Source organism: Artibeus jamaicensis, unplaced genomic scaffold, assembly GCF_021234435.1.
Source record: "Artibeus jamaicensis isolate MK-2021 breed Jamaican fruit bat unplaced genomic scaffold, CSHL_Jam_final contig_685, whole genome shotgun sequence".
Lineage (NCBI taxonomy): Eukaryota > Metazoa > Chordata > Mammalia > Chiroptera > Phyllostomidae > Artibeus > Artibeus jamaicensis.
In genome coordinates this window covers 15,202,855-15,342,669 of record NW_026521924.1, presented here as the reverse complement: position 1 = coordinate 15,342,669, position 139,815 = coordinate 15,202,855, and the positions used below count along the sequence as shown (strand labels likewise).

The 139,815-nt window shown below is 52.4% G+C and overlaps 5 protein-coding genes and 1 long non-coding RNA gene across 11 annotated transcripts; 2 read left to right on the top strand and 4 right to left on the bottom strand.

Annotated features, from left to right (window-relative positions):
- Positions 1-9,840: 9,840 nt before the first annotated feature.
- LOC119047719 (cytochrome c oxidase subunit 4 isoform 2, mitochondrial) lies at positions 9,841-16,384 on the bottom strand. The gene is made up of 5 exons (XM_037143175.2): positions 16,304-16,384; positions 14,788-14,875; positions 13,066-13,230; positions 12,400-12,531; positions 9,841-10,085 (listed from the first exon to the last, which is right to left on the bottom strand). Exons 2-5 carry the CDS (start codon positions 14,873-14,875, stop codon positions 9,949-9,951), a joined length of 522 nt encoding a protein of 173 aa, XP_036999070.1. The 5' UTR covers positions 16,304-16,384; the 3' UTR covers positions 9,841-9,948.
- On the top strand, positions 15,885-18,458 carry LOC128628280 (uncharacterized). Its single transcript, XR_008392606.1, has 3 exons — positions 15,885-15,947; positions 17,080-17,340; positions 18,383-18,458. It is a non-coding gene; the product is annotated as an uncharacterized LOC128628280 (long non-coding RNA).
- Positions 18,459-33,777: 15,319 nt separating this feature from the next.
- Positions 33,778-34,885, bottom strand: ID1 (inhibitor of DNA binding 1). The gene is made up of 2 exons (XM_037143288.2): positions 34,387-34,885; positions 33,778-34,162 (listed from the first exon to the last, which is right to left on the bottom strand). The coding sequence occupies exons 1-2, from the start codon at positions 34,807-34,809 to the stop codon at positions 34,121-34,123; spliced, it is 465 nt and encodes a 154-aa protein (XP_036999183.2). The 5' UTR covers positions 34,810-34,885; the 3' UTR covers positions 33,778-34,120.
- Positions 34,886-59,496: 24,611 nt separating this feature from the next.
- Positions 59,497-97,159, bottom strand: HM13 (histocompatibility minor 13). Of its 3 annotated transcripts, none has more exons than XM_037143173.2 (13): positions 96,860-97,159; positions 88,777-88,875; positions 83,790-83,872; positions 78,213-78,301; positions 76,452-76,537; positions 76,222-76,347; positions 75,458-75,515; positions 72,440-72,523; positions 68,713-68,749; positions 66,762-66,864; positions 62,502-62,587; positions 60,728-60,874; positions 59,497-59,900 (listed from the first exon to the last, which is right to left on the bottom strand). In XM_037143173.2, exons 1-13 carry the CDS (start codon positions 97,040-97,042, stop codon positions 59,801-59,803), a joined length of 1,281 nt encoding a protein of 426 aa, XP_036999068.2. In that variant the 5' UTR covers positions 97,043-97,159; the 3' UTR covers positions 59,497-59,800. The 3 variants fall into 3 exon arrangements, 2 of the variants coding, with proteins under 2 accessions (XP_036999068.2, XP_036999069.2); XR_005082196.2 differs by having other exon boundaries at positions 59,812-59,900; positions 60,672-60,874; XM_037143174.2 differs by lacking the exon at positions 60,728-60,874 and having other exon boundaries at positions 96,860-97,158.
- A 23,646-nt stretch (positions 97,160-120,805) lies between these two features.
- REM1 (RRAD and GEM like GTPase 1) lies at positions 120,806-129,541 on the bottom strand. Of its 4 annotated transcripts, none has more exons than XM_037143171.2 (5): positions 129,405-129,541; positions 127,636-128,021; positions 126,527-126,609; positions 122,943-123,144; positions 120,806-121,417 (listed from the first exon to the last, which is right to left on the bottom strand). In XM_037143171.2, exons 1-5 carry the CDS (start codon positions 129,422-129,424, stop codon positions 121,146-121,148), a joined length of 963 nt encoding a protein of 320 aa, XP_036999066.2. In that variant the 5' UTR covers positions 129,425-129,541; the 3' UTR covers positions 120,806-121,145. The 4 variants fall into 4 exon arrangements, with proteins under 4 accessions (XP_036999066.2, XP_036999065.2, XP_036999067.2 ...); XM_037143170.2 differs by lacking the exon at positions 129,405-129,541 and adding an exon at positions 129,053-129,130; XM_037143172.2 differs by lacking the exon at positions 129,405-129,541 and adding an exon at positions 128,889-128,993.
- A 2,375-nt stretch (positions 129,542-131,916) lies between these two features.
- On the top strand, positions 131,917-132,921 carry DEFB124 (defensin beta 124). The gene is made up of 2 exons (XM_037143160.2): positions 131,917-131,974; positions 132,732-132,921. Exons 1-2 carry the CDS (start codon positions 131,917-131,919, stop codon positions 132,887-132,889), a joined length of 216 nt encoding a protein of 71 aa, XP_036999055.1. The 3' UTR covers positions 132,890-132,921.
- The last annotated feature ends 6,894 nt before the right edge of the window (positions 132,922-139,815 follow it).

The window sequence follows — 139,815 nt, the reverse complement described above, 5'->3', positions numbered from 1 at the left end:
CCGCTAACAACAAATTCTTCGGCCCGACCGGTAAGGGGCGAAACCGGCCTCGGGTGAGGAGTTACAAAGGAGGGCTCGATCGACCTGGGCGCGGAATCCAGGCGCGCGAATCCAGTCGCACGGGTTCCAAACCCAGGATTGGACCTAGTGAGCAACCCACCGGGTGAGCGACTGCGGAGGAGTCAGTGGGGAGGCGGTGGCAGCGAGTTGACTGAGGTTGCGTGGTTGCACGCGGGTGAGGGAGTGAGCGCTTGGACCGGCGGCGGCGCCATTGCCATTTCCCCGCTCTGACCACGCCCCCACATACAGCGTCACAACCCAGCGACCTGGGACTCCAAGGCGCCGCTCCTCCCACTTAAAGGGCCAGAACAGACCAAAAATGTCCCAGGAAGACCTCAAAGCCCCACAGATAAATCTAAGTGACGAAGAAATAGCAAATCTCTCAGACGCACAGTTTAAAACACTGGTCATCAGCTTCCTCACAGATCTGGTGGACTATAGCCACAAATTAGAGAAACATATGAAGGCTAAATTAAGGGAAATGAATGGAATTCCACAGGAAAACCATAGAGATGAAAAAAAAACTGGGACTCAAATCAATGGAGTAGACCAGAAGGAAGAAGAAAAAAATCATCAAACAAAAAGGAATGAAGAAATAAGAATTCAGAAAAATGAGGAGAAGCTTAGGAACCTCCAGGACATCTATAAACGCTCCAATATCCGAATTATAGGGGTACCAGAAGGGGGAAAGACACAACCACCAGTGGAAAAACTATTTGAACAAATAATAAAAGAAAATTTCCCCAATCTGGCAAAGGAAATAGACTTCCAAGAAATCCAAGAAGCTCAGAGAGTACCAAAAAAGTTGGACTCAAGAAGAAACACACCAAGGCACATCATAATTACATTAGCCAAAATTAAAATGAAGGAAAGAATCCTGGAAGCAGCAAGAGGTAAGGGGACAATCACCTACAAAGGAGTCCCCATCAGGCTGTCAGCAGATTTCTCAAAAGAGACCTTACAGGCAAGAAGGGGCTGGAAAGAAATATTCCAAGTCATGAAATCTAAAGACCTACAACCAAGATTGCTCTACCCAGCAAAACTTTCATTTAGAACGGAAGGACAGATAAGGTGCTTCTCAGATAAGACCAAATTCAAGGAGTTCATCATCACCAAGCCCTTATTATATGAAATGTTAAAGGGACTTATCTAAGAAAAAGAAGTTAAAGAAACATGAACAGTGAAAGGACAACAAACTCACAGTTATTAACAACCACACCTAAAACGAAAGCAAACTAAAAGGACAGCTAGATCAGGAGTGGAAACATAGAAATGAAGATCTCAAGGAGGGTTAGCAACAGGGGAGTGGGAAGAGGAGAAGGGGGGAGAATGAACAGAAAATAAGTAGCATAGACAGTAGATAGAAAATAGATGGGGGAGGGGCAAGAATAGTATGGGAAATATAGAACCTAAAGGACTTGAGACACATGGACATAAACTAAAGGGGGGTAATGGTGGGGTTGGGGGGGCAGGGTGGAGGGGAATGAAGGGGGGAATAGAACAACTGTAACAGCATAATTAATTCAAAAAAAAATAAATAAATTTATTTAAAAAAAAAACTAGACAAAGATTCAGATGACCAACTGCAATCTTTAGATTTAAGGGGGATCCTTATTTCAAGCAAATTCAAATAAATAAAACTTTTATGAGGCAATTAGGGAAATTTGTACACTGGATATTCGATATTAAAAAATGTTAAGGCTTTTATGTATGTTAATAGCATTTTGGTTGTGTACATATAAATGGTCCTTACTTTTAATTTATTTATTTATCTCTAGAGGGGAAGGGAAGACGAGAGGGCAAGAAATAGCAACGTATGGTTGCCTCTCCTGCACCCCCTGCTGGGAACTGGCCTGCAGCCCAGGCACGTGCCCTGACTGGGAATCAAACCGTGATCCCTTGGTTCACAGGCCTGCACTCCATCCACTGAGATACACCAGCAGGGCACGCCTTACTTTTTAGAGACACCTACTTAAATATTATTAGATGACGTGGCTGACACCTGGGATTTATTTAAATAACTCAGGGGTGGGGATAGGGAAAGGAGCAGACCACAAGCAGACAATTGTCGACACTGGTGAGAAACATAAAGGTTTGTTCAACTATTCTGTATGTTTGAACTTTTCTAAAAACTTAAAGCCATTTTTTTCTGTCATCTCCCTGGTTATGACTTTTACTCATTTTCCACTGCATTCCTGTTTTTTCTTACTGATTTGTCAGATGACTTATTTGATTTTTAACATATTAAGGAAATCAGTGCTTTTTCTGTCACACGTATAAATACTTTTTTTCATTAATTTTTATTAGCATTTATTTTATGCTGAATTTACTCCCAGGCCATAGCTTTTGTTTCTTCACTTTCTTCTGGGACATCTTTTTCTTCTGTGCAGACCCCTCTTCCGGTTTAGGAACAGTCTGCTCCTTCTCCGTGAGGACCGTCTCCTTGTGGCAGGGAGAGCCCATGGGCCGGCGAGTCTGCCCATGAACTCTAAGTTCTGTGCTGCATCTTGGAGGCTTTGTTTGCCTGGTTGTGCTCCGTGACCAGAGAGTCCAGCATCACTCTCTGCGTTGTTAAGCTTGTGTATAAAAAATTCTGCACTCCTGTTGGGCCACCAACCCTGTATTCAGCCCCACTGTTTGGCCTGGGCACACCTACCAACTTCAGAATGGCACACAGTGCTTCTATAAAGTGACATCTTTCAGATACTTGGTGGCTTTTCGAAAATGCATACCCTTGACGGCCTGGGAGAGATATGAACCTCTCGATTTGCATGATTTTGTGGGGTTTTCTGGGTCAAGTGAATAGTGAACTGTTTTCAGAGGTCACCTGTGGCCACTTCTGGGAAGAGGAAGGCTTTTTAGTTCCTCATTTGTCTTTTGAATTTCTTTCTCTCTTTTTACAGAAATTACAATACTACAATATCTTTTGACCCAAATATTTTAACTTCACAGATGTGTTTACCACAAGACTATTTTGACTGAGTTTTGAACCCAGTAATTTTAACCAGAATTACACTAATTCTGATACATCAAGAGTTTTCTTGAACAAGCTACACTGAGGACAACTCAATGCCTTCATCAGTTATTTTATGACCAAAGTGGAATTCTTTCCAATGTTTCCTATTTAAAATTTAACCTTACAAAATGATTTTTTTTTCATGACAATCACATGGTTTCGAGGAGTTAGTGCTACCAGGAAGATTTCATTCTTTTCTCAGTCATTTTTAGTCCACGTCTGATTTCCCCAGTTTCCTGCCATTGTGCGTTGTCTACTCTGTTCATTATCTCCAATTGGTCCGATTTGTGCAGATCAAATTTGATTATCTAAACGTCAAATTCTTGCCCTGACTGGTGTGGCTCATTAGCTTGGGTGTAGTCCTGCAAGTCCAAGGGTCACCAGTTCGATTCCCAGTCAGGGCACATGCCTGGGTTGTAGACCAGTCCCTGGCTGGGGACTTGCAAGAGGCAACAGATCAATGTTTCTCTCTCACATCAATGTTCCTCTCCCTCTCTTTTTCCCTCCCTCCCTTTCTCTCTAAAATAAATAAATAAATAATTTTTAAATGTCAAATTTTTATTGTTTGAATTTTAGTCAGTTTTCAATTTGGTGTGACCAGTTTTAGTTTCTGTCAGCCTCACTTTGGGTTGGTTATTTCCACTCCTCTGTGGTAGGTTGTATTCTTTACTCACTCTTCTGCCTTCCTGCCCACGCTGTCCTCATGCACTTGGCCGGAGGACATTTTTTTGCCGATTGACGTGGGCTTGCCCGTGGGTGGCAGCCTCCACTTTCCACCAGTGACCACAATACAGCCCATCTCATGAGCATCTCGCATTTTACATTGTGACCTGGATGTATTCCTATCAAGTGGGGAGAGCTCAGCCTTTCCCAGGCTTTGCAAGTGCCGTGACCGAGAGAGTCCCATAGAGGTGACGTTCTGTGTCTTTGGAGGCCGGATCACAAAAAAGCAATACACTTCCCTCCTTATCTCTTGGAGCCAACCCGCCACGCTCTGAGGGAGCCCAACTGGCCCACGCAGAGACACCGTCTACAAAGAGGTGTTCTGGTCGGCAACTGCAGACGGGATCCCAGCTGACAGCCAGCATCCACCACCAGGTGTGGGAATGAAAACACCTCCAGAAAGAAGATTGTGGTCTCGACCTTTGAGTGTTTCCAGCTGAGGCCCCAGACACCGTAGAGCGGAAGCAGGCAGCTCCCAGCGAGCCCTGCCCGAATTCCTGACCCACGGCGTTGGTAGGCATGATGTGATGCTCGTTTCATGCCTGTAAGTTTCGGGGCGGTTTGAACCAATAGTGACCAGAACACTATGGAATTGTCTCACCAATAGGATGTGGTGCTGGTTCTGAGGCTGGGCCTGAAGAGTACCGTGCGTCCCCTTGTCCCTCTGCCCCCTCGGGAGTCTCCGACTTCTACCACGAGAAGAACGTGTCCAAGATGCCTGCTGGTCCCAGAACAAGGAGACACGTGGAATAACCCTCAACCCAACTGTTATGAGCCGAAATGTGTGGCCTGCAAATTTGTAAACTGAAGTTTTAATCCCTGATCCCTCAGAGTGTGACAGTATTTGAAAACGGTGTTTCAAGAGGTGATGAAGTTAAAATGAGGGCCCTGGGGAAGGTCCTGACGCAGTCTGCCTGGTGTCCTGATAAAGAGAGGAAACCTGGACACGAAACGAGACACCGGGATGGGCGCCGCACACAGGAGAGATGCTACGAGGACCAAGCCAAGGAGAGAGGTATCGGGAGAAACCAGCCTTGCCAACACCTGCTCTTGGACTTGGAGCCTCCGGAGCTGTCCAGGAAATACAGTTCTGTTGTTTAAGAGGCCAAACCTGTGGTATTTGTGACGGCAGCCCTAACACGCCAAAATACCAGCCCGCAGACCGGAAGGAAGCCTGCAGATCCCAGCAGAGCCTCGGCCAACCCCCAGCACAGGTCCACGAGAGAGGAAAAGAAATACCCAAAGTTGTAAACCGCCCGGCTTTGGGGTCCTTTGTTACACAACATTATTGTAGGGGAGAGATTGACTTAGTACCACATCTAATTTTTCCCTGGGCCAATTTTGAAATTTTCCTTTGTTTCTCACCACGTGATTCCTTAGCAATTTGTTAATCTAAACGAATTCTGCTGTCTGAGCATTTCAGCAATTCCAGTTACATCGAAACTGCTCCTGCCTCTGGAAAAGCATCAGGGTCGAAACCTACTACGGAACATTTTCATAGTTCCCACTTCATTGGCTTCCAGCTGGCTGTCCTGCCAACAGGCTGGGGGACCTGGGGGTTGAGGCTCCTGCATGTTTCGTGCTCAGGTCCCCAGCATCTCTGGTGCTAAGATGGTGACTAGCAAATGAATCCTTCATGCCAGAGAGAGCCTGGGACCAAGGCAGCTGCCCCTCCCAGATAAAACTTAAATAGATCTTCAAGGTCCCCAAACTCTGGCCCCAACTACTGCCCCAGCTCCATTTCCCCCTGCTTTCTCCAGACTTGTCCCTTCAGCAGAGGCAACAGAGGCTCCAAGGACCCGAATGAGTCTCCTCATTTCCCTCTCCCCCTTTCCATCTATACATTCTCCTCTGGCAGCCCTTTGGCTCCCTTTATTCCACCTATCATACCATGGTCCTTACTACCACAGGGCCTTTGCACATGTTTTTTTCTGGCTCAAATGCTGTTTCACGGCCCTTTTTACCTAGTTTACACCCGGTCATTCTTCATACCTCAAGTCAGAGGACACTTCCTCAGGGAAGCCCTTTCTGGCTGCTGTAGGTTAAGTTAGTCCCTCACCCTCTTTGTTCAGTCCAAGTACCATGTACCTCCCTTTCTTAGCACTCACTTGTGCTATAATTTATTAGGGCAGCCTTCAAATTAATGTCTGACTCCCCATTCCAGACTTTCAGGTTCACGAGGACTAGAATGAGGTCTCATTCACTCTGTCCCCAAAGCCTGGTACATAGTGGACGCACTGTAAATATTTGTTGATAGAACGAGTACAGGATGGGGCAAAAGTGCAATAGGGTCAGCTATGGCCGGGGTGGCGCAGTTGGTTGGTGCATCATCCCATAACCAAAAGTTTGCTGGTTTGATTCTGGTCAGGGCACATGCTTAGATTGCAGGTTCAGTCCCCAGTCTGGGCGCATAGGACACCTGGTCCAGGTGCGGACAATCCCCACTCCGGGCACATACAGGAGACAACCAATCAGTGCTTCTCTCTTGCGTCGATGTTTCTCTCTCTCCCTTTCTCTCTAAAGAAGCAATGGGGAAAATGTCCTCGGGTAAGAATGAAAAAATAAAAATAAGTTTATAGTTGTGAGTACATGAAGCAGAGTTTTCCCCATACATTATTTATTAACTATCGTGTTATTTTTCCATACAAACAATTGTAAACCTCCTTTTGGCCCACCCTGTATTGTATTGTTGTCCCACCTGCTCTGCTAAACCCCCCTCCACTGACATGTAAGGTGTCTGAGGGCGTGTGCAGCTCAGATTTCTTTCCAAGAGACCCTGCCGTGGTCCCGCTGTAGCCTTCAGGCCAAGGCCATGGTCTCCTGGGCTGCTCCCAGCCAAGGGCAGACTGAGCACAGTGGAGTCCTAAGGATGGGTCAGTTTTGTCCAACACAAGACTCCTAGTACTGGGCCTTTTTTTTTTTTTTTTGCTCTGGGGCTTCCCATTGGCCTGGCCAAGCCTTCCTCAAAGTTGACTGTTCCAGCTATCTAGTTATTGTCTTTCATCTCCAAGTTCACACTTCAGTGCCTGCTCTGAAGTAATGAACTGGAATGGACTCCTGGGATGGAATGGAGTCCATTCCAGTTCATTACAGCATTGCCTCCTGTACAGTGAGATGCTAAACTTCACCAGCAGAGGGCGCTGGAGGGGCCATTCCAGAAGGAAAGGAGACTTCGCTTTCTGATTCTGGTGGGGTGTGTGTGTTTTCTGGCTGCTGCTGCTGCGTGGTTGGTCGGCAATGTGTAAGGACATCTGGTGGTCATCTGCTGCAGCCATGAACACAGTTTATCAACAACGTTGCAGCCCCGAGACCAGGGGATCGTCTTCTTGCCACTCTCTTAATGCAGGTAAATATCACACTCTCTGGGCCTCACGTCTGCAGAGGTGCCCTGATGCCCCCACCCACCATCCTCATCTCCCTCGGGCCTCTGAGGACTTCTGACCTTGCTTTCCCAGCGACCGTGGAGGAGCTGTGGTCTCGCCAAGCCAGCAGAATTCTCTGCCACCCGGTGGGCTTCAATCACACCTTCACCAGTGAGGTCTGAACCCCAGCTTGGGGAAGGCATCCCCCTTCCAAATGTGTTCTTCCTTGGGCGAGCTCCCTACGATACTCTTTAAAGTTATCTTTATACCTTTATAGTTACTCTCTTGCGTGAGCTTAGTAATTCTTTCTATTAAATAGCCCCTGTTACATTGCTGTCTTCTAGTCGGACACAGACAGATTCGGTGCACAGCAGCCCGAGGCTTTTCGCACCCAGCCCTCCTCCCTCCCCTGTGCCCTTCCGCAGCTGCCAGGTGCGCGTCCCAGTCTGACAGGGTCTCCCCACCTCCTCCTGCTCCCCATCTCCTTTACTCTCCGTAGGTGTGACCCACAACACATCTCCGACACCGTTCATTCTTTCTTGGCATTTGCTTCGCAGAGGACGAGACTGGCTCACTTCCTGTCACACTTAGAATACGATCCCAGGAGGCTTTATATAATCTGCTTTCTGTCTCAAGTCCAACACCCCCACCCCCCCCCCTCCCGCCCCAGCCCAGCACAGGCCTTCCTGCTGCCCCGTAAATCCTACTCCAGCGCCTGTGGGTGGCCTCCTTGAAGTTCTAATCCACATACAAACCAGAATCCCACCTCAGGGGCTTTGCACTCGTTGCTCGTTTTGCTACCAGGCTGGTTTCTTCATTTCATTCAGACATCTTCTCAAATGCCACCGCGTAATGAGGCAGGGTGGTAAAAGCTAGGAAAGTTCCTGAGCAAGTGGAATGGGGCAACGTAGGCAGGAACATTAGACAAGGCCGAACAGTGTGAGCAACTTACAGCCAGCTGGTGAATCTCGAGAGCTTGTATCTCCCCTGACCAAGGACATTTGAGAGAGAATGGCATGTACCTCTCCTCCCTAACTAGACAATACAGAGCTTGAATCTCCCTAGTGTGGGAGACAGAGGACAGAGAGCCAATTAATGCTACTTGTGCCAGCTAAGCCCAAGGACAGATGAAGTCAGGGGACAAATAACAAAAACTCCATTAAAAGCCAGACAAACCCAAGATAAGAGTAAAACAGTACAGCAGACCAGAGAATATTTCCACACACCCCTCACCCACCCAATGCACTGGAACGCTGATGACTATTCTGCTGAAACCTCCCTTAAGATGGTTGCCCACAGGGAAAAAAGGGCGAGAAGCCCCCAGGACACAGACTGCTGTGGGCTGCTCCTTCTCCAGCAGGAACTTTATTTTTCTTTAAGGTAGATTTAAAAAATATTTTATTTATTTACTTATTTATTTTTACAGAGAAGGGAAGGGAAGGAGAGAGAGAGGGAGAGAAATAGCAGTGTATGGTCGCCTCTCACATGGCCCCCACTGGGGACCCGGCCCGCAACCCAGGCATGTGCCTGGACTGAGAATCCAACCACGACCCTTTGGTTCACAGCCCGTGCTCCATCCACTGAGCCACACCAGCCAGGGCGGGTAGGAACTTTATTTCGTCCCAAACTCTAAGGGTCCCCAGGAGACTTGCAGCCAGGGGAGCAGTGGACAGTGACGCTTGACCTGGGTTTACCCCCGATCCTGTCTCCAGGGCCCCCTTATTCTCTGACTCTCCAGCGAGCTCACAGCAGCCCTGCCGCCCCTCACTCCTTTCCTACCACGTTTCTAGGGAGCCAAAGGAGAGCACGGCCTGGGCCCAGGGGCGTCAAACTCATTGTCACCAGGGGCCACATCAGCCTCGTGGGTGCCTTCCAAGGGCCGTAATAATTGTAGGACTGTATACATGTGACTACTCCTCAACGGTTAAGGAGTTGAAATTACAGCCAGCCCTTGGAAGGCACCGCAAAGCTGATGTGGCCCCTGGCCTAGGCTGTCTCCTGTTATTTCTTCTACCCTAAATCCTCCCTTGTTTCACTGTCCCCAGCCTTAGTGAACACACGCTCAAAATCTCCTGGACTCGTGTTGTGAAATCTCTCCTACACGAAGTCCAGAACCCGTGTGCTGCAGCCTGGCTGAGGCGCCGCTCCAGGCGGCGCCTGTGCGGCAGCACTGAGGGGCCGTCCCCCACCTCCCCGCCAATTACCCTGTAACTCTGTCCCTTTATCCTGCTTTGTTTGTGTCTTCATAGCACTTATTACCGTGTCACATACTATGTATTATACTTACCCACCTTTTGTGCCCCCTGTAAAGACGAGTCTCCTCCATGAGGCCGGAGACCGTCTGCCTTGTTCACCACTGCATCCCCACGGTCTGGATTAGCACCCGGCACACAGTAGATGCTCAGTAAGTATTTGTTAATTGACCGAGTGAAAGAGTGTCCTTGCCTTTACTCGAGCCATTTCTTCCCTTCACCTGGAACGCTTGCCCTTCTTCCCCGCCTCTCCTGATCCCAGTTATCCTGTAAGACTTGGTGCTCGCTGCCACTCCTCCAGGAAGCCCTCCCGGATAAGCTGGGCGTTGAGCCCCTGGAAAGTGGCTTGTTCTTCCCCTTCACCTACTATACTGCCTAATTTTAGGTGTAATGTAGGCTTTATAGCAGACAAAGACTGAGGTGGAGATTAAAGGCAGAAGAGAACAGGCCAGCTTTATTGGAGTGAAGGACACGGGTCGGGGTGCTCCGTGGGTTGTGGGCCCGCGTGCGGCGGCCAGGGGAGCGGCCTAGGGCGTTACTTCTTCCACTCCTTCTTCTCGTAGTCCCACCGGGAGGCCAGGCCTTGCACAGGGTTGCCCTTCATATCCAGGATGCGCTGGAGCTGCTGGGCCTTCCACTCATCCGTCAGGGTGACGGGCTTCTCGGGGAACACTGCGGGGAAGGCAGGGGCACGGACGGTGGCAGCTCAGGACCCTACCAGGCCCGCCCGAGCCAAGGCCCCCAGTGACAGAGTTAGGGTACGCCGTGCAGAGGAGCCCCCGCCACCCTGCCCGTCCCGCCCCCCAAACTCCCTAAAGCTTCACTCCCTGGACTTCCGTGTTCTGATTCCCGCTCTGCCTCACATTCACTGTGGGAGCTGGGCCGTAGCCCTTCCTCTTCTGAGCCTCAGCTTCCTCGTCTACTGTGCGTCCCAGTGGTAATAGGAGCATGGGTTTGAAGTCTGTCTGGGTCCAAACTCCAGATCCACCACTCCCCTGCTGTGTGACCTTGAAAAAGTCACTGTATCTCTCGAAGCCTCAGTTTCCCCACCTGTCAAAACCAGGCCCTATCCAACTAGGGCTGTGGGGCTTGGATGAGTTAGTATTGATAAGACAGTTTGCACAGTGTAGGTTGGATATTAAGCCCCTAATACATGGTAGCTACGATAATTATAACCCCTGAGTGTCCTCCCAGGTATTGGGAGCAGTCCAGAAGGAGATGGTTTCTTTTACTTCCTGAAGGGGGTTGGGAGTAGAGGGTAGGGTAGGGGTGTTCAGTTTAAAAATCTGGGGAGGACAATACTTAACCCGAAGGCTGAAGCACTCATGGGGGCATCTCGGGTGCGTTCACGCATGGAGCGGGAAGGCCAGAGGGCCACAGCACTCACGTCTTGCTCCCTGGTCCATCTGCCCCTGAGGCTGACTCATCCCGCCTGAACCCCGTGGCTGGTACCTGCTATCCCAGTGGGTGGGCAGGAAAGGAAAGCTCTTCAGGGGCACCTACGAGCACCAAACCACCAAACGTGGGGCCAGACAGGAATTTGTCCCAAAGCCTTTCTCCTTTTATCCTTATGCAAGGCAGGAACCCGTCACACTTTCACAGAAGAAGAAACAAAGGCAGGCCAGGGGACAGGCCACCAGAGGTGCTGCGGTTGAGTCCGGGGCCCAGCCCTCCCTCCACGTCCTCTCCCTTCCTCCAGAGCAGCGCTTCCCAGGCCTGAGTGGGCACCAGAGCACCCCGGAGGCTGTTAAAACGCTGCCGGCCCGCAGCGCCTGACCCGGTAGCTCCAGAGTGGGCCGAGACCTTGCACAAGTTCCCAAGTGACGCTTCTGGGCCAGGAATCACACTTGGAGAACCACCCTTCTTAGTAAGAAATAATCGGCTCACCCTTCTTTAGCAGCGATTTTCAGCCTTTTTCGTCTCATGGCACACATACGCTAATCACTAAAACTGCAGCACACCAAAAAATATATTTATGGCTGACCTGACCAAAACAAAAATAGGTTCAATTCTGATTCATTCGCACCAGACGGCTATTGGCATGTTGGTTATTGCTACTGTTTTCATTTGACAATTTAAGGGAATTGGGTTTTGCATGTTCCTGTGGCACATCGGTGTACCTCTTGTGGGACACCTGTCGAAAATCAATGTTCTGTAGTAATAAATGGTCAGCTGGGTATGTGACAGCCCAGTTAAAGACTACACTTCCCAGCTTTCCTTGTGGATACACACGACCATATGATCACGTCTGACCAATAGAATGTGAGCAGAAGTGGTGCAACTTCAGAACCTCAAAGAGCAGAACCTGCCTTCCGCTCTTCTTTGCGTGGATGTCGGCTCTACGGCTGGAGCCGGAGCCGCCACCTTGCTGGTCAGGAGGAAAGCTGCGTGTTACGGGTCAAGAAGACACAAGAAGCCTGACATTGTGGAGTCCCTGTACCCCCCTGGCCTATTTTTGTGGGAGAGCTTTATCTCGTTTAGGCCCTTGTATATTGTATATTGTGGACTCTTTGTTACAGCAGCTGAAACAATGTATTGAAACATTCATGCTTAGTAGCAGGGGCTGGGATGGGCCTACGTCTGGACGGCCCCCTGGGATTGATTCCTTCTCTCTCTCCTTTGGGTCCTTGGAGAGCCTTGAACACCTGTTGCCCTCGCCACATATCCTTAGTTACAGTAACCACGCCACTCATAACCATGTGCCAGGCACTGGCCTACAGCTCTTTTCGTTAAACCTTCATACGAGCCCTGAGACATGGGCGCTACCATCCCTGTTTCACAGATGAGGAAACTGAGTCCCAGAGAGGTAGCGTGCCTCTGCACCCACTCAGGCAGCTGTGCTCTGCCCGTCACCCTGCGTCTCTATGGGGAACTTTTCAAAACTCTTCGGCTGAGTGCCAGCACAGTTCCCTTAGAAGAGCTTGGCTGGAGGCTGCAGCCACAGGACGTGGCCAGGGCGGCAGCCATGTGAGATGTTGCCACTTACCATAGACCCGCTGCCACCAGATCAGCAGAGCTGTGAACCCGCAGAAGAAGAAGACACAGCCCAGCACAGTCTTCCACTCGTTGGAGCGGCGGTTCATCTCCGCGAAGGTCTCGTGGAACTGGAGCCTGTACACTGGAGGCGGGGTGGGGGGCGGGGACGGGGGCCACAGGTGCAGCTGTTTCAAGGACCCCAGGCCAACTCTTGGTCTGGGGGGTCCCCAGCCTCCCTCTCCCTGCAGCAGATGCCATCCATTCAGCTAAATCTTCTTGAGCATCGACTGTATGCAAAGCGTGGCAACAGAAGCTGGTAACAAAGCTCCAAATATTAAAATCAGCTCAGGGCACTTCTGGTGGGCAAAACTTGGGGTCACAGAGCCCCCCTGCTCCCCCACCCACAGCCCTGGCCTCACACCGCTCAGTGATGCCAGAACCCTCCATGCCCTGCTGCTCCCACCACCTAGCAGCACCCCCCTCCTCAAAGCTGGCTGGAAAGTGAATAAAAGAATGAACAAATGAATGAATTTCCCCTTGGGTATGCATTCACATGTTTGGGGGCTTCTGGCTGCTTTGGGTGGGGGCTCACGCTCCCCACTCCCCGCTGACGGGCCCTTCTTTGCAGAGCTACTCCCAGCCCAGCCTCCCCAGCCAGCCCCACTCTGAGACCTACAGGCCACCTTCTCGGCGTGGCTCAGCTGGGTCCAGCTGCCCTTCTCCTTCTCCTTCAGGGCCCGCTGCTCGGCGCTGAGCTCTGTGCAGAAGGGCTCATCAGGCATCGGGTAGGAGCGCTGGGCATGGTAGTTGGTGTAGGGGGGCATCTTCCCCTTGCTGTGGGCTGCGGGCACAAGGAAGGAGCTGAGGTCAGGCTGCCCCGGGGATGTTCCAGCACTAACCAGGATACTGATAGAGAGGGCTGCGTTTATTGAGCCCGCACTGTGTGCCAGGAGCCATTCCAAGGCCATCGGGTCAGTTGACTCATTTCCTCCACGTCACTCTGAGCCAGGTGCTGTTATCTCCATTTTACAGATGAAGAAACTGAGCAGCAAGTGACTTGCTGAAATTCACAGAACCAGAAGGACCAGGGCCAGGGCTGCAATTCGGCGGCCCTGGCTTCAACCCCCCCGTGTTCTCTGGGAAGGCCGCGGTGAAGAGAGCATGTGGGGCAGAGGCAAGGGGCAGGCAAAGGCTCAGTGAGAGGAACCCGAACTGACTGATGTGAAACTGCTCTGCAAACTATAAAACAACATCTGTACGCCTTTAATGAAGGATCACGGGCATGGCTTTGGAGTCAGCTGGGTGTGAAACTCAGTTCCTCTCCACCCCAGCTCCAGCCAGCCCTCCACCTCACTGGGCTCCAATCTGCGGGCGCACGGCAGATGCTCCGTAAAGTATACTGACAGAGAGGTTGGTGTGCTGCGGCTTCCATTCTCTCTGATGCCTAAGCCCTCGAGGGCTCCGTGTAAGGGTCCAGAACAAAGTCCAGGCACTAGGGCAGTCTCAGCAAAGCTTTTGTCCAGCGTCACCAGAGATGCCCACGAGGATGGCACTGGGACTGCTTTGGGCTGACTCTTTGAACATCTAGGTCCCTGGGCCACAGTTTGTTCATCTGAGGAGTGGAGCTAACACAGCCTCCGCCTCACGTGGTTGTTGTGAAGTCTCGATGTGTTAATCTGTATTAAATATTGATCACAGCTTGGGGTGCCCAGTAAGAGCTCAATAAATGTTATTTCTTTATATATAAATAAATAAATAAATAAATAAATAAGTCAGAAAGGCCCTTCTGTTATCTGGCTGAAGTCTCTCCTGCTTTAGGCCTCTTTCTTCTTCTTCTTCATCTTCTTTTTTTTTTTAATTTAAGGTTTTATTTATTTACTTCTTAGAGACAGTGAAAGGGGAGGAGAAGGTGGGGGAGAGAAAGATCAAGGAGCAAGAGATACATCAATCCGTTGCCTCTTGCACGCCCCCTACTGGGGAACCTGGCCCACAGCCCAGGCATGTGCCCTGACTGGGAATCAAACAGCAACTTTTTGGTTCACAGGCGGGCACTCAGTCCGCTGAGCCACACTAGCGAGGGTGACCTCTTTCTTCTGACTAGCATTGACCCCAGGGTCTGGAAAGGAGGTCCCAGGTTCTGCCAGCATCGGTACCACAGGACACAAAGGCCTCAGGGGACTAAAGTTTAGGGGTCAGGCTCTGAGGAAGCTTGGAATGCAGGGGCTGCTGTCTGCCTGCCATTCGATCTCCATTTGCTGGACCCAGAGCTGGGACTGTGGGAAATGGTTTTGGGGGTAGGCCCAGGGCAGCGCGGAAGAGACAGGACACAGCCTGCAGACAGACAGAACTCCTGCCTCGGCCTTGGAGTCAGGCGAGGGAGGGGGTGTGCAGGCCTTACCAGGATCTCCTGGGCTGTGCATCCCTCGCCTTCCAAGTCCAAGTCCTCGTTTCCCCTGCACCAAGCTCCAGGCAGCTCTGAAGAACATCTGGGTGGGGGGTGCGGGTTGTATGCAAATAAGCTCCCACGTTGCCCTTTGCCCCCACCCCTCAGGGCCCATACAGAGAAACATCTTCATAGTTGTGGTGGTGGCAGGTTCCAGGATTTCAAGGTCTCCTCAGGCCCCTGGCCCTTCTGATTGTGTCTGAGTCCCTGGGGCGGGGCTGGGGTGGGGGGTGTGGGGGGTCCTAGAGATTGGGAGCTCCCTCTGGGACCTCAATTAGCCATCTGAGAAGAGGGAGGAAGCCTAATTCTTTTTTAGTTTAAAAATTTAAAAAATGTTACATTTCTTTTAAAAATATTTTATTTATTTATTTTTAGACAGAGGGGAAGAGAGGGAGAAAAATATCAGTGTGTGGTTGCCTGTCCAGTGCCCTGTACTGGGGACCTGACCTGCAACCCAGGCATGTGCCCTGCCTGGGAATCGAACTGGCAACCCTTTGGTTGGCACCTGGCGCTCAATCCACTGAGCTACACCAGTCAGGGCTAATTTAAGTTTTTAAAGATTTATTTATTGATTTTTTTTAGAGAAAGAGAAATTGTCGTTCCACTTATTTATGCATTCATTGGTTGATTCTTGTACGCGCCCTGCGTTGTGGGCAGATGCTCCAACCACCTGACCTCCCAGCCAGGGTCTGAAAAGGCCCAATTTTAAGGCGCAGGGCTGAGTAGTTCGGGGCTGGGAGCCTGGGTACTGCTTTTTGCCCAAGCTCAGCCCCGGTTGTTTCTCCCCATCCCCACCCCCCGCCCCAGGAAATGGGGTGGGAGTCCAGGTAGGGAGGAAGCAGACCCTGCAGCTTCCTCTCCTCCCTGCAGGGCCATCTGCCACTGGTCTCTGCCAGACGGTCTGGCCCCCACCCCTGCTCCCCTAATTGGCTGCCTACGTGCGCGGAGAGCCTGCTCCGCGGGATCTTGCGCGAGGGGAGGGCAGGATGAGCCCAACCCCCTAGGGGATGGGGAGTCTCAGGGACTGACATCCCGCGGGGGCGGGGAGGGACTTCAGAGCAGGCAGAGGACCAAACCGGGTCAGAAGCAGGAAGAGGAGCACACATCTGGAGAAAGTAAAGGGGCATCCCACCTCTGGAAGGAGACAGTGCCTTTCGCATCTGGGGAGGGGACACCCAAAGGGAGGGGTACACCATGCCCGGGAAGGCATCTGGGAAGGCAGGCTCCCCATTAGTGATGAATGGGTGGGAGAGCCCCACACATGGGGGGAGGGAAGGAGTAATCTGCATTTGAGGAAAGAGATGCCCCCCACCCCACTTGAGGACAGGGGATAATTCCCCAGGCGTCCTCTACTCTGAGCTGCCAGAAGCCCCCTCCTCTCCTCCATGGCAGGGACCACCTGGGGCCGGAGTCCAAGCCGCATTCCCCACTCTCCTGGGCTTGGGAATCGGGGGTTCTTCCAACCACTTACCTCGCGGTTCTGCTGCAGGAAGAGTGAGACCCAGGTCCGCAGAGCCAGTAACTGCGAATAGGCTGCGGAGGGACTGGAGCAGTGGCGCCCGCCCCCGGACCCGCCCCCAGCCTTTCCCGAGGCCGCCCCTTCGTGGGAACGTCCTGCCTCAGAGGGACGTGGGAGCGCCCAGCTCCCCTCCCTGAGGGCTCCTGGCCACAGTCTGGAGAGAGGTGCTGCCGAGTGCTTGGCCGCCTACGGGGGTCCTGCCTCTGGAGACCCCCAGCTGACTACGCCCTAGTATACAACTGGCCGTGCGTCCTGGTTGGTCCAGCGTCCAGTTGGGTAGTTCCAAGAGGTGTATCTTCCTGCCTCCACAACTTTGCTCACTGCTGTTCCTTCCACCAGGAAAGCTCTGTAGGGACTTTGCAGATCCAAGTCTAATGCCCCCTTTCCAGCCCAGACCCCTTTGCCCCCTGACCCCTGGAGCCCACGGAATCTGGAATCTGGAAGCTGGCCGGTGGTGTGCTACCTCACGCCCACAGTCCCATACCCAGTGAAAGGGGGGAAAGCCTCCCTCTGGGGTTCATAGCTCCGTGGCCTTCAGCAAATGGCCTGCCTTCTCTGAGTTCCTGGTTTCTTTTCTACAATATATCTAAAAAAATGATTTAAAGATAGTTCCTCCCTCATATAGCTGTTGTAAAGATAAAGTCAGTAGAAAAGCAGCAAGCACACTTATTCAAGAATGATTTATTAAGACCTATTACAGCTGGCATTTATTATCTGTTGTTTACCAGGTCAAGATACGGAACCAAAGAAAACCAAATACAATCTGTGCCCTTATAGGGGTTACAATCCACTTCCACGAGGAGAAAAAGGCTTGTGCAGAGGCTCAGGGGCAGAAAAACACAGACGTGTTCGAAGAGTAGAGAAAGGGGATCTTGGCCAGCACGCAACGGGCACAGGGGAGCGCTGGAGTGGGGCTGGGCCAGCAAGCAGGTAATCGCAGGCCATGGCGCGGATCTTGGATTTTATGCTAAGGAAGGAAGGTCACTAAGGTAAGTGGCGGAGGGATGTGGTTAAATGGAACAGCTCGGGAGTTCGGTAAATGTGGGCGGGGGCTGGCAGAATGGCGGCGGTGCCGGGCTGGGTGAAAGCTGTGTGTCGCCTCTGCGACCTGGGGCCAGAGATTTCTAGGTCTCCCAGCTCTGGGCTCCTGAGGTGTGCCCAGTGCCTACCCATCCAGCAGGGTTTCCGTAGCCCAGTGAGGCCACAGGGGGGCCACTCCAGCCAGTGTCTGGAGCTAGGGGCTTAGTCCCCAGGGGGCAGATGAACCGAGAAGAGCAGGGATTCAGGAGAAAGTGACAGAGAAATGCTAGAGTGGGCAGAATGGACCACCTCCGATTGGACTTTAGCAACAACAGACATGAAGCCGCAGGAAGGCAGTGAAGGAGTCTCCTGAACCCCCAAAGACCCCCAACTCCCAGCATTGGTCATGGTTACTCTTGGGGGCAGCACCTCCCCCTTGACCAAGTGAGTTCCAATTTGAGAAACCCCCAAGAGACCACCTTACCTCTTGGATGCTGAGCAGAGAGCATCCTGAAGAGCAGCCCTGTGGGCGGAGGACAAAGGCAACCGGAGCCCAGAGTCTTGTCAGAATTTTCACAGGGCAGGCGGGTGCCTCCCAAGGGAAGGCATTTAGGGATGGAGATCCTCTGTTCTGTCCTGCCCTTCCCACCCTCGCCTCTGGGAACTCCAGGCCCGCCAGGTCGCAGACGTGGGGCGATGCTGTGATAAGGACCATCTGTTGGGGAAGCTGGCCCCGAGGGCTGAGGGAGATGGAGGCAGGCCTGGGTGGCTCAGCGCTGATGTAGGCAGAACGACAGCCTGCTGGGTGATGTGGGGCAGCGTCTGGAGGTTCTGAGCCTGGGAACATAAGGCAGGTCTCTCAGGGGTCCTGGGGCCGGGAGTGGGGAGTCTTCCTGGGCGCAGAGGGGCGGGGGCTCTGCTGTGGCTGAGATTGCGGTGAATGTGAACGCACGCTGACATTTCAGGGACAGCAGGTGAGAGGAGTCTGTCCCTTTCTTGCTGGCCCTGGAGGCTCCGACCCTCCAGCTCTCTCACTAGATCAGATCCAGGGAGTCCCCGAGATTCGTCCCGGACACATAAACTTCGGCTACGGCCTCAGCGTCCCGCGGGGCCCCGCGCAGCCGAGAGAGGACACTGAGAAAGGCTGGACCTCGGGCAAGCCCGGAGGCGAAGGTAGGAAGAGGTGAAGGACGAAGCGTCGCGGACCTGTACCCCAAGCCTCGAGAGCTGGGCGGACTCGGAGCCGGGGTCTGGGACCCGAGGGGCGGGGCCCGTAAACGCGGGGGCGGGGTCAGGGACGAGGGGTTGTCAATCAGGGGTGGAGGGGCGGGGAAAGGTAGGAGTGGGCGAGACTCAACCTCCGGCCGAAGGGTGGGGCCGGGGTGCGGCGGAGACTGAGGGCAACAAATGGGGCGGGGCCCGCAGGAGGGCGGGGGCCTGGTGCAAAGGGGCGGGGCCTGTTGTAAAGGGGCGGGGCCATGATCGAGGGCGTGGCTTCGGCCGCTCACCCCCGAGAGTCCGAGTGACCCGCGGGCCCCGCGGGGCGCACCGAGACTCCGGGTCAGCCGGGCCAGCGCGGCGACAGGCAGGGCCAGCACGAGGGCGGCCAGGCGGCGGCGCAGGCTCCGAGGGCGACGCGCCGAGATCCGCGGCTCCGTGGGCGAGTTGAGAAAGCGCTCCTGCAACTGTGGACAGGCGGGCCGGGTCGGAACCGACGCGGAACCAGGGCTGCCACGCGGACAACCGCAAACAGCGGGTTTCCCGGGCCTGGGAACAAGCCAGTGGCGTGGTCAGGAGCAGGTGGACGCCCTGGGCCGGACGTCGCTGTGCCTGGACTAGACCCGGGGGCCTGGGAGGCGGAAACCTCCTGCGGGCAGGTCAGATCTCTGGGCAACGCCTCGGCCCAGGACGGACGCCCTCGGAGGCGGGCACTGGGCTAAAGGAGGCGTCCAGCGGGTGGCATCCTGGGCGGCAATGAATGGCCACCGTTCCCTCACCCGGGGCACGAAATTCCTGAAGCTCCGGGTGTCCAGCGGGAAGGGGAGTTCCCTACAGAGCTGCGAGGGCTTTGTTTGGGGCCGAGCCCCCCCACTGTCACTCAGGGCCCCGTAGCCCCGCCCACGGGAGTCCCCTGTTCCAGGTCCTGCCACCTGCCTGGTCACTCGCACTGCGTCATCTACGCCCCAGGTCTCTTCTTTCCCCAGCCTCGAGCTTCTAGTCACCCCCTTCGACCCCTCGGACATCATCGCACCCGCTTCCCGCCCGCCCGTCCGTCCGGCGTCCAGCGGCGGCCACCTCCAGCCGTACGCCGTCCTGCCGCGAGCCCCGGCCCGGCCCGACCTCCGGCCTCGCCCCTACCCCGAAAAGTTCCCCCACGCCCCGCCGAGATCGCCCCTGCGGTGTCCGTCCCGCCTCCACAAGCCGCGCTAAAGCCGAGCCCGGCCCCCGCCCCTTCGGGCATCCGCACTGCGACCTCGCACAGCGAAGGTCTCTGCCCCGCGGCCCTGCCCGCGCCGCCTCCCAGGCGGGGCTCCAGGGCCCCAGACAGTGCCCCGGCCGCGCCCGCCTGGCCTGGCGCCTGAGCCCGGCGACCGCAGATCCGCCCCAGAGATCCGGCCCTGCCAGGTCCTCGCGGGCTCCAGCTTCGCGGGGACCGTCACGCAGGCCCCCCTCCGGCCATCATCCCGCCCCCCACGGCCGGCTCAGGCTCCGCCCTCACCACGGGTCCGCGAGTTGCAGGCTGGGGTCCCCGCGTAGAAGGCGACCGCCGAGGCCTAGGAGGCGAACGCGTCCCCCAGGCGGGGCAGGACCGAGCGGCCTGCGCGCTCTGGCCGCAGGAAGGGCACGGAGCGGCCCGGTGGGTATCCGAACTCGCCACGAGTGGAGAGAAGATCTGTGGGATGACGGTTTCCTGGGAACTCGCTGCAATCCCGGTGCCTGGGTCCTCATCGCCACCCTTTCACCTGGGCAGATGTATGCAAAAGACATGCAGACGACCCTTAGCAAATACCAGGGACGCAGAAGTTGGGTGCCTGGGAGGCCAGCGTATAGGATTCTATTCCCAGACCTATTTATCCTCTTCTGGTTTCAATCCGTTCCCTCTACCCCTGGTTCCCCCATGGCCTCAGTTTCTCTGTCTCTATAAAGCTAATCCCATGCGTCGCTGCGACCGTAAGCATCAGCACCAGCACCAGGGAATAGTCCAACCCGACAAAAGGCTGAAGTGCTCGCATCCTGGGGAGTGCAGAGGGTCAGATCTAGAGTAGGTACTGGTCCTTTTGGGTAACACTCTGGGGCTCCTCACTAGCCCAGAATGGTCTGCAGCGTCTGCTCCAGGCCTTCCAGGACTCCGTGCCACAAGGTCACACCCCGCGGATGCACGGGGAAGGTGTGAGGGGCCCTGACCGAGCCCCTGGGCAGGGGGCCCTTCTCCAGGACACAAGTGGCTCACAGCCCCCTTGCTGTGGGCTCTATCCCCTTGATGTGGCCCAGGAACTTTATCAATAACTGTGACTTCACCAGTATCTCCAATTCCACAGGCTCTTCTTCCAATGGGATCTTGGCACTCGGTCATCAAGGGGTGCAATCTATCACCCCACTGCTGGAAACCTGATGTAGCTTTGCTGGGAGGAAAATAAATCTGGACTGATTAGAGCATGTTGGAAGTGGTGCTATGTGACCTACAAAGCTAGATCATAAAAATGCCATATACTCATTCTTGGAGCCCAGTCGCCACGCTGTGACCAGCCCACGTGGAGAGGTCATATGCAGGCGTGTCTGGCGGCCAGCCTGTACCCAGCCTGGACTTCCAGGAAACGTGCATCTCTAGACGATCCCAGCCACTAGTCATCAAGTCCTCCTCAGCCATCCAGTGTTCCCAGCTGAGGACCCAGACATCACCGAGCAGAGACAGGTCACCCCCGCCATGACCCTTCTGAATCCTCAGCATCAGACTGTCGTTCTATACATTAAGATTCCAGGTGGTTTGTTATGCAGCTATATAACTGGAACAGCAATCAGATGTCATTTTAAAATATATTTTATTGATTATGCCATTACATTTGTTCTATTTCCCCCCTTCATTCCCCTCCACCCTGCACACCCCCTCCCCCACTATTCCCCCCTTTAGTTCATGACCACGTGTCTCAAGTTCTTTAGATTCTATATTTCCCATACTATTCTTGCCCCCCCATCTATTTTCTACCTACCATCTATGCTTCTTATTTTCTGTACCTTCTCCCCTCTTCTCCTCCTCCCACTCCCCTGTTGCTAACCCTTCATGTGATCTTCAATTCTATAGTTTGCTCCTGATCTAGCTGTCCTCTTACTTTGCTTTTGTTTTAGGTGTGGTTCTTAATAACTGTGAGTTTGCTGTCCTTTCACTGTTCATCTTTTTTATCTTCTTTTTCTTAGATAAGTCCCTTTAACATTTCATATAATAATGGCTTGGTGATGATGAACTCCTTGAACTTGATCTTATCTGAGAAGCACTTTATTTGTCCTTCCATTCTAAATGAAAGCTTTGCTGGATTGAGCAATCTTGGTTGTAGGTCTTTGGATTTCATGACTTGGAATACTTCTTTTCAGCCCCTTCTTGCCTGTAAGGTCTCTTTTGAGAAATCCACTGACAGTCTGATGGGAACTCCTTTGTAGGTGACTGTCCCTTATCTCTTGCTGCTTCTAGGATTCTCTCCATTTTAATCTTGGCTAATGTAATTATGATGTGCCCTGGTGTGTTCCTTCTTGGGTCCGACTTTTTTTGGACTCTCTGAGCTTCCTGGACTTCCTGGAAGTCTATTTCCTTTGCCAGATTGAGGAAGTTCTCCTTTATTATTTGTTCAAATAAGGTTTCCACTCGTGGCTGTTCCTCTTCCCCTTCTGGTACCCCTATAATTCGGATGTTGGAGCGTTTAAAGATGTCCTGTAGGTTCCTTAGCCTCTCCTCATTTTTTTGAATTCTTGTTTCTTTATATTTTTCTGTTTGGTCATTTTTTTCTTCCTCCTGGTTCGCTCCGCTCCCTTGATTTGAGTCCCAGTTTCCTTCCCACCACTATTGCTTTTCTGTGCATTTCCCTTCATTTTAATTAGTTCAGCCTTCATATGTTCCTCTAATTTGTGGCTAAAATCAACCAGTTCTGTGAGCATCCTGATCACCAGTGTTTTGAACTGTGCCTCTGATAGGTTGGCAATTTCTTGTTCACTTAGATTTATGGGTTCTGGGGCCCTGAGTTCTTCTTGAGCCATTTTTGGTCTGTTTGTGCCCGTTAAGTATGAGGAGCAGAGCCTTAGTTGTTCACCAGGGTGGGGCCACCCAGGTCGCTGGTTTGTGATGCTGTATGTGGGGGCGGGTCAGAGAGGGACAATAGGGATACACTCTGCTCCTTCCCGCAGCTAGGGCCTGTGTGGTCTGTCTCACTGCTCACTGCTCGCTCCTTCACCGGTTTATCTGCACACGAATGTGTGACCTCAGCCAGCCTGCTGCCTTGCGCCCTCACTGGGTCCGCCCGTTGCTACCCCACACCTGGGATTCGCCCTTGGCTGCCTGAGTTGGGGGATCTTTTTTGCCCGGCCAGCTCCACTGCTGGCTCCGCCCCTCTTACCGGTCTGGCTAAGTGGTTTGTTGTTGTCGGACTTCCGTATTGTTCAATTTTCTGTGGTTTAGCTGCATTTTTTGTTGCTAAAACTTTGTTGTTTTTAGACTTGGTTGTGTGAGAAGGCACAGTGTTTCCACCTACACCTCTATCTTGGCGGAAGTCGTTTAAATGTTATTTTTTAAGGATTTTATTTATTTATTGTTTTAGAGAGAGGGAAAGGGAGGGAGAAAGAGAAGGAGAGAAACATCAATTAGTTGCCCCTAGCGTGCCTGCAACCCAGGCATATACCCTGCCCTGGAATTGAACCGGCAACCTTTTGGTTTGCAGATGATGTCCAACCCACTGAGCCACACCAGTCAGGGCTCAAATGTTATTTTGATTTCAATACACCCGACTCCTCATTTGACTCAGTTGTTTCAGAACTTGGGGAAGAAAGAGGGTGTTGGGCGTTGACACCCAAACCTCACTACTGTCCTTCAAAGTTTAGCTCAAATACATACTCGGACGTTCCCTGACCCCTATGGAAAGCGCCCTCTCTAGCCAGGCTAGATTTATTTTCTTCTCGGCACTTTTCATTCTCCAGAATTACTCGTATGGAAACCCAGAGCCTCTCGTCCTGCACACTCTACACAACAAGACTATTCACTCAGGTCGCTCCACTTCCGGGCTGGATGAGGTGAGAGCTGGCTGTGCAATGGCCCCGATGTCTGTGTCTCCTCCAAAGCCGTATGTTGAACCCCATCCCAACGTGGTGGTATTACGAGGTGAGGCCTTTGGGAGGGGCTTAGGTCACGAGTTCGGAGCCCTCACAAACGGGATTAGGACCCCTATAAAAGAGACATCAGAGTGCTCCCTCATCCCTTCTGCCATGTACGGTTACAGTCAGACGATGGCTCTCTGTGAGCCAGAACATCGTGTGGAATCTTCCAGCACCTTGAACTTGGACTTCCAGCCTCCAGAACTTCAAAATAAATTTCTGTTGTTTGTAAGCCACTCAGCATATGGCGTTTCTGTTATAGCAGCACAAAGACAGGGTGTTAGAGTGACACCTCATTTATTTTTTTATGGGTGCTGTTGTAAGCAGCACTTTAGTAAATATCAATTTCCAGTTGTCATTGCAATTATATAAAAACAATTGATTGTCAGATATTGGGCTGATATTCTGTGACCCTGCTCAATTCGTTTGTTAGTCATGTGAGTTTGCTAGGACTGCTGTAATTAAGCACCACAACTCGGGTGACTTAAACAACAGAAATACATTGTCTCGCAGTTCTGGATGTTAGAGGTGTAAAGTCAAGATGCCTGCAGGTTCGGTGCCTTCCAGGGCCCAGGAGGAAAGAGTCGGTCTTAGGCCTCTCTCCTTGGCTTATAAATGGCTGTCTTCTCCCTACGTCTCTGAACACTGTCTTCCAAATTTGCCCAAATTCGCCCTTTAGGTAAAGAGACCAGTCATACTAACGTTTTCAAAGAATGAGTTCTTGGTGTCATTGTTTTTCTGTGTTCATATCATTGATTTTTGCTCTTTCTTTCTCCTTGGTTTGGGCTTCATTTGCTTTTGCTTTTTCTTGTTTACGAAGGTAGAAGCTTACATTTTTAAAACCATTTTATTTATTTTTAGAGAGGGGGAAGGGAGGGAGAAAGAGAGGGAGAGAAACATCACTGTGTGGTTGCCTCTCACATGGCCCCCTCTGGGGACCTGGCCTGCAACCCAGGTATGTACCCTGACTGGGAATCAAACCGGCGACCCTTTGATTTGCAGCCTGAGCTCAATCCACTGAGCCACACCAGCCAGGCAGAAGCTTACATTATTGATTTGAAACATTTCTTTTCTAATAAGTATTTAATTATACAAAATTTGCCCAGTTCTGTTTTAGCTACATCCCATAATGTTGATGTGTTGTATTTTCATTTTAATTCAGTCAAAATGTTTTCTAATTTCTTTTGAGACCTCTTCTCTCACCCATGGGTTATTTAGAAGTGTTGCTTAGTTTTCAAATATTCGGGGTTGTCCAAGTGTCTTTCAGTTCTTGATTTCTAATTTAATTCCATTATGATCGGAAAATGTATTTTATATCATTTAAATTTTCAAACAAATGTTCAATGTTTAATTGGCCTATTTTGGTGAATGTTTCATGTACACTTGAAAAGAATGCATTCCAGCCTTGGCTGGTGTGGCTCAGTGGATTGAGCACCAGCCTGTGAACCGAAAGGTTGCCAGTTCAATTCCCTGATTGATGATGGTTCTCTCCCTTTCTCCCTACCTTCCCCTCTCTACAAAAAGTTTTTTTAAAAACTTCTTAAAAAAAAAAGAATGTGTACTAGATTTCTTTCTGGAATCATATCCCGTTAGCCTGAAGAACTTCCTGTAGCATTCTTTTAGAACGGGCTTACTGATGGTAGATTCTTAATTTCCTTCACTGGTGATCTCTTCACTTTGTTTTGATTTCTTTTCTTTTTATTTCATTTCATTTATCTTTAGAGGGGAAAGGAAGTAGAGAAGGAGAGAAATATCAATGTATGGTTGCCTCTTGTGAGTCCCCTGCTGGGAACTGGCCCACACTCCAGGACTGTGCCCTGACTGGGAATCAAACCGTGACTCTTTGGTTTGCAGGCCTGTGCTCAATCCACTGAGCTCCACCAGCCAGGGCATATTTTGTTTTAATTTCTGAAGGATATTTTTGCTAGATGTAGAATCCTGGGTTGACAATTCTTTTTCTTCTTTAATCCTTTTCAAGCTGCTGTTCCACTGTCTTCTGGCCTCCCTGGTTCCTGATGCGAAATCTGCAGCTTATTTGTAAAGTGTTATTTTTAAAAATTTATTTATTTTTAGAGAAAGGAAGAGAGGGAGAAAGAAAGGGAAAGAAACATCAGTGTGTGGCTGCCTTTTGTGCACCCCCTACTGGGAACCTGGCCTGCAACTCAGGCATGTGTTCCAGACCAGGAATCGAACCTGCACCCTTCACTTTTCAAAATGATGTCCAACCAACTGAGTAACATCAGTCAGGGTTAGATTTTTTTTTTTAATTAATTAATTTTATTTAGTTATTTTTCCAGATTTTGTTTTTTAAATAGCAAGCAAACCTGGTTAGGTTCAGACTGCATGTTCTACGTCACCTTCTGTGGGCAAATGATTCTAACATCCATTTATTTTCAAAGCTTTGCTATCTGTGTGGGTCTGCCTAGTGCTCGGAGTAGCCTTGGCCTGAGCCAGTGGTTTACATGGCGTTTCAGTACTTTTCAAAGCCTTTGTCATTGTTTGTGGGGTGTGTTCGGCCCAGGCACAGCCTAGGGATGAGCCCAGGACTTGTGTTGGCTCACATACAGAATTAGAGGATTTCCTTCATCCACTCTGTCCTTGACAGGATTTTCGCTACATTCTCTAGCTCCCAGGGCCCCCATTTCATGCCCTTTGCTCAGAAGTACAGGTATAGCGTTCTCTCAGAGTTTCAACCCCCAGCACTGTCTCAGGATCCCTCACCACTGGTCTGCTTCAGAGGAGAGAGAGAAAAAAGAAGGTTTGGGGGATCCTCACACTATTCGTACTATGTGAGCCCCCTTTTCATGTTCTCTTCTCCAGAGAACAAGGTGGACTAAATTAACAAGGACTCTCCTCACAATGTCCAGCTCGTGGGGCCCTCTACCTGGTTCTCTGGCCAGAATGTCAGGCTTTTCTATGGCGGTTTTTGCTGCTATGTCAACTGCACAGTTTCCTGTTTCAAGGTCAAAGCAAGAAGATGCAAGAAGAAAGTTTACCAGGAAACTCCCCACTGCTCCTGACTGGTGTGACTCAGTTGGTTGAGCGCAGTCCTGCAAAGCAGAGGTCAGGGGACAGGTCTGGCTTGCGGCCCTTCTCTGGTTGGAGGATTCAAGAAGCAACTGATCGATATTTCTCTCCCATATCTGTTTCTCCCTCCCTTCCCCTCTCTCTAAAAACAAATAAATAAACTCTTTTATTTTAAAGAAGGAAAGAAACTACCCCCTGCTACACTGGTGGTTCTTCAAATTTTGACTTTTCGTCTCAATCTGCTATTATTTACTGTCCTGAGTTTTTCCTTAATAAAACATAGTTGTTTTTCGTATTTCTACTTAGTCCAGAATTCTAAAACCAGCCCGAAGACAATTTTCAAGGTAAAAATGGTCTTGCTAATCCTCAGAAATGGGGAGGGATGCTCTCATTCCTTACCCTCCAAATGACTTCCCATGCTGTCCACTTAGCCCAGAAGACCAAGGCTGAACTGTCTGGGTTTTCCTTTTCCTATCCCCACAATGAGTGTGCTGGTTAATTGATACATAAGGGACACCCCTCGCTCTGACTCTCCTGTTTAATCAAAATAGACTCCAGCCAAGCTGGTGACATTTAAATTGTATACGCCCTGCGCTGCCACTGTCACATCCCTTCTCACACACATGCACCAGGACACATGGACAACCTTCAGAACAGCACCGTTGATAATGGCAAAAACCATGAAACGACCCAAAGGTCCATCAGCAGGAGGTTGGGTAAATGAATTGCATTGCAGAAAACTATATGGCGGTGGGAGTGGGCGGATGGAGGCTGCACACATCGGTAGAGGTGTTTTTCATGCAGTTTGTATTGCATGAGAAAAGCAAGTGACAAAGGCAAACCCAGGTAAAGTTAAGCAAAACTGTACTTAAGGATACATACTGGTACATATGTGGGAAAATCAAGGAAGAACAAGTTACTGATTGACACAAAACTGAACAGTGAGGGCATCTTGCGAGGATGTCCAGAGGGGGGCACATGGGGCCTCAAAAGAACCAATGTTCTATTGCTTAAGCCCGGTGGTGGGTGCTTAAATATTCATCTTATTATTTTCCTTAAACTATATATATTAGTGGTATCTACACTTAAATATATAATATATTAATATTAATATTAATATATTAATATATATTAATATAAATGTATAATATATTTCAACGAGTTGAAAAAATTCAAATGTTTGCCCAGATCTCCTTTCATGGGTGAGGGAATGCGTTCTCAGAAGGGGCTGTCACATTGCAAGGAAGAAGAAAGGATGAGAGAGTCACATCGCAAGGATGAGAGAGTGGAGAAAAGAGTAGCTAAGGCCCTGTCAGAACAAAGCTGAGGGTGGAGATTTCTGAATTCGTCGCCTGCTGTGTACACGTACACAGACACACATTCACATAGCAGACACAGAAATACTCTTCCAGTAGGTTCATAGCTCTGGATGCAGTTCCCAAATAGTTCGCTAGAGGCCGCTAAGGCACCATCTTTCGCCGCTTGCAGAGCCCAGGCCTAACTTCTCGCCTGCGATAGCGCACTTCCCAACAGGGGGCGCCAGTGCCCGAGGAAGGCCAGAGAGGGCAGGGTGCCCAGGTTTGCTGGTGCGCTAGTGAGCTCATCTGTACACCCAGCTCTCCCTACTGCTCAAAGATTGGGTCTCAAGCTGAAGAAAGGAATAGCAACCATAGACGGGACTTTGCTGAGCCTCCTGCAGCCTTGCCTGCAAGCTTGAATCCCGCTGCTTGTCCCTCTGTATATAAAGTGAAGAAACTAGGTGTTTGTAGCCTAGGTTTTTGAAATGTAGGCACAGCATTTTGCAAATTTTACATGAATACACACAAAAAAACCCATAAAGACACTGCTAGGACTCCTTCCAGATTAGAAAACCTGAAGTTGAAGCTTCAGTAATTTCAGAGTAAATCTGCCTCTGATCATACATAGGCATATTTATTTACTGTCACTAGAATGTAAGTTCCAGGAGGGCAAGATTTTTATCTAAAGATGGGAATGCTAAGTCCTGACTGATGTAGCTCAGTGGGTTGGGCGTCGTCCTGCAAACCTCAAGGTCGTGGGTTTAATTCCTGGTCAGGGGCACATACCTGGGTTGTGGGCTAGGTCCCTGGTTTGGAGCATGCAAGAGGCAATTAAGTGCCCATCAGTAAATGAGTGGATCCAAAAACTATGGTACATTTACACAATGGAATACTATACAGCAGAATGAAAGAAAGAACTCCTACCCTTCGCAACAGCGTGGATGGAATTGGTGAGAATTATGCTAAGTGAAATAAGCCAAGAGGTAAAAGACACCACATGATCTCACCTATAAGTGGAACCTAATCAACAGAACAAACAAGCAAGCAAAATATAACCAGAGATTGAAATAAAGAACAAACTGACAGTAACCAGAGGGATGGGGGGAGGGGCATAACGGCAGAAAGAAAGGAAAGGGTCATCCAGGAACGTGTATAAAGGGCCGGTGGGCAAACCAAATTGGGGTAGGACTGAGGGTGGGAGGTGGGGGTTGGTGGAGTGGAGGAGAGTGGTGGGGGGAAATGGAGACAATTATACTTGAACAACAATAAAAAAAGAAAAATAATTGTCTCAGCCTTTTGGCTAAGATCAAATATAAAAAAGAAAAAGAAAGAAAAAAAAAAGCTGAGAGTGCTGAGCACCAGGGCTGTGTGTAGCAAGTGAGAGCCTGAATATGTTGTCCCTTGTACCCTCTTGGCCCCAGCTCCCCCTCCCGCCCCAGCCACCCCTTGCACAAGGCCCTGGGTACCCCTCTTGTGAGCAACAATGGGAAACAAAGATTTTGCAAGAGTTGGGGCAGGAAGCTCTAGCACGTGCGGTCCTGGGAAGATAAGGGCGACCTCGCCCCTGCAGGCCTCCAGGCCTTCTGGTTTCCTCTCCTTCCTTCCCTTCCCATTCCCGGAAAGAGGCACTGGGATCCTGGCCTGGCCGTGACTCACCCCCTTTCCCTCTGGCAGCCAAACTGGGATCCCGGGCCCGCCTGTCACTGGAAATCCTTGCTGAGTATGACACTGGGCAGCAGAGAGCCCTCTCTAGCCAGCAGTTTCTGGGGCTCAGTAAGAGTGGCTGTCAGGAAGACAGGTTCTACTGCTGAGACTTAGTGTCAGGAGAGCTCCCAGAACACGCACTCCCTCCCCTCCCCCTTAAGCCAACTTTGAAGTCTGGGGTGAGTCAGACGGCAGGTGTAAGGCTGCGGTTTGTGTGTGAAGCACCCTTGATCCCTGTGGAGGGGAGCGTGCACCCAGAGGTCAGGGCCCGGTGATCCCTCAGCCTCCGGGACAGGTGCGGACATGCACGTTTGGTTGGTCTTCAGCTGGTTCCAGACGTGTACCCAACTGTGTGACCTGTCCTCTCAGGACCAGGTCACCGTGACCTGACCCAGGACCTCCTAGAGACCAACAGCCTGGGCTGTTTCCATCTTTTAAGGCTCTAGTGAGAGTTTCTTTATTTAAAAAAATTTTTTAAAGATTTTATTTATTTATAGAGAGCAGGGAAGAGAGAGAAACATCAATGTGTGAAATATCAACGGGTGGCAAGCCCCCAGCTGGGGTGTTGGCCCACGACCCAGGCATGTGTCCTGACCTGGAATTGAACCAGCAGCCTTTCGGTTTGCGGGATGATGCCCAAACCACTGAGCCATACCAGCCAGGGAAAGGCTCTCCTGAGATTTTTTTTTAAAATTAAGAAATGCCAAAACAAAAAGTGGGTTGCAAAAATTGTGATATGTACTATGTTCCTGACTTTCTTCGTTTACACGTTTAAAGCAAAAATGTGTAACGACCAGGTATGATTTCTGTCGGAAATAAGATGAAAAAGGCTAAACTGGACGTCCCGAGGGAACATGAAGCCTCTCATAAGCCTGGTTTGGACCAACCTGATTTCTGGAGAGTTCTCTAAGTCAACCACCCAGTGTGGCCTCGTTGGGCCACCTCCCCCCTCTGCTGCCTCCCTTTCTTCCCCTGAAAAGTGGGGACAGCGACCGTCCAGGCACCTGACGGGGCTGCTAAGACAACCCCCTCCGGAAAGGGCACGAAACATTGTACACAAAGGTGCACTAAGTGTCCGCTCTGAGCCGGCCGGTGCTGAGCTCCTCACATGCATCCGTTCAACCGATTCTGGAGGCTGAGGTCCTGGAACCCACTTCCCAGCTGAGGAAACAGAGGCTTGGGCTGGTGACATGATGAGCGCCAGAGTCGATTCAGAGACTGTGGTCCCCCAGCCTCGCTACTAAAATGTTAGCCTGTCAGTAATTATTGTTGCTGCTGCCCTGTGATTATTAAAATGAGCATAGGATAGCACTACCCTCATGCAACTGTGAGGAGGATTCAATCCATTTTTAAACAGAGCTTACTTAGTATACTACCTGGCTCATGACAATCGCTCTGCAGGTGTTTGTTAAATAAAAATTTAAAACACTTCAGGCCGGACCCAGGGCCCTGGAGAGGCAGGGTCCAATGTTCAACAGTCTTTGTCCTGGTGTTTCTTTGAGGGCCGCCTCCCAGCTCCTCGCCTTGCCCCTTAAGGAGGGGTTAAGGAGTTAATGATTTCCCAAACAGGGGCTGAAAGGAGCAGGGTTTTGCGTGCTACGCGCACACACACGCATACTCACACACACACCGGCAGCCTCTGTCCCCCTCCCTTCCTCCCTCCCCCTGCGAGGCTGGGAGCCTCTTATGCAAGCCGCCGGCGCCCGCCCGTTCCCAGGCCCGGCTGCAGCTGCGGGCGGAGGGGCAGGGCGGGGGCGGCGCGCTGTTTGTCTAGCGCGGCCGTGCCAAAGGCGGCGGGCCCCAGACAGCCAGGCGCCTCAGTACACCTGGGGATGCTCAGGTTAAATAGCTCCGCATTCCTCGGGCCCAGCTGATGGAAACGCTCCCAGGCCGCCGCCGAGCCGGCCTCCAGATGGGCTGGGCCCGGGCCAAAGGGGAAAAGAGGGAAACGTGAAAGCCAGAGTGTGCCTGAACCGTGGGGAGTGCAGAGGGCGCCCCCCCCCCTACAGCCCCATCCGCCCCTGGAAAAGGCCCTGCCGAGTGGGAGTGCACGCGGGGAACATGCCCTCGCCCCCGTGGGTGGGCTCACAGGCGGGGGCTCACACAGGGGAGGGAGTGGGCGCGCACGTGTACGTCTGAGGACACTGCAAGGACACACAGGCAACAAATAATAATTTATATCTAGCAAACACTACGGGCTAAGTGCTCGACTTCATTTTTCCTCTACAATTCTGTGAAGTTAAATAAAAAAAATTATAAAGTTAATGCTATAAAACAGCAGCGGGGTGGGGAGTTAATGGGGAGTAGTGAAGGATGGAAATTACCTCCAATTGTGTTCTTTGGTAAAGTTCACAATGTGCTTGGGGAAGGGGCAGTGCGTGGCTTTTTAAAATTTTCAATTACAGCTGATACACTAGTTTCAGGTGTACAACATGGTGATCAGACAAGGGTGGTACCTGCCTTAACATTAGTGCTCAATAGGCAATAATTTCTTATATTTTGTTGTTCACCCCCCTGTGAGCCTGTGGTTCTGTTGTAAACCTTCGATCAGAGCCCCGCCTTTAGCCCGTCCCCAGCATGAAACCCTCTATATAGAGTGGAGCATACAGGTGGGCTCATGGTGCTGGGTGCTATTTATTTTCCTCTATTCTTACTGATTGGTAAAATGTATTAACTGTCTTTACCTTCTCTGGGATAAGTGCTTTGCCCTTTGGGGGACTCGGTTTCTCCGGGTGTAATACATGGGAGCTGACCTGGTAGGTCCCGTGGGATTGGTGTCCCCGGGGCCAACCAATTGTCCGGAGAGTTGATACTGGAACTTTTGGGGAAGGCGTTGTCTGGACACAGCAGCCCCCACCTCCCCGCTAGGACCAGAGACCCAGGAGGCACAGCCAATCTGCAGAACAATTACACACTTAGGAACCCAGTGTGAGTCTGCAGCCCTCAGACACACAGGCCCATCCATCAAGCCAGACCCATGCAGAGATGCCCACAATGCATTTAGGCAGAACGCACAAGCCCAAACAGCTGGGGGTGGCACACTTATCTGCAGAACACATGTGCTCACATTTGCCCTTTTGCATACCCCCAAGCCTTACACCGAGAGGACCTGGACCCAGGGGGGAACTATGGGTTCACTCCTGTTAACACACACAGGCCCAGACACTCAGAAGCGCTCCCCTATGGGTGCAAACTCACACACGTGTCCAGGCAGATAGGCCCTTGCCAATGACACCTTTTTCCTGCTCAGGAGCTGGGGACTGACTCACCCACTCTTCAGAGCCCACACAGGAGCCCTGGGGGAGAGAGGAGGTTTCTGTGAGCTGCTGGCAAAGCCAGGCCAGGGTGAGGGGGCCGACTCCAGACCCGGAGCAGGTGGCCATGCAGCTGTGCCCCGGCTGGCTGTGCCAACTTGCTCACCCACTTGGACAAGCCTGGAGCCCCAGGGCAGCCTGCTGGGACCCAGGCTTAGGCAGCCCACTGGGGGAGGCATCTCCTACTGGGGAATGGGGCAATGGAAGTCTTGGCTTAGACAAACTGAGGCTCTGGGTAAATCTCTTTCCTTTGGATCTCACTCCCCCCATTTCGGGCAAAGATGCAGGCGGTCTAGTGTGCCTGTTTCTCTTAACTTAAATGGCTCATTGAACACTCTTCAACTCAGAGGGGCCTTGGCAGGTTGATCTGCATTTACACAACCTCCCCAGGTGACCCAGATGGCTCAGCGACCCCTGCTGAGAAACCTTAGGGGACTCGATGACACTAGGTAACAGGAAAAGTGGCCGGGGGTGGGGGAAAGAATACTTTAAGGACACCGGAAACACTCAGTTCAGGTCCTTACAAGTGACAGCCCAGATGTGGCCTTCCCGTCCCCCAGGGCCCCCAGCACCAGCTGTGAAAAGGGTCAGGGGTCATCCCCCCAAACTAGCTCCCTCCCCTCCACCCAAGAACACTGCAACTTTACTACCATCTAAAGTATTTGTTTAATAACAACAGAAAAAAACTCCACAGAACTATTGTAAAACAATATTCTCAGTCGGTGATCATTGTAATATACAATACACAGCAATTAATTTCCTCAGAAATCTGAGAAGCACCAAACGTGACCATTTTTCAAAATGTCTGCTTTTCAAAAAATAGAAACACACGGGGGGGGGGACTCCCCGAAGTCTCTGGTGACTGATAGGTGTGGAGGGAAGGTCGGCCTGCCCTGTCAGTCCCCAGCCCTGGGCTGGATCCAGCATGAACCCCAAAGCCGCTGATCTCAATGTTGTTCCTCCCCAGCTGCGGCGAGGCTCTTGGGCGGACCGGGAGCACTTATTCCTCTCGGCCCCTGGAGCGCTGGGGTATGCCGGTCCCGGAGGACGACACTTCAGCGACACAAGATGCGATCGTCTGTTGGAACACAAGCCGCCTGTGAAACGAAGAGAGAAGAAGTGAGACCGGTGGGTCAGAGGGGACAAGGCTGCAAGCTACCCCTTCCCCGGGAGACAGAAGGAGGAGCGCTGCTTCCGATGTCCTTGGGGACCCTCACATAGCCACGGACCCGAAAGGATGGGGAAGGGGTAGGGCCAAGTCCCCCCTCCCTCTCCGAGCCTCAGTTTCCCCATCTACAGGAGAATGATACTGTGCCCTCACCTCGGCCGCTAGGGCGCTGATCTCGCCGTTGAGGGTGCTGAGCGGAGCCCGGGCGGGAAGCCCCCGGCCCCCGGGGGTCCCGACTTGAGATTCGGAGTTCAGCTCTAATTCCAGGTCCCAGATGTAGTCGATGACGTGCTGGAGGATCTCCACCCTGCTCACTTTGCGGTTTTGGGGCAGAGTGGGCACCAGCTCCTTGAGGCGCGAGTAGCAGCCGTTCATGTCGTAGAGCAGCACGTTGACCTGCTGCTCGTCCAGCAGGGCGGGCAGGCGCGCCCCGGGGCCGCCGGCGCAGCGCGAGATGGCCACGCTCTGCTCCGACAGGCAGCGCACCACCTCGCCGGCGCCGCCCGCAGCCTTGCCGCCCTTCAGGGCGCAGCTGGGGCCCGCGGCGGCCGCGGCGTTGCCACTGGCGACCTTCATGATCCTGGCGTCGGGGTAAGAAAGAGGAGCCGGCGGGCAGGAGGAAGCCGAAACCCTAAAAAGACGGTTGTAGAATGCGCGATCCAAAGCCTACAGCCAGATTATTATAAAGACGCCCCGTCCCCACCCCCAGGGGCGGACTCAGACGTTCAAAAGCAGCCAATGGAAGGCCTGGGGGCGTGGCCTCCAGGGCCTCTGGGCCCCGCCTCTTGCTCTACAAGTTGAGCCCGGAGGGCGTGGAAAGGGGACCTAGAGTCTCCAGAACAGAGTGAGAGGGCATGGGGCAGGTTGGTTAGTGGAGACTAGGGCTCCTGTGGAGGCAAAATCGATATCGCCGTTAACGAAAAGATTTCAAGAACCAGCTTTCCCCGGGCTGGCCAGGTAGTTCAGTTGGTTAGAGCGTCGTCCCCATATACCGTAGCCAATGAATGCACAAATACGTGCAACAAGAAGTTGAGGTCTCTCTCCCTTTCTCTCTCTCTCTCTAGATAATATGATAATAATAATAATAGCAACAACCCATTTTCCTGGGTTCATTTTCTCACCTCTCCAGCTCCATTTTACAGATGAGAGAAACTGAGGCCCGGAGGAAGAAGCAGCTGGCTCTGGGCTGCCCAGAGCCTAGGCTTTGGGTCCTATTGGAAGGTGACCTCTGGGACCCTGATCTCGCGAATATTTGAGCCGGACTTTAAAGCGGGCACCTCTTTAACATCTGCACTGGGGCTGGTCTCCCCCAGGCCCCAGAGAACGTTGTTAGTAAACGTTCCTAGGCCCAGGGGTCGGACCCAGGTCCCTGGGATAGGAGGAATTAGTTTGGGAGGCCTCCTCTAGAACTGGGGGCTGAGCCTCTGGGACCCGAAGCAGACGGACGGTTCCCAGACTGGGGCTGCATCTCCTAATTCCACCCTGAATTTGCAGCCCCCTGCAAATTCCCTAAATCTGCATCAACTAGGGATTTTAAAATTTTTCTCCCTTTTTTGGCTATTTCCCCCCCAAAGATCTCGGATCAGGGTCTCCCACGGCGCGGCAGCTGTGCAGCTCGAGTCCCCCCTCTCCCCCCGTCCGTCTTCCCGGGCTGGTCTGTGTCAGCGTCTGAACAAGAGGCTCAGACCGTTAGACGCCAGGCCCGTGACGTCACCCATTCATAAAACCCGGACGGGCTGTCAGGCTGGCGCCGCGCGGGCGGTCGCCATGGAGACGACAAACCCGGCTCTGCGCGCTTCCCTCAGCCAGCCCCTCACCTGCGGACCTCCGGCTGGGGGCCTGGGAATGTGCTCCTTACCGGCACGGGTCTCCGAGCAAAGGTCACCTTACCTCCCCGCCCCACACCTGGACTGTCCCCGCCAGGTCCACAGCTTGGGCGGCTTAGGAAATTTCTTCACCATCGCCTCCCCATCTCCTGCTCTTCTTACTGCCCGGGGAAAGGGGCCCAGTTCTGCTGCTGGGTGAATTTTGTTGAGTCTCGGGCTCTCTGAGCCCTAATATCTGCCTGTTATTTCGATAATAATCACTCAGGTTACGATTTACTGCCTTCTTACTTCGTGCCAGGCGGGCACTGGGAAAGAGTTTGCCTTTATCGTCTTCTGTAATCCCTGCCACAACTCTAAAGAGAGGGGCGATTCGGTTTCTTTATACAAAGGAGGAAACTGAGGCCCTAAAAGCCTCCCAGGAGCCACAGCCGTTGTGATGGCCGCATTACTAATAACAAAGGCACCTCGCCGCAGCGCAGTCCCTTCCTGCCAGGACGGGCATTGCGCCTCCAGATGGACCAGAGCTGGGAGTCTGAGGCTTACGACAGCTACCCAAGGCTGCACAGCCTTAGCAGGCTAAAATTCTGCGCTAACATAGGACAGTGATACTAGGTACCTCCCCCCGCCCCCACGCCCACCCCGCTCCACCAGTAAGTAATTCACTGGGTATCAGCAAGTTTCTTTTTTTTTCAGGAGTTTGGAGAAAGGGTCAATAAACCAGCCCCCTGCCCCCACACGAGGAAACCGGGGACACTAATCCGTGAGACCAACTTCAAAGGAAAGGGACGTCAATTAATTAGCTGGACTCCCCATCCCCTTACCTCCCTAGGCTTGTTCAGCAATCCTCCAATGACTGGAAAGAAGGTTCTGCTGTGCAGAAGGGTTGCTAAAGAATTGAAAGGACAGTGACCAAGCAGAGGAAATTAGGATATTAATCCACTCTTGAGTGTTTATTAACTGACCGGGCGGTTCTTGCTGCAGTCAATTCCAGAACCACCTGCACACCTGGGCGTGAGGATGTCTTCCCAAGGATGTTCGCTGGGAGCTGTTTACAAGAGGGGAAGTTGAAATAACCTAAATATCCATCAACAGTGGCGTTAAAAGAGGAACGGAACATCAGTGCTGGGGGCCGGCCTGCAGCAGGGGAAGTATGCCTCTGAGAGATATCTAGATTCCGCTGTCCGTGGAGAAAGCCCCGACAGCCTGGGGGGGTTCAGGCAGGACCCCTTGTAGACTGCGCCCAAGTACCTGTGTATCTGGAAATGAATTTAAAACGGGGGAGAAAATTATGCTGTGGAAAGTTTCAAACACAATACTGTGTGATTCCTCACAGATGAAGTTCCAGAACAGGCACAGCTAATGAGCAGTGAAAGAAATCAGAATGCCGGTGCCTCTGGGAGGGGAGGGTGCCAGTTGCCAGGGAAGGGACGTGAGGGAACGTTCTGGAGTGATGGGAATGTTCCAGATCATGACGAGGTGTGGCCTACAAAGTGTATGACTTTGTCAAAACACACTGAATTACTTCACCGTGTTTAAATTGCACCTCAATAAAAAATATTAGAAAGAAGAAAAAAGAAGAAGAAAGAAGAAAAGAAGAAGAAAAAAAGAAGAAAAAAGAAGAAAGAAGAAAAGACATCAAATTACTAATATTGCCACCGTGAAGAGGAGTGAGAGGGGAAGGAGAACAGTGTGAAATTAGAATTTCACTATTATCTTCACATAGGTATTTGGTTTTTGTGTGGGTTTTCTTTTTAAGATTTTATTTATTTTTAGAGAAAAGGGGAAGGGAGGGAGGAAGAGAGGGAGAGAAAGATCCATGTGTGGTTGCCTCTGGTGAGCCCCATACCAGGAACCTGGCCTGCAACCCAGGCATGTGCCCTGATAGAGAATTGAACCAGCAACCCTTTGGTTCACAGGCCCACACTCAATCCACTGAGTCACGCCAGCCAGGGCTGATTTTTGGTTTTTTTCCCCCCTAGTGCTACTGAAGTATAATTAACATACACAAACTGCAAAGATTTAAAGTGTACAATGCCATAAATTTCAACATATATGAACCCAGGAATCATTGCCATGATCAAGAAAATTAACATATACTTCATGACCCCTAGAAGTTTTCTTCTGTCCTTCATAATTCTTCCCTGCTCTTCTACCCACTGCCCAGGGAACCAGTCATCTGTCTTTTATATAGTTTTCATGTGCTGGCATTTCATAGAAAGTACACTGTGTATACACACACACGCAGTACTCAGTACATACATATATAATGTATATACAGTACATACTCTTTATTGTAGCTATTTCAGCATAGCTTCCTTTTCTTTTAAAAAAGATTTTATTTACTTATTTTTAAAGAGAGGAGAAGGGAGGGAGAAAGGGGAGAGAAACATTGATGTATGAGAGAAACATTGATTGGTTGCTTCTCTGACTTGCTCCAACTGGGAACCAGCCTGCAACCTAGGCATGTGTCCTGACCAGGAATTGAACTGGAGACCTTCTGCTTTGCCAGACAAACACCCAATCAAACTGAGCCACACCTAACCAGGGCCAGCTTAGTTTCTTTAACCCAGCATAATTATTTTTAATATATTTTATTGATTATGCTATTAGAGTTGTCCCATTTTTTCTTTCCCTTTATTCCCCTCCACCCTGCACCTTCCCTCCCACCAGCATCCCTCCACCTTAGTTCATGTCCATGGGCCGTACATAGAAGTTCTTTGGCTTCTCCATTTCCCATACTATTCTTAATCTCCCCCTGTCTATTTTGTAGCTACCATTTATCAGCATCATTATTTTGAGATTCACCTACGTTCATTCCTTTCTTATCGTTTAGGAGTCATGAATGGATATACCACAGTGTTTACCCATTTGCTTTGATAGACGTCTGGGTTGTTTATAGTTTTTGGTTAGTACAAATAAAGCTGCTTTGAACCCTTGTATACAAGTGTTTATATGAATCTGTGCTTTCATTTCTCTTAGTTAAAAAACTTATTAGTGAAATGATTGGGTCACATAATAGGCATTTATTTAACTTTATAAGAAATTGCTCAACTCTTTTCCCAAGTGCTGTGTCTTTTCGCATTCCTATAAGCAGCACGGAGAGTCCGGGTCCTCCACGCCCTCTCTGACAGTTGATGTGGTCAGCCTTTTCCCGTCATTCTAATAGATGTGTGTGGTATCCCACTGTGGTTTTCAATTGTATTTTCTGAAGGACTAAAAAGCCAAGCATCTTTTTATGTGCTTATATGCCATCCACATCTCTTCTCTGGTAAAATGTCCTTCGCTTCTTTTGCTTATTAAAAAATTAATTTTAGATACTTGCAGATTCACACGCAGCTATAAGAAATAATAGAGAGAAACCCCTTATATCCTTCACCCAGTTTCCTTAATGGTAGCACCCTGCATAACTAAAGTGCAATATTACAGGAAGATCTCACGTGAAATTTGACGAGGTTGGCAGTCATCCGTTCGTGCATGTATTTAGTTCTGTGCAGTTTTATCCTGTTCAGGTTCCTGTGAGCACCGCCATGGTGAGGACACAGCACAGCCCCACCCCAAGGCTCCCACACATGCCCTTTGATTTGGTTGTTTTCTGTTCTTTTATCTTTTTTTGGGTCAAACTTGCTTTCTTTCTTTCTTTCCTTACTGAAGAGAGAGAGGAAGGGAGGAAGAGGGAGAAAGAAAGGGAGAGAAACATCGATGTGAGAGAGAAATGATCGGTTGCCTCTCATACGTACCCTGAATGGGGAACGAATCTCCAACCCGGGCATGTGCTCTGATTGGGAATTGAACAGGCGACCTTTTGGTTAGCAGGACGACATCCAACCCACTGAGCCACACCGGTGACTGTTTGCTTTCTTATCATTGACCTTTGAGAATCTTCTACATATTTTGAATACAAATCCTATATCAAATATATAATTACAAATATTTCTTCAGGTGTCTCATCTTTTCATCCTCTTTTATTATTCATTTACCTTTAGAGAGAGTGGAAGAGAGGGAGAAAGAGAGGGAGAGAAACCTCAGTGTGTGAGAGATTATGACCCAGCGGGCAACCCAGGCATGTGCTCTGATTGGGGGCCAAACTGGTGACCCTTAGGCTCCTAGGCTGGCGCCCAACCCACTGAGCCACACCACCAGGGCACATCTTTTCATCTTTTTATTGGCATCTTTCAAAGAGCAAACATTTTAAGTTTTGATGAAGTCTAACATCAGTTTTTAATTTTAGGAATTATGCTTTTCTTGTCATAAATCATGCTTTACTTGTCATTTTGTAGGAAATCTCGGCCTAATTCAAGAGCACAAAGATTTCCTCCTGTATTTTCCAGAAGTCTTATAGTTTTGGGTCTCTCATCCACTAGATACAGGTATTTACCACTAGATACAAGTAAATGTAGTGAATACGTTTTTAAACAGAAGTGTGTTTGTGCACTGCTTTGTGTAATAAAGTTCACCTCCTGCCCTGTCCGTCATGGCCGCGTTGCTTGGGCATTGTCCCGCACACCGAAAGGTCACCAGTTTGATTCCTGGTCAGGGCACATGCCTGGGTTGCCAGTTGCGTCCATCCCCAGTTGGGGCACTTGCAGAAAGAAGGCAACCGGTTTCTCTCTTCTGTTGATGTTTACCTCCCTCTCTTTCTCCCTTCCTTTCCCTCTCTCTAAAATAAAATTTTTAAAAAAATTTTAAAGCCAACTCCAGATGTTTAGCATTCCTCCCTCGGCCTGACTGCTGGCTGGGGTGAGGTGGAATGTCAAAGACACTTTGCAGGCAAATAGGAGAGAAAGTCAAGGGACAATTAGGACCCCCAATTAACAGTCATGTGCACCCACCTCCTGCCAGGTCCTGTGCCAGCTACATCAAGACCGTGTGATGAAGATTTCCTGCTAGGTGCCTTAGCAACGCAAGGAAAAGATGAGTTCTGCCTTGGAGGAAATCAGGCAGGCTTCCTAGAGGAGGCAACTTCTCCCCTGGGCGTTCTATGTGGGAAGGGCACAAGGGAAACAGCCTGAATGAAGATGTGGTGGGGGGGGGTGGCATATATCTGAACAAACATAAAACTTCGACACTTGGTGAAGAAGCAGTTGGCTGTGGGCTGGGGCCCAACAGCTCAGACTTGTCATTGTTATGCCTGGAGCAAGACCCTTCCCGTCTCTCGGCCTCCTCTTCCTCAGTGAAAAAATGATAGAAGCTCCTACCTCCTTAGATTACTGAGAGGAGTCAGCAAGGTTAGGGCCCCAAAGCATCTGTTATTGTCTTGACACACAGTAGATGCTTAATAAACAGTAGACAGGAAGTGTCTTTTCAATTTCAGGCCAGCCCCCAGGACCCATTTGGTTGCAGTTTTACTTCTGGGGGGGTTTAGAGAGCCATGAGAGACAAGCTTTCAGACCCCACAAAGTGTTTGCACTCCCCTCAAACTTCGCAGTGAAATAACGGCACCCCCTGTATACACACCCATCCAAGGCCTGTGGGAAAAAATTAGCTTTATTTCATTCCAGAAAGTGTTCAGTACTCCCAGTCATGGTTTTTATCTCTTACATTTTTAAGGCCTGACGAGGACTTTGAATAAAGACTGCCTGTATGTCTTGTTGCCAAATGGGCATTTTTCTGGGCCCCTCTTTAGTAGTGTGAATTGAGTGAGCTCTTGCCTCTCAGTCCTACCTACCAGGTGAGCTCAGGAAACAGACCCCTCTTTTGGTGGCCAGGAAGTTTGGAAGACTCATTAAATGAATTTACATGGTCCCAAACCAGGGCTCACGCTACAAGTCTCTTGGGAGGCCCTTTCCATACACCTGGTCCCATTTGATTTTCACAGCTGCGCCCTGGCGCTGGGAACAGCTGCATTATTATAATGCACCATTTCACAGATGGGAATACTGGGGCCCAGAGAGAAAAAGGGACCAGCTCTTGACACCTTCAAATCCTGGCCTTACCATAGACAAGCTGTGCCTCAGTTTCCTCATCTGAAAACTGAAGTTAATGCTTATTGCTCTTTGTCGCGGGGTTGTGCTCTCACAACCCCGCGAGCCGAGAGGTAACTGCAGCCCCGGGAGACAAATGGAAATATCTTCTCATTATTTCTCCGTCACCACATCACACCCTTCCTGCCTGTGAGGCCCCTCCTCTGGCCTCCAGGGCTCAAGGCCAAGGCTCCCATTTTCTAAGTACTCACTGCATGAGGCAGAGGTGCAGGTATTAAACTAAGACAGGTCGTAATATTTATGTTCCCTTTACAGTTGAGGCCACTGAACCCCAGAGCAGCTGAGTGACTTGCCTCAGATCGCACAGCTGGGATGTGGCATTGAACCTAGGTAGCCTGGCTCCTGAGGCAGTGACTGTTTGGGGCTGGAGGGCTTGTGCGCATGCGTTTACGCTGCCGAGTGCCTCTTTGTGGCAGCGTGCTCGTGTCCAGCACGTTCCCCACTGCCCCTCCCAGAGTCTTGGCCTTGCAGGCTGCAGGGCGGGCCTGCCCTGTGCCACGTGACCCGCTCTGGCCCTGGCCCTGCAGCTGCTCCCCAGATGTGCCCACAGCGTGGTCTTCCAGCCGCCAGGCCGGCGCCTCTGGGCTGGGACTGCCGGAGCTGCGGGGGAGAGACCTTTGGCTCTGGCTGTTCCCGCTTGCCCGCCCCCCTCAGCCCCTTGTAACAGGAGACCACAAGCGCCCCCCTCCACACTCTAGCCCAGAACTCTGCGCTCAGCCGACACTGCCTCTCTGCCCATCACACTGAGAATAAAATCCAAACCCCTCCCCAGCCGCAGCTCTGTCCACCACCACCAGCCCCACCTCCTGACCCTGCCTTTCTCTCACCGGCCCCGGGGTCTCCTTTCCTAAGCTAGCCGGGTCCTACCTCAGGGCCTTGGACTTTGCTGTTCCCTCTGCCCAGAACACTCGTCCAGATCTTCCCAGTCTTCAAGTCTCAGGTCAAATGCCACCTCCTCAGAGGCCTCCTCAGAACCTCCCCGGGCTATTCATTTTCTTTCCCAGCCCCCAATCTTAATTCTTTATAGGATTTATTAGCATCTGAAATGATACTTGTTTTCTTGGGGATTGTCCATCTTCCTCTACCCCATGCTCTCCCCAGGCTGTGAGCTCTAGGAGGGAAGGGACTGTGGCTCCTTCGGTCACTGCTGTGCCCCTAGAGCTGAGCACAGGGCCTGGTGCAGAGACGGCAAAGGACTTGTTCAAGGTCACAGGGTGCAGTACTTAGCATGGAGTGATATGTAGAGTAATATCTGTGGAATTAATGAATTGTTAACTTTTGGTCCTCAGTTGCCTCATGTGCAAAACGGGGACCAAATTTTACCTTAATCCACGGAGTTATAACATTTCAGTACTTTGCACGTAATAAGCATTCGGAAATGGGAACAGAACAGTTTCGCGTGCTTCCAAGGGGTCTCATTTTCTGCCCCCCTTACCCACAACGAGGAGGCTATATATGGGCACACAAGGGGGTGCTTCAAACTCTCTGTCCTTACGGGCTGTGAAGCCTCTGCCAAGTCCCTCACTTACTCTGGAGCTCAGTTCCCCCATCAGCAAAGTGGGGATGGTTGCTGGCCCTCTATCTTAAGGGTTTTCTCCTGGCTCCGGGGTCATTTTAGGGACTGTAGGGAGTTCAGGCCTCCATCTGTCTTTTGCTTCCCATTCTGTTTTCCAGAGAAGTCCCAGAACAGTGGACAGAGATGTTGGAGCCTGCCAGTCTGGTTCCTCCCTGGTTCCCCTGCAGATGGACGGTGTGGGGGGGGCCTTCCTGTGGCCTGATGAAGGACCACTGCTGCCCTGGGTCTCAGAGCCCAAAGGGAAGGACAGAAAAGGGGCCCAGGGCCCTGGCTGGTATGACTCAGTGGATTGAACACAGGCCTGTGAATCGACAGGTCCCCGGTTCCATTCCCTGTCAGGGCACATGCTTGGGTTGCAGGCCAGGTCCCCAGTGCGGGGCATGTGAGAGGCAACCACACATTGATGTTCCTTCCCTTCCCCTCTCTCTAGGAAATAAAACCTTGAAAGAAGGAAGGAAGGAAGGAAGGAAGGAAGGAAGGAAGGAAGGAAGGAAGGAAGGAAGGACTTATATATAACTTAGGGGCTCAGAGAAGTTTCTTCTTAGGTCACTCAGCACAGACCAAACCTGCAAGGACTTCACGCACCCACAAATGTACACACCTATACAACCAACACAATACATATATGTAAACAGACAACTGACAGCAACATCTCAACGCACACACACACACACCAGCAGAGCAGCCCGTCCACACACAGAGCACACGCACACACACAGCTCAGCAATACGGCATTACATACAACAGACACGCTGACATCAAGGCCCACAACGCAAACCCACATCTGCACGACTAACACACCAACAAAAACACAGAGACCGACATCTGACTGTCTCACCTAACAGAATCACACTAAGGCAACATCTCACAACAAACACAGACCCTACCCTGCACCACATACGCACCAAACGTAATACATACCGACTTCCCATGAGCGCTGCTCACCCCAGGATTCGGACACGTGCACCCACACCTTTAGAGAAAACAGCCAAACACGAACCAGCTTCCCCTCTGCAAGCCCTCCCCACAATGCACGCACCAACCAACACCACCTTTGCCAGCCCCGAGACCCCGTACTGCCTCCTACCACCACCCCACAACACACACACACACACACACACACACACACACACACACACACACAATTCAGAATCCTGCATAAACCCCAAGGACCCACTACTGCTCAGCCACACCCACCCGGATCCCAGGAACTCATGGCCAGAACGCAGGCCGAGCCCTGCCCAGGGCAGAGGTTGGGAGCTGGTCTGACTCTGGGTGCTGCACAGGCTGATGCCACAAGCCAGGAGTACCCCAAATCATGGCCCTCTGCAGGGCCTGACAGAGACCACCCCCGTGATGCAAGGCCCAGGCAGGACCACTGACATGGGATACTGGGCAAGAGGCCTCCTGGGGGGCTTTTGTGGTTTTTCCCTTATGCCCACGAGGGGGCTGGCAGCTCCTGAGGCCTCCCTCCCCTGCCTCCTGCCTAGTGCCCAGCCCAGCCCTCCTTGACTCACCTGCCTCCCTCACTTACACCTGGCTCCCCTTCCGCCCCGGGCCCGGAACAGGGAGGGGAACCAGCTGAGGGAGTGTCTCTCAGGGCCTGGCCAGCTCCCTGCCCACCTTGCAGGGCCCAGAGCAGTCCCACCCTCTCTGCTTTCCCCAATCTTAAGTACTCTGTCACCACGGGTGGCACCTCCAGCTGCACCCTTGCCTCAGGTCACAGGTGTGGCTGTATTTCTCACATACTATGACTCATGACAATCTCTTAAGTCTTTTTAAAAGTCTTATTATTTTTTTTTTTGCTGATGCAAAAGCAGAGCTGATCTGGTTAAAGGAAGTTGACAACTCAGAGACACTCAATGAAGAAAGAGACCTCTTTCCTAGGAGACAGGAGGGCAAGGTCGCCAGGAGAGCCAGAGAGCCCTGGGTTCTCCGACAGTCCACTGCTGATACGCCGTGTGAGCACAAGTCACTTCGCTTCCTTGTGTCTCAGTTTTCCCCTCTGTGAAGTGGGGAATGGTCTGAGTCCCCATCTCTATGAGGATGAAATGAGTAAAGTCACATAAGAAGCGTAGAACAGTGCCCAGCAAAGTCAGCATCGACTAGACACTAACGATCGTGATGCCGAGGATGACTTTGCCACCTCTCCTAGAGGTGAGCCCTGTGAAATAATCGGGTATGCGCTCCACCACTGAAAGCATTAAATACCAACCATTTATTCCTTAAACAGTTAGTGCACGTGTACTCTGTGCTAGGCACAGCAGTGACTGGACGAGAGAGCCGGGCGGTACATCCAAGCAGCCATGGTCAGTTGGGAGTAACCAAATGGGAATAAACCTCACTGGCCGGGTGGGTAGTCTCCGCGGGGGACTCAGGTGCTGCAATATGTGGGCTGCGGTCACCCCAAGGAGGCACTTTGTAGGAATTAGCAAGAAAAGCCCCTTATTTTGAGTAGATGAAATGTGCCTTCCGGGAGCATGGTCTGTAGCACCTTGTGCGAGCCACAGCATGCACAGTGGTCCTGAAAAATGGCCCTTGCCTGAGGAGTTCACAGTCAGATGGGGGAGACAGTCACTGTGGTGGAGAAGCACAAGGGGCTGTGAAAGGTGTGGTCTGAGGAGAGCCCCTGTCAGCTAAGGGGGGGTCAGGGAGGCCTTCCTGTAGGAGGAGGTGCTATCCCAGCTGAGATGAAAAAAACAGGAGAAAGAGCAAGGCTGAGGTTCCAGAGGCCCAGCACTGCACATCAGGAATGTACGCGGGACACAATGACCACATCAAACAAAACAAAACAAAACAAAACGTCAAAGTCCGAAAATATAAAACGTGGTGGGGATGTGGGAAAACAACTCTCCTCCCCTGCTGGTGAGTGTGAAAACTGTCACTCTCACTCGAGAGCTCAATGTGGCAACACTCAGTAAAAGTGAACCTCGGAACACCCTGTGATCCAGCAATTTCCTCCCACGGATATTCCCTGAACGTCCTGCCCAACGAGGCGCTGGAGACAAGGGCAAAAGGGCCGGCGCTGTGTCTGCCGCAGTGACAAGTCGGAAAGCAGCCACCTGTCCAACGACGGGCAGGGTAAGGAAATGGCAGGGAGCGGTACACAGCCCGGGTCAGGAACGACCTAGACCTGGACATGCGGCGCACAGAGAGGGACAACGCAGAATACATTTTTTAAGTGCAAATTCGAAAACGCAACGCGCCAACGACGCTAGTACATTTATGAGTAGTATACGTGTAAAAAAATGGCCTGTAGGAAAACATGCCTAAGCCACGATGCTAGTCGGGGTGCGAGAGGCAGCAGGTAGTCTTGGAGCGAAGGACGGCGGGGGGCGTTATCCGTAAAGTCTGGTTCTTTAGAGAACAGTTGCGGGGGAGCAGCCGCAGCCAACTGCCTCCGGCTGCAGCTCCGGGTGGCGGGGAGACGGTACTGGGAACACGGAACACTATTTTTCGGTCATTTCTACACGTCACAAGGTTAAAACCAGGCCAGCAACGAGAGAGGGGCATTTCCAGCGCGGCGAAAGGTCTCGGGGCCAGAGACGCGAGGGCGCGCCGGGGGCGGGGCGGCAGGAGGGCTCCCCAGCGGCGGCAGCGCGGGCCGCCCTTTGCCCGGGAAGCTCGGTTCTGAGTTCGGGCCCAGCCCGGTGGGGAGAGATCCCGCACCCGCGCTTTGTTCGGGGCGCGCGCCCCTGTGAAAGGCGTTCCGGGCCCTGGGCCCCTCCCCTCGGGGGCGCCCTGCGGCCGGACCCGCCGCGCGGGGCAGATGGGCGGCCCCGGCTTCCCGCGCCCGATCCGTGGGAACCGAGCCCGGCGGGCGGGGGCGGCGGCGCCGGAACCGCCCCGGGGAGCGGCGCGCAGATGGGGCGGGGGCCGCGGGAGCGGCAGATGGGTGCGAGGCCGGCCGGGGGCCCGGGGACAAAGGCTGCAGGCAGATGTTCGCGGCCAGATGTTCGCGGGGTGGGGAGCCTGGGAAAAGCCGGCCTGCCCTCCCGCCGCCGCCCTCCCCGGGTGGCCGGTGGGGGCGAGCCGGAGCGCGGTGCGGCCGGTGTGACCGCCGCCTGGGGCAACGGGGCAGCCGGGAGCTGGGCGCCGTCTGAGGGCGTCTGCGGTGGAAGCATTTCACCTGTGCCGCCCCGCACCCCCACCCAGCAGCCCCACCCGTCTTGCCCTGAAGTAGGTACCAGAAAGGCCTGGGGCGGTGCCCGAGCGTCCCCGCCCGGTGTGACCGCCTCGCCTCCCCGCACTCCACCTGTGCAAGTGCGGCGTTCCGCACCTGGAGGCGTCAGTTCACACGCCTGTCTGGGTCACCACCGGGGCGGCGGCGGCAGCGATGCGGGCCTATATTCACCAGGCACCAAGCAGAGCTTTAGGTCGTGCCCGTTTCACTCTCACGCGCCCACCCCCCGCCGCCACGCGGAAGGCGCTCCGAGGGGCACCTCGGGATGAGGATCGTTGAACAGGGAAGTCTCATAGGACAAGCGCCTTGGCGACAGTCACAGCACGTCTGTGGCAGAGCGCTAGGTTTGGCGACCAGGGTCCTCAAAGGCTTCCACGTGCCCCTCCCAGGGCTCCCTGCGCGCTAAGTGCTTTGCAGGCCTCGCTCCTTCACTCAGTCAGCTGGCTCTTGTGGGCTCTGGGCCTGCCCCGGGAGGTTAGCGTGGTCTGGACAGCCGAGTTTCTGTTCTGTAGCCCATATCTGGGGGAGCCAGGCACACAAAGAACAGGGCGAATGCAATATGTATTATTTCATGTGGTGACAAATATTATGGGTAAAAATCATGTAGTCAGGAAAGGGGAGGATAGGGAGGGCCAGAGTGGGGGTGGGTTGCAATTTCACATGGGGTTGGGGGAAGGTCAGCAAAACCTCCCTGAGAAGCTGATATGTCCGGTGAAGAACTTGGTCTCTCACTTCCTTCAGCTACTGGGGGGAAAGGCCCTAGGGCAGAAGTGTGTCCAGTGTGCCCGGTGTGTTCGAGGTCAGTGTGATTTCAGCTGCCTGAGCAAGGCCTAGGCTGCTGGGAAGCGAGGTCAGGGAGCTAGGGGCTGGGGGAAGGGCATGGCTGGGTCCCACAGGCCACAGTGGGGACTTCGGCTTTCACTCTGGGTGAGACAGGAGCCAGACGAGGGTCTGAGCAGAGGAGACTCATCGCGCTGAATCTCAAGAACCCTGATGGAGCAGCTGCAAGATTATTATCCCTACTGTACATGAGACACGGCCCTGCCATCTTGGGCCTTGAGTTTCTCCATTTGTAGAATAACAGTTCGTTTACATCAGTTTCTTAACTTGGGGGCTCCTGGGTGTGTTTCAGAGTGAGGTGAATTTGGTGCATTTTGGGGGGTGTTGGAGAAAGGATGAACAGCTTCTAATGCATGGCCAAAGGGGTCTGGGAGGAATAGAGGAAGTGTTCCTAGCAGCCTTGTCCATAAGAGCAACCAATCAGAAACAACCGGAACGTTCATGGAAAGGAGAGCGGCGAAATGAACGAAATACACCACGTGGCCCTGGGACAGACGTCTCGAGATGGCACTTCCGCTTTCCGTCAGGAATTTGATTCTGAGGATGCACTCGAATGTATGAGATGACGCCTGCTCAGGAAGAACAGCCAGTGGGAAAGGGCCTGTATGTCCATCACCGACTTGGGATTGGTTGGAGGAAGGCTGTTTTCTCGGGAACAGAATGCACGCAGGCCTGGAAGGGAACGGAAGCTCCCTGCCATCCTGATCTGCTACGGTCTCCAAGGTACATTGTTAAGTGAAAAACAACAACCCCAAAACCAGTTGCAGAGCGGTGTATGTAGGCTGCCGTCGCCCGTGTTTAATACAGAAGTAAACGGAAACGGAAAGAAGCTCATGTACGTGTTTGCTTGTGTCTGAACGGGACACTGAACACTGTGGCTGCCTCTAAAGTGGAAAACAGAAATGCTTGTACATTTTAGAGTTTGTTCTATGAGCATGCTTTGTCCGTCAAAATGGACTTAAATTGAAGTGGGAAGGGGAGAGGTCTGGACCCAGAGAAGTTCAAGGGAGAGTGCTGTGTCCCCAGGGTGTCCCCCCTCCGGAGACCCTATGGTTTAAGCAGTGGGAGAAACTCACCCAAACCCATGACTGGGTCCAAGAGTTGCTCACAGTCACGGCCACCTGGAGGTGTGACTGGGGCTGGCAGGTAGTCACTGACCCCAGGGCTCGGAGGCAAGAACATTTTTAGAATTTATTTATTTTTAAGATTTTATTTATTTATCTTTAGAAGGGAAAGGAAGGAGAGACGGAGAGAAACATCAGTGTGTGGTTGCCTCTCGTGCATGCCCTGCTGGGAACTGGCCTGCGACCCAGGCATGTGCCCTGACTGGGATTTGAACCGTGATCCTTTAGTTTGCAGGCCCACACTCAGTCCACTGAGCTACACCAGCTAAGGGCTTAGAATTTATTTATTTTTTTAACGGTTTTGAGATTATTATGATGTTGAAGATATAGATATATACATATGTCTTGTTACATTGAGATGTCATGTGTCATATGAGCCGCCCATTACAGATCACACTGTTCACCCAAATGATGAGTTGTGCACTTGTTGCCACAATCAATTTTAAAACATTTCATCACCCAAAAAAGAAATATCATACCTCTTCACAGTTACTCCCCATGTCCCCTAACACTCAGGCCCCAGCAGCCACTTTCTGTCTCTGTAGATTTCCCTGTTCTGGGCATTTCATATAAATGGAATTATGCAAAACATGGTCTTTTGTGACTGGCTTCTTTCACGTAGCATCATGTTTTCAAGGTTTCTTTAAAACTTATATGTTAAATGCTGAGAGACTTCAGTAAGCTGCGGTAGTGGTTATCTCCCGGGCTGGGTCGTGGGGTCGGGTTCAGACTGAAGGTAGACCCTCCCCTTTCTGTGGTCTGCACCTGTAGGGTTTGCTTTTTTGTAAACGCGTGTTCCTTGCGTTAACGCTGTAAAAAGGGACGATGTCTATTCATCATAGAACATTTGGAAATACAGATCAGCTCTGGACAAAAATTAAATAATCCTTATTTTTTCCCCTACATCCATAAATGCACAGGGAAAACCTCTGTTGGAATCTGGAGGCGGGGGCTGGATTTGAGCAGGCTGCAGGAGGCTAATGCACAGGGTGCAGCAGTGGCAGGGCGGGGGTCCTGTGATTTCCACTGCTGCATTTAAAGGGCAATGATCTGATTTTCTGCTACTTGCTGTGATTGGTAAATATTCTTCCTCCCAGACACCTGCTGTGAAGACCTCCCTCTGCCCCTTCCGCAGTCTCTGTGACTGATGACAAGGTGGACTTATGTCTTATTAGGGGAATCACTTACTTGTGAGCATATTGGTTCCTGGAGGGTATAAACCAAATGGGAAGGACCATTCAAGCATCACTCAGTTAAAGAGTCCGTACATAGGAAGAGTCTGAAATCTGCCAGGGCGCCAGGCCGGCATATAGTAGGTGCTGTGGGCCTCCGTGTCTCCTACTGTAAATGGGATCCCAGCAGTGCCACCCACAGGGTGTGGTTGGGGGCGCACTCTGACAAGGATGTGAATTGCTCCACCCTCTCCCGTCTGGTATGAAACAGTGGTGATCACGAGTTTGTCATTGACCTCACTCTCCAGATGACTGCCGTCTGAAGCTCCTTGAGCCTGTCACTTACCACGGTTCCCACTGGAATTCTCCCAGCCTCACTGTGGCTCACAGACCGTCACCTCCATTTTGCAGATGAGGAAACTGAGGCTGCAGACCCCTGCGGGTGGTCACGGAGTCCAGGACAAGGGCACTCTCACTGTCTGACTCCCAGGACCAGGGTGCAAGTGGGGCTGGGGGCTGGGAGGAAGGAGCTCTTTTCTTCCGCCCTCCCTCCCTTCTCTGGGAAAATCCAACAGGTGGTGGGGCCAAGGAGCTGGGGGCCATTGTGCGCTGGCCTGGGAGGGTCGGGGGGCCCAGTGTGTGTCTGGGAGAAGATGGATGCCTTCATTACCATGTGAATCCTGGGAAACTGCCGCTGGGGCTGGGTGGTGGGTGGGCGTGGGCCGAGGGGGCCTGGACCACACAGCGGCTGGGACGGGGGTCCCCATGGAATCCTGAGGGGCCCATTAAAAAAACCAGATAATGGGATTTTCCTCTTGTTTAATTTCTTATTTTAGTCCATCTCCATCCTGTGGGGCTTAAAAGAGACACAGACTGAAAACAAAAAGATTTTTTTTAAAGGAAGAAAAAACCCTTTTTTCTCCTCTCAGTTGCAACTTTCCCACCGATTGCTCTGAATATTTGGGCCTGAACAGTTCAAGTCCGAGCCTTTCCCACCAGGCGCACAAACCAACATCTCCGGGGCATTTCCCAGCGCTGTTCACTGACTGCCTTTTTCATTTGTGTAAAATACGTCCCAGGTAAATCCAGGGTGATTGGCAAATAGTTGCTGAAGTTGCTGAGCCAGTTGGGAGAAACAAGTTTTAGATTTGAAAGCACAAAGGTGTCATCAGTTTGGCTGGAGCAGAAAGGACTGGCCAGCGTTTGCAGAGGAAGCAGGCAGTGGAGGGAGTAAGAGAAACCTAAAGAACAACAATAACCAGCAGCTAGTGCAGACGCAAAGGGGCCACATAGCAAAGCGGACAAGCTCAGGGGAGGCCTGTGCAATGGCCTCACAAACTCAGAGACCCGAAGTCACTATGTAGCATGGTCTGAAATTGAAAACTTTCTAACTCAAAGCGGGTCATGGGTCATGTCGGGCAGTCCCGCCCCAGGCTAGAGTCTTCCCTGACAAAATCAATCTTCACCTTAACCGAGGCTGTCTATTGTCTATCGTCTGAAAACCTGCCTTTGGAATGTCAAAATTCCTGGTTCTGGATCCCCCAAAGCACAGGCACCACGCCAGAGGGAGACCACAGATCCTCTCTTCATTACTGTTATGGTGTGAGTTGTGGACTGTTAACTCTCCTGTACCCACCTGGGTAAAAAAGCGAAGTGTCTTATCATTTTGCTTTTTATCCAATCCCAGAGGTTCCCCCCTCGAGTTGCCTTCTCCCACCTCCCTAATCTATCACCCGTGGGTTTCATGTAACCCACTTATATCTTCTGATTGTAATGCGTATGATAAGGTGCAAAACTGCCTTTTTCTGGCACGTGTTCTCACTCCGTTGAGGTTTTGCTTCCTGGCAACTGTTGTCAGTTTGGCACAAATAAACTCATAAAAGTTCTTACAGGTTTGGACAATTCTTACGTTGACACTAGGTTACCCCCATTTTACAGATGAGAAAAATGGAGGCTGTAAGTTAGTTGGTTAAGGCCACCCAGCAAGAGAATGGCGGAGTCGGAACCTCAAGCCCTGCTCCTCTAACTCTGGAGTCTGTGCTTGATCTGCAGTTTCTCCACGAGGCCAGAAGAGCGGAAGACACAGGGAGGCCCACGGAGATACCGAGACTGGGGAGTGACTCAGGCAGAGGGGAGCAGGGACCGCAGAACGAGACCTGGGACACACAGACTCACACACGATCACACACACACACGCATGGGCAGAAAGTCAAACAGCACACAGCCGCCAGCTCTATAAGCAAAGCCTGCCCCCCAAACCCTTCACAAACCCTCACACTCCCACAGTCACACAAAGTCTTCCTCTCTCGCGCATGCACCAGTGCGGGCACTTGCTCACAGATGTTCTCTCAAACACACACACTTAACATACCAACATAGATCCAGGCACGTAAGCACATGTTCACAAATGCGACCAGGGAGAAACACATTGACTCTCTCAAGTAAGATTTCAACACCTTCACACTTACCCGCACACTTGTACAAACCCACACTTAATCCTCACAAGAACACACTCTCTCACACACAACTACACATGCTTCACAGCCAGCCTCTCAACCAGGAAGGACCTGGGTCAAGCAGAAAGGGGCTCGGCTCCCTCCAGGCAACCCCACACCTTGGCAGCTGGCGTTCCAACCCAGGCCCCCTGGCTTTTCTCTCTTCCCCACCCCCACCATCTGTGACACGTGTCTCTGATGTGCCTTCAGCTTCCCTCCCCCACTTCAGGGCCCAGCTGGACCCCAGAGTGGCCTGAGAGCAGGTGGGCAGCCAGCTCTTAGCAGCAAAGTGTGTGTGTGTGTGTGTGTGTGTGTGTGTGTGTGTGTGGTGGGGTGCCTGCTGGGAACAGGCACGTGGAGGCCTTGAATGCTGCACCAAAGGGCTGGGCCTTATCTGGGTCCCCCCCACCAGGGCTGGTCCCAGGCAGGCACACGGTTCAGCCATCACAGCTTTGGGGAGAGCAGGGCGAAGAGGAGAGGAAGACATGGCCTGTCACAGACTCTGGGGGGCCACCTGCCTCGCCTAGTCTGCTGTCTGGGCATCAGAGGAGATGACAACTGACCAAAATTGGAACCGCAGGTTGTTGACTGCAGAAGTAAAATTGATATCAAAATAATATGCACCAATGTGAGTTCCATCGAAAACATGCAATTGGTGCAGGAAAATGTCTGAAGTTTATGTTAAATTATGAACAGCAGTAATCTCTGGGTGGCAGGGGTATGTTGTTTCATTTTCCCATTTTGGAAAACACATATTCTAATTTTTTACAAGGCACAGATGCAGTTTCTAGATAATCAAAAGTTTTTATAAATGAGTCTTTAATGATGTGAAAAATGACAAGGGGCTGGTGGCCTCGTGTGAGCCCAGAGCCGGGGAAGGCGCTCGATTACTGTGCGGACAGATCCCCTCTCTGCATCTTCATTCCTTCATCTGGACAACGGAGACTTACGTGGCGAGTGACGTGTTAGGGAAGTAAAGCAGGTAAACACTTGTACTGGTGCGTGGCGCATAGTAAATGCTCAGTAACGGTGGCTGCTGTTACTAGTTGTCCATGAAGTTTTCTGCTGACACTTTCCAGTACAGATTGGATACTTCCAGTGTACCTGCAGGGGTGGGTGTGCATGAGCCCCCTAGGCTGGCTCATGTGCAGGTTCACGGGCGTACAGGTCTGCGTGTGCATATGTGTGCCTCGTACACACGGAAGTCTTTATGTTGCACGAGGCAGGTTGTATTTGCGTGGGGGCATCAGGCACAAGCGCGTGCAAACGATCCCGGGCACTTGGCACTGAGACAACACCCTGGGTGGGAGAAGCGTCGTTCTCGGTTCTCTGCCCCAGCACTCTCACCGCCCTGCTTCCCTTCAGCTCAGCACTGCTGGGAATTTAGACTTCTTCCTGGCCCCCGACTAGACCCAGGGACCTTGAGGGGCCATAGGGCATTTTTAAGGAGGTCAGTGGTATGGGTTAAACACCTCCAAGGAAGAGGCAGTTGGTGAGTCAAGTTGGGGCACCGGGGTTGTGGCCCTGCCATGCGGCTGAGGGGCATCTGGGCCCACCCTGTCCACCTCTCTCGTCCATCCACCCCCTGGCCCTGGCCTTTCCACTTCTCAGAGCATCACCCTCAGGGGTCTGGAGCCTCATCCCTGGCTTCCTGGTCTCCATTTCTAATGCTTGGACAGGACTGTGTCTCTCCTCTGCCCAGAATCCTTCCTTGGCTTCCCACTGCCTGCAGGACAAAGCCCAAGTTCCTTGTCTGGCCTGTGGGGTCCGCTCGCCTTTCCTCATCGCTGTGGCTTCCCCCTCTACTCAGACTGGGATCCCTCCTGGAGGCAGGGATGAAGAGCGAGGGACGCAAGTGAGCGTCTCTCTTCACCCCTGTTTATATGTGATCTGGAGTCCAGCGAATCTGCATTCAGATCTCAGCTTTGCCATTTCCTAGCTCTTCGGGACGCTGGGCGGGTTTCAGACCCTCTGAGTGTTATATGCCTCCTTGGCCAGATAGAGATAAGTTAGTATTTCTTTTTGCTATGGCTGGATTCATTTTTATTTTCAATTGTATTTGTTTTTAAAAGTTATGTTCACCTGGCTCAAAAGGCTAATAATATAAAATATACAAAAGATTACATAATACAGCGAAAATTTCCTCTCATGATACCCCATTCCCTTGTATCTTCCTTGGCCTCAAAGTTACTCTTTTTTAAAAAACTTTTTCCATATTATTATTTACTTATCTTTAGAGGGGAAGTAGAAAGAGAGGGAGAGAAACATCAGTGTGTGGTTGCCTCTCACATGGTCCCCACTGGGGACTGGGCCTGCAACCCCGGCATGTGCCCTCACTGGGAATCAAACCGTGATTCTCTGGTTCGCAGGCTGGCACTCAATCCACTGAGCTACATCAGCCAGGCCAAAGTGACTCTTTTTAAACACCTGGTAGACTCTTCCGTGTCACCTGTGTGTTCTCCTTGGACATTCTGTCAGCCCTCACAGCCATCTACCCGGGACCGGGGGAAACAGCTCAGAGACAAGAAGCCACTTGGCCCGAAGTAGTCGACCCAACATAATGTGACAGTGTCCATTTACGTAGTGCCTACTCTGTCCCAGGTCCCCAGGACTGTCCCAGACCTGGGATATTCAACAGATCCTGCGCGCCCTCATCCTCTGGGCACTCGGCTGGGTGCTGGAGACGGCGCCACTTTCCGGGTCGGAAAAGCAAGCAACGGGAGGGGAAAAACCGCCTTGAAGTCACAGAGTGATAACCAGCCCCGTTTTACGGGCGGGGAAACTGGGGCACCGAAAAGAGAAGTGACTCGCCCAAGGAAACCCGTCCGGTAGAGACAGAGGCTAGACTGCGAGGCTCCGACCGGGGGCTCGGCTTCCGCAAGCCGCCGCACGCCACTCCCCCGGGGGCGTGTCCAGCCCCGGCCCCGCCCCCGGCCGCGATCCAGGGCCGCCGTTTCCTGCCTGCGTCGCTGGGCGGGCGGCCGGCCCATCTGGCGGCCCCCGTGGCGGGGTGCGGGGAGGTGGCCCAGACTCGCTGGAGCCAGGCGCCGGCCGGGCCCCCTTGCCCGCCTGCAGAGCCCAGGTGTGGCCGCGGCAGGGGAGGGGGTGTGCCTTCCTTCCCGCTCGGCCCTTCCTGACGCACCCGGGCAGGATGCAGCCGCCTCCCGCCCCTCTGCCTCCGCCTCCCACGGCACAGCCCGGAGTCGTGGAGGGAATCCGAGCTCTGGGGGAGCGGGACTGGCTGGAAGCCTCAGGCCCAGCCTGCCTCCTGTATCCGCTCTTTGTGAGACCCTGGTCAAACCTTGCTCGTTTTGAGGGGGGCTCAGTTTTCTCATTCGTGCAAGGACAGCTGGACTCTTGACCACCAGGCTCTGGCCTTGCCCCTCAGGGACCCCAGGCAGGACTGGGGGGTGGGGGGGGCAGAGGCAGGTATTCTGCCTTAGGTCTTGACATTATTCATTCACTCACCCATTTCTAGTTAGTCTCCCCATCACAACTCAGCCCTGGAGGGCAGGCGGTTGGTTGGCTTGTGTTCCCCGCTGTGCCCATTGACTGCATGATGCCCAGTGCATACCTGGGGCGGGGTGGGGGGGCTGACAGGGCATCTCAAGGCTTCACTCCCACCCCACAAAGCTGGAGCCTTGTTTGGAAGGGAGGTTCTTACCCATTTCACAGCTGAGGAAACAAGAGTGGGCAGGCCTATTCCAGTCCCCCAGTGGCAGCCAGCCCTGCTGTCAGACTGACTTGCTTCTCCAACGTGGCCACCAAGAAATGGAACCCGGAATCCAGTATCCTCACATGTCAAACAGCACCTCTGATGAACATCACGGTCTGGGAAGCCAGGCACCCTGGACTCAAGTCCCCTCCAGGAACTTAGGTCTCCGTTTCACTTTCCTCCATCTGTAAAAATGATGGTACCTACTTCGCAGGGTTGTTTTAACAGTAAGATTTCTGAAACACACAGCATAATGCTAGACATATGGTAAGTACACATGAAACAGCATGTGCACTGGGGCTGTCAACAGGGCTGGTCTTCCCCCTGGCAGTCCCCTCCCACCCACTGTAATTAAGGGAGAATGAGGCTGCAGAGACTCAGGCCTCAGGGACAGAACTTGGGGGTTTTGGAGCAGTTTCCCAAGAACCCACCCCCACCCTGGGGTGAGGCTGGAACCAGGCCCACCCAGGGCCCAGCCCAGAAACCCACCCCCGCCTCTCGGGCGTGCAGGCCCAATCCGTGCCCGGCCTGGTGCCATTTTTCCATGGGACTCTGGCGGTGGCGGTTCACATCTGGAGTCTAGACTCGGAGGCTCTGCGGGCCGGGCCTACCGCCCGGGATGGGCCACCGCGGCCCGCTGTTTGCTCAGCTGAAGCTGGTTAATTGGAATTAGAGTGGCCTCTGCGGTGCTGGCTGGCCGGGCGGGCCCTGGATGGCCGCTGCCGAGGTCTGTGGAACATCTGGCCCGGCCAGGACGGTCATTAGGTGGCAGGCGCCCGGCGCCACTGCCACCTCAGCCTCCGCCGGGGGCCGGTGATGACTCAATGAGGCCTTTGTGGACCCTGGGCCGCAGAGCCAACCACACTGTGTGCCTGGGCTGCCTGCCTCATCTGCTGCCCTCAGAGGGGCCTTGTTCCAGGACCACACGGCCTTCCCTCTGGAGGCAGTGAGTGGGAGAGATCCGAGAAGCCCCTGAAAGGAACCCACGCCCTCCATCCAGCCAAGAGGAGCCTCTAACACTTCCTACCCTTTCTTTCCTTCCCAGAGAATCCTAGGCCCAGAGAAGCTGGATGGCTGGCTCAAAGGTACCCAGCACACCAGCCACAGTGACTCAGGCCCAGGAAGTGGAAAGGGGTTGCACAGTCCTCAGGGAGCTTTGGGAGTTGGTTTGGATCGCACGAGGCCAAGTCCATGCCTATGGGCCGGCTGCATCAACCCTCTCATTTGTACCATGGGGCTCCTATTATCATCCAAGCCTATGACTGTGAGAACCAAGGGACATCCTCTGAGGTGCGTGGTACATGTAACAGCTCAATACCCAGCGAGGTTATTTCAACACTTCCGATTCTCTGCTCATCTTCGTCTTTTAGGCACCTCTGAACTGTCTGGAAGTCACTGTTATCTTCAGCCTTTGAACCTGAAGCTTGGTTATGGGAGTGCCCTGGGCTGGGAGTTGAAGGACTGAGTCTCGGTCCTGTTTGCAACCCTCTCTTGTCTATTTCTCCGCCCAGTCACCCTACACCAGGCAGGTGCACAAGGGCTGTGCCCGCTCTTCACTGGGGGTTCCCCTGCAGGCCAGGGCTGCTGTCTTCCGCAAACCTTGGGCCTCGATGGCCTCTCAGAAGTACTGGCCCACTCCCTCCCCACCTCAGTGTCTCCAGTGGCCCAGGCCCTTGTGCTGTGACCAGCATTGTCCCGAGGCAGGCAGGAGGAAGGAGATGGCTACTAGGCTCAGGACCCTTTTGGCCTTGCCGTAGTCGTTTCTGGAAGAACCTTGGGAATGACAGCAACACGGTCTCAACCTCTAGGGTGAAAGAGTCCAGGTGCCCTCCAGCTGAAGACATGTTGACAATGGGACCAAGGGAGGCTGACTCCTGCCAACCCGGGAATAAAATCAAAACTCTTCCCTGGGACCATTAAGCCCTACCCATTCCTCTAGCTTTACAGGAACTGATCCCTTTGCTGGGTGAGGTCAATGGTTTGGTACCAACCCCTCATCATTCTTGATGAGGTGGATGGAGAGGTGCCACATCCAGCACCTGTCCAGCACTTGCTGCCCCCTGGTGTTGTGAAGAAGACTGGATGGCTGGTGGGAGAGGACTCGTGAGCCCCCTCTGCTGGCCTGGTCTTCCTTAGGGTGCTGAGCTGGCACAATGGCCAGGCACGGGGTGAGCATCCAGAACACAGAGGCCCAGAGGTCTCGGCCTCCTCCTGGGTTTTGATAGTCCAGTCCCCAGGAAGGGGCTTACAGGGAAGTTTTTTTTGGGGGGGGGGCTGGGCAGTGAGAGCTAGTAGGCCCAGTGTGAGATGCTGGGTGCACAGAATCCAGAACCCCTCTGGGAGCACAACAGTTTGCCTGGGCACGGGATGAGTTTTTAATATGAGGCAAAGTCAGTCCACAATACAAAAATCTAAAAATCAGACCCACTGTTCCCACCTGGAACCTGCGGCAGTGGGGGAAGTGGGGGGCTTCCTTTGCCTTCAGGTGGTGGGGAGGGGCAGAGGAAGGCCAGAGAAAGGCCACAGGGCCCGGCAGCAGGGTCCCCGGCCCTCCCTCGAGTTGCCAGGCCTCTGGCGCCCTCTGCCTGCGCGAGCCTGTGCTGGTCTGTCCCTGCCCGCCTCGTGCGGCCCTCCGCGGGTCAGGCAGTGGCCATATCATTTATCCTTCTTCTCCTGCCCCTTTGATGGTGAGGCCTCTGTTCCTTCTTTGGATTCTGTCGCGGCTGCTGAATCCTTAGTATTTGACTCCTCATAACTGACAAAAAACACACACACACAAAACACAAAACAATAAAAATGACACATTTAGAGGAGCAGAACAGCAAGATCCTCGTGCCCCACTAACCATCCCACTGTCCCAGGAAAACCCCTGGGCTCACAAGGAATGTCAGCACCTGCTGTACCACCCAGCCTCCTCCAGGGTTTGTCCCCGCCCCACTGTGCACCCTCCTGAGACAGGCGGCTCTGCCTTCCCAGGGCCCTGTGGTGCCCAGTGATGCCAAGGGCAGTGCACACGGAGGAGAGGTTGGGCTTTGGCTTCTTGACTCTTCTGCTTGAGACAGTGGGGAACTGAAGGGGCAGCCGGGACAAGGCTGCGGGAGGGGGTTGCTCTACCAGCAAGTGGCAAGGCGCCACCTCGAAGGCGGACACCCTGGCTCAACTCTTATTCTGGGCTCCACTTATTGAGCAACTGAGTTCATGCCAAGGACAATACCCATATTTCCTCACCAGATCGGCCACGTGAGGCAGAATGCACCCACTTAGAGATGAAGAAAGAGAGACTTTGAAAGAAGAAAGTGACTTGCCCAAGATTATACATGTACAGCTAGTAACAGTCTCTGCTGCTCTATGACAAGGGCCGTTGACACCCTCTCTCTCCTGAGAGCCCCACATTATCGGTGAGGACGCTGAGCTCTGGGCTGCCCTGCTCCCCGGCCTGTCTCATGGTCGTGGAGGAGCTGCCCTTGCAGCTTGCCCCCGGCTACGGTCCCTACCCCGTTCGCTGGAGCTGGGGTGTCTGCCCTACCTTGGGCCCCGGGGCAGTGGGGGGAAGCGGGCAGGTGGGCACCCGCCGGGCATTACATGGCGCTGGGGTTCTGCGGGCGCCGGCGGCGAGGGCCGGCTAGCTTCTGCTGCATGGAGTCGGCCAGGCTGGCGGGGGAGCCCGAGACTGTGGGGAAGTGGGTGAGCCTCGGGGTATGAGGCAGGATTTCCGCGGAGGACTCGTAGCTGTGAGACAGACAGAGACACAGAAAAAAGAGATGGCGAGGAAAAGCCTACAGGACAGAGACTTCTCTTCCTGGGAGCAGGGAGCAGGTCTGTGTCTGTCTGTCCCTCTCTCTCCGTGCTCTCAGGCTCTCGGGAAAGAAGCCACTGTGACTTGGAGAGTGAGAGAGAACAGGTGTGCTGATACAAGGGGACACGAGGCAGCTGGCACTAGAGGTCTGCGGGCTTCGGGAAACACCCTTCAGACACAGTCGTGTGAAAAATCGAGACGCAGATGCTCTGAGCGCAACCTCTGCGCAAGAACATGTACCCACACGCTTGGTCTCAGGTGCAAAGATGTCTCCGAACGCGGCCACACTGAGAGAGCTGGCCCCTGGGGGTGGCTGGGGCACTGAGGGGCTGGGCCTCTCACGGAACTCCCAACCACCTAAGTGTGTTGCCTATTTGAAAAGACAAAGGGGGGAGTGCCAATAAACAGAAAGGAAAGCAAAACAAAGGGCGAGGTGGAGAATTAGGGAGAGAGACAGAAAGAGATGAGAGAGACCACCTACTTTTTCACCTCAACCTAAGAACCTCCTGAGGGGCGGAGGAAGGAAGGGGGCGCAGAGTGCCTCCACAGCCGGGGGTCCAGAGCTCGACCCCACTCAGACACAGCAGGGCTGGGCTGAGACTGGGTGAGAGCCAGAGGGTGAGGGCAGGCGCTGAGCTCGGGGATCAGCTCTCACCCCTGCCTCCAAAGCGCCCCCAGATCTGACACCAAGTTCACTTGTAGCCTTGTCTCGCAGTCCACAAGGCCTTGCCAGGCCAAGAGATAAGGGCAGTCAGGCTGGGAGGCTGGGGCCTCCGGGCAGGGCAGGTACGGGGGAGGGGTGAGTCACAGGTTCCCTTGGAGGCAGCCAGGTGCACAGAAGGCCCTGGCGGGCGCTCCTGGGACAACTCGGAGGCCAGGCAGGTGGAGCTAGGTGGAAGGCCTGAGTGGGCAGCTTCAACTGCACCTGGCAGCTATTTCTGGGTCCCTGGCAGGCGGGGTCAGTGATGCTGGGGAGCAGACACCTGCTAGAGTCACGCAGGCTTTGGGGTGTGGGTGGGGCTGTGCCTGGGGTGTGGCTGGTGTGCACGTGGCCACAGGGAAGGGGCAAGTACGTGACCGAGAGAAACCAGCTAACTGTGGGTTCCAGGCACAGGACACTTGATTTCTAATCGGGGACACCTCCCACCTTCCTGGAGGCTCCCCTTTCACTCCCGTGTGAAAGCGGAGGCCAGGGGAGGAGAAGGACATGCCTGGAATCACACACTTGGCGGCTCAGTTGGTGGCACCTCAGGAGGCCTGAGAGTGAGGCAGCCTGGGGGCTGGAGCGGGAGGGCGGACAGGGAATTCCCTACCAGCCAGTCCCTTCTCAAGACAGCTGGCCTCTGGAGACCCAAGTCCTTGGCTCCCCTGGCTCCTGGCCCAAAGAAAGGTTCTTGCTGGTGCCCACAGGTCATGCACCCACACACGGGTGGCGAGGGTGAGGGGGCGGGGCCAGTGGTGGGAACAGTGTTCCCCTGGACACGTGTGTAAACAGCCCCGGCAGGCTCCGCTGGCTGCCTGCAGGTGAACCTGTGCCATGCAAACATCTGCCCCGCTCACCTGAACATCTCTGTCACCTCTCCCTTGACCAGCGCCACCAGGACAGGAAAGCCGATGCAGGCGGGGACCAGGTACAGGAGGGCAGGCTGTAAGAGGACACGGGTGGTGAGGCGGTGCTGGGCAGAACACCTGCTGGGGCCCGTGCCCATCGCCCCAAACGTTTCCTGGGCACGACAGGGACAGCACTGCCCAGGTTCACCGAGCCAGTCAGCGGCTGGGCCTGCGTCCAGGACTCCCGATTCCCAGACCAGGCTGCTCCTCCCTGGGAGGGAAGGCAAGGAACCCAAAGAAACTCGAGTATGCAGGGTGTCCGGGAGTCCGGCGGGCAGCACCTCGGTCACCCAGAACATCAGGTTCAAACACGCAGCCCCCGGGGTCAGCCCTGTGCCCAGAGGCCCTCCTGCCCTAGGTCTGGCGCTGGAAGTTCGCATTTCAGTTCGAAGCCCGGAGCTCAGTCCACTGAGCCACACCAGCCAGGGCAGCATTTTAAACAAAAGCCCCAGGAAACGCTGGCACAACAACATGACGATGCTGATGACCCAGTTGCTATGGCTGGGGCACTTGCTGTGGCCTGTACCGGGGTCACCCAGCTGGCCGCTGGCTCTCCCAGGATTCATCACACCGGTGGTCTGGGCCTGAAGCCTGCGCTGCGACTCCACGTGAACTTGGGTTTGGAGGATAGCAATTGTCCCAAGGGCACTTGTTCACGGAGCGTCCATGTGCCCCGGAGCTCAGGACTCCCAGGGGGGTGTTCCAGGCCATCTGCGCACCCCTCGGGAGTGTCTTCCTCGTGCCCAGGAGGGGGCTGATGCTTTTGGAGGAGAGGGGACAGCCCCGGCCTCAGAGGGTTAAATGGACAACTGGGGGTCGAAGCTCGGGCATACCCGACTCTAAAACCATTTTTTTCCTCGTAGCATCTGAGAGTGGGATGGCACTCTGCTCTTCAACCCTCCATGGCCCCAAGGCTCTCGGCCTGAAGCCCCCACGAAGCCCCCTCCACTTCCACCTGACCACGCTGGCATCGCTTCGGTCCTCACGGTCACCTGCAGCCTCGGCACCTCCGCGTGTGCGGTCACTGCTGCCCGAGGAAGCCCTTCCCCCCTCTGCCTAGATCCCTCCTCCTTCGGACCGTGGCTCAGCTGGGGCTTCCACGGGGAAGCCTTTGCTAGCATGGAATCAGGACCTCCTGCTGCATACTCTCAGGGCGCCCTGAAATCCCCACGGCATGCTCTGTCCGTTCGGAACAGGACACCCCTGTGCCCCTGCAGACTGCAGCCTCCCCTGCTAGACTGGGAACTCCGAGCGGACGATGCCACAGGTTCTTGTTCACGGCTGGATTCCTGGCTCTCGGAAGAGGGCGAGGCAGATACTGAGCAAACGGTGTCTTTGTGGAGGCTCACAGAGTTAAGAGGATGTTTTGGAGATGACTGGGTGAGGAGACACTGTTCCTAAGGCCAAGCCAGCCCCTGGCCAGCAAGCAGGGCTCCACACACCCCCAAGAGTAACACTCCGATCAATTTTGGCAACTGTTTTTCTGGCCGTCAACCACAGCATTTCACATTAAATTAGCCCTGAACCTAATAATACCATAAACACTAGCATCTGATTTTCACAGATGACGCAGCACCTTGTCAGAGGTAACACGGTGTGTCTGTAAGTGGTCGAGCTCAGATTTGAACCCTGGGAGCTGGCCTCCTCCCACTACATCGCGTCTCTGCTACGAGCTAGGCTCTGAGCCAAGAGCAAGAGAACTCCTCACGACAAAGGTCCACACCAGTCCTCGTGAGGGGCAGCCGAAGCAGCGTTCACGGCCCATGGGAGGGGCTCTCTTGGGAGGCGGCGGGCTTGAGATTATCAGGACACAAGCCCATTACTTTCTTTTCTCTCAAGGCACCAGGGAAGATCTCCAAAGAAAGTTGTGCTGGAGAGAGGCTGCGATGTACGGCTCGGGGTGGTGAGCGGGGGGCCTAGGTCTCCTGGCTTTGCCGAGACCACGGCAGAGCCACGCGCACCTCCGTCTCTGTACAACGCGAGTACCCGATCACCTCTGAGGGCTGTTCTAGAAGGCTTAGAGCGGCTTTATTTTCCAACAATCCTCACTCGAAGACGTGCTTATTAACTTGGGGGGGGGGAGGGTGGGTGGGAGGGGAGGATGTGAGACACATGGGTCTGCTGCCTCCCACACGTGCCCCGATCAGGGATCGAACCCATGACCTTTGGTGTGTGGAACGATGTTCCAGCCAACTGAGCCGCCAGGCCAGGGCTAGAGTGGCTTTTTGATGGAGGTTCAGTGGGTTGGAGGCCGTGCAGGTAGGAGATCCTTACCAAGGGAACCACTGGCACTGGGACTGCCTGTGTCTTGAAGCGGGAAAGAGACTTCACAGAACAGCTCCCCTCATGTCCTGATCCCCTTCCCTGAGAGAGTTTCGGGGAGATGCCCACATGGGCGACTGGGAAGAATGGCTCGGCTGTTGTTGGGGAGCAGCATGGGCCTGGGCCCAGGGGACAGAAGTCCAGGCTCCAGCTGGGGCCGAGCTTGACTTGCCAGGTAACCCAGGAAAGTCTCCTTTCCTGTCTTGGCTACAGCGTCCCCCACAAGGAGAGGGCCACCTCTCCGGCCCCCACCCAGCTGTGGGAGGGCTCCCAAAGGAATCTACTCAGTGTCTGGCCATGGCAGAAGGCAAGCCTGCCACCTTGTGGCCGCCGAGGGAATGGCTCTGAGCTTTGAATCAAGCAGGCTGAGAGCTAGAGGACAGCCATCTAAGCTCCTTCCCCAATCCAGGCTCAGTCACTCAGAGACCTCCTTGCCAAGTGCAGGTGACTCTCAGCTTGCACAGACCCCAAAGCTGTTTAGACTAGAAGAGAATGAGAGGTGGCTCCCACTCGTTCTTGGTTTCTTCACCTATGGGGCAGAGGACCTTGGGTCTTCAGTAAAATAATCCAAGCATCTACTTCTTACACACTGTAGACATGTAAATACTGTAACTAAACAAGTGAGTGAGCAAAAGGGTTTACATCAGTGCCGGAACAGAGTAACTGCTCAGCAAGTAGCCCCTGTGATTGACCTGAAGGTGTCTCCTCTGTGGCGCGTGCCCTGGTGGGTGGAGGGGTGGGGAACGGCCACAGTAACGACAGCTAATACTACCTGGGAGGGGCATAATTCTCAGCACTTCACTTATATTAACTTATTTCATCCTCAAGCAACTCTAAGGTGGTTACTGTTATTTACCCTCATTTTCTGGCTTTATCCACCTACAGGGAAAATCAAGCGTAAGGTCAGCAGCCTGCCCAGGGGCCTGCGGCCAGCAGACGGAGGGGTCTGGGTTCCCACCAGGGCGGCCCCCGACACCGCCTTCCCCAGGACACAGGTTTGAATCTCAGCTCCGCGGCGTACTGGCTGTCTGGACTCTGAACTCCAGCCTCCTCATCTGTTCACAGTGACCCTCAGGAAGTCCCCAGCGGAGCCCGGCACACGGAAGTGCTTTTATTTCCGGTAAAGCCAGATTCTGTCTGCCTCCAGTCTTCCCCTCTGCAGGTCACACTGCCAACAGCTCCCAATTCACTCTGTGGCAACTCCACACCCACCCTGGTGAGACAAGGAGGCCGGGCCCGGCCAGCCTGCGGAGAGGCAGGGCCCGGCCAGCCTGCGGAGTGGCAGGGAGGCGCCCCGGTACTCCACCACTCATCAGGCAGGGCGGGCACTGAGCTGACACTCAACGCCCACCCCAACCCTATTCTGTCTCCCCCTGCAGATGCCGAGACGTCACACCCTCTCTCTTAGACTCCCTGCAGCTGGCGCCACATGACGCTGATCTGACCCATGAGACATGGGCAAAAATCTGCCTATTTATTTTAGAGAGAGGGAAAGGGAAGGAGAACAAGAGGGAGAGAGAAACATCAATCAGCTGCCTCTTGCGCACCCCCAAATGGGGACCTGGCTACAACCCAGGCATGTGCCCTGACTGGATTCGAACCCACGGCCTTTCAGTTTGCAGGCTGGTGCTCAATCCACTGAGCCACACCAGGCAGGGAGGTTTTGCCCATTTGATGAAGGCAAGAGGCGTGGCTGGTGTTGCTTTTCCTCTTTCTTGTCGTTAATTGTGTGCTGCCTGCATCATCTTGCAACCACGAGTGAAAGGACTAGACAATCAGACGTACTTGCTCTGACATCACTGGGTCACGCCTACCTATGTATATGCCAAATACACCTTGTTACCTGCACTGAAGCATTCCTGAGACACGGAGGGTGGCCCTGCTCACCTGGGCGTGCTTAAAGATGTGCATGATGAAGATGGTAAGGCCCAGGCCGAAGATGTAGGCCGCGAAGCTGGTGTAGAAGTAGGTGTGGGTGTTCTTCTTCAAGCTTCAGGGAAGGGGTGGGTGGAAAGAGAAGGGGGGTTAGATGCAGGCCTCCGTTCCGAGGGGCAGCTGGGGAGACCCTGCAGGCTGTGAGGTGGCTGAGAGCTCTGGACTGGGACAGCCCAGGGGCGGGCGTGCCCTCTGGAGCTGCCCCCGACATGTGTCTTTGGACAAGTCACTTTCCTTTGCCAGCCTCAGTTTACTCACCTGCAAAATGGGGACATCACAAGCTATCGCTCTGATGGCTGTAAATATCAAATGCTATGACCTAGCACAGTGGCTTAAGATTCCAGCCACCATAAAAAATCACCTGGAAAACTTGTAAAAGAAATACAGTGTTCAGGTCCAATTCCCTGATCTAACAGGTCTGGGGCCAGGTCTGAGAATGTGCATTTTGAAAAACCCAGGGGAATCTGGTACAGGTGGACCCTGCTTTTAGAGAAACTGTAAAGCTAAGCTGTTACTTTTAAATGCAAGCAATGCAAACAGTAGCTCAGTAACCCTCCGCGAACACTACGCAGATGTGGACTGACTGCATGGGCAAATGCCCGTGACCCCCCGGGGGGTGATTCATCCAAGACCAGCCTCGGAACAGCTGAATCACGTGCAGCCTGGCACTGCCAGTACACGACTGTCCTTTACAACACCAGCTCATGGCCTTGGTGTGTCCCCAGCACTTGGGACAATGCCTAGCAACACCTGTGAAATGGACGAGTACTTCTGACCCCCTTCTCTCCTTGCTCTGGCTGTTTCTAAGCCTTGAGCTCTAAACACATTGAGAGCTATTCTGCTATGAAGCCTGGGGTGCAACTGGCTCCGTTTGGGAATGTTGCACAAATTCTGGAACCAGCTCTAAAGGGCTTGCTTATCCTGCAAGTCCAGGCTAGGAGTGAGATTCTGCCTCTGAGGATACTGGCACCTGAATATGTGCCCCTGGCAAACGGTCCGATGACTTTTGTGGGTTTCTCTGTGTCACCTCTGAATGGCCAAGAGTAGAGCTAGATGGCACGGACAGGCCTCAACTTACGAACTGGCCAGGTCTTTCCAAAGGCCGTGTTCACGAGGTCCAGAGCAGCACTATGCAGAGGACCCAGACGGACTCGAGGGGAAAGGCTAAGTTTCATGTGCAAACTGGATGTCGGTGATGCTGGTACCGAGTTTCTCACTACCACCGTCAATGCAGTGACTGCTTTTGCAGTTACTGGGCACGAGGAAATGAAGCGCACACCCGGCAGCCCTCCACTGGGACGACTGAGTGCCACCTGCTGATTCCAGGTCCAGCTGCCCAGGTGCATTAACTCAATCTCGACCTTTCCTGTGTTTTAACTGGTGACTCAGGCTGGTCCCCTTCTCTCCCCTTTGTGCTCACTTTCTACAATGGACTGAAAATCTCTGAGTAAGGAGAGGGTGGGGGACAGCCAGAGCAGCTGGGCCATGGTGACCTGACCCCAGGCTGATAAAAAAAGATAATGACCGTGACTGCAGCTGGATTTCCCTGGAAGCCCCTGAGGTCAGCCTGTGCCCAGCACGCTACAGACCTGCTCAACACTCCTGAGGTAGGAACTCTTGTTTACCACTAACATACGGATGAGAAACCTTATCTGGAAAAGGTCAGTTCACTCGCCAAGGTCAGAGGGAGAAGTGCTATGTGTTTAAATTCTCTGGCCTGTGAGTCTTCACTTTTTTTTTCCTTCTTGCCACAGGCTCTTCGAACACTTATAACTTCAAAATGCAAAATGCAGTAAAATCAGAATTGCTCTGGCTGCTGTGGAGGTACAGGGTCTGGAGAACCCCGCCAGGGGAGGGCACCTCACTCATGGAGACTGAGGGTTCGGGGTCCTAGGTAGCTCACCTGATGTCAAAACGCAGGAGCAAGGCAATGAAGATTCCTGCAGGGAGAAAACCAGGGTTAGACAGCGGCAGGGAAGCCAGCACCTCAGCACCTGGGCCAGGGAGGCACCAAAAAACAACCGGGTCCCCACCCCAGTGTTCCCCATCATGGAGCAATCGATGGGGCCAAGGGAGCGGCCAGCACTGCCAGTCGCCAGCAGAAATCCTGTTCCTCTACCATCGGGCCTGGAACAGTAAGGTCCCGGGAGTTTGCTTTGGCCTGGGACCACACTGATCTGGCACCTCAGAGACCGTACTGCCACACTGGCCGCAGGGGGTAAGCCGAACCACTGCTCTCGGAGCTTAGCCACAGGGGCGCGGGCTGCGCGGGTGGAACCAGTAGTGTAAGGTTACGACAGTGACAGGCTGCTTCTGGTGTCCAGGGACAGTGCAGCAGGGGTAGCAGGGCGAGACCCAGGCTGGGGGGAAAGGGTGCAGGAGGGTGGGCTTCTTTGAGGAAGTGACACTTGCCAGGGAGAAGAAACAGCACGTGCAAAGGTCCTGAGGAAAGAAGGCTCGGGGATGTAGCAGGAGCCAAGGATAGCTAGTAAGGCTGCAGCCCAGAACAGGAGATGGAGGGGCTACACCAGCCATGCAGGGCCCGCGAGGCACAAGGAGGAGCCGGGTCTGTCCTGAGCAGGGGATACACCGGAAGAGCTCTAAGCGGGAGAACACTACACAGCGGTTGAAAAGACCCCTGTGGCGGCCGCAGGGAGAAAGAGCAGGAGGACTCAGGAGAGGGTGGTTAACTCTGCCCACCCTCTGCACCCCTATTTGCACCTCAACACCCACTGGCCACCGAGGCCTCGGTGTCCCTAAGACACACACTCCAGCCTCTGGATGTTGCACACACACGTGACCACCAGTCTGTGTCTCCCTCACTGGTCTTCAGGCTCAGCAGGGCAAGGGCTGAATCTCGTTTAGTTAAGAGCACGCTCTCAAGAACTGAAACATTCTTTGCTGATTAGAAGCACCAACTGGCAAACATGCTTAATTTCATATTTTTAAAAGAGATTTTACTTTTTAGAGGGGAAGGGACAGAGAGAGAGAGAGAAACATCAATGTGTGAGTGAAACACTGATTGGCTGCCTTTTGAACACCCCCAATCGGGGACCTGTCTTTTAACCCAGGCATGTGCCTTGACCGAGAATCAAACCGGTGACCTTTTGGTTGGCAGGCCGGTGCTCAGCCCACTAAGCCACACCAGCCAGGGCCACATGCTTAACTTTAAAGAGGGAATTAAGTCAGTTCCTACTGTAGACTGTGTGTGAGTAGGGAGTTGGTGAGTGGACAGGAAACCAATGCTGCCTTTCTGGAAACAAAGTGGGGAGTTGAGTGCCCTCTGGCGGCTGAATCTGTAACTGTTCTCCAATGGACCCAGGGGTCAGAGCTCTTCGAAGAGCTCTCACTATTCCTGATGCACCCAGTCCTCAAAACAATGCTCTCCAGCAACCCGTTCTTCTTTGAAGAGTATCACTTGGGCTCCGTGAGGGTAGAATTCACTTTCAGTTATCGTGACTGCTGAAAGACTTAGAGATATGCAGGTGAATACGGAAACACAGAGATGTCCCACGAAGGCCTCAAGCCCAGACTACAACCAACAAGGACGCCGGGGAAGCCTGTGTGGGGGCTGTGGCAGCCCTCACCGCACAGTGAACCGAATGCTTTACGGGACTTGGTTTCTTCTGCCTACTGGAGCCGCCTCTTCCTGGGGCAGCGCGTCTCCTGGCCCCACGGCACTGCAAGTCGTGGAAACACCTGGGTCCAAGACCACACCCTGTACGTTCCCAAGGCTGCAGGCAAGTCTCTTTGAACCTCGGTCTCTTCATCTGTGAAACAGAAATGCCGTCTGCTTCATCGGGCTGCTGGGAGTAGCGAAGACAACGTATAAAAAGTGCTGAGCATGGTGCTCAGCTAACGGTGGCCGCTGTGATGACCTTACTGCTGTAATGATGACTGTTTTAACCGCAGTTCTGACGATGTCACCTTTTTTGGCACTCACAGACCTGGTCTCAGTCCTGGCCCTGCCGCTTGCTAGTGTGTCCAGTTAGGGAAGTCCCCTCACTTCTGAGCCTGTTTCCTCAATGGCATGAGAAAGTCCCCACCTCACCATGGTGCGCACCACAAAACAAAAGCATCTCAACACCCAGGTTGCGAGAATCACTATCACTCCCTGCAGTGAAAAACAAACTGGCTTTTGAAGTTTGAAAGTTGCAAACTTTCTTCTTCTTTTTTTGCACGTATTTCTATGCCTTGTTCCCAGCTTTTGTAATTTTTATCTATCTATCTATGTATCTATCTATCTATCTATCTATGTATCTATCTAACTGAATTTATCAGGGTGACACTGGTTCACAAAACCAGACAGATTTCAAGTGTACAATCCATCATAACATCATCTGCACATGGTATCGTGCACCTATCACCCCGGCAAAGTCTCTTCCATCCCCCTGCCTCTGGTGATCACCACACTGTTGTCTGTGTCTATGTGTTTATATGTATATAAAACATACACGTGCTGTATATATATTAAGCACATGCACACATATAAAAAGCACATACATGTGTATATATATATATATCATGTGCACGCATACGTATGTATAGAAAACATGTTTCTGCGTAACCCCTTCACCTTCTTTCATCCAGTCCCCCAACCCACTCCCCTCTGATGGCTGTCAGTCTGTCCTCTGTGTCCACTCATCTGCCTCCTCTTTGTTACTTTATTCTGTTCGGAAGATGCCACGTGTGAGATCATATGGTATGTGTCTTTCTCCAGCTGGCTTATTTCACCCAGCACAATACTCTCCAGGTCTGCCCAGGCTGTCACAAAAGGTAAGACTTCCTTCTTTTAAGCAAGCACTAGAGTCCTTCGAACCCTCCGGGACTAGGGGAATGGGTACGCCCTCTGGACGTTCACTGGCCTGTTGCCAGGCCCAGATCTGTGGACACAGATGCCCAGACCTCAGGGGCTGCAGCTGCCCTTAGAGTGACAGCTCGGCTTTGCCCTAAGTCTCTCGACTGGTTGCTGAGCTGCTGGTGCCCTGAGAAGAGGCAATGTCATGTGGCCCCCGGGGAGCAGCATCCACGACCGGCCTGCAGATGAGGGTGTCTGTGAGCACACCCGCAAGTGCACTGACAAACACCCACATGTCGATAACGGGTTCAAGGGCCAGCTTGTATAGACGAGAAAGTGTGTGCACGTAGGCCTCCGCCAGGAGCACATACCCGGGCGCCCCCACGTTTACAAACACCGGGAGGGGAGGACCGAGAGGCCCTGGCAGTGTGGCGCATCTGGACGCTTGGGAACATCGGCGAGGGGAGTGGATGTGCGAGAGGGGTCGGGTTCTTTTCAGATCGCCATGAAAAGTGTTGTTTTTCTAAGTGTGTTTCAGTCTGTCAGGCGCACTTATTTATTTTTGTTGAGTAACATCTGCTCACCCCAGCCGGAAGCTCCGGGAGGACACTCTTGCTCACTGCTGTCCCTCCGGTGCCCAGCCCAGGGCCTGGCACTTGACTGGGGCTCTGTAACACGTGTTGAAGTGGATTCCTTCTGCAAACCCCGGGCTGAGCCAGGGCTGGGGATGCAGAATCGCCTTCCTCCCTCCCTTTCCCATGGGGTAAGGCTGCTTCACAGCACTGCTCCTCCATCCCAGGAACAAACACTCCCCCAACCCCCGCCCGGTCACCTGGAATGACGATATCGCCGAGCCCCAGCATGGCGAAGTTGTCCGCGTCGAGGCCCTTCTCCAGCAGATCCTGGGGAAACACCACTGCAGGGGGAGGCAGGGGGGCGAGGAGTTGGTGACGGCCCAGCTCACTCTGACCCCCAGCTCCCACCTCTGCTGTAGGGAGCTCACACAGCTGCATTTCTGGGTGGGGGGGTTGGGACAAGGAGATGAGAGGATGCTGAGAGGCTGAAGGGCAATGTCTTTACCTGAAACCACAGCGGGTACAGTGGGGAGACCCTAGCACCATCTAGGTCAAAGGCGCAATGTCTTTATTGAGCTATGTAGCAACGCAACCCCTTGGTGAAGTGGGACCGACCTTAAAGCCAAGTGCGATATATAAAAGAGCCCACACAGTGCGGATAGCTAATGGGCTTTCCAACTCAGTACAACAGGGGTCTGGACAGACAGGGCTGTTTGTTTTAAAGGAGGGGAACCTGGGCTATGGGTTCTTTCTGTGTCTGCTGCGGAGAACAGGCCACACCCACGAGTTCCTTGCTTAATGCCTCTCACCCAGAAACCCACTGGCGGACTTGTTCGGATAAATGCAGATTGAGAGGCACGCCTCACCAGGCGTCCAGTCATGGCAAGAGGCAGCCACCCCAACTGGATTCACCTCAGGGCCCTGAGAGCAGAAGAGCAGTTAGGTGAGGGCTCCAGGGTGGGAACCCTGGTTCTGATGTGTGACCTTGCACAGGTGACCTAATGGCTCTGTGCCTTGGTTTTGTTACCAGTGTAACAGGGACAACAGGAGAAGTGAGCCCGTAGGGCTGCAGAGAGCAGTAGAGGACTGGCACGCTGTTAAGTGACCGCCCCTCACGCCTTCTTTCCTAACCCTGTCCCACTCCGTGTGCGCAGCCTCTGCGGGGGATGGATCGAGTGTGCTGCAGGGCTCCAGCAGGACAACCTGGTCCCTGAATTCCTCACCTCCCTCGCTGCCTGGGGTGGTCACGTGACCCAGCTCAGCCAACAGTCGTGGGCAGAGGCATGCTGGGGGTCGTGGGTAAGCTGGAGCCGATTCTTTCCCTTCCCTGCTGATTTCTTCCTGCTCTGAATGCACAGTCAGAGTGATTTACAGGTCTTCTCCTTCAATCCTCTTGGTTCTGGAACCGTTCAATTCTCAGGGGCAGATATGGAAATCAGGGTCCAGAGAGGAGAATTCTCTTCCTGAGGCCTCATGGCCAACAACGGTCAGATCTGACATTCAAGTCCAGTGACTTCAGCACATGTGTGCTTAACCACTCTGCTATACGGCCTCCGAGCTCTACTCCTGGCAACAGAGGGCAGCTGGCCTTGTTCGCTAGCCAGAAAGCCAGACTCTAGGCACCAGAAACCAACTATGACAGAGCCATTTCCCTGTTCAGAGCCTTCCAGTGGCTTATCACTCCCTGCCCCTGGAACGATGGCCTTGGCTGCCCAGTCTGGCCTCTTTCCTGCTGCTCCCCGAAATTCAGTCGCACTCCCTCCCTGAGCCTCTGCTCCCAGGGCCTTCCAGTCTCCGCTTCCAGCCCCCTGCTGAAGCTGCACTCACTCTGCCTTTCAAATGGCCACACTGCCCCTGCAAGCTTGGGAAATGCATATTCATCCTTCACCACGACTCTGGGAGCTTTTCTCAGCACCTGGGCTGGGTTCGTCCACCGAAGTGCGTGGGGAACGACTGTTGCCCAGGCTTGCCCGGCATCTGGTCTCTTGCTCTGGAGAACTGTCCTCACTCGGCACCCTCGATCTGGGTGGCTGCTGATTCAAACACTGGGCCTCGAGGCATGGGACGGAGAACAGTGACCCAGGCCCATTCATCTGACACTCCATCTCCCCGACATGAGTGCCTGGCCCACGGGCCAGGGCAGGCCCTGTATGTTTGTTTAAGCCAAAGCTGGGAGAACTTGTTTCCCTCAGGGACCACTGAGCTGGGCGCACTGCCTTTAGGAGCAGTGTGGCCACGAGCCCTGCCCAGCTCACGGAGAGGCCCTGTCTGCAGCAGGGCAGAAGGAGACTGTGGGAAGGGCGGCCATTCACTGACCTCCAAGGCCCATCCGCTCTGACTGCTGTGAGCCACCGCCCCCCCACGGAGCTCACTCGCTGTTCACATCTTCCCACCAGAATCCTCCCCTTCCTCCTTCCTGCCATGCCTGCCTGGGGCAGCTTCGGATGTGGGTCTCCTGATCCCAGGAGGTCACTCTAGAATAGTTTAAGGCTTCAACGCTAAGCTAATCATGCTTCCCCCCACCTCCCTTGCTGACGAATGTTTGGATTTGGGCCTGTGACCCAGTTCTGACCACTGAAATACAAGGGAGGCTTTAGGAAAAAAACATTTCCCTTTGAGGAGAGAGACGAAGTTCCCTCCTTCTGCCTCAATGCTGGGAACTGTGGGGCCATGAAGGGATGAGTTTAAGAGGCAGGAGGGCATGCTAAGGTGGGGTGGGGAGCGGGGGGGAGGAATGAAATCACCTCGGCTCTGGGTGACTCCAGCGAGGGTCAATGACCCAACCTTGAGGTGCTTCACCAGTGAGCTTACTATCGTGTGCAATAGGGAAACTCCCACATTGTTTAAAGGTGCTTGTCACTCGGTTTTCTAATATTTATAAATGACAGATATGCTAAAACACGCAACCAGGGCAGCATGAGACACGTGGGACAGATGGTGCCCAACCGCCAGGTGCCAAAGGGGTCCGGCAAGGGCCCTGCACACCCTGCACACCCCGGCCCCACACCCACTCCCATCCCAGCTCAGCCCATGGCGCACTGTTCTGTGGCCGAGTGGCTGGGGGCCAGGACTTGGGGCAGAGGGTGGCTGGGTGTGAACACAGCCTGATGAATCAGTGAGGACAAGGAAACCAGGGTGGAGACCCAGGAGAGCTGAGAGGAGAATGAGGTACGTGGGGAGGAGCTAAGGGACGGGTACGACCAAAACAGGGAGCACACGGGGAAGGGCCAGTGGGGTGGCGGCAGAGGGGCTCCCCTGTGGGGGTGCTCACTTACATTTTATTGGTGCCTCAAAGGACCTGGCCACTGTCACCATCACATTGGTGCCAAACACCTAGAAGGAGAAGAGAAGAGTCCAGAAGGAGGTAGAGATGGGGTAGGACGGAAGGGCTGACCTCGGCTCCCCAACAGCCTGCTGTCTGGGATCTGCAGGGAGATGGCAGGGAGCTGGGAGGGGCTCCAGAGCAGATGTGAAGTTGAGAATAGCTGGCCACCAACACTGGTCATTTGGACCCTTTACAGGGCTCTTGGTTCTGGGCAGCAGAGAGGGGTGACGCAAAGCAGCCAGAAAGGGGCCTCCGGTGGCCCGGGCCAGGCACCTGTGTCTGTCCAGGCTCTGCCCTTCCTTTATCACCCACGTGAAGTGGGGAGAGGCTGCCCGAGGCTGGAGAAAGGCTGACCACAGTCCCACAGTGATGCCTGTTGGCGTAAACGCGGCAGCCCCTTAGCCCAGGGCTGCACGGCCAGAGCGTGCAGACCACGGCAGCCTGTCCTCACAGCTTAGTGCCCGTGCCGGCCCGTTACTGAGCATTAACCACCCCTGCCAGGGCCACCATGAGAAAGAGATGAGGGTGGCTGATGGCACTGGGCACAGGGTGGGCTCTTGACCGGTGAGGGACCTGCTTTCTCTTCCGTTTCGTGGATGAGGCCCACTGGGCCCACGGGGGACCTTCTCTGGGGCCCTGACTTCCAGGCCATGGCTGCAGCCCTCTGCCAGGTGACAGCTGCCCGGCCCGAGAAGGGGGAGGGCGGAGACTCACCCAGAAGACATCGTAGATGAAGAGGCCGCCCAGCAGGATGCAGCCGGTGCTGACGTTGTTCAGGTGCAGGAGCTCCACCCCGTTAAGGGAGAAGGCCAGGCCGAAGAGGTTGTTGGCGATCCAGTGCTGGGGACGGGGGGAGTGAGACCAGTCTGCCGTGCCCCTCACCCTGCCCCACCCAGTCCCCCACCGCTCCCCCGTGAGCCTCATCCCAGGCCCGGGCTACTCACCTTCCTCAACAGGTACCAGACGCCAACGATGCTGCTCAGGCCCAGGCACACCAGGTCCTTGGTGTCAAACTCATAATTGATGATGTCTGGGCAGAGAGGCCGGGTAAGTCCACTCCCCGGGGCGGGGCTGCCCCTCCCACCTGTCAGCCCCTGGACGGAGGAGGGCATGGCTGTGGGCACTGTCAGAGGCTCATAGGCGGAGGGTGCTCACGGGAGCCACCCCCAGCCCCTCCACTTTCCTAGGGGGAACGGATGCTCAGAGAGAACATGGGCCTATTGCTATGGTGTGCGGGGTCAGTGGGAGGGGCTGGAAGCACAGGGGTTGCACCTGCAGGTGGGGGACCCTGGGGGAGGCAGTTATCTTTCTGAGCTTCTGTTTCCTTATCTGTAAAATGAGGATCATGTCCCTTCCCTGATAGGCTGCTGTGGGGAGCAAGGGAGATGGCCCTTATGAAGTGTCCAGCACGGTGCCCGGTACGCAGTGGGTGCTCAATCAGTGCCAGATGCCACCGAGCCCAGGTCTTTAGCAAAGTCCTGTTCTTTTAGGAATCTTTCTATTTTGCCACCAAAGGGATCAAGAAGGCTGCAGGCAGCCCCAAGTCACCAGCAGGGGAGGAAAGTAAGAGATGGGGCCTGGAGAAAAAGCAGAAGGGAGTCGCCGAGTCAGCTCCTGTGGGAGCAATGTGGCAGAGACCAGTCTCCGCCACTTCCAAGGTTCCTGCTCAGGGAGCCCAGAGAGAGGTGGCCTTGCCCAGGGCCACAGGGCACGGCCACCTTGTTCAGATTCCAGAGTGTAGCAGACTGCTGCTCGGCCCCATTTCTGTCCCTTCCTCTGTGCTGACAGCACCCTGATGACTTCTATTTGGACACGAGGCCAGCCAGCTCCTGGCCACATTTCCCAGCTTCCCCTGTTGCCAAATGGGACTGTGACACAGATGCCTCTCCTGCCATGCGGTGGGCTGTGGAGTGACGCTGTGCCACCCCAGTCCCAAGGGCCACTGAGTGTGGCAGAGCAGGACAGGTAGAGCCTGGGGCCCTGAAGACTATGGTGCAAGCTTAGCCTTAAAAAAAAAATCAGCAATCATTTCTTGGGCGCAGATGCACCAGGGATGCGAAAAATGATCATACAAAATCTGGCCGCTCTTTAGGGGCCAGACAGAACGCGCGAGGGCCCTGGGAAGGGAGTACGTCGACATTCGCAGGCCCAGGCGTCTGTGTGAGAAACACCTGCCATTTCGTGGAGCCACCGACGGCCCGGCACCTGAACCCGCGTCCTAGCTGCTCTCCGAGGCCCAAGCTCTCTCCCCAGTGCTCTGTGCTTTTCACTTTTTAAAAAGCCAGGGCATCTCCCTGGCAAATTAGGTGGGGAAGTGATCACACTAAAAATACTCTCATTACACGATAAAAACAGCCAGGACAGTCAGCGTCTATATAGCCAGGCAGCGCACCGAATGCTTTCTATTTATTCATCACCTGCTTGCGTCCTAACGACCTGCCCACAGGGGAGGTAACAGATCATCATTTTTATTTTACAGATGGAAAAAAAAGCCCCAACAAAAACACCCAAGGCTCAGAGAGGTAAAGGCGCTCCCCTGGAGTCCCCTTGTGCCGGTGGTGGCACAGCTGGGAGGTGAGCCCGGGCAGGGTGACCCCAGAAGCCACCTCCTCCATTACTAGCTCTACTGTGGAGCCCCAAGGTCGGAGGGACAAAGAGGGTTGGGAGGGAGACACCCCAGGCGGGGGGCGGCGGGCAGCACTGACCTTCCTTGTTCTCCCCGGTGCCCTGCGTGAAGAGCAGCTGGTACTGCCGACTTGGGAAGCTGGCTGGAAAAAGCTTATTCATGAAGGGGCTGGAAGAAAAGACAGAGTGGATCGGCACATGGAGCCCCCACGAGCAGCCACAGCCCCGAGGGCCCCACGAAGCCCGTCCCCAGCTGTGATCTCCAGCAAGCACCCTCACAGCTCTTCTGGTGGCAGGTGTCACTGTGCCCATTTGACACATTAGGCAGCAGAGGCCCTCAGGAGTAAGTGACTGTCCAGGGTCACACAGGGAGCCAGCATCTAAGCTGAGACGTGAACCTCGGGCCCTGGGCTCTAGTGCTTCCATGCTGCCTCCTGGTCATCACCCAAGGAATACACACAGGCAGACTTGCACATAAAACACAGTTTCTAGGAGAGCAGTGGATTCCATGGTCTGGTCCATGCACTGTCTATATAAGAGTCCCTCCCTCAAGAATGCACATTCCTGGACTCCCTTCCAGACCCACTAAGTTAGATGACCTGATGGTCACCCTACTCCCTTGACTCGGGAGGCCTGAGATTTTCACAAACTTGTTGGACTTGACTGGCCAGGTGAATCACAGCCCCTAGGGCAGAAATACCCTCATTAACTCCAGGATGGGCTTGGCCTCTTCTCTCATTACCCAGCACACTCTGCTTCCTGGCCAGGCAGAGAACAGACTTTCTTTTCTGGATCACCTATAGGACAAGATGAGCGTATCAGGCCTCTTGGCCCAACCTGGTCCCGGGGGGTGGGGGGGTGGGGAGTGGGGGGGGTGGCAGAACGTGGCGTGGCAACAAGCATGGGTAGCCCAGCCCTGAAGCCTAACCCGCCACGCAGCAGCTGTGTGGCCCTGCATGAGTCCCTTTAGTGGCCTGCCTGCATGTGGGGATGCTACCACCTGTGTCAGGTATTGCTGGAAAGAGAGGGGAGAGGGCAGGGGAGAAGCCAGCTCCGCGCTAGACCCACAGCAGGGACGGAGGAACTGTGAGCTCCTTTCATCCCTGGAGCTCATCCAGAGCCTCGGCCTGAAAGCATCTGGCCCGACTGACTGACATGACTAATGAGGCAGGTAAATCCAGAACGGCGTTTCCGAAGACACGTAGAGGGAAGCAGCCAGGCGGTAGCCAAGGGCTCGGTATAAGGGCAGGGAAAGGGGAGCCCTCAGTCTAAGACCCCGGGGCTTGGAGAACGAAGACGTGGAGTTAAACAGAATCTCTGGCCTGAGTCTCCCCACTTTTCAAACAGCCAATCCCACCAGGTCTGCAAGGCCGTGGCATGACGAGACATGGCAGGCCTGAGGACGGAATCGGGTGTGGGCTTCCACAGCCGGCTCTGAGCAGGTGGGAGGTGGAGCTGGGATCAGTGAGACTGGAAGCTACTTTCAGTTCAGTTTGCTGCATCACTTTTGGGCAAGTCTGAAGCCAGAGTGTATGTGCAGAGGCAGAGAGAAGGCCTAAGGAACTAAGCCCTTCATTCTGGTCTGGCCTCTTCCTTAAAAGCTCAGTGCTTGGCTTCTCAACCAGTAGAATGCAGCGATTCAGAACACGGACTCTGGAGGCAGACTCCTGGGTTCGAATCCCAGTCTCCCACTTACTAGCTGTGTGACCTTGGGAAAGTTACTTAACTGCTCTGTGCAACGATTTCTTCATTTGGAACACTACAATATCTCCCTTATAGTCTTATAAAGAAGATTAAATGAATGCTTGGCACTCTCTAAGTTATTGCAGTTTCAACTTCGAGTATGAAGTCTCTACACTGGTATCTTTGGTACCCCCAAGAAAAGAGGGGCTGCTGGATAACACAGGGCGAGGGTCAGGCAACCTGGCTGGAACGAGTCTGAACTGGAGGCAGGGGGCCTGTCTCACCACCGCCACCCCGCCCACGCCACGCCTGGTGTGGGAGGCTGCTGGCAAACGCCTCACTGAACGCCTGGGTGCACACCGTTCTTGGCCCTCAGTGGCTCACATCAAAGTGAAAGGTCACTGCTTCCTGCTGGGAAGCCACATCCTGCTGCGCCCTCCCATGGGCACGGAAGGCACGGCCCAGTGACACCGGTGACATGGCCTCCTCTTCCCGGAGTGGCCAATTTTGGCTTTCAGAGCCTGTTTCCCCTCTAAAGCAGGGTCCCCAACCTCCGGGGCACACACCAGTACCAGTCCAGGCCTGTTAGGAACCGGGCCCCACGGCAGGAGGTGAACTTGGATGTAATGCACTTGAACCATCCCGAAACCATCCCCCCACACTCTGGTCCACGGAAAAATTGTCTTCCGTGAAATCAGTCCCTGGTACCAACAAGGTTGGGGACCAGTGCTCTGAAGGTCAGCTGGGTATGAGCTCACAGGTGATAAAAATAAGCTGAGGTTCGCTGGCAGGAAGGGCTCTGGCATGGGCTCGAGCCCCGGTGACTGTGCCAGGTGAAGGCAGGCGGTAACTGCAGGCGGCCCGTCGCTCCTGCCTTCCCCAAACCCCGGCCCGCGGTTTCTTTCCAAAGAGGACTGCAGTGGGCGAGGAAGTGGTGGCGGAGGTGGAAGGAACCCTCCGGGCCTTGGGGCCCGGGCCTTTCAGCCTTCCAGCAGGCCGCTCCCCCGCCGGTCCCCTGGAGGTCTCGGGCCCCCTGGGAGAGGGTGGCTGGGCGATCCCCTTTCAGCTCTCTCTTCCCCTTCACTTTTGCCACAACTGGAAAGAATACTGGCCACAGAATCAGACAGATCTGGGCTCAGAACATACCAGCTGCGAACCCTGGTGGCCTCTGGGTCTCGGTGTCTCTGTGTCAAACCTTCAGACCTTGTCGGGTCCTGAGGAGGGTTTGGCTCTATATCAGCACCAGAATTCCACCACCATAGACTTTCTTTGAGAAAGTATTTTACACAACTCGATATGACTGACGAATAAAGGTAAATTTAATCCTTGGACGGACTTTTTAAATAGCATGATCAAATTATGCCCTCTTCCTTTTTTTTATAACTAAATTATATCCAGCCAGTTCTTTTCCATGTAAGTTTCACAATAACAATTCCCTCCATCTTGCAGTTTCAAGTCCATGTCACATTTTTCAGAGGACAGCTCCGACCCTGTATGGCCACCACCTTTTCTTGCCTGTGACTATCCATTATTTTTGTAAAGTCTAATCTTCCCAGGTCACATTTTGTGCTCCAAATGTCATCAAGAAAATGACTCTTCTGATAATTTTTAGTCACTCACAAACATCACCATGTGCAGTTTTAACTGCTGTTGGTTCTATTTTGTCGATAATTTCTACCAGTACAAATTATGAATCTGTTAAAAGGCAGATGAACAACTGTTTCTTAGTTAATTCCCAACAAACTTGGGATTATGTTCCTTAAGTATTGTATGAAAGAAAAAAAAATGTCTTTGGTGTCAAAATGATACAGGTTCAAAGTAGTCTGCTTGGGCAGCGGGATGGAGCTCCCTTGCACGGTCGCTAGGATAAAAGCGACACCATCTGCCCTGGCTGGTGTGGCCCAGTGGATTGAGTGTGGGCTGCGAATCATACCTGGGTTGCAGGCCAGGTCCCCAGTGGGGGCCCCGTGAGAGGCAACCACACATGGATGTTTCTCTCCCTCTCTTTCTCTCTCCCTTCCCCTCTCTCTAAAAATAAATAAATAAAATCTTTAAAAAAAAAAGTGAAACCACCTGTGCCCCAGCACACGGCCCGCCAAACTACCAGGTGACAGTGGCTGTCAAAATACACTGGTTCTTTCCCTCTGTGAGGGAGGCTGGGCTGTGGGGAGGGGGAGGGGTCTCAGGCCCCTCAAAGATTCCGGGGTGGAGTAAGGAGCACTGGAGTGAGGGCTGGGGTGGGGGAAGACCCTACTCAGGATGGAGAAGGGTGGGTTCCCGGGTCTGGCAGTGACCTCCGGACCCCACCCCATCCTGGGTCCATCAGGGAGAGGTCTGTCTCCGAGGAAGCATGACTGGGTCTGTTACTGCCTTACTAGGGCCAAATCAGAGGTTCCTTTGACTTTGTGGGTGGGAGCTGGACTAGAACTCTCCCAAGTGGCTAGACTGAAGGCGGATGTAGCTGAACAACACTGAACTCAGTCAAAAGACAATTCGAGTCCCAGCTGTGGCCTCGGGCCGGCAGCTCACTCTTGGCCCACTCGGCACTGTGCGGCAGGCCTGGGTCTGGCCCACGCCCCAGCCAGGGGCGCTTGGAGGGTCTCCACCTTGTAAGCGGAAAAGCTGGTGCGCTGAGACTGTGCGGCTCACACAAGTACGGAGCCGGCCGAGCCAGCCCCGCTCCCAGGGCCACCTGCCTCTCGAGCTCATGCTCCTGACACACTGCCGGCCAGAGTGCCCAGGGGATGGGGCCAACTCACCTTGGCTGTCAGTGCCTCCCTGAGCAGACCCTGCTCTTCCTCTCTAGATTTCTCTCTGACCGGTACGGGAGGATTCTGACTGACCCTCAACACGCACGGCCCTCCAGCTCCTGGCCAGCCTCTTCTAGGTTTCCTCCCCTTCCAAGCTGAGTTTAAGTTGCATTCCTTTGTTTTGGGAATTGTTGCTCCTTCGGTTGTCCTCACCTGAGACAGCAGCGCTTCAAGGGGCCAGATGGAAACCAATGGGGTCACTTTTGTAGTTCGGCTCGGGGCGCAACTCCCATGTGGCAAGTGAGCTAGGGACACCGAATATTTACCATGCACAGAGAAGTGGCATGTCCAAAATGCCACCGGCAGTCCTGCCTGAGGATCACCGGTCTGGGTCCTTCATGCCCACTGCACTGACCCAAGATGTGGCAATCTGACCAGGTGACAGTGGAAAAAAGGATGGGCCCCGGGGCCACACAGGCCTGCCTTTGAATCTTGCCTCTGCTGCTTATCGGTTGTGTGATTTTAGCAAATTTAACCTTTCTGAGCTTCAGTTTCCAAAGTGTAACACAGGATTAAAAGCAGAAGCTAACCTAGTAAGGTCACCCGGCAGGTTAACACAACGGTAATAACGAGAGTTAGCGGTTACTGAGCGTACTCAGTACCAGAGGCTGTGCTCAATGCTTTCCACAAGACCCATGAGGAGAGGTGCCGCATTTTCCTCCACATTCAGGTGAGGAAATTGAGGCCAGAGGAATTAAGTAACTTGCCCAAAGTCATAGGGCTATTAAATGGCAGAGTCTGGAGTCAGAGTCAGGTAGTCAAATTCCAAGGCCTGCCCTCCTAACTTCTCACGGCACCACCCCTCTCGAGAACTAAGACCACACGTGGCTGTTGGCACAGTGCCGGGCGCAGTGCGCTGCAGCACCGGCAGGGGGCACTGGTGCTGCTCAGCTCAGGCCTGTGACAGGTATGACACCGACATCACTGTTTACAGATATTACTTTCCCAACAACCAGGGACACTCTTCTCATTCCCTATAAGGAAACTGTGGCCCAGAGAGGTTACAGTTCTTGTCCTAGGTCACCTGCGGTGTAAGATTCCCTTGGGTTTTACGGCCAGGATTCAAACCCGGCTCTGAATGACACCAAAGGTCATGTTCTCATCCAGGACCCTGTACCGGTTCCTGAAAAAGCTGCTTCAAAGGCTGCAGAGGTGCCTTCTGACCTGATGGTGTGGGACAGGGCCAGGATCCCCAGCACGAAGAAATACATGGACAGCAAGAGGTTGATGTACTCCTGGGAGAATATCTGAGGCAGAGACACAAAGAGAAACAGAGAGTCAGGGTCGCCGGTGGCTGTGAGGAAACCAGAGTCCCCACCTTCCTCTTCCGGAGGTTGGTCGCACCCCTCCGGAGTCCGCGCACAGTGTCAGGAAGAATCTCTGACAGCACGGAGGCCTCCTGGTGTCTGTGGCTATGGGGAAAAGAGAGGACCACCAGATGCACTCCCCAAAGGAGTCGGTGGGTTTGCGCTCGGCGGCCCGGTCCCTGGACTGCAGAGTCCCCAGGACAGCTGTCTGGACCTGAGAACGCGCCCTTCACAGCGTCCTGCTCCAAGGCCCCGAGCACGCTGGTGACAAGTCATCTGCACCCTGCCCCACGCTCCACACCCTGCTCTTCTGGACAGCTCCTCCCAGCTGGAAGTTACGACAGCCAGCCCCGACAGCCGCTTCCTGGTCTTACGGTGTGTTGTTAGGCGAAACTGAGAAACTGGGAAACGCTCTCTCTCACGGTGCTCCAGAACCAGCTGTCACCTGCAGGTAGTTCTAGGCTTCGGGAAGGCTCTGCCATGTTCAATGCCTCCTCTTCTGACTTTGCTATATGAGGGCCTCTAACCGGAAGGCAATCAGGTGCTGCTGGCTGGGCCACAGGGACACTGCGTACTCCGAGCAGGGCTGCTCTGGAGTCTGTTTAAATCTGCCCAACTGATCACGTCGTTGCTCCTCTGCTCAAAGCCTCTCAGGCACTTCCCCCTGCTCTCACAGCTCATGGCCTCCATCCTCTCAGACCCTCACCATGACCACCGCGGGCCCCCTCAGCTGTAGCTCCCCCTGTGCTGTGCTCGCTCTACATGCTGTCTCACGCTCTCCTCTCTTCATTCAGGCCAATCCTACTCACCATTCTCCTGCTCTCGGCTCATATTTACTGCCTACCACCTACCATGTGCAAGGCATTGTGCTAACCGTGGGGGATGCAGCAAGGAATAAGGCAGAAAAGTCCTTGCCTTCATGGAGTTCATGTGCCAGTGGGGGAAAAGGAATCTCCAAAGAAACAAATATGCAATATATTGTCAGGTGGTGAGAGTGTCAAGAAGAAAAGCAAGCAGGGTAAGTACAGAGAGAGAAGCAGGGAGAGCTGCTATTCAGATGGGTGGCTAGGGAAAGCCCCCCAACAGCACCACGCTCTGTCCAGGACAGAACCCTTACCACAGGGTGCAGCTGTGAGGGTATGTGGGGGAAGAGCATTTGAGGCAGAGGGAAGGGTAAGTGCAAGGGTTCTGAGGTAGGTACATGCTTCTGTGTGCAAGGAACAGTTGGGGCCTGAGTCTGAAGCTGAGAGCGTGAGGGGAGGGCATCAGGAGATGAGGCTGGGAAGGAGGAGGGAGACAGACTCTGCGGTGCTGTGGAAAGTCTTCAAATCTCTCTGGGGGAGAAAGGCTGGAACTGGGGGGCTACGATGCGATGGCAGGAGGGTCTGTCTGCTGCTGTGTGGGAGACAGGCTGCAGGGTAAAAGTGAAAGCGGGGGTGGGGGCGGTGGTGGGGGCACTGCGTATCTGGCAGAGGGAGGATGGCGCCCTGGGCTGGAGGGAGGGAAGCGACACAGCAGCGGTGGGACTCCACACCTGTCTGGAATTGGAGATGCAGGGTGTGCCCCGGGGCTGCCTGTGAGGGCTGGGAAGGAGCAGGGAGCGGGATGGCTCCCAGGGTGTTTGGCTGAGCCGTGAGGCGGACGGAGGTGCTGCTGTCTAATATGGGGGGGGGTCTGGGTAGGAGCAGGGGTTCACCCCACGATGGTTCTTCTGCTCTTTTCTGGGGCTACAGATTCTGCCTTCACAGCACTTCCCAGGACTGTACCTTGCCATTTACCTATGTGATTATTTAATGGGGGTATGTCTCCACCATTTAATACAAACTCCTTGAGGGTTGGAATGGGTGGGCTGTTTTTCTCACTCTGGTGTCGCCAGCACACAGCACAGGGTCTGGTGTGTGGCAGGCACTCAATAAATGTTTATGGGAAGAGTGAAAGAAGGGATGAGCAAATCAATTGCCAATAGAGAAAAAGACCCATGAACACAGGCGTGTGGACTGCATTTCACTTATGATGATGTGGGGTGCCTCTCGCCTAGTGCTTTGCAATGTGGGCCCTTGGGAAACTGCTCTGTGGCCGCCTCTTTGAGCGTCTGGTTGGCCTGCCTGTGTGCCCAAGTCTCGCTTTCTTTGTGCCCCGGCTGCCAGAAAGTTTAATTTTTATGAGCTGTCTCAAAGCACTCAGTTCTAGAGGAGAAGGGAGAAAGTAAACTTTATGACTTTAAGAAATGTTACAAACTCCAGTGCGGCACTCAGGAGAGGAGGACAGGGGCTGCGGGGGCCACCCGACCAGCTGTCGGTCTGGAGCTCAATAGGAGTCTGGTGGCTGCGTTGTCCAGGCAGCTGCCTTTCAGCAATGCCAACATGGCTGTTCTGGAGACATGGGGAAGAGGTATGGTGTGTCCTCTGGCTCAAGGCAGGCTGGGCCTTACCTGCCAGGAGAGGACGGCAGGCCGAGCAACAGGCATCCAGTGCCTTCAACAAAAATGTGCATACCCTCCGTTGCCAGAAATCCCTTTCTGGGGAATCTAGCCTAAGGAAGGAATCCTAAACCCTAGAAATGTTAGAAGATCTTGAGGCAAGGGCCTGGATGTGTATTCCTGGCAATTAGCACAGCAAAGACTTGAGAAGTATCTGCTAAAAGCCAAGTCAGAGGCAAGGGGCTAAATGCACGCACAGCCACAGAGCGATCTCAAAAGCACAGGGGAGAGAAAAAGGAAACAGGGGAGATGCAGCGGCCAATTCTAGTTACGGAAACTGGACTCTCATTCAATACACACGGATGCGCCAACGGCATGTGTTTCATAAGGAGACACGTCTACGGACACAAACCACTGGGGCAGGTGCCTCTGGCACGGAGGGAAGTCGGGGTGAAAGATGGAGGTGGGCTGCAGGGGCCGAGGGGAGAAAAGGCAGGGAGGGGGGCCTGGCATGGACTGATGACGGCGTGCTTATGGACCAAAGCACTTAGTAAAGTCAGCGCTTCCCCCGAGGTCCAGGGATAAAAACAAAAAACAAGCTACGAACATCTACTGTTACTCGATGCACTCTTATTTATTGGTAAGAGTGAAAAATCAGAATGATTTTTTTCTGTGTGAAGTGAGGGGGATGACGGAAGTCAACCATGGCTTTCTGCTTGGCGGCAGAGACTGAACCCATTAAGGAGAGTGGATCTGACCCAACAATGAAGGAGCAATGGAATGGGGAACGGGCACCTGCAATTCCATCTCTGACGCCCACGAAGACTGGTAAGAACGAAGACTCGGGATGCTGCCCGGCGCGGGAGGGAGCCCAGGGAAGCCAGCACCCCTGTGGCTGTTAGAGGGGGTGTCAGCTGTATGAGCCCTCTGGAGGGACGTGCCACCGTGTGCCCAAATTCCAGGTGCGGATGCTACCCGACGCTGCAGATACACTTGTAAACATGTGCGCGTCCCCACAGATGTGCACGCAGACGGCCCTGGCAGCACTGAAGCCCCTCGGGGCACATCCGTAAAACAGAACTACGAGCACCCGTGAAAAAGACTGGGCTAGATCTAACTGTCCTGATACAAAAACAGCTCCGTGGTAAGAGCTGTATGTTTGAGACAGGTATTTATTTTTAAATTTTAACATAAACATAGCTCTATACATAAAAGTTCACAAGAAACTATATCGAGGACAGGATTATGGCTCATTTGCACCTTTCCTTAGATTGAAAAAATGTTTTTAACCATGTACATAATATTTTTAAAATGTAAAATATAGGTTGTCCTTGAGGAATTTTATTTCATCAGGAAAAAAGTGCTTGTGATGTACTATCAAAAAAAAAAAAGACACAACAATACAGTTAAAATTATTATTATAATTATGCTAAAAGTATGCTTATTAGAAGCCTGAAAGAAGATAGGCCAAAATGTCATAAGGGATTACCTTTGTGTATCTTTCCCTCCTTTTCTTTAAATTTTCTGTGTATATTATCGTTATAATGAAAAAATAAGACATGTTAGCCCTGGCTGGTGTACCTCAGTGGATTGAGTGCAGGTCTGTGGACCAAAGGGTTGTGGGTTCGATTTCCAGTCTGGGCACAGGCCTGGGCTGCAGGCCAGGTCCCCCAATAGGGGGCATGGGAGAGGCAGCCACACGTTGATGTTTCCCTCCTCTTTCTCCCTCCTTTCCCCCCTCTCTAAAAATAAATAAATAAAACCTTAAAAATAAAATAAAATAAATAAGGCATGTTGCATTAAAAAAAGGTTTAAGGAAAGTTTGCAGTAACATGAGAAAATGCTAACGAGGTTGTCAACGGGAAGTGGAAAAAGAGCAGCCACAGGCTGACTACACCACGTGGTCACAGTGGGGGCAAAACCATGCACGGGAGGAAGAGTGGAAGGACACACCTCCAAAGGGAGTCTGTGACCGCCTCTGGGAGTGGGGTTTTGGATGACTGCTGTTCTTCCCTTTTTACTTTTCCCTGTTTTCCAGGTTCTCAACACTGAGCCTGTGTAACTTTTATTGGGAAAACAGACCTTGATAAATTTAAAAAAAAAAAAAAAAAAAGCGCAATTAGTATGGCAGAGGTATGTCTGAGACACGCGCAGCCCCCACCCCTACAGGAAGAGCGCTGTGAGACCACACGGGCGTCACGAAAGCCAACGCAAGCTCCACACCGCAGAGAAGACCGGGGGTGTGGGGGGGAGTAGGCCTGGACACGGTGGCGGTGGTCTCTGGGTAGGGGGTCCAGGGACGAACTGTTATGATTTCTTCCCTGCTCTTTGTTTGCTATAAATAAACGTGCATATCTCCTCTGATGGGAAAGATAAAGGAAAAAGTTACTGAGACCCAAGGATACAGCAGGCGGCGGAGACTTACTTTGAAGAAGAGGTAGAGCCCCAGGAGTGTGCAGCTGGCGATGATGGGGAAGCGGGCGGCGTCACGGCTGGTGATCGTCTCAGGCACGTCCGAGGCGTTCTGGAGGGGAGAATGTGACAGCCCTATAGCTCCACCCCCTCTGAGCCCCAGTTCCATTAGGTGCCTCAGGGGGTCCCATGTTTTGGTAACTCAATGCTGCTCCCTCTGTCAAGGGTGCTGCCCAACCACCCGCTCTGGGGCCAGATGCTTGATCCTACTTTTCTGCGACTGAGGATATTTGACCCCAACAGGGGAAGCCCAGGGAGGACCTCAAGCACGCGTGGCGCAGCCGGGGAGAAGAGCCACGGCGGAGAGGCCGTGACCAAAAGAAACAAAACCAAAACCCCTGAAAACCGGGAACAACAGAGTTGTCTGAGAACTCTTCCCAATTTTCTTATGGATTAGCTATGAGGTAAATGTGATTAATCTTTTGTATCCAGTAGGCAGTGAATACTGAGGGGAAATAAACCAACGACAGACAAAACTGGCAATGGCTGAACCCGCATGGGAGAAGGCCCCAACAGTGAGAAGCGAGTCCTGACCACGCTTCAAACTTAAAGAGATTTGGGAGAACCGAATCTGGTAAGAGTGAAAGCCACACCTAAATTTACAGTGGTAGGTGCCATGGTTAGCAAGAATGTAGTCTGGTTAAGGAGCTGACAGAGGATATTTACATGAAAAAGAACCGAATGCAATCAAAATAATGTCGGTATTATAAAAATGGAAATAGACTAATAGTGCAACACAGGAATTAAACACGGGAACTACAGAATTCATAGCAATAGACTTGCGAGTGAAAACCCACCGGTAGCAGTGCCTTAAAAACCCAGAGCAGGAAGCTTCCGGGGCCAGGGCGCTCCCCCTGCTCTCTGCCAGGCAAAGCCCTCCATCCACAAGCACCTGGCAAGCATCACCACCATGAAGCTTTTCCAGATGCCTCCACCAGGATAAGTGTACTTCACAATGGCAATTCTCACTGCACCTTATGTCTGATCCTATTTCATGATATAGCTAATGAAAGCCCAAGCAACACCAGGTTAGACTTCTGTTCAAGCCAAAGAGCAGTTCTGGCCACAAGAGCCACAGACTCATCCCAGTGCCGGAGATTTCACCATCACGTCCACCCTGTGAATCAGCATCCCGGGGAGAGAAGGGATCATGTTCAGCTGCAGAGTCCATTAATAACTGGCTCACAGATGGCTCTTAAAAACCAACAGGGCAACACAGCTAAGGGGGTGACTGCCCAGAGAGGTTGATTTTGGCCAGGGGCGGCTCTCATGCACCACGGTGGAAGGCTGCAGAAGGGGAGAGAGATGGGGGAATAGCGCAGGAAGCCCATAAAATGGTCACTAGGAGACGGATAGGTAGGGAACTGGGATGCCTGCATGGCGTCCGACTACAAAGACTGGTCCAGCCTTTCGAGGAGGACAACGTGGCAGGTGTGTCAAGCCGTAACCTCCATGTGCTCCAGATACAGAGAGATTTATAGAACATGAAGCGCAAGTGCCTCCTAATCACAGGAGAGACGTCCATCCTCACTCCAAACAAGAAAGCTCAAATCACAGCACACTGAGATCCCACTTTCCATCATGGAACAGCCAAAACCCGTGTCTGACAATGCGCTGAGCTGGCGAGGCGGCGGGGGCACAGGGGCTGACCCACCTCCCGTCAGCAGGGCACTTTGGTCTGGCTGTGGACAGCACGCTGGCAGTAGCTGTCAGAATCACCAACGCACGTGCCCTCTGACCAAGCAACTCCACTCCCGGGAATCTTTCCTACAGACATAATTCACACTTGTGAAAATGATGCATATAAAGCGCAGCCAAGGCATTCGCTGTTCTCTTAATGGCTTGCTGGGTGACAGACAAACCATTTACTCACCTGTCAAACAGACGACAAGCTCTAGTTTTACTTACATCTGAAAGGCCAAGGGGCTCAAACCAAACGAGATGCGGGACGTTGAAGAGCCAGCAAACTGTGCAGTGTGGTGACCTCCAGGGGCTGTGACTAGCAGGGAGGCAGGCCCCCTCCATCACGGCCCCACGAGGCCCCGGCACAGGGAGGAGCTCCCCTCCGGAGCTTCCAGAGGTGGCTCTGCGGGAGTCAGTCTCAGGCAGCCTCTCGGGGAGGTGGCGGAGGGGTGGGCGGGCACCACTGACACAGAAGCCTGGCTGTCTTCCTTCCCTCTCCTCTCTCAGCCCCTGGATTCTGCTTTTGGCAGGAGTGTGCTGGGGGGCTTGGGCAGGCTTCTCGCCCGGCGTGTGCGCCTCCACAAATCCTGTTCCCTGTGCGGCAGCAATGTGAGCACCAAAAACAAACAAAAATGCACTCCCCCCCCAAACTAGCTCCTGACCTGGAAGAGTTCACAGGCAAGCAGGCCAAGATCTTAAGAGCAGACAGAACGTCACAATACACTGTGACACATGACAAATAAGACATGTCTGCTGCTGTGGTACATGGTACTGGTGCCACAGGGCTGAGAGAGGGCTCTGATGTCAGAAAGCCCGCTGCCTCCCCAGTGGTGGGGCCCGGGGGCGATTCTCTCTCGGGGCCGCAATTTCCTCCGCTGCAATATGAGTTGTCAAGAGTCTGTAATTTCTGCACTGGAAGCATTTAGTGCTGTGCCTTGAACTCGGCATTCGGCTGTATAAATGGGCTGTATTATTATTGTGTACGTGGAAATCACGAGAGAGCAAACAGGACGTACTCCGGCACGGAAGTAGGGGAGTGTCAGAGGTGGTTGGGGCAGATGCCACCTCAGCCAGACTTGGGAGGCCAAGCACACAGCTGTGAAAGCGTACGGGGGACGCCGGCTTCCCCCGCCAGTCAGTGCTAGGGCTCACGGCCACATACTCCTTTCACTCCAGCCCAGTATCCCAGGCGGAAGAGGCTTAATATTATTTGATGACAAACCGAGGTCGAACAGACACGCCAGCAAACGAAGGAATCGGTTCTCCTCCGCGGGCGCCTGTTATAAACACCCCATGCTGGGATGCTGAGTCAGAACGGGAGACCTGACATCTGCCAGACAGCAACGGTAATGAGGCTGACATTTACTGCGAGCTTCCTAGGGGCCAAGCACTGTTCTAGGCGGTTTACACGATTTCATCCTCACAAAAACCCTACGGAGCAGATACTCTTAGTAGCCCCATTTTGTACACGAGAAAACGGAGGCCCAGAGAGGTGCAGTGACTTGCTTCAAGGTCACACAGCAGGCAAGCGGCAACGCCAGGATTCACACCGAGGCTGTCTAGTCCCAGAGCCCAACCTCTGGGCTGTTATCCCCTAGACTCCCTCTGCCTTCCCCATCTGGAAATTTCTGCTGGACAGTTGTGACTAAATGCTCAGGGAGCCTGAGACCTTTCTGAGGGACAGACTCCTGACAACAGAACAGTTAATCTTCATAGTTACAAAAATACTAAATGTTGTTAGGATTCTCTCCTAATTCAATCTGGATTTTTTTAAAAAACCAGATGCTCCAATGCTAATGCAATAGCTCTGACACACGGAATGTAATTACAGAGCAGTGGAGGGGAAGCTGACACATACAGCAGAAACAAATTCAGCTTCCAGGGACACTCTGGATGTTCTGTTTCCAGGGCAGGAGCAAAAGCAGTGAGGGAAGACAGAAGCCAGGCTTCAAGACACTGGTTCAGCGTGAGCTTGGGGAGCACCGCTTCTAGGCCATGCCCCAGAAACGCTCTTGGGTTTGTGGACTGTTCTCCGACTGTTGCTCCAGCTACAGATCCTGGAGTCTCCTCTCCTTACCACAGCATTCGCTCGTTCACCCTGCCAAAGTTCCGCTGCCTACGCATTCCCGGTGCGGATCCCACATCCCAGTCCTCTGCCGGCCCCCACCTCACCTCACCAGCCCCTTTTCTTTCTCCCTCCGGGAGTGCCTCCCTGCCAGGAGTGCCTTCTGAAGCTTAGAACTGACTGTATCACATACCTGCTCAAAAAACCTCTGGAGGATGAACTATTAAGCAGCTACTACACGGGAATTGAGGTCGCTGCTGGTAGGAGCGTAAACTGATACAACCCCTATAGTGGATAACTTGGTGAAGTTAAACACTCACACTGCCTTTGACCCAGTAAATCAATTTCAAGGAATTTATCCTATGAATACACAGGCAAGTGTGAAACAACTGTGCGAGATTAATTTCAGCCTGGCTCACAACAGCAAAACACTGGCTCCACCTGAATGCCCAGCAGAGGACTCTAAGTCAGGGTTCTCCCATGTGAGCACACGTCAGAACCCCCAGAAAGACGTGTGAAAACAGACTGCTGGGCCTGCCTGAGTCTCTCACTCAGATTTTGTATTTCTTACAAGTTCCCACCAGATGCTGACACCGCCAGCCCAGGTGCCACACTTTGGGGACATAGGGGGGACACCAAACAGCTACCAGAGGAGAACACGACCACTCCATAAGTACCAACATATTTATCACCAACGATAAATTACATTTGCTGAAGAAAAGAAAGGTGCAAAAAAGAAGTGTATGTATAACAAAATCTAAAAGCTGTGTAGTACAAGCGGGGAAAAGCCTGGTCATTTATTTGCAAAGGCCCAGAATCTCTTGGATGGTTATTCAAGAAATGGACAACGGGGTCAGCCTCTGGGGAGGGACTGGGCAGCTGGGGTGGGAGGGAGACTCCCTGCGCACGCCTCCGTTCTTCCAGAATTCCACACTGTGGGCCCACACCACCACCCTCCGGCCACAAAACGGTGAGGTAGACCCACGCATGCTGACACAGGGGGACAACCAAGACATTGTTAAAGGAAAAAAAAATTAAACTGCAGAAAAGTCTGCTCTATAAAGCCTCACTTTTATAAAAATAAACTTACATACGGTTACACACACAAGCACATACATATGTTTGTATAAACAGAAACAGTTCTGGAAGCTTACACACCAAACAGTGTGTATTTCCAAGGAGTGGTACTGGGGGGGCTTTTTCTTTATGCTTCTGCACTGCTTGGTATTTTCCAAGGGCAGTAATTCTGTAATTACGAAGGCGAACTGTTGTGTTGCCTTCAGCATTCAGTACCTCAGAAAGCCCCGAGCATCTTCTTGTTGCTAAATCCAAGCCCCGGGCCTGGGCTCACATCGCACTGCTCCCAGCTTCCCTGAACACACACACCTTGTGGTCCAGGCCCCGCCCCCTCTTCCTGTTAAGCCTGCTGAACTCTCCCCTATCCACACAAAGACAACTGCTGCCAACTCTGGGAGGCACATCAGCATTCACTTTGGGTGGCCGGTCACACATCTGTTTCTCCCTGGTGACTGAACTCTGTAAGGGCAGGGCTTGGCCTTCACTGTCCCCGCACCCCGGTGCCAGCCCAGCACCCAGTCTCGTTGGCTGAGGGGCTCCTCTGAGTTCCATGCCGAGGGCCTTTGCTGCACCTGGGATCTGCTCCTTTCTGGGAACATGAGTCTGATGGGGTCAGGCACCCTCTAAGATTCCGCCTCCTGTGCTACTTCTTCCTAACACACTCCTGGATACTCCGCTTTCTTCTCCCCATGATTTCACAATTCTTCCTGCCCGTCATGGACAAGTTGGCCCCAGGGAGAATTCTGTCCTCACATGCCGTTTCAACTGGCTCTGGGGTTTGCCACTGGTGGGAAATCCAAACTCTTGGGACCCCGTGCTGACTTTTCCCTCTCCTCTTGAGCTGACCAGGGGAGTACAACTCAGGGCAGAAAAAGGAAGTCATCTGGCCTGTCCTCTCCCTAGGCCGCTATGTCACTTATGTATCACTTAGGGGCACCTGTGTATCAAGAAGAGCGCCCCAGACTAGGACTAGTGACACCTGGTTCAGAGTGATTCTGAGAAGTCATTTATTTGACCCTCGATTTCTTTCTCTTTACAATGGGGATAGTAAAGTTGGCTCTACCTGTCACACTTGGTTGCTAGGAGAACTGAAGACAGCAAAGGCTTTGTAAATTTTATGCTCTCCTAGTGGTGGGAGGCTACTAAGGATCATGCCCTTTGCAACTTACTGCAGTCTTCCAACCCCTGCAGACCCGAAAGAGATGCTGGGGGTAGGGCGGGGGAGGTGGGGAGGTTATTTAGATCTAAATCTCTCTTATGTCTAGACCCTCTGCTCCAGCAACATCACCTTCTGCACTGCCTGACACTCCTGCTTACCTGGTTTCCTCATTCCTGGAATGTCTTCCACATCCAGGCTCCAGCCCTGCTTCAGCACAAAACTGCCCTGCCCTGCCCTAGGTGTGTTCAGCCTTTCTCTTGAAACCCTGAGCCCTGCCTGTATTACGATCACAGATCTGGTGGTCCCTCCCTCATGCAGACACCTAAACTCCCTGGTGACAGAGCTCTGACCCACTCATCTCTGCAGCATCCCCACAGTGGAGACAATAGTAGAAGTTTAGGAAACTTTACTGCCTGGAAGGTGTTTTCTAAAGAGATTAGTGATCCATACGCAGAAGGTGCCAAGAATCACTCAGTTTGGGGAGCCCCTCAGAGAAACTGCCCAGCTTGCACATGCTGCCCCTCACCTCCTCTGTTCCGGTCTGTCTCAGAATTTCTCCCTGCACCATGTGTCTGCCTAAAAGGTATGGTAGGGAGGTTGAAGGCCACTTGAGTTCTGCTTAGAAGAGGCAGAAAGGAACAGTAAATGGGGCCACCTAAGCCCTTCCTGACTACTCCTCTCCGCATCTGACCACAGAGAGCGCCAGCTGTTCAGTTCTCTGATTTTGGGGAAGGAAGGTGGCAGGCCTCAGCCACTGCTCAAGTTGGGTAATGTTTTGAGAACGTGGGTTTGAGCAGTTTCAAAAGTGGCAGCTGTTTTGTGGGCCAGCCCTCTTTGGGTAGCACAGCTTCCATCTGAGTTCAGCTTCAGGTTTGGGTGGGGAGGAGTTGCAGGGAGCTGCAGATCAGGAGGCTGTGGAGGAGGGGATTGGGTACCAGCAAGTGAGAAGCCATTGGCTTAATATAGGGAAGAAGGATGGGGGAGGAAGTGGAGAGGTGGAAGGTGCTAGAGTTCTCTTTGGTATCCAATGAGACAGATGTTGAGGAGGGCCAGGTATGGGGCCTGGCCCAGTCCTGAGAGGCCAAAACAGCTCAGTTACTGGCTGGAAGGCCCAATTTGGGGGAGACTGTCTTGGGGGCATGGGAAGAAAGGTGACTTTGAGGTAGGTTCACAGCCTGTGGTGGGAACAGGGTTAGGGATTAGAACAGGGTCTGGACTCAGGAGCAGAACAGGTAGGACAAAGTTGGCTGCTTGTCAGGTGGAGAAAACCAGCCAAATAAGGGGTCTTTGCCTGGTTAAAAAGGGAGGCACCAAGGTGCCAGGTACTGAGGGGCTAGTTGATTCAAACTGGTTCCAGACAGCGAGGTGAAAACCCGAGGCCATATTCCTGGGCTAATTTTTGTTTTTAATGCAGGGGGAAGGGACTGGGGATTCTGGGAGAACATACTACAAGCCATTGATTCCAATTAGACAGGTGTAAGAGTCTAGGGAGGGGCCTGGATGCCAGAATCTGACCTGGGATGGGTTGAGGCAGGGTTCCTAACGGAGGGAAGGCACAAGATTGTACCATTCAAGAGTTCTAAGAGAACACCATCGGGCACAGACTGGTGATAAGCCACAGCCTAGGATGGGGTGACTGTCTCAGATGAGATGCCCAGCGAGAGATGAGGGTGGGGCCGGTCTGGCTGGGTCCAGCTGGCCCAGAACAATTAGTGCGGGAATCACAGTGTAAGGGTCAGCTGACAGTGTTCCCAGTATGATGTAAAGAGGGAGAGATGTGTGTCAGGGTCTGAGAGGGAGTAGTGACCGGGCCATATTCGAGGAAGATGTCAGTAGCTGTTTCGCGAGTCTGTGCCCCAATCCTGAACCACCTAAGGCCAGCCGCGGGATGTAAGCCTGGGGTTGGGGAAGCGGTGGTGATCGAGGCTGGGAAGGGTGAGTGCAGGGAAAGGAGGTGTCGGTTCCTCCTAGGGAGGCCGGGCGGGGGCGAGTCCGTGTTAGTCGTTTGCTAGGAGGGAGATGGAAAGCACCCGGTTTTGCCGCTGACCCTACCTTGCCGCGGGCGCAGCGCACCGAGCGCAGGGCGCCGAAGAAGATGGGCAGCAGCGCCATGAGCAGGAGGCTGCCATAGGCCAGCGCGATTCCCTCCGGCGTGGAAGGCGGCCGCGTCGTGTTGTTGGCTGGGCTGGCAGCCTCGGCGCTGCCGTTATGCGGGTCGCTGAGGGCCGAGTCCATCACCACGCTGCGATCAGAGTCCCAACTCCAGTTCCGGCCACTGCAACAGAATCGCAGAAGGGAAGACAGCAGCAGCGGGGAAAGCCACGTTCCCCTAAAGAAACAGGAAGTGACGTGCTTCCCTCGCCGGCGGAGCCGCGCACGCGTGCGCGTTCACGTCTCCCCGCCCGCACGCCCTCTAGCGGTGGCGGAAGGCTCCCGCGGCCGGTTGCTAAGCAACCTGCCGGCAGCGGTCGGGAGAGAGCCACCACCACAGCAGTGGGCATTTGTCCGGAGGGAGTCCAAGGATCCTATTTTCAGTCCCAGTAGCTTCCTTCATCCTAGGCTGTCCCACAGATCGTTATCCTCATGAGTAAGAATTTGTTTACTCATGCATATATTCATCCAATATTCCATCGTTCCTTCACTCCTTAAGTATTTGAGTATCCCATTATATGCCAGGCACTGCCCTAGGCTCTGAGGACAGCGAAGAGGAGCAATGCTGGCAAAAAGTCTGTTCGTGACCTCATTAGTGTGGTGGAATGGGAGGTGTTGGGAAGATAATAAAGTCTCAATAATAAGGTATAAAGTCTATAGGGTGCTAGTGTGTAGTTTTATGTTACATAGGATAAGCTGATGGACATAAGTAATTTAGAGAGGCCTCTCTGGGAACCTAGTGCACTTCTGTTGGGTCAGGGTGGCTCCAGTCAGTTCCACAAGATGAAGTTCAGGTGGCTGGCTCTTCAGATGAGCAGCTCTGTGGGTCTCCCAGTGTACGTGTGCCCAGGGGTGAGGAGAGGGTGTGGGTAGGAGTCACCTGGGCTTGGGCGTGGGCCCATGCTGTCTGGGGCTCCTGGTTATGTTACTGCTGCCCTAGTTAAGAGCTGGAGAATGTGTGTTAGATGAACTAGAGAAAGTTGCACCTTGAAGGCACTTTGCCCTGAGAAACTTTGAGCCAAGCAGTGGAGAAGAAAGCATGCTTTCCAGGAACCCAGAAAGTGAGCCAACCTGGAACCAGGAAGGAGAGGTCCATTCTCTTCCTGTGTCCTTCTAGTGGACCTTACTGAAAAGGCTTAACATATGTCAGCTGGCAAGGAGAAATATTTACAAGGCTCAGCTCCATCATCACAGAGCTGGCAAATAGTGGGTTTAGATCTGAGAGGCAATAAAATGGCACAGATGGTATAAAATCACATGGCTTGGTCCAAGCTTAGCAGGTGGTGAGGTGGGGCTGGAACATGGGATTCACGGTAAGGGGAGACAAAGGCAAGAAGTCAGACTATATACGTTTGGATAATAGAGGTGTTTGCTTAGTATACTCCAGGCACTACTAATAACTATATGTGTGTTTCTTTGATCCCATACTACTTGTAAGGGATGACGGGTCCAATTTTACAGATGAGGAGACTAAGCCTCACAGAAGTAAACTAGCCAGTCCAGGGCATACAGTTGGCACTGGGAGAGTGGAGACTTGAACTCAGGTCTGGAAGACTCCAAAGATTGCTCTTTCCAACACTCCAGCCACATAGAAGGAGTTTGGACCAGGGTACCTTAGTTCCGGGCAGATGGTGTACACTTTCAGGCTCTGTTTCCCAACAAGCTGGACATGACCTGAGTGAGTGGGTGAAGGCAGTGTGCCTGATGAATTCATCCATCAATAATTCAGGCCGTCGGATTTGCCCAGCAGCCAGCCCTGGTGGCTCTGAGCCTCCTCATCTGAGAGCAAATAGTTGGAAATCAGAGACTCCCCTGCTTCACGCTAGGCTGAGCACTTGATTTAGTTTGGCCCGGGACTGATCACGCCATCTCCCTTTACACTCCAGAGTGGGAGATTGTGCTTCTGACCCATAGAATTAAGGGGTTGACCCAAGTTCGGAAAGCTCTTTTGGGGGGTTGAATTCTGGTTTGGGGTCTACCTGTCCTGATATTCTCCAGTGATAAGGATAGGGCAGTCTGAGGGTAGGCACCTGAGGCTTTATCTGATAAAGTCTCCCGTATGAGGCAACTTTTCGAGAGAGATCTGAGCTGAGGTCAGGAATGGAGGTTGTTTAGAGCCTGGGGTAGTTAAATTACCAAATATTTGTTCTAAAGAAATATGCAGCCCTGGCTGCTGTGGCTCAGTGGATTGAATGCTGGCTTGCAAACTGAAAGGTCACTGGTTCGGTTCCTGGTCAGGGCACATGCCTGGGTTGTGGGCCAGGTCCCCAGTTTGGGGCATGCGAGAGGCAACCAATTGTTTCTCTCTCTCTCTTTCTCTCTCCTTTCCCCTTCCTCTCTTTTTAAAAGTAAATAAATATATAAATACAAAATTTAAAGAAACATGCAGTTCTTTCCCACATCTTTTCACTTAATATTGTATTCAGTCACTGTGAATAGATTTCCAATTTCCCAGTTTTTTTCATGTGTTCACACACACACACACACACACGGCACACACTACTGCATGCTTAAATAGTTCTTCCTAAAAATTTTTTAAAAGATTTTATCTATTTATTTTCAGAGAGAGGGGAAGGGAGGGAGAAAGAGAGGGAGAGAAACATCTATGTGCAAGAGATACATCAATAGGTTGCCTCTCGCATGCCCCCAACTGAGGACCTGACCGCAACCCAGGCATTTGATTGAGAATCAAACCAGCGATCTTTTGGTTCACAGGCTGGCATTCAATCCACTGATCTACACCAGCCAGGGCTACATGTTTAAATAGTTCTGAAAATGAGAAGCAAAGATCATCAATGGATAAAACTACTGAGGGAAAAGTTGTTAAGGAACAGGATATTCACACAGTCTTAAAGTGTTGAATTACAAAAGGGAGATGTTTCCTTTACAATGGAGTGATCTGGCGGGCACTCCCTTAACAGAATGATCAAGCTTAGCATCAGCAGATAGGATGGAACAAAATGGCAAGATGAATGCAGTGTGAAGGACACATTACCTGGGTGATCTTGCCAAACACGTTTACCTGCATCTACTCAAGAGGAAACGTCCGAAAAATCAGCATTGCAGCATCCTCTACACGACAGCTGGCCTGATTCGTAAAAAATGTCAGTGCCATGACAGAAGAGAAAACTCCCTGAGACTGTTGTGGATGAAAGGAGATTGAAGAGAGGTGAAAAACCATATGCATCTTCCTTGATCACAGCACTTTTACGAAGAAAATGCTCAGACGGGCAGGAAAATTCCAATATGGGTTGTTTGGATGTGGCAATGGCATGGTGGTTCTGTGGGCCCTTTAAATCCAGGCGTGGTCCCCGGACCAGCAGCGTCAGCACCACCTGTAATAAATGCATACTTTCAGGCTCCCCCCACACCCACCAGATATCCGGGCGATCCACATGCACGTTTAGTTTGAGAAATGCCAGTGTAGAACTTCCTTATTCGCAGAAGGTGTCTTCTGCCTCATGAGCCCAGGTGGCCCTGGGTTTTCAGTTCTTGTGAGAGAATGGGCTTGAAAGCAGTAAAACTCTCTATATAAATATTTACTGTTCTTTTATCTGTTGAGGCCACAGGACTTTTAAATATACGTGGTCAATAAATATTTATATGTAAATGAATGAATGTGTTGTTTCCTCCACCTAACCTTTTTCTCACCCCATGACTCTGGGGAACCCCGACTCACCCCTCAGAGCCTGAGTTAAACATCATCTCCTCAGGGACCCTCAGGGAACGCCCACGCTCCTGGCAGGGCGGAGCCCCTACTAAATGCCATGGTGGTTTGACTAAGGTAGAGGAAATAAGCAGAAACACGACCCCCGTGCCTCGTCGAATCAGGGCTGGAATCCTCATTTGGGAAAATGTTTTTGGAGGCCAAAACAGCTGAGGTGCATTGTGTCTTTGGCTCCACAACCCTAGAGAAATTCTCAAACAGGTCTCCTAGGGGACATACCCAAGGATTTCCCTAACAGGGAAGGGAAATCCCCCCTTTGTTCTTTGCCGGTTATTTTTTTGGTTGTGGTTTGTTAGGGAGGAGTTAGAGCAAACCCAGGTGCGTGTCCCTGAGGAAGAAGTTGACAGAACGTGCTGGATGTGCACTAAGGGACACTAGGTAGCAACGGGACGGGCAAAGCCAAGTGCGTGCTCAGCTGTGCACATCCTGGCTGGGCAGGAGGGCCGTGGCTTCTGCCCTTGGTCCTGGCTTAATTATTAATAGAATCCCTTGCACTCTTAAAAGAGTACCAGTTTGGATGATAATGTACCATCACCATCGTAGGTCAGGTTCCCTAGAAGCAGAGCCTGAGGTGGGGATTCTTGTTTCAGTGATTTTGGGGGAAAGTGTACTTAGGTATGTTACTGGGGAGAAACAAGTTAGGCTCCCCCTCCTCAGTTCTTATCTAGCTCTTGACAGGCAAATTCAGTCCAGAGACCACATGTATAGTGGAAATGAGATACTAAGTTTATGAAATACACTTGAGCACAAAGCTGCAAGCAGGCACCCAGCTAGTCTGAGTGCTCCCCTTATTGGGGTTTTATGCTTATAGCCAGCTTCTAGGATTCCCCCTTGTCCTCTTTTCTCTGGACCTTGAGATTAACAGTCTCAGAGGCTTTCTTTCCTAGATAGAAGTGATACACACAGAAATTCAAAGGCTCCCCTCCTCCTGCACTATCATGATTTTTCTTGTGATTTTCAGAAATCTTACCTGGCAATCTTCTCTGACCAGGCTCAGGACTGCTGAATTAATGGGTGAGACATGTCTCCTGCCCCTCCCTGCCCGTTTGAGGGAAGGAAAGGCTAAGGAACTAAAAGGCTGAGTGAGGAGCGGGTCTCAGCCAGAGACTTACTTCAGCCTGACTCCAGGGGGAGCTCTGGAGGACACGCTGCAGCACGCAGTTGCTCCCCCTTGAGGTTAGTCCTCTCCTACCCCTGTCAGGCCACACGGTCTAGGGGAGGCCCGGTGGGGTTGTGTCCCTGGCTAGTTGACTTCTGTTTGACCGAGAGCAATTCTCCAGAGAAGGTGACAGCTGTGAGTGGCTTTCAGCCACCACTCACAACAGTGGGGGCTCATGGTAAAGGGGACCTGGGTGAGGCACTAACTTCATCACTTATTATCCCCCCAATCCTCATCAACATGTATAGATCTTTAAAACACAGAGCTGAACATTAAGAAAAATGTACTATATGATTTATATAAATTAACAGTACATATCACATGGCAACATCACAAGGCTAACAAGAATATTTACATATTAAAGAATACATATCAAGGACATTAGAATGGTCGCCTGGAGAGCAGTGATTTTCGACTTTTTTCATCTCATGGTACACAGAAACTAATTACTAAAATTCTGCAGCACACCAAAAAATATATTTTTTTCTGATCTGACAGAAAATAGGTGGGTATTACTTTTATTCACTTACATCAGATGGCTACTGTTTTGTTGGCTGTTGTCATGTTTTTATTTGACCATCTAAGAGAAAAAGAGGTCAGTGCCCCTGACTAAATAATCAGGTTGTTGCATGTTTTAAAATTTTTGCGGCAAGTCAATTGAAAATTGCTGCTATAGAGGGATGGTGATGAGCATAAGAACTGGTAATTAAAACCACAAAATATGCAGAAAATAGCGATGACAGTCTACCAAGTAGGAATGAGAATCATGGATGCACCCCTCTGCTCCTGACATTCGAAAAAGTAAAGAAAAGATCTTTGAAGACTTGAAAACAAAATTGTCATTTCAGAGTTCCCTTTGTTCTTTGCTGGTTGGGGACAGGCTGGATTGGCGAAAGTGGGAGTTTTTGAACTCCCACTTTTTTGAACTCCCAGCTTTTGAACTCCAAGAGGTGAACAACCAAATGCCTGTAAAGGACATGGAGGGACCGGGACAGAGCTGGGCCTCAGTTACCCACAAAGCCATGGCGTCCGTGCTGCCAGGATCCTCTCCCTACACGTCTGTCCGTCCTTGGCTTTCTTCTGCACACCATCTGTACTCTCCTTCCCAGAAAACCTGTGTGCTACAAATGGCAGCCTTCGTGATCTGAATTAACAAGCTGTGATTTGCCTCAGTGTAATGGAGGACAGGCCCCCACCAGGGAAGCGGCTTCAGTTGTGCACGTGGGACTGCAGGCTATGTCCCCGTGCTAAACGCTAAGACCAGAAAAGGGGCAACGGCAAATATGGCCGATAAATACGGCCCCCATTGGTTGGAAGGTTGGACACTCCCATTGGCTCTCCGCATGCAAGGGATTCTGGGAGAGAACGTTTGAATTGGAGCTGGGGGGGGGGAGAAACAAAGTATCAGGTGGTTCTTTCCCCTCCCCCCAGCAGGGGGCGCGTCATCAGTTGCTAGCAGGCTGCCAACGGTGGCCAGTGCTGGCCTGTGAGTGGAGGTCTGGGGTCACAGACTCCCGAAGATGCCTGAAGCTGGACAGCGACTGGGCACCAGCTAAGCCACCCATGTTAATGACACTTCTGGGTGGGAAAAGAGGGTCCTGGTGCAACTTTGAACTGAGCTGGCAGAGGGCAACAGGAAGATGTTTCTTTGGGTGATAACAGCCCTGTGAACAGATTTTTTGTTCCTGTGTTATTTTCAGTTCCTGAACCTATGTAGTAGTTGTAATGACAAACATTTAAATAGCTATTTTTGATGTCATCCTCTGAGTTTTTCCTTATTTCTGTTACCCTCTGGGTACTTGAGGCAGAAACTTGCCATTAAATAAAAGATTCCTTTTTTCCTCCCACCACATTCCATCTTGGGAGATTTGCCTGGTAGGTGGCGCCCACCCCCACTTCTTGGGTTCAGTCACGTCAGAAACCCTGAGGCTCCTGTGTTCCTGAGCCTCCTTGGCTCAGTGTGGTCAGGGCATCCAGCTCTACTGTCCCAAGGCCTCTGGGTGGGCGAGGTTCCCGTTACACGGTCTGAGGCTGGGGTCAGTGAGGATTTCTGGAGTCTCAGGCCATTCCACCAGATGTTGAAATGATGGACCGTTACAGCTGTAGAAGGGTGAAAAACGTTACTGTCTTGTCCTTGGTATTTTTTTTCTAGGGAGAGAACCATATATGTGTGTGTGTGTATATATATATGGAAGGTATCTCAACAATCTGCCTGAGGGGAACATGATAGCTTAAGAACTCTGGATGGCAGGTGCCAAAGAAACAGAAATGGCCAATGTGCTTTGCATTAGAAACAAACTTGAGTTTGTGGGAGGGGGAAATGGGACAAACAAAAATGAGGGAGGCTAGAGGAAGGAGAGGAGCCAGTGAGAGGGGGTGAGGCTGGGACACCACAGGGAGAGGGGGGTGAGGAGGCCAAGTGCCCTGTTCGCGAGGCTCTGATGGGAGCTCGCCTGCTCTCCAGCATCTCTGTAGTTCCCCATGCTTGCTGAGTGCCCCGGGTGGGCGGGGCCGTGTGGATGTGTGGTCCAGCACTGGTTGGTGTTAGGAGTTATAACTGAGGAGCAAGGATTATGGAATCAGAGGATGCCATGAGCACTCTGGCTGCTGAGACAGGGACACGGATTGGCCAAGGCAAGAGTAAAAATGACTAAATAGAGCGGAGAAGGGATGGTGGTGGCTTCTGCTAAAGTGGGCCCTGTGGGAGTGGGGAGAAGTAGATGGAATTAATATCTATTCAGGAATTTCTGATTTAGGATTTCATTTTAGAAAACAGAAGCAACATCTTGGGAGATTAGGGACTCCCTGATGGGGAGAGGAGGAGATAAGTCCCCAGTTTCTGAACTGAACTACAGGATGATGGAGATGCCATTAACTAAGATGGGGAAGACTGGTGAGAGCCAGGCACCCTTTTCCCTTTTAGTCTGGAATTGTGTTCTTTCAGAGTCCGCTGTTCCCCTGCTCTGGGGAGTATGGCCTTCTTCTGCCAGCAGAGGGCAGCCTAGGCCAGTCAACAGACAGACCTATCTGACCTGGTGGTATGTCTAAGATGGATTTAGGGACACTGGCAATAAGAAGGATGCTGCAGGCAGCCTTGTGGAAAAGAAAAAGCCTTATGGAAAAGCTCTGGGGGTTACATCCAGCCTTTGGCTTAGAGGCGGATCAAGACACAGAAATGTGGGGCTGTCTATGTCCAAGGCTGCTGGCCAATCCAGGCCACAGCCTCTCTCCTGGGCCATTGCAACAGCTTCCTAATTCAGCTCCTGAGGGTGGCTCCACCTCACACCTCTTTGCTTGAAGCCCTTCCATGGCTCCACGTTGCTGTCAAGATAATTGTATGACCTTTGAGGCCCTGTACGTGCTGCACTTGCCTAGATATCCAGCATAGCCATTACCACTCACCTCTCTTACACCAAGTTCTTTTTTGCCTTTTGCATAAGCCGTTCCTCCCTGATGGGTCTTCTCTCTCCCTGTTTGTTTGTTTGTTGTTCTTGTTGTTAAGTCAGCTCCTTCTCATGGGTCTCCGCTTAAATGTCACCTTCCCTAACCACTTTTTCTATTCTTTATCTTAGTTAACTTAAAAAAAAATCCTTGTAGCACATAGCACTTCCGTGTGTAATATGCTATACACCAAGATAATTTGATACATCATTTGTGTTCTCTCTACATATTTTCTCTTTCTCTTTCTGTAACTCTTGTCTAGGGGAGGTTTGGTCATAGGGTTCAAGCAACGGCTGCCTCCATTTCCTTTCTGACTTCCATTTTCAATAAGTCTCAATAGAGCATGTATTGCAAACTGCCAGTTTCATGGGCCCAATCCTGCTCACAGATGTGGTTTTACAACTGTTTTCACTCAGTTGCTAAAGGAAAAGAAAAAAGCAATTTCAAAATACAACATGGGCTATTGGTGTTCTTCTGAATTTTTAGAGGATCTGGCCCTCTGCACGCTGCATTTTCACACGATGAGCGCTGATATTTATTGAGTAGCTGCTAATGTCAGGCGCTGCTCAGAGTGCTTTCTGATGTGAAGTCATACAGGTAGACACAAGTATTCCTTTTTATTGTTAAGGAAAAGGGCACAGAGTGGTTCAGTGACTTGCCCAAGAACTCACAGGCAGTAAAGAGCAGCACCAGAATTTGAACCCAGGCAGCGTAGGTCTACAGCGTGGGCTTCTAACCAATAGGCGACACTGTCTGATAGCATTTTGGTGAGCTGGGCTGTGCTGTCCCCTCCAGGTGGGTCACGAGCTCCAAGAAAGGAACTCTTGGAGATTTAGAAGGGAAAGAATGTTGGAAGAATCTGGGGTTCGGGGGTCCTCCTGTCCCTTTCTTGGCAGTGCCCCAAGGGGTGGCCCTACTCTGTGGGGATGGATGGATGGATGGATGATGCACTTAGGGAGGCTGTACCTGGGCTCAGTGATCCTAACTTCTAGCAAGAGTCCCAAGCCCCGCTGTTGGCTTGGAAGTGGGGGCTGCTGGACTTCAGGGGCTGTCGAGGGCTTGGGCGCTGCGGTTCCAGGCCTCCCACGATCCAGCGTCAGGGAGAGCCCCTGGGTTCCCTCCTACTCCCCTGATGGGGAGTAGCTTCCAGTGAGGGCGGAGACTGAGTTTCCCTCCCATCCTGAAAAATGGAGGATAGGAGCAGAATTTAATTTGTTTTTTGAGAATGTTTTTTGTACACTTGCATTGGGGGGGGGTCGGCTGAGATTTATGTTTGATGCAACACATTTGCAATTATTTTTCTTATTTCTGTTTTTTATTGTCTTTTTTTAGGTTTTTCTCCCCTACGAGAACTTGAACCCCTTGAGGGCGGAAAGCTGTACATCGTTCCCCAATGTTCATGCTGTACAGGTACTGTCTCGAGAACACCAGGCACATGGTAGGTGCTCAATAATCATCATGGTGGTTACCACGCGCATTCAGGGAGCACGGAATCCCTCGCACGGCGCTTAACATTTACACGCATTAAGCAGCTCGCCTGACCCTCACGCCCCCGCCTGTGGGCAGGCGTCTCTTCTCCCCCATTTTACACATGAGGAATCTGAGGCACAGAGAGGCTAAATAAGCCCAAAGCCACGCCGTTTGGGTCGTGTCTAATATTTACTTATTGATTTAAAGATTTTATTTGTTTATTTTTAGGGAGGGGAAGGGAAGGAGAAGGAGAGGGAGAGAAACATCGGTGTGTCGTTGCCTCTTGTGTACCCCCTACTGGGGACCTGATCTGCAACCCAGGCCTGCGTCCGCGTGGGAACTGAACCAACTACGCTTTGGTTCACAGGCCAGTGCTCAATAAATATTTGTTGAATGACTGGATGAATGAATGACTTCCGGGCACGTACTGTGTTTTCCTGCCACCGGGCGGCCCCTCATCTGTCAGAGTGGTATGCTGCAGTATAAAACTGCATGGGACAGACCCGGGCGCGAGGCTGTCTCCGAGCCTTCAGTGAGTCCCGGAGGCCCACAGGACAATGTCCTCACCCCTGGGACTGGTGGTCGATCCTTTTCAGTCACCTCTGGCACTTCCTTCTATCCTGCCTTTTCCGGCGTTTCACCCTGCACTTCAGTGCACTAACTACTCATAAGTGTCTAGATTCTTCTCAGCCTGCCTGTGTTTGGTGAGGCTCTTCCTTGTGTAAGAACCGTCCTTCCAATCTTGAGGTTCCGTTGGTCTAAAAGGAGACACCTGAAAGGTAGGCCGGTTCTTTAAACCACAGCCATCCTCTGTTTAATATACTGAAATGCTAGGCTGTCTCTGGTCACCAGCAGTGGTGATGATGGTGGTGCTGGCGGTGAAGTGCTCTCTGGTGGGGATACTGAGTCCCAGAGAGGAGAAGGGACTTGATAAAAGCAGAACTCTTGATCAAACTCAGCGGGGCCAGAGCCCAGGCCGCTGGCCTCCCAGCCCAGAGCCCTTTCCACAGTGGGCAGCTGCTGTCTTGGACGTTACACAGAGACACGGCCGGACTGCCCAGAAGAGTCCCTCAGTCCTGCACTAACAGTGCTTGAAACCCCACCATTGGAGAGCATTTCTTTTGGGGGTAAAGGGTGTTGAAGGCTTTTCGGTTTTCAGGGAGCCCCGGTTGATAGTGAAACCCCCCCGGGACGAGTCCCATGCTCTGCTCATGTCAGCGGGTTCCCAGGAGGATGAACTGGCTGACAGGCAGCCAAGGGTGAGATGCCGTGGGAAGGAGATCCTGGTGGAGGGCTGGAGGAATGTGGGAAGCACCAAGGCAGGCAGAAGAATGGGGGCAGGGTGTCAGCCCTGGAAAGAGTGGAGCAGCTGGGAGAGCCTTGGGCTGGGGACTCTGGAAGCTTAGCTTCACCACCAACCTGCTGCATGGTGCCGGGCAAGTCTCTTTCCTGCTCAGAGCTCTGATCTGGGTCAGTGCTATGGAACAGACTTGTGTCTGGGTTTATCTTGAGGCTCCCGGAGTCAGGAAGTTGGCACTCCCCACCCCGTAGTGGTTGCCTGGACAACCATCTCAGTGGAGCTAGTGACCAGAGCGATTGTTGCCATGACTACAGTGGCAAGGTACAGGCCCCAAGTGATTGGCTATCAGTTCTGCATTGAGACAGGTTCCTCCTGGTCACCTCCTTCCATCACCCACTAAAGTTCAGTATTTGTGAGGCCAGATAAATTGACACCCAAGGGAAGTGTCAGGTGTTAAGGACAAGCGTTTTCTTGTACAGACAGGCATGGTGACCTTGGGCGAGTCTCTGCTCTTCTCTAGGTCTTAGTCTCCTCATCTGGAAAATGAAGAGGCTGCACAAGGCCCTTTCACCTCTAAATTTCTACCAGTTTGCCTTTAAACAAGAAGCAAAGTTTTAAGCCAAAGGATTGTTTCCAAGAGTGATTGATGTCAAATGCTAAGAGCTGTTATGCCTGCCATTCACTGGCCTGTCTACAAGACCTGGGCTGCCCTGCTCTGGCAGGTGTTAATTTTTTAATGCCTGTAAGAGAGGAGGTCTGGGTGGTCCCAGAGGGAGGGGCGGCAGTGGCCATTATGCTTGGAGGGTGCTTGGAGGAAACTGGGAACAGGGGTTATTAACAACTAGTTAGAGTGTATCTAAATATTTTGCCAACTCGCAGGCTATACCTTTGCCTAATGGCAGAACGCTGGCCTCATCCGTGTGTATTGTGGTGGAACCACAGGCACCGTGAATAGTGAGGGGAGATTTTCTGAGCACAGGATATCGCAGAGATCCAGCCGCTGAAGAAGCAGCTAGATGGCTGTCAAGCCCGGCCCTGGTCGGGATCTCCAAGAGGAGGATCAATCCTTCTCCCTGGCCACTGTACACAGTCCGCTGCGCACAGTCCCTCGAGAGTCAGATTTGCCAGGGTCTCAGTTTCAGGATGGCTGACGCCCAGACGAGTGGGCAGGGCACAGCAGGAGCTGGCAGAGCGGGGGGGGGGGGGGCCAAGGAGGAAACAGGAAGCTTGGGGACGCCTGCTCCTCTTCTCCCAGGAGACCAGGCCCTGCCTGGGCAGTTGCCAGACCCTCAGCCTCCCAGATCGACTCCTCTCCCCCCACCTCCAGGCCCAGCACCCCTCCCCGCTCCTCCCCCCGCCCCTTGCTTTTCTCAGCAGTACTTTGCAAACAGCTTCTCCGGATGGACGCGGCTGCTGCCTCCTCCCTGCACACTTTCCATTCCCAGCCCTGAGCCTCAGCCAGGGCTCCTCGGGAAAATTGGCTGAAAGAGACATTTTCCATGCTCTTGACTCCTCTGCTGGGTGGCTGTCCCTGCCTCCACTCCCGCCAGTCTCTTCTGCAGTGGGTCACCCAGTCCCAGGAAGAAAAATATTTGGTCAACTGGTTGCAGCTCACTCACCATTTAATTTTATATGTGATGTTATCTCCCTGGGCCTCAAGTTTGCTCTTTTTTTTCCTTTTTAATATCCACCCAGGGACAGACAGGTTTCCATTGGTTTTTAGAGAGAAGAAGGGAGAGAGAGAAAAAGACAGAGAGAGAAACATCAACTGGTTGCCTCCTGTGTAGCACCCCTGACCTGAACCCACAATCAAGGCATATGCCCTGACCAGGAATCAAGCTGGCAACCTTCCAGTGTACGGTGTGATGCTTCAACCAGCTGAGCCACCGGCCAGGGAGGGCCTCAGTTTCTTAATCCGTGAAATGAGCTAACTCCCCTGGGAAGCAGGCTGAGGAGTCCACCATTTTTGATGTCATTCTTACCTCTGTCGATTACTGTGTAACTTTGGATATGACACTTAACGACCGACAGCCTCAGTTTTCCTCATCTGTGAGATGATGTTGTCTCTTGCTGCTGTGAAGTAATCTGAGAAAAGGGCTTGACTCAGCGCTCTGCACATGGCAAGTGCTCAGTGAGTACCTATTTTTAACAAATGAATGTGTCACTAGTGTCTGCTTGGGGCCAGACGCTACGCTAAGTTATTTACACACCTCCTTTCTAATCCATCCAATACCTGTGCCAAATGTTTGTCTTCTGCTTTGTAAAGCCAAGGGTCCAAAGATTCAGGGAGGCTGCGTGACTTGCCCTCAGTCACACAGACGTCAAATGGCAGAGGCAGAGGGTTCCGACTTAGGTTTGGCTGATTCCAGACTTCCTGTTCCAACCAAGGCTTTGGTAACTGGAAGAAAAAACAACACCCATCTACTCTAGGCAGATAATGAAGAGTGGAATAGCCTAGACAAAGAATTTAATCGAGACTTTAGAAACTGTAATTTCAATGCTATGCCGGGGCTTGGGGCAGCTAAGGGGCACAGTCACTGAGAGGAGTGTTGCTCAACTTTGTTATAATTAGGGAAACGCAAAGCAAGCAACGAGACACTTTCTTCCCCAGCCTTCCCTCGTCCCTTTTCCAAGAGAATATCCAATGAGATATAAACCAATGGTCTTTAGTTTCCTGAGCTCAGTTCCTTCCTGCAGGTGTGTGTGTGTGTGTGTGTGTGTGTGTGTGTGTGTGTAGGTGTCCCCTACATACACTAACCAGCAATTCTCAGACGAGCTACCTGGAGATGGCCCCAGACTCCCCAGGTAAAGGGCTCAGTCCCACGAGACGGCCCTTCAGTGCAGATGCCAACTGCAAGCTGAGGTCGTTACCTGTGCTTCTGACTGATCAGCTACGAATAGGGGGTTCCAATGGCCCCCTCCCACTCAGGGTGCCAATTGCAGGTCCAGGTTGTTACCTGTACTTCTGGCCAGCCTGGCTATTAATTAGGGTTCTGATGACCCTCTCTCTGGATTCACTTAATTTGCTAGAACAGCTCACAGAACTCAGGAAAACCTGTTACTGACTAAATTGTCGATGCAGAGAGCGAGGTGCCAAGCAAAGGAGCCTCTGTCCTTGTGAAGCTTGGGGCCCACAGTGGCTCATGGAAGTGTCCTGACCCCCCAGCCTGGAAGCTCTCTAAACCCCTACTTTTCGGTCTTTTGTGGAGGCCTCATTACACAGGCACGGTCGACGAAGTCATTGGCCGTGGGCGACTGATGCCCTTCTAGGACTCTCCCCGCCCTGAAGTTCCCGGTCGGTTCCTCTGGACGCCAGCACCCCTCCTCGGGTGCTTTCCAAAAATCACTTCGACTACCATAGATCCAGGTGCAGTGGGAAATGGCTTGTTATGAATAACAAGGCACCCATCTCACCTTTATGGCTCTGAAGTGATTTTAGGAACTGAGGGCAAGAGACCAAATATTATATTAAAAGATGCTCCCATTGCTTTATCACTCAGGAAATTTCACGGAGTGAGCCAGGAACTATGTGGAGAAAGACCAAATACAGCTGAAAAATATATTTTGGTCATCTGAATGACCAAATATATATATAAATTGTAATATTGCAGCTAGTAATACCTAATGTGGGTCGTGGTGCAGGGAATAGGGCACTACTGGTGTGAATGTAAACAGAAACAGTCCTTTAGCTCTGGCCGGTGTGGTTCAGTGGATTGGGCAGCAGCCTGTGAACCAAAGGGTTGCCACCTTGATTCCCAGTCGGGGCACATGCCTGGGTTGTGGGCCAGGTCCCCAGTAGGGGGCACACAAGAGACAATTACACATTGATGTTTCTCTCCCTCTCTTTCTCCCCTCCCACCTCTATCTAAAAATAAATCAATAAAATATTTCTAAAAAAGCAGTCATTTGGGAGGGTCATTTTGTAGTATTTGTCAAAATGTAACATGCACATGCCCTTTGACCCATTAATTTTCAATTTGGTCATTTCTCGTATATGTGCAAGAATGCTCAGTGCGACACTGTGAGGGCAAACCATTTGCAGTCATGTAAATGTCCTTCAGGGGGTGAAATAATGTAGAGCCACACTGAGGAATATTTTGCAGCAATGAAAAAGGACAAAAAAAGAAAAACATGGACAGACGGAAAGAAATAGACACAGGATAATTATAATTGGAGATTTCAACATTCTTTTCTCAGAAACCGATTAAACAAGGAAGCATAAAACCACTTAGTATATGGAAGCCTTGAACAGCATATCAACCACCTTGGCCTAACTGACATTTTTAGAACACGGTAACCAATAATGGCAGAGTGCATATTAGCTTCAAGTACACATGGGTTGTGGAGCATGACGCACCATGTGTTCAACTATAAAACAGGTCTCAAATTTGCAATAAAATTAAGTTATAAATCGATAACAACAACAAAAAAGACATCTAGAACCCCCAGCCCCAAATATCTGGCAATTAAACAGCATATGTCTGAGTAACCTGTGGGAAGGAGAGATCACAGGGGGAACTAGGAGAGATTTTAAATTGAATGATAGTGAAATGACAACACATACCACAATTAATGGGATGCATCCAAAACAGTACCTAGAGGGAAATTTATAGCCTTATATAAATTATATAGCTTTTTTGATATCGCTTCAAATGTGTGTATTGAAAAAGAAGAAAGTTCTCATATGATTTTAAAAAAGAACAACAAAATAATGAGGTGAATTTGAATGTACTGGCCTGGATAGAGAGAGTAAATTGAGTGAAAAAAAGCAGATTATGTCTAATATTTACAGTATCTTAGCAGACATATAATGCTTGCTGCCCCTCAGTGTCCATTCTATCTTTCCTTGAACATGGACTCCCTGATTTTGAGTTGACATGTGGCCGTTCAGAATAGAGCATCCGAGACCCCTTTGCAGTTATGTGTGGCGACATGACTAATGAGTTGTAAGCTGTGGTACTGTGTGCATCTTCTGAGAGGCCGTGCCTCAGTTGGGCTCGTTACCGCCCCCTGCTGGTTGGCATGTGGATGTGGCGGCTGCAGCCTCAGTAGGGTATTGGATGGAGGACGGTGGACTGAAAAGGTAGAAGGAGCCGTGGTCCCTGCACGGTGGAATGCCATGCAGCCTTGGAATGCTTGCTTCTGAATCTCTTTTCCATGAAAGAAATATACTTATATTTTGTTTCAATCACTGCTATTTTGAGTTTTATCTTTTGCAACTAAACTCAACCCCAATGCATGTAACTGTGATCCCATTTATATTGGGGGGGGGACAGAAAATAAGCCTATAGACACATATGTCAGATGACTTTGACTTTGGGACAGAAATCCCCAAGATAAGTTGCTCAGCATTGAAAACATATTACCTTGCAAAATAATAAGTTCAGAGGTGGGGCAGCCTCATGGAGGGTTAATTCAGTGGCTTGACTTCATCATCAGTGACAAAGGCACTTTTCATCTTCCTACTTTGCTATCCTCTGCCTAGATTCCGTCGTAATTTCAAGACGTTGGCTACAGTTCCAGGCATCAAATCCATACATTTCGATGAGCAGTAGAAGAAAAGGGACTGTCCCTTCCTGCTACCGCTCTTTTTCGTTGGTGTCTCAGTAGTTTTGTGAGAGCCAAGAAACTTTTTCTAGAACTCCCCAGCAAGCTTCCCTCCCACCTCATTGACCATGGCTGGGTGGTAGGTCGATCTTTAAGCCAATCTCTGGCTCAGAGCAATCAGGTTTATTCTTGACCTGTGAAAAAGAGAACAACAGCAAAACGGTGGCTCTGCAGCATGGAAGAAAAGAAAAATAGCCAAATGTCTGCCACAGGGTATATGTAAGTGGGCAAAACCCTCAGGAAGGATACACCCTAAAATACTAATGGCAGGCAACTCCAGTGAGAGGAGCTGGACTTGGGGGGAACGGGAGGAGTTGTGAGACAAATACCCGAGCTGCCTCTCCAACGACCCTTCCCCACTTCTCCATCGCTCACAAAAGCCGTCTTGTTAGGGCAGCAAGGGACGAATCCTAATTGGCCCAAGCCAGGTGTGGCAATCTCATTCAGTTTTGCCAGATAATTGCTTTTTCTGCCTCTCTTGCAGCTAGAGGTGGCCGTGGAACTCAGCCTGGCCAGTGAGTTATGAAGGAATACTTCTGGGAGAACAATTTCCTCATTGATAAAAAGAAAACTTCTTTTGGACCTTCCCCTTTCCTTCTTTTTTTAAAAAAAGCATTTTATTTATTTTAGTTTTAGAGAGAGGGGAAGGGAGGGAGAAAAAGAGGGAGAGAATCATTGATTTGAGAGAGAAACATCCATTGGTTGCCTCTCTTATGCAACCCGAGCGGGGACCAAAGCAGCAACCCAGGCATGTGCCCTCCATAGGAATCGAACAGGCAATGTTTCTGCTTTGCAGAACGATGCCCAGCCAACTGAGCCACACAGGCCAGGCTCCCCCTTCCGTTCTTACTCGGGATGGTGGTGTGAGGATGTGATATACGGCACTGTCGCAGCCACATGCAGCCACGGGGGAGGAGCCTGGAGAACGGTGCAGATGCACACCCCATATCCTGGCATTTTAAGGCTGATGAATTGACCGTAAAATTGCCGACCTCTGGGCCCTGGTTAGAAAATATCCTTATAAGGATTTCTATCATGTGTAGCCGAGAGCAGCCTAGCAGACAAATGCATCTTTACTTCGTACCATACATTTTCCATTGTTTTTGACATATCCTTATAAATAAAATGTGTTATCTCTGTGATTCAAAATTCAATTTTAAAAAATATACCCCTGGGCACGGACACCTTGGATATCCCAATGGGCCTGAAGAGGGGCTCTTGGAAAGGGGACCGGGAGGAAGTGGACAAAAGGAACAAGCTGTGCTATATAATTAAGTACTGACTTCATGGTATGAGGGGTGGCCTCGCAGACTTGAGGGGAGGTGACCGCGAATACATTTCTCTATTACTATCTGGGTTTTGATCAGAGGTTACAAGCTGTCAGCCTCTGACAGAATTTGGCTGTGGTAAATATGTTGTTTCTCCTGTTCAGGGTTTTTTAAAAAAAATTGGAATTAGCAATAATGATTTAAGGATTGGGACACTTCACATAAATATCTGGCTTGCAGCCTTTTTTTTTTTTTTTTTTTTAGAAAAAACAAACTATCTGGCAACGCTGGGTTCACATCCTAACAGCCGAAATAGGCAGCTTGGTTCTGTTGTGGCCCAAATGGGCAGGACAAGTGGTTTCAATTTGCCACTGACCTTGATGCTCCCTCATGCCCTTCACCTAGTCTGCCTCACCAGTTTCTAGCACCTGTCAGATACTGTGAGCATCTGGGCGAGTGTCCCTGGTTTAGGTTTTAGAATCAATGCAGGGGTGCATTTGTGTGAAACATTCAGCAGTTACATTCCGGAGGACTGGCCATGTAAAATGGCCACTGACCTCATCCACACAGGCGGGCACACCTCGAAGAGAACTGGGTTTGGAGTGTCGCACTCACCCTGGACTGCTGTGTGTGACTGCAAGAGCTACGAGCGCCCTCGGCTGCCCTGCTGGGTCACTTGGAGTCTAACTCCAGCTTCAATACACCAGGCTTGTGAAGATGTCCTGCTGGCAGAGGGGGATAGCTTGGAGGCAAGGCTTACTCCTTGTAGGTAGGGAGTGCGGTTTTCTGCAGGGCAGGTGGAGGTTTGCCCACTGGAGGTTGGAAGAAGCCAGTGCCCTTGCAGAGAAGTGTGGGCTTGAGGAAGAAAAGTCAGGTCAGACTCTGGGGGTAGCCTCCCAGAGCTCCTGCGCCCCCACCAGGGGGCCACCCTTTAACTTAGGGCCCTTTCCACTCATTAGAACAAGATGGAGTGTGTGTGTGTGTGTGTGTGTGTGTGTGTGCGTGCGTGTGGAGAGAGAAGACCCAGCCGTGACCCCATCCACCCTTCACTCTGTCCTGCTGTGGTAGGCAGAAGAGCAGCCCCTCAAAGGAGCCCCTCAAAGGTCCATGTCCTAATCCCTGGAACCTGAGAAAGTGTTCCGTTACAATGGGCAAAGGGAGATTAATTTGTAAATAGAATTAATGTTGCTAATACCTGACTTAACTTTTTAAAAAGACTTTGTTGATAGAGAGAGAGGAGAAGGGATGGAGAAAGAGAGGGAGAGAAACATCAGTGTGCGTTTGCTTCTGGTGCACACCCTACTGGGGACCTGGCCTACAACCCAGGCATGCGCTTCGACTGGGAATCGAACTGGCAGCCCTTCAGCTCCTAGACCAGCACTCAATCCACTGAGCCACGCCAGCCAGGGCGCTAACACCTGACTTTAAAATAGGGAGGTTATTTTGAATTAGCTGAGTGGGCTCAATGGAATCACAAGGGTGGAAGAAGGTGGCAGGAGAGGGGAAAACCCAAGAGGTGGCATGAGACAGACTCGGCCTGACGTTCTTGGCTCTGAAGATGCAGGAGGGGGTCCTGAGCCAAGGAAAGTCAGTGGCCTCCAGAAGCTGGGAAAGGCAAGGAAATCCAGTCTTCTCTAGAGCCTCCAGAAAGAAATGCAATCCTGCCGACACCCTGATGTTAGCCGATGAGACCCATGCTGGACTCCCACAGAGCTGTAATGTGATAAATTCATGCTGTTTTAAGACAGTAAATGAACAGTAATTTGTTACAGCAGCCATAGGAAATAAACACACCAGGCCACCTGGAGGAGTGTGTGTTGGTGACATTCCAGTTTACTGCCAGTGTCAACCTCCGGCCCTGTGAGTGTGGACACCAGACCGGTGAGATAATTCTAGGTACGCCAGTCTCTGAGTTTCCCAGCCGAGGCCCCAGAGAGAAGCTGTACCCATCTTGCTCCGCCCAAATTCCTGACTCACAAAATATATAATAAAATAATTGTCTTTATGCCACTGAGCTTCGGGGTGGTTTGTTTGGCAGCAGAGTAACTGGAATGGCCATCTCTTCAAGCCTTGAACTTGAACCAGATGGAACTGGGGAAGACTACACACACTGCTGAACCCAGAGGTCCCACCCCATCATTAGTATTATTTTAAACCGAACCCTGAACCCAACAGCAGGGAACGCTGTTGAAATTGAAACTGAACTTGTGTATTTTTTCAAGCTCTTGAACTACAGTATTCAAATATTCTCGGGATGGGGATCACCACGTAGAGAAATCTCCCTTCACTCCTCCGCTGGTGTGTTCTGAGTTGCCTAAGGTCACGTGTTCACAGCAGAGCTGGAAGATTCTTAATCCTTATAAACAGCCAGCTATGACCCTCTCAACCCTCCTCACCTTCCTTTACTGAATGAAGGACAGAGCTGTCCTGTGAGACGTGAATGTCCCACCATCCAAGGACGGGGTGTCCCAGCTAGAACCTGACTCCTTGGGAGTGTCCCTGAGTGGAAGCTTTGTGTCCCTGGCTGAGAAATTGGAACTTCCCATCAAGGTCTGTGATCCTCGGGATGTGAGCGCCTGGCTGGGGTGTGTCAGGACCCAGGTGTCCTTCATCTCATCTGCGTCAGGCCGGCACAGTTTGTGGCACTCCCCCACAGCCCGGGGAGGGGGGGTGGGACTGTGAGGAAACTTGGGGCCTCTGGGAGACGTTCATCTTTCCAGAGCTTTATCATTTTTTCCATAACACGACTCTCCCTTCAAGGTGGAAAGTCCCAGCTAAGGATACTTTCAAAGTGCTTTTGTTTTCCACCCTGCCCCCAGCACAGGCAGCCGGCTGCTGGGCGAAGGTTGCCTTCCTCTTTATTCCAGCGAGATAGAGACAAAGCCTTAGTACCATGGGATTAGGTTTCTCTGTTTCGAATCCTGGCTTTGCTACTCTCTAACTGTGCCGCCCCAGCAGGGTACTGAACCTCTTTGTGCTCTTTCTCCATCTGAAAACTAGCTTGCTGATAACAGGGACCAGTTCTGAGGATTTAATATCTGAAACTCACTTAGCACAGCAACTGATACAGTGATGTAACTCTGTGCTGTTATTACATGACCGTGGGCAATTCATCTCCTTTCTCTGGGCCTGTTTCCCCAATCGTACAGTGAAGATAGTAGTTTCTATGTGATCTGAGAGTAAACACTGACTACCCTTTCCTGCTGTGTGTGTGGTCTTTGGACAAATTCGTGAGTTCTCTTGGCCTCCATCTGCTCACCTGTTAAATGGTACCTGTTAAGTCGTTGGCCGTGGCGACGACGAGATGAGAATGTGTACCAAGCACGTGGCAGGGGGGCCTCGCACACGGAAAGAACTGAAACAAAGTTAGCTTTTTCTTTTTCCAGTTTGTTTTTATGGATGAGAAAGCACTTTCTAAACTATAATTGGCTGTGTCCCTGGGAGGAATATTGTGGTTTTCTCACATGGTTTCCCAGCCACGCCTTGTTCACAGACTCACAGAACCAGAGAGGCCAGGAGTGGAAGGGCCTTGTACGGGCTGGTGAATCGATCCACTCAGCAACTATTTACTGATCACCTGTGACAAGCCAGGTGCTGCTGTGGGTGCTTGGGGGAGGGCAGCAGGAGCGCCCTGCCCTCGGGGAGTGTCCCTTCCTGGGGGGAGGCAGACCTTGACCATGAACACAGGAATAGATGACAGAAGCTCAGATTCAACCCCTTTATGCTACAGATGGGGACACTGAGGCCCGAGAGGGAAGGACATTTTCCTAAAGTCCTCCAGTGTCAGGGCCAAAGGCTTCAATGTAGCCTCAGAATATTCGACCCCTAACAAACCCTGGTTCCCCCAAGGTCTGAGGTGTGGTAGCAGGAGCAAATGCTTAGGGAGTCTTCCTAGATGCAGGAACTGTGTTAAGTACTTTACACACTGCAAGTCATTCAATCCTCACAGCAACCCTGAGGGAGGGAGCTGTTCATGAATCCTGTTTTATACGTGGGGAAACTAAGGCACGCAGCGGGGGAGGGGAGCGAGGCGTGAACGCAGATGCCCTGGACCTCAGCCACGGTCGTCCTGTTGTGCTGACTGTATACTCTCCCCCCCACACCTGCATTGTTTCTTTCTTCTCTCCCCTGACAATCCTGGTCACAAGGATTCTTTCACACTCCCAGGAACCTCGCAGAAGCCCTCTGCCTCTCTGGCCCTCAGTTTTCCCATCTTCGAAGTGAATGGATTGGACTGGATTGTCTTCAGGGCCCTCCACGACCACCCTGATTTTAGCCCCTTTTAAGTTTGCGATTCTTTTACTTATTTACTTTCTTTCCAGTCTGCTTCCCCTTCCCCTGCCCAGACTGTGAGCTCCAGGGACAGCGTCCTGCCCTGTCTGTTCACTGCTTTACCCCCAGAGCCTGAACAGTGCCCTGCACTTAGTAGGCTCCCCATAAATATTTGTGGATGGAGAAAGAAATGGCACGGTAGCCCTCAGTTTTCTCAGAAACGGCTCTTGTGCCCTCTCCCCGGCCCCTCTTCCTTTCTCAGCCTGGGGGGCCCCCTCCCTCCCTCCCTCCCTCCCTCCCTCCCTCCCTCCCTCTTACCTCCCAGGGCCGCGGACTCAGGCCCTCCATCCGGCCTGCATTTTTCCGGGTTTGATATCATTTTTTCCACTCTCCCGGCTGCTGCAGGCTGCCCCTGCCAACTTTCCACAACTGTAGCCCTTCCCCCACGACCACGGGCCGTGTCCAGCTTGGTGGGGGAAGCCCTCCCCCTCTTCCCTTCCCCAGGCTAGAGTTGGGATGGGGAGGTAAGTGCCATTGGTGCCTGGCTGGCAAGATTTGGGGGTCACAGCTGGAGGCTGTGACTTGCCTGCCTGCACTTTACTCTTGCTGATGGCAGGGACAGGGCCCCGTGGAAGGCTCTGGCATCTGGAAGGGCGGCTGTTTGGGGGCAATGTGTCAGGCATCAGGGACTTGACGGGCCAAACCGCTTGTATCTTGTTCTCCTCTCAAGTGAGTGACACCCCTTCACCTCAGGCTGGAAACTCCTGACCTGACCCCAAGGCCTCATCCCCAGCCTGGATGCCTTCCCGCCTCCTACTTCCTGCCCGGACAGACTGGGGGCTGGGCCCCGGGGTCTAGTCCTCATCCTCACTGGCTGGGCGGCTCCGGGGTGTTCACTTCCCCTCTCCGGACTTCAGTTTCTACATTCAGAAAAATGAATGTGTGAGAGTAAATTGGGGGTCCATCCTGGGGAAAAGTGGATTGAATTTCTTGAAGTCTACCTCCCTTCTTTAAATTGTGTGCAAAATTATGCTTGAAAGTCCATTTTCCTCGGGACCCTATACTATAGCTCTTCCTCACATTCTCCAAGAGGACTGGATAAGTGGGGCACACTCTCCAGTTTGACAAGCCTGGATTCGAACCCTGGTGGCCTCAGTCGCAGCAGCACTGTGGTCTCCAGCAGTGGCCTTCGCTGCCCTGTGCCCCAGTTTTCTAATGAGTAAATAGGGTTGTGAAGATTAATTAATAGTTGCCACAGCTTAGTACACAGCTCCCAACACACGCCGGCTAGTTTATTGCCGGGATGAGCGCTAACGTTCTTTCCAGATAACATTTTATGAACCTATCATCCAAAAAATGGGCTCGCAAGAAAATAAGGGGTCGCGACACGTCACTGATTGTGCCCCACTGGGTGGCCTTCAAACCCAGGGCAGGGCTCCTGCCCAGTGGCAGGGAGGCCTGAACGCGTGGTTGTTCGCATGATTTCCCCGGCTGACCCTGAGCAGGGCAGGAGGCTAACCCAGTCAGTAGCCAGTGTGGATGGGAGAGTAGGGGGTGGAGCCGCCTGCACGAACCCAAAAGAAGCAGTCTAGACATGGGGACGTGACATTCTTCTGGTCTGGTTTATTAAGGGCGGGGGCGGGCAGTGTTTCTGAGGGTTGTCCAGAGCCCAAGGATAAGGAAAAGTTTTACAAAAAGTTACGCATGGTGTAAAAAACACTACTCTCTGTCCAGATTGGGCTTCGGCCCCATAGTCCGTACATCGCTTCCCAGGGCGGAGGGGTCCCCGAAGGGGGCTCGGGGAGCTGATCTGACCCTCCTGGCGGCTGGTAGGTAAGGCCCACGGTGCGCGCTCCGGATCACTGTGCCTTCGCCCATCGGTGGCGTCGGCGGAGCTCCTGGTGCACCCCAGTGTCACACCGCCTCTGGGAGGGAGGCCGGCCTCAGAGCACCGCCAGGTTGTGGCAGGACTTGGAGCGGGCCTTGAGCGCCCGGCGGCGGGCGCTGCGGGCTGTTAGGCGGGCCAGGAAGCGACGAGCTCGCTGACCGAAGCTCGCGCGCCGTCGGGGCCCGGGCGACTCGCGGGCGCCGCTGTCTCCGCGGCGCAGGCGCAGCTGGCGCACCACGCCCTCGAAGAGTTCGGCCACGTTGTGCTGCAGGGTGGCCGAGGTCTCGATGAACTTGCAGTCGAACACCACCGCGCAGGCGCGTCCCTCTGAGGTGGTGGGTCGGGTGGGCGGGTGGAGGAGATAAAGGCAAGAAGGGGCGCGTTCAGTCTCCACTGGAAGCACCTTCTCCTTTCTCAACACAGTGGGCCGGGTGCCAGGGGACTCAGGGGTCTAATGTGTGCATCAGAATAATCTGGGGAGAGATTCTGATTTGGTAGGTTTGGGATGTGGTCCTGGGACCTGCAGTTTAACACAATCTCCTGGGATTGTGCTGCGGAATTTCGGACTGCCTGCTCATGTGGTCTCCCAGGCCCAGGAGGCCACGGGGCTGGGAGGCAGGGACCCGGGTTCCAGTCCTCAGTGGCCGGTGACCCTGTGGAACTGCTTCCCTTTGGTTGGGTCTCTGATTCCATAATTCTCGGATTGTGCCTTGTAAGTACGGCCATTTTAACATCTTCTTGGGTCCCACTTGATATGTCAAATATACTGAAATATTCCCCATCCCACTTTGAATACAATTTATAGATACTAACGTCAAACATTTTGGTTTGCAGTTGCTAGATGGCACAATATCATGTTTTGTAGGCAATGAAAGCTTCCTGAAGGTATAAATTGATCAGTCTATGTTGGTGCCAATGATTTTCTCAGATGGCCATAAAAAAAGGAAATCTCACCCTTTGTGACAACGTGGATGGGCCTGGAGATTATTGTGCTAAGTCACACAAGCCAGTCAGAGAAAGACGAATAGCACCTGATCTCACTTATAGGTGGAACCTAATGAACAACATAAACTGACGAACAAAACTGAAACAGGCATGGAACAGACTGACAGCCGTCGGAAGGAGGACTGAGGAACTGAGGAAAGTGAAGGGATTAAGCAAAAAATATACATATATGTGTACATGTATGTAACCCACAGACACAGACAGCAGTGTGGTGCCGGCCAGAGGAGGGGGTGGGGCAGGTGGAGGTGGGCACAGGTCGGGGAGATGGGGATGGAGAGAAACTTTGCTTGGGGTGATGGGCACCGGATGCCGTGCGCAGAGGGATGTTTTGTTGAGTTGTACACTTGAAACCTACATGGTTTGGGGAATGAATGTCGGTCCAGTAAATTCAATAAGAAAAGACAAGCCTTTAGGACCAGGCCTATTGGGCCTGTCGGGTAAAGTGTCTCTGACTATAAGGGTCTGGAGGAGCCAAAGCGGAATTGTGAAGCGAAGAAGTGACAAGGTCAGGTTGGTTCTGGGACACTGTGGCAGCTGTTGAGGAGAACCGATTGAGGGGGGGGCACAGAAGTGCAGCGGGGCTGCCTCAGGACAGAATGCAGACGGTGGGATGGGACAGAGGAAAGGGAATGTGGCGTTAAGGGAGGTGCACCTGACGGGACTTGGGGACTGGTGTGGGGAGAGGGAGAAGGCGGGACGGTTCCTAGCTTTCCCCCGCGCAGGCCGGCAGAGGCAGGATGGGGGCGGGGGTGGGGCAGGCAGACCCGAGATGAAGAGCACTGGAGGAGGAGCAGTGACAGCTGGCCGGGGACGAACGTGGAGAAGGGGGGCGGACTGGAGGGCTCACCTTCCACGGAGACTTCCCGGCAGCGTGCCAGGTCCGCCTTGTTGCCCACCAGGATGATGGGCACGTGGTCCGCCTGATGTGTGCGCCGCAGCTGAATGCGGAGCTCGGAGGCGCTCTCGAAGCTGCCTCTGTCTGCGATGGAGTACACGATGACGTAGGCACTGCCCGCCTGCAGGCTGGGCTCCTGGCCCCAGCGTCGGTCCTGTGGGGGAGGCGCCCCAGGCCCGTCCTCAGAGGACACCTGGGTCCTGGTTGAGAAAGGGGCTGGGGTGGTCTCGGATGGGGCTGAGGTTTATACTTGGGACAGGTTTGGCGGACAAGTCTGCCATCATTCCCCGTTCTCCTCTCAAAGCAGTGACACCCTGATCCTCTCTGAGCCCGTTTCTCTGCTTGAAAAACAGGCTCCTTACCTCACTACATTCTCTCACTCATTGATTCTTTCTGTTGGCTGGGCACTGGAGACAAAAAAAAAAAATTATGTGGTTCTGATTCCTGCTAAGGAGAGTTTACTTTTGCTGTTCAGCTGTTCTGGCTTTGCCTGCTTAACAGGTTCAGTCATATTAGGCAGTTCTTTTGGTTTTCTGCAGTCTTCTCCAAAAAGAAAAAAGGAAGGGAGAAAAGTGAGGACGGAGGCTGACTTCAAGGGGAGGCATCTTCCAGGACGGTTTTAAAGAGAGAGATAAAGGAGCAATTGTGGGGAGCAAGGGAAGGGGGTGGGGGAGGCTGGGGCCATTTTAGAAAGTGGAGTCCGTGCAAACGGTTTGACCAAGGAAAGGAAAGAACTGGAGTGATTTTGATAATCCATTACGATGGTGATTTGTTGTCAGGGAAAGCACTCTGAGCCTGGACCACCTGGGTGACAACCTTCTAAGTGTGTAATGAGACACGGTTCTCGCCCTCCAAAAGCTCGTGGTCTGGAAAGGAGGCTATGGAAATGGAGAGTTACGATGCAGTGGGATGGGCACCCACATGCAGTGTCCGGAGAAGCCATGGGGGTGAGGGAGGGAGGCCAGAAGAACTCAACGTGGCAGAGTGTGGGAGGCTTCCCGGCAGACCTGTGGGTGGGTTTCAAAAGGAAGAGCAGGTGGAAAAGGAGAGAAGGGAGTGGGCCAGGAGTGGGAAATACTGACTGTGGTGGGAGGATTGTTTGTAGGGGAAAAGAAGCCAGAAATGTTATCTAACAACCAAATAGTATAGACAAGTAGGAAAGCCTCAGATGCATGGTCAACATCATTGTCAACGGGTTTTCAACAGTCATATTGATCCTTCCTCAGGCCAAATAACTGTGGGCTGAGTCAGACAGTTGTAGGTGCCCATTCTGGGTTCTCAACCTTGACTGTGGACAGGTTCCTCCCTGTGGGCCTCAGTTTCCTCAGCTGTAGAATGAGAGGGCAGGTCTTGAGCGCGCATTCATTCCTTGCACAAATAATTATGGTTTGCTATGGTTAGGATCACAGAACCTGGTGCAAAATTGGTGGGCAAGAGTCTCTTGGGGGTGTGATTAAAAATATAGATTCCAGCCCTGGCTGGTGTAACTCAGTGGATTGAGTGTGGGCCTGCGAACCAAACAACCGCAGTTCGATTCCCAGTCAGGGCACATGCCTGGGTTGCAGGCCAGTTCCCAGCAGGGGACGCACAAGAAGCAACCATACACTGATGTTTCTCCCCCTCTCTCCTTTCCTCCCCCTCTAAAGATAAATACATAAAATCTTTAATAAATAAATAAGTAAAAATATAGATTCCAGGATTCCACTTATACAGGTTCCTGTTTATTAGGTCTCAGGTGAGGCCTGAGAATTTGATTTTTAATGCTTTCTCTAGCTGATCTGATGGTCAGCCAAGCTAGGGCGTTACTGGATGAGTTAAAGGTCTACCCAGTTTGGCCAGATGCTGCTTCTCTGACACGTAACCATCTAGGCGAAGGATAGAAGAGATGGAAGCTTATTCCACCAGGCTGCTACCGAATGGGCCCTTTTTGGGAACTGCCTTCATGGTCACTGACCATGGAAACTGGTTCAGTTTCCCCATTTTACTTGTAGGAAAAACAAGGGCCAGAGAAGAGAAAATTTTCTCAAGGCCACACAGCCAGATGAGCACAGAATTCCAGTTCCTGCCTTCTACTCTCCCTCATGGGACTCCCAGGCCGATCACTCTTCTTAATTCACTGGACTCTTCCTCACAGGATTCTCAACTGTATCCAAAAAGTAGCCCTTCCCTTCCCAGCCTGTGAGCTCCATGGGGCCAGAAAACATGGCTGCCTTATCCACTTCCGGGTCTCCAGTGTCCTGGCCCATGACATTTTCCCTGCAAGTGTTTCTTAATGAACAAATGGGTGAAGGAGTGGAACCTCAGCTGGGGGTTCAGGTGATGCTCCCAGGGAGGGTGAAGGGGTAATCCCAGTACACGAAACTACAGGCTGTGGGGTCGTATAGCTCTGGGTTTGAATCTCATCTGCTGAGAACTTTGAACACATTATTTAACCTGTCTGAGCTTTGATTTCATAGACTAGGAATCAGAGGAACACGCAGTGTATAGTTTTTTTCTTGACTGAATGTCGTAATACATGTCCAATGCTTAGTACAGGGTCTGGCACTTAAGAAGAGGGTGTCCATAAATGTCAGCTGCTATAAGAGAATCATCACCATTGGTATGATCATTTGGACTTGGGGTTCCTTATATGCTTGTTTAAAAGACTCGGCTACACAGCGCCTTCCTCCCTAGCCCGTGGGCCCGTCCCTGGAGCTGTCAGCCACCCAACACTGCCCCCTAAGCCGGGACCCCCCTGCGTGTTAGGGGAGCCCTACTCCTAGAGAGATGGCTCTCAGGTGGTTTTTAGATCCTTCTCTTTGCGTAGTTGTTTCTCTTCAAAGTTCTCTAGTGAGCGTGCATTACTTGTATAGCAAGAAAAACAAAGAAAAGTCACTTAAGATGAGAAAAACACAGAAGGGACATGTCCCTGCCTGCTGCTCTCTTCCTGCTCTGGAGGGGGCTCGGGAAAGATGCCCTTTGGTTTCCCCTTTCACTAGCTACCCAGTTACGATGCATAAGAATGATCATTATTTACAATTCTGCACCCATGTTCAGCATTTTTTTTCCATGCTCCAAACTGTGCTCAACTCTGTGAAATTGCATAGGAACTTAAAAAAAACAACAACAAGGGAGGCAGGAATGATCGGCCCATGTAGCAGGTGAGAAACCTGAAGCTCAGTGTGGGTAAGTCAGCTGCACAAAAGCCGCACAACTAGTAAGAAAAGGAAAGGGGGCGCTCAGCCTCAGGCCCTCTGATGATAAATTCAGAGTCCCTGCTTTTGCACAGCGTGGGTGGGTGGAGTAGGATGCGGGTGCTAATAAGAGGAAAGGCTTGCAGGGAAAAAAGTGCACCTTGCAATGGCTGTGGAGAGGGGACCAGTGGGTGAGAAAAGGGGGTGAGGGTTGTGAGGCTCTGTCTCTGGATGGAAAGGCTGCATAAGACTATGGGTTTGGTGCCCCTGGCCTCTCCCTGCTCTGCAGTGTTCTAGAAAGGGACAGGAACCTGGTACTAGGCACAGCCCCCATCCGCCCAGATTCTGCTTGCTGTGCCATACCAGTTTCTCAGCCTCCCAGGTGTCCATGACCACCAGCGTGGCGTCTTCTCCGTCCACTGTGAGGGTCCTCTCGTACACATCTTCTGTAAGGGAGGGAGAGCTGGATCTCAGGGGGGAGGGACAGGCCTGGGAGGGTGGGCTTCCCTAGCTCCTCTTTACAGCCACTGCGTCCCTCCAGTTCCCCTTGAAGTTTTCAGCACGTTTGTGTGATGTCTGTCTCTCCTGACAGGTCAAGAAGCTCCACGAGGAGCCCTGGTGTCCCCAGCTGCCAGCTTGGTATGTGGCACACAGTAGGGACTGAGGAAGCTTTTGTTTCTTTGGTTGTTGGAATGAATGAGGATGAGGTGCTGGGGGTAAAGCCAGGCTGGGAATCCTCCAGTCCTGTTCTGTGCCTGGCTTATTTCAGGCAGGTTGAGTCACGCTCTCTGGGCCTCAGCCTCCCCACTCGTCAGACCTTCCGCGTGGGTTCTCACTCTCAGAGGGGCCAGGCCTGGTGAGAGGGCCTGGTCAGCCTGTCCCCACTTCTCTCTGCTTTTAACCAGCTCCTGTCCCATTCACCCTGTGCCTTCTCAGCTGGTTGTGCAAAAACCCACCTTCATTTCCTTCGTCCTGTCCCCATCCCTCATCCTAGAGTCCCTGACCCACTCAGCTCAGTGTCTCTTGGGAATGAAAGGACCCAGGGCCCAGAACTTGGAGTCTGAGAGTCTCCACTTTAGGCAGAATCTTAGTTTTGCTGCAGGTCCTGGTGGCCATAGACGGTTGTCTGTGGAACTAGGATGATTCAAGAGTCTGGGGCAGAGCTGGGGCCAGGGGTTTCTGAGCTAGGTGGAAGGCCACCACATCTTTACCCTTGACATTGAATTCCATACTTCTCACCCATGAAAAACTGGCACAACTCCCACTATTCCAGGGACTCCCCTCCCGCAGACCACAGTGCAGGCGGCGCCCTGCCCGGCTCTAGGGGGTATATTCACTTCATAGTCTGTGAGAATGGTGCCCCTCTGGGTTGAGCAGCGCATGGGTTGCACGTCTGATCTGGGCAGCCTCCTGCCCCTGATGACACGGCCTCCACTCCAGCCACGTTCCAGCCCAGCCCACAGGGTCCCTACCTCCCAGCTGTTCCTGGGGCTCCCGTTCTGGCTTCCCTGCGAAGAGGCTGGCCAGGCTGGTCTTCCCCACGCCAGGATCTCCGAGCAGGACCACGCGGTACAGGGCCTCCCAGGAGCCTTCAGAGTCGCTGGAGTCAGAGGACCAACCGTCGGGGGCAGGTGAAGGCTGCTGGGTGGGCGGGTTGAGCGAGGCGGATTGGCCCAGCCGTGGATGCTGGGCTTGCGTGGCCGTGGAAGGCGCTGCGCTCAGGCCAGGCTGGTGGCCCCGGGAGGACAGGGGCAGTGGGGTGCTGGCTCGCCGACGCAGGGGGGTCTTTGCTTCTTGCTGGGTGTTTAGTGTCATCCTTGGGTGGGGGGGACTTGGCTTCTTCCTTCTTCCCTTCTTTCTGTAAGAAGCGGGGGTGGGGGTGGGGTGAGCCAGGTGCTTTGAGCCCTTTCTACCGCAGGGTCCGGATGAGCTGCTGAGACATCTTCCTCCAGGGCTCCTCTCGGTCAAATGGGAGGAGGAGGAGGCGCCTCGGGTGCCTGCGGGGAGGGCTTTCTGGCTCCAGGCCCAGGGTCTGCCCCGGCGGGGCTGGGAGGTGAGCGGGTAAGCCGTGAACACACACGTGCCTGCACACCAGAGTCTGGTTCCTGTGCCTTGAGGATGACCCACTCCCCCAGGACACAGACAGACAGACAGAGGGGCAGCAGCGAGGTGGGATGTCCGCACAAGCACGCAGGCACTTGTGCACCAGACCGGCCCCTCCCGTTCACACTCGAGCCCACGCTCTGAGCGGCATCTGAATTACCGAGTCCTCCCCTCCCCTTTGGGTCTCTTCCCCACCATCGGCGGCCTGGCGGATACGGCGTGGGGTTAGGAGTCCCTGGGGGTCCCTTCCGCTGCCCACCTCAGGAGGGCTGAGGAAAATGCAAGAATGCGTGGGTTGGAACCCCGAAGGGCACGGGGTCTGGGGGCTCCCTCCGCGGTAACCTGAGCACCGCGGTGCCATGGGAACCGCGTGTCCGGCCCGCCCCCTACGTGAAAAATTCAGCAGCGGCTGGCACTGACTCCCGGCTGTTGCGGGGGGCGGGGGCTTTGAAGCAGCCGGGCCAGGTTTGGTGACTGTACAGGGTCCTGGCAAGGGGCGGGGAGGGCACCTACGGGGGCTGCGAGCGCAGGTACCATCCCCGGAGTCAGAGTCCGAACTTGCCCGGCCCGGCGTCTCGGTCCTGAGACCCCCGATCCAGGCGGATTCCCTGTCCCGAGCTACCTTGCCTTCCGGAGACCCAGGTGAAGGGCTCTAATCCCTGGCACGCGAGTTCGAGGACCTTCTCGCCCCTGCCTGCATCGCAGACCCCTCCCTCCACCATGCAGGCGCCCGGCAAACTCCGCTCCAACTTGACTAAGTTGGCGGCGGGCCGCGCAGGCCTTTACCTCGGCGTGGAGAGGGGTCCAGCGTCCCCGGCCCGCAGCTGCCGGGTGCTCCAGGCTGCACCAGCGCCCGGGCGCGCACCCCCTCTGGCCGGTCCCGCCCCGCCGCCGCAGCCGGGGAGGAGCCGCGACCCCGCCCCGTCCAGCCCCGCCCCAGCAGGGCAGCCCCGGGGTCCCCGCCCCAAGGCCTCGGCGGCTGAAAGCCTTCATGCAGGGGTCAGCTGACCTGCCTCCTCGCGTCCTTTGTCTAGGGTGGGGGCCCAGGGAGAGGAAGAAAGGGGGCTCAGAATTCCGGGGTCTGGGTCGCCCGTGCACCCACATGTACCCACTCCAGCACCCGGGCGCCCCAAACCACCTTGGCCTTAGAGAAACCATCGGGGAGCTCGTTGAAAGTTCAGGCGCCCAGGTCCCACCCTCCGAGAGGGGAGGGTTCGGGAGTCCTGGGAGAGGCAGGGTCCCGGGACCTGCGTTTCCAACACGTGCCCCAGCGATCCCGAGGCAGACTGCGCGGACTCCACTTGGAGAAACTCAGCTCTGGATGGGTGGAGAATCGGTTGCGGGGGGGTGGGGGTGGGGGTTGGTGGCTTGAGGGGAGGAGGGGAGTCCCGGAAGTCAGCGTCGAAGCCTCCCGAGCATCTTATTTTAGCCTCGTTCAGTCGTTCAGCACATTCTAGGCTGAGCACCGTTTACGCAGCTAGGGCGGTCCCCCGCCCGGAGGAACGGCTGTCTGCGCCCTGGTTGGTATTTGCTGAGCTTGTGCGGTGCCTGGCGTGGTCTGCGCGCTCTGCCTGGGTTAGCAGCTCCTGGAGTCTTGACGCCACGCGCAAGATGCACTGGGGCTGACCTGGGCCTGGGACTCAGGGTCTCGCTCTGCCTCTCAGCCTGCCACTGTCCCTGTCTACCACATCCCATGTTTGCCCGGTTTTTGTTCTTCTATCTTCCTGGGCACGTAGGAGAATGAAAGAGACCCCGTGATCTTGGTTATAGAAGAGAAGGTGACTATTGGGAACTGCTGAGTTCGGCGGTCCACCGGCTCTTGAGGAGGCTGCTTCCTGTTAGGTCATGAACAACGGGAGCAGGCAGAGACGCGTGTGAGGCCCACGGAGACCAGGCTGCACCTGGGGGCGGGGCTCATTGTCATGGCTGAGGGCGTCCAGGTGTCCTGCTTAGAGCAACTCCCACAGCAGCCTGGTCAACCAGCGGAACCATTTCACGCCTGGCTTCCTTCTGCGGTTTGGCCCTCTGAGCTCCCCTCCCCCCCTACAGCACGGGCTGCGAGTGGCTGGTGTCCTGCTTTGTTTGGAGGTGGGCTCTGCAACCCAATTGCCGTGTGACTTTAGGCAAGTCACCTCTGTTCTTTGGGTTTCAGTTTTTTCATTTAAAACTAAAATCTAAACAGGTTACACCCTTGCTATAAACTTACAGTTGTCTGCAATACAAAAGCCTGAACTTGGCATTCAGGGCCCACTGTGAATAAAAGCAGGGCAAAGGGTGAGTGTGGTGTGTGCATCGTGGGGTGGTGGGAGAGCTGAAAGGTTTCTGATAAGGTTTTTTAAAAAAAGATTTTATTTATTTTTAGGGAGAGGGGAAGGGAGGGAGAAAGAGGGAGAGAAATATCAATGTGTGGTTGCCTCTCGCATGCTCCCTACTGGGGACCCAGCCCACAACCCAGCCATGTGCCCTGACTGGGCATCCGACCAGAGACCCTTTGGTTTGCAGGCCAGCACTCAATCCACCGAGCCACACCAGCCAGGGCTAAAAAGTTTTTATTTCAGATGGACATGAAAATGAGTGAATGATATAAGGAACAAGGCGACCTTTTAAAAAACTTTTTATTACGGAAAAAAATGTAAACAAGCAAAAATACAGAATAACGTAATGGTGTGAGTTTTAAAAAGAGACTGCAGGGTCACTTCCAGTCTCCTCCCCACAAATTCCCTGCTTTGGGCGTGCCCCACCCTTGCGGGCACATTCTGTTTCTTCCGCCTGGAATACCCTTTCCTCCGCTCATCCTTCACGATGCCACTCACATGCCTGTGCAGCAGACCCTGTTCTGGGCCCTGTGCACCCACGGTCTCAGCAGTTCTCAGACTGCAGCAGTGTGTTCGAAGCAGCAGGAGGGCTTCTTAAAGCACAGCTTGCTGGGGCCCACTCCCGAGCTTTCGATTCAGTAGGTTTGGGTAGCGCTCGAGAAGTTTTACTTTAACCAGCCGCAGGTATTTACTGCTGTTGCTTGCTGGTCTGGGGACCACACTTTGTGTTATCGTGTTTCATCTTCTAAGTGAGCTAGGTTGCCATCACTGTCCATTTGGTGGGTACTCTTATGCATTTTCTGCGTAGGCCTGGACACATGCTGTTTGAACAGGCCAGTGGGGTCTGGTTTCATGTCCTTGACATCAGGAAGGGAATCCTCCATGTGTTTGGCTTTTCAAGGGGGGTTTGTCATCATTTTCTAGATGACAGCTTGGGCCTCAGAGAAGCTAAGTAACTTGTCCAAGGTATCACAAGGCACTAGAGAGGTGGTGACATTGAAGCAGGTCTCTCTGAAGCCAAGACGTTCCCCACTCTCTCAGGTGGGGACACCGTCCAGTTTCTGACTCAAGGAGTCGCTTCAGGAAATTCTGCCCTCAGATTCAGAGCTCAGGGATGCCGGGGTGGTGTGTGCAGCCAGTTCCCCACAGAGCTGGCTGGGGTCCAGCCGCATCCCTGGGACCACAGGCCCTCAGACTCCCACTAAGTCTCCTGCTGCCCACACTCCTGCCGTGACCTGCAGCTCAATAAAGGCTGTGCTGCAGGCACCCGGGCTCGATGCGTTTGGCTCCTTGCCTGTGTTCCGTCCTCGGTGGCCTCACAGAAGCCCCGTAAGCATGACACAGCTGCTTCTGCTCATTGTGTCTCTCCTGGTCCTGGTTCAGGTGCCGCCAGGTAACATCACGTGTGTGTGTGTGTGTGTGAATGAGACACAGATGCTCAGCTCCTGGGAGGCAGAGGAGGCCTAGTCCAGCGTTTAAATTCTGGCCCTGTCACTGGCTTTCTGGGCAGGTTAGAGCCAGCTGCCGGATCAGCCTGCACCTGGGTTTCCTAAGCTTTACAGTGGGATTCTCACAACAAATGTTCATTTGGGAAATATATACCGTGTGCCAGGCACTGTTACAATGGCTGGGGACCCAGCGGTGGAAGAAAGCAAGGTCCCTGCTTTCTTGAAGTTGATATTTTAGTTACTGGAGACAGAAAATAACCAAATAAACATGATATTGCAGGTGGTCACAGTCCTAAGAATAAAAGCAGGGCAAGGGGTGAGCGTGGTGTGTGCAGGGGGCGGTGGGAGAGCAGAAAGGCTTCTGATAAGATTTTTTTTAAAGTTTTATTTCAAATGCACGTGAAAGTAGAGAGAATAAGGGACAAGGTGAGCTTTTAAAACACTTTATTATGGAAGGATTTAAGCATGCAAAAATAGAGAATAATGTAATGATGTGAGTGGTGAAAAGAAACCTCTTTATTAGAAAAAAAATTCAAACCTAAATAAAAAGTAGTACAGAACTGTACAGATGGATCTGGGGTTCAATCTGTGACCAGCAGTCTCCCTTGGAACCCCTGGGCTTCTCTGTGTGGTCGGGGGGCTAACCTGTGACCCCCGGGCCCGTCGTGTGACCTGTAGTCTTCATCTGCATGCTTTGCATAGGGAGAAGTGAATTCAAACGCTGCTGGAAGGGCCAAGGAGCCTGCCGGACTTACTGCACAAGGCAAGAAACCTACATGCACCTGTGCCCAGACGGCTCGCTCTGCTGCCTCCCCTACGGACTCAGGTCTCCAGTGCCCAATAAGCCAGAGAAAGTGTAGTTGGGTCTGGGGCTGGCACCCTTGCTGTCCAATAAAATACATGCTGCCCTCGTCTCCTCCGGCTGTTTGCTCAATGCCCCTCCACTCCCAAGTCTCTAGGGGCTATGGAGGGGAGGGTGGGGAGGTCCACAGTGTGGGGAAGATGGAGGGAGGGTTGGTGGGGGGAGTGAAGTACCTGAAGAGAGTGGGCATTGATGACCGTTGTAAATGGTTCCGGTCCTGCCTCTATCACTTTTGCTGTGTATCCAACTCCAGAAAAATTGCTCAATTTCCGTCAGCCTCCCCAGTCTCCTCATCCATAAAATGGGGCATTATAATATCAGGAGATTAGGACTTTATAGAAGGTAGAGTTAATAATAGGAGTTAATTGCAATAATCATGAGAATTGATAATGAGTTAATTGTAATAAGAATTAATAATAGAGTCAAAAGCACATTTCTGGCATTGAGAAGGAGATGCGTGGGGCTTGACAGGCAGACCTTATTAAGAGTGAAAAATTTTTCTATGTTCCTTTATCTCCTACGTCGGTATTTTAACAGCCTGCACAAGTAGAAAGTAAGGATTTTATGAAAGCAAAGTTTTCATATAAACAGGGAGGAGTGAGAGAGAAAACTTGGCCTCTTCCAGGCCCAAGGACCTGTGGGAACAGCAAGTCAGGGAGAAATCATGAGCAGAGCCGCTGAGGTAGGTGGGCGGGCAAGCATTTTAACTGCCCTGGGTCAGGATTGTGCTTGGCTGAAAATACAGAAAATCCAATTTGCAGGAACTGACTTTTTTCACTTCAAAAGAAGTCTGGGAGCAGGGGGCAAGCATATCAGGGCGAGTGTCTCTAGGGTCCTCTTGGATCTTGTAACTTCAGGCCTCGTATAATTGTTTAAAGCGAGAAGTGGGGAGGGTGGCATGGGCTAGCTTTTCACTTTGATCAAGAAAGCAAAAGCGTGCCCTGGAAGCTCCCTCAGCAGACTTCCACTTACTTTCCATGGGCCAGACTGTGGCACATGGCTACTCCTGACGTGAGGAAGGCTGGGAAAGAAAGTGTGCAGCTGTCCCCGCCTCCACCATAGACTTGAGCTTGGGAGGAAGGGAGTAGAGAAACCCCCAGAGTTGGCCCCCCCTTCTCCTTGGGTCTGAGCCCAGAAGGGGGCAGGTGTGTGGGACACGTTGAGAGGAACTCCAGCGGCAGAGAGGCTCATGTCCACTGTCCTTTGAGACTTTTTGGAGAAGTTTGGGGTTGCCTTAGAGAATGGACTCGGTGTGGCCAGGTGAAGAAAGGAATGGTGAAGTTCAAAATACCATCAGGAAAGATAGCGAGCCCAGGGCTGGAGCAGAATTTTGGACGTGATCTGCTGTGCCAGGTGTTAACCCTTCAGTTTCTGTTGTGAGAGGGACCTGGGCATATGCCAGAGGCATCTGGAACAGAGGAAGGGAGACCCAGGGGGCCTGGGCCACTGCCCTTTACCAGCGAGGAGGAAAGCATTCAATTATTTTAATAACAAAGTGTGCACCCGCATATTAGTCCTGCTTTTGAACCTCCCTTAGATTCTGAAGCGGGGTGCAGACATTGAGCTGAGAGCCAGGGGCCCTGTCTTAGGACCCAACCTGATCGGGGTGAGGTGCTCATGGTGTCTGGAGCTTAGAAATAGGACAAGAGAGGGGCACGGAATCACAGAGACCTGACACACGGTGACATTAGTCTGGTATCTCCATTAGGCCTCAGTGAGTCCACAGACCAGGCCAGCTTGTCAGCAACCAGCCATAGCGGCAAGCCAGTGACAGGCCCATGCCACCCAGATCCCGGCAGATGCCAGCCGCACCCGACCATTGAATCTTCCCACCCTTACCCCAGCCGGCATGCTGAGAGGGGACGGGAGAAGGCAGGAGGAATCTGAAAGACAGGGCAATTACACCGGAGGCTAAGTCTCTCTGAACTCGAGAAACCTCAAGAGAATATTTAACTTGTTGAATTAGACCAAGTTTTAAACTGGATTGAACTAAACTTAGCTCTGCCCTCTGACCCCTCCCCTCTCAGCTGTTTTACGGAGAGTGAAGAAGCTAGGCCTTCTCTGCGCAGTCTCAGACGTAGTTCGAGGGCATCTGTGACCTTGTTGCAGGGAAGATGGTGAGGATTTCCGGGGCTGAGGAGTCAGACAGATTCAAGTTCACACTCCAGCTCTGTCACTTACAGGCCACAGGCCGAGCGATTGGGGCCAGTCACCTCCTGTGTCCAATGTCGGGATTCTCTGCGGAATGGGCACAATGACAGCTTTTTCTGGGGCAGCCGTGGGGCTGGATGAGATCCTCCAGGCTTTGTAAGCGCTCAAATGAAGTGCACAGCTGCTGCGACTTCTGAGTGAGTGGCATGCCAGTGGCCCTCTGTGTGTGATTTCAGACTTTGAGAAAATCTGTAGGAATAATACAAAGAATTCCCATTGACCAGTTTTTCCAAATATTGACATTTTACCACTTTTACATGACCATTTCTCTCTCTCTGTCCACACACACGTAAACATATATTGCAGACATGATCCCTTCATACCTAAATAAGGGCATTTAAAAAAATAGAACCGCAGTACAATGCTAAAAATCAGGACATTAACACTGACAATATTCTATTGTCTGATCTTCAGACCTTACTCAGCTCCTGCCAGCTGCTCTGAAGAAGTCCTTCACAGCAAAGAAAACCCCTGGGTCAAGCAAGCATCACATCCAGGGGCCGCGTGTCTTTGATCTCACTGACTCTGCAAGGGTTCTTCCTTCTTTCATGACGTCAACATCTGCGGGGGCGGGGAGGGGGCGTCCAGGCCAGTGATTCTGTGGAATGTCCCCCAGTGTGACTTGTCTGATGTTTCCTCGAGATCGGATTCCCTTACGGGTTTTGGGCGGATGCTGCCGAAGCGAGGCCTGCTCCTCTCAGGGTGTCTTTCTGGGGGCAGAGCCCACACCCACCAGACAGTTTCTGAAGTGTGAGCCTCACCGGGGAAAGGTCGTTTCCTCCCACTGCCCCAGCAGCCCCTCCCCTAAGTCTCCGGCCAACCTCCGAGGTCGTAAGGCTGTACGGGACACGCCAGCAAGACGATTCCAGGTCGGAAGGTTCCTCAAGATACTGCACAGATCAGGCTCCCGAGCCCGGAGAGGGAAAGTGCCTTGTCCAAGGCCACCGAGTTCCTGAGACACAGAGCCAGGAGGTGGCCTTAGGTCTTTGGGCCTCAGGTCAAGGCTTTTTCTGAGGTGTAACAATAGTCCCGCATTGGGAGGACAGGGGAAGCTTTGGGAGAGAGGAGCTCCCCTGGATGGGGTGTGCAGGGCAAGGCAGGGGGAACAGGATGCCGGAGAAGGGACTCTTGCTCTGCAGAGGTGCTCAGAAGTCCTGTTTAGGGGTGCAGACATTCCCGAAGAGTCGGTAAATGGCTGAGCTAGTGATTATAATCACATCATTAGCATTTAGTGAGTGCTAACTGCTTTCCACATATCATCTTACCTATTACCTGCGTGTGGGTGAGTAATAGCTATTACTCGCCTAGTACTTGGTCTAATTCTACAAGTTAAATAACATAGACTAGATTACTCATAGTCTAATCTAATACTATTCATTGCTGTAATGTAATGCTATTATCCCCTCCTTTTCCAGAAGGCAACTGAAGTTTTTAGTTAAGTGAGGTGCCTCGGTCATACGCCCAGGAAGTGGGGCACTGGGACCCCACTGCTGTCCTCGGGCACTTGATTTTGTCTTCCAGATTCACCTTTGTTTTAAAATAACATTTTTTCCTAATTTTAAAAGTAGTCCATGTTCACTGGAGAAAAGCTAGAAAACAGAGAAGCACAGCTGAGAAAGCAAAAATCATCAGCACTTTCACTACACATTCATGCCCCCCAATAAAAAATTATGTGAAATGTCACTTGCAATTAAAATGGAATCAGACTGTATATATTTTTGTGACTTGTGAATAAAATGAAATCAAACCATATGTTTTATCTACTTCTTCCAACACGAGATTTTCAGCTCTAAAATATTTCTTGAAATTTCTTTTCAAGTTTTCGATTTTTATTACTTGAGCAATGCATTTAGGACACAGTGTGGAGAATAAAACACAAATAAGCTTCGAAATATTCACACTGTCTTATAATTTCTGTCAGCTTTTAGTACATATTTGTCAGGATGGCTCTATCTCTATCTTTAGCTCTGTCTCTAATCTCTAATTATACAGTTATGCAATTAATAATTATAAAATTATACAATTAAATATACAGCTGACTCTTGAACAGCATGGTTTGAAATACACTTATATGTGGATTCTTATTTTATTTTTAAAAAAACATATATTTTTTATTTTTAGAGAGAGGGGAAAGGAGGGAGAAAGAGAAGGTGAGAAACATCGACACGAGGGACAAACATTGATTGGTTGCCTCTCATTTGTGCCCCCAACCTGGAACCAAACCTGCAACCCAGGTTTTGGTTGCCCTGACCGGGAATCGAACCAGCGACCTTTAGCTTTGTGGGACAGTGCCCAACCAACTGAGCCCCAACAGTCAGGGCTATATGTGGATTTTTGATAATAAATATGTAAATATATTTTCTTTCTTATGATTTACTTAATATCATTTTTTCTAGCTTACTTTATGTGTGAATACAGTTCATAATACCGACAACATACAAAATACGTGTTGATTGATGATGTTGTCAGTAGGACTTCTGGCCAACTATTTTCAACTTATGATCTAGTGTGTGTGTATATAATATATCTATCTGGATATAGGTATCTATACTTGTACAGATATACTCATAGATATATATCTCTCTAGAGATACTTTATATATGTATCTATTATGCATTTTTCACATGCATTGAGGCATCTTCTGTTGGAGATTAGGAGAATTCCACATTTGGCTGATCAGGGGGCTCCCTTTGGGCTTACAAGAAGGGAACAAGGGGGTTACGACAATAGTCACCATAGGAGGTCCTGGTTAGGATATGGCGACTCCTCACATCCTTCCCACCTGCATTTCTGATCGCAGAGTGTTGAGTGGACTTGTTCATTGTACCAGGGCTATATTTATGTTTGAGAGCCAGGCAACAATCACATACAGCTCAAATTACCCTGGGAAATTGCTCAGGAATGTGCTTTGATGGAGACTGACATACACAGCAAGCTTCCCTCCACTAATGGAACGCAGCAAAGCAAAGGCACTGATTGGTTACAGGGAGGGGCCACTTCTGTGACAAATACGTCTCTCTGCACAGTGGAACATCCCACAGGGAAGGGTGACGCCTTCATCGCCAGGTGCTTCTACTGCCCCAGGAACTGGGACGACTCCCATCTGTGCTCAGCAGGCACCAGCTCAGGGAGGGACTGCGCTGGCTTATTTGGATACGATTCACATAGTGCAATGGAAATGTAACTTAGACAACCACTCTGGGAAAAAAGTTGCAGAGTTACCTATAAAATTAAGTAGAAATATGTATATACAAAAATTTCTTCATTAGTGCTTAGAGCGGCTTTATTTATAATATCCTGTAACTAGAAACGACTCAAAGGTCCAACAAGTAAGCAGATAAATTGAGTTGCATGCATACGGTACAATCCTATTCAACAAACACAGTAACGATTTACTGATGCACAACATGAATGAATCTCAAAAACGTTATGTTAAGCCAAAGAAGCCAAATACAAATGTGTACACACCGAATCGCTCCATTTATGTGAAGCTTAAGAAAGGCAAAACTAAGTTGATTTTAAACATGAGAAAAAGGTTTTAAAAATTTCATTTCTCTCTCTTTATTTTTCTCAGCACACGCAGTTGAATTTGAGTAAAGGTATCGGTGCTTGTGATGCAGCTCTTATCTCAGAAAGAATACTGTCCCGGGAAGACTGTGTGGTAAAGTCTAGATCAAAGGAGAGATACTGCCATCTAGGGGTTATTTTGGGAGTTTGCTGGTGGCACGTGTTTTAGAAAAGATTTTATTTTTAGAGACAGGGGAAGGGAGGGAGAAAGAAAGGCAGAGAAACATCAATGTGTGGTTGCCTTTAGCGCACCCCCCGCGGGGGACCTGGCCTGCAACCCAGGCATGTGCCCTGACTGGGAATCGAACTGGTGACCCTTTGGTTCTCAGGTTGGTGTTCAATCCACTGAGCCACACCAGCCAGGCCCTTTTTTTTTTTTTTTAATTGTCAAAATTAATGGGGTCTCTACTGGAATTTAGCAGGTTGGGGACCCAGGATGCTAGGTGGCATGCCATGTGTGAGTGTCCTGGAAAATGAAGTATTGTTATTTCTCCCAACAAGATTCAAATGTCTTGCCAGACAATTACGTAGGTGAGAAACCCACTTATAATTCTCTGAGCCCGGAATCTAAGGCTATTTTGCAAGTATTTGTTGCACATTGAATTTTCTTGAAATGCAACTGTAAGTCCAGGGGTGATTCTACTTTGTTCTGGTTAGAACTTTCCCCAGGACGTTCACCAGTTTGGAAAGCCAGGACACAGCAAACACTTCGGGTGACATTGGACTTGCACACACAGCACACTGTCAGGCCTGCACTTGGGAGCTGTGACTCTCACGCTGTGTGTGAGATCTCACTACTCATTCGGTCTTTCGGTGGACTTACATGTCAAAATACATATTATTATAAACGTTTATTTTCTCCCTTCTATTATAGTTAGCTTTTTAATTTAGTTTTTCTTGAAATTATGTGAGTAGATAGGTTATAAATTTAGGAATCTTATTTTGAGACCAAAAGGGGGCATTAAAATAGTTCTTATGAAAAGGAGGTGCTGGGTCCAGTAGGACCCAGTGAATGTCAAGGTCTCACCAACAGATTTGTGGGACCTTGTGAGGAGATGGAGAGAGGAGGGGCTGTCCTCTTCCTCAGAATTCCACCAAGAGGGTCCAGGCTTTATTGAGGTTCACTTCCCTCTAGGCATAGGGTCT

Coding starts and splice junctions, on each gene's coding strand:
- LOC119047719 (XM_037143175.2), bottom strand. CDS start 14,875: ATGTTCTTCAGAGCTGCCTGGAGCTTGGTGCAGGGGAAACGAGGACTT. Junction 13,231..14,787: donor GCACAGCCCAGGAGATCCTG/GTAAGGCCTGCA, acceptor TTGTGCCCGCAG/CCCACAGCAAGGGGAAGATG. Junction 12,532..13,065: donor CCACGCCGAGAAGGTGGCCT/GTAGGTCTCAGA, acceptor CCCCGCCTCCAG/TGTACAGGCTCCAGTTCCAC.
- ID1 (XM_037143288.2), bottom strand. CDS start 34,809: ATGAAGGTCGCCAGTGGCAACGCCGCGGCCGCCGCGGGCCCCAGCTGC. Junction 34,163..34,386: donor TCAGCGCCCTAGCGGCCGAG/GTGAGGGCACAG, acceptor TTCGTTTCACAG/GCGGCTTGTGTTCCAACAGA.
- HM13 (XM_037143173.2), bottom strand. CDS start 97,042: ATGGACTCGGCCCTCAGCGACCCGCATAACGGCAGCGCCGAGGCTGCC. Junction 88,876..96,859: donor TGCGCTGCGCCCGCGGCAAG/GTAGGGTCAGCG, acceptor TCTCCCCTCCAG/AACGCCTCGGACGTGCCTGA. Junction 68,750..72,439: donor CGGCGATATCGTCATTCCAG/GTGACCGGGCGG, acceptor TTCTCCCTGCAG/GAATCTTCATTGCCTTGCTC.
- REM1 (XM_037143171.2), bottom strand. CDS start 129,424: ATGGTTTCTCTAAGGCCAAG. Junction 123,145..126,526: donor CCTGGGAGGCTGAGAAACTG/GTATGGCACAGC, acceptor CCTCCCCCACAG/GACCGACGCTGGGGCCAGGA. Junction 121,418..122,942: donor CCGGGAAGTCTCCGTGGAAG/GTGAGCCCTCCA, acceptor CCACCACCTCAG/AGGGACGCGCCTGCGCGGTG.
- DEFB124 (XM_037143160.2), top strand. CDS start 131,917: ATGACACAGCTGCTTCTGCTCATTGTGTCTCTCCTGGTCCTGGTTCAG. Junction 131,975..132,731: donor CCTGGTTCAGGTGCCGCCAG/GTAACATCACGT, acceptor TGCTTTGCATAG/GGAGAAGTGAATTCAAACGC.